This window comes from Pleurodeles waltl, chromosome 10, assembly GCF_031143425.1.
Source record: "Pleurodeles waltl isolate 20211129_DDA chromosome 10, aPleWal1.hap1.20221129, whole genome shotgun sequence".
NCBI lineage: Eukaryota > Metazoa > Chordata > Amphibia > Caudata > Salamandridae > Pleurodeles > Pleurodeles waltl.
Genome location: NC_090449.1, coordinates 774,945,221 through 775,089,399, shown reverse-complemented (window position 1 = coordinate 775,089,399; position 144,179 = coordinate 774,945,221). Strand labels below are relative to the sequence as shown.

General features: G+C 44.3%; 1 protein-coding gene across 1 annotated transcript; it reads right to left on the bottom strand.

Moving 5' to 3' along the window:
- Nucleotides 1-55,675: 55,675 nt before the first annotated feature.
- LOC138262454 (tRNA methyltransferase 10 homolog C-like) lies at nucleotides 55,676-117,817 on the bottom strand. Its single transcript, XM_069212348.1, has 4 exons — nucleotides 117,796-117,817; nucleotides 114,478-114,575; nucleotides 64,531-65,595; nucleotides 55,676-55,909 (listed from the first exon to the last, which is right to left on the bottom strand). The coding sequence occupies exons 1-4, from the start codon at nucleotides 117,815-117,817 to the stop codon at nucleotides 55,676-55,678; spliced, it is 1,419 nt and encodes a 472-aa protein (XP_069068449.1).
- Nucleotides 117,818-144,179: the final 26,362 nt, after the last annotated feature.

The following is a 144,179-nucleotide window of genomic DNA, read 5'->3' as shown; positions in this document are numbered from 1 at the left end:
ACTCCCTTCCACTGTTCCATCACTCATGTATGTATTATCTTCAAATAAATACACTTGCACACACAAAATATCTGTCCTTATTTAATATAAGCAATCAAATGTTAATGTGTATGTATTAGCCTGTTTCCATCAAAATGCCCTTTTATTGCAGGAGGGGGTCTAACAAACTGTAGTGTTTGAAGTATGTCACACTGTACATTCCATTGCTGTAATGCACATCTGGTTTTGCATTCATAAAGTTGCTACATCACAGGTAAGGGACACAACAGCAGCATCTGTCTGCAAGGTAAATGTTCCAAATCAGTACTTCACTGTCCAAACACAATACTTCACAATTTCCATTTCTGATGTACAGACACACGCAATTCACCAATTACAACATAGGGGAGAATGCACAAGTATAACTTAGGTCATCAATAATATTATCAATATGTGGCCTAGCACAGTTTCTATCCTACAGTGATAGATTGGCACCTGAAAAGTGCTTTCTGCACCCATCACCAGAGTGTAGACACATGGCAACATGCAAGAAGAATAGTGTGCCCCTGCCCAAACAACACTGATGTCTCATAATGAAGCATGCAGACCTACTCCAGACAAGTACACTGTCTGAGGGATGTTGATTCTAACCACTATCAAAGCTGCAAACAGTTAACTATGAGGTTTCCTTAGTAACATTACACCCACTACAAAACAGGAATGTGCCCCACGGGTGGTTCCGCAAAAACACTTTAGTGAAACATACCCAAGGACAAACAGCACTGTGTTGGGACTTAGTCCATAAGTCACCCTGAAACAATGCAGTAAACCCATTTCCATAATAGTAAATTTACCTGACACTCACTGGAAGTATAGCAGGATTAGCTGGGTTATGGAGTTGTCTTTCCCCTCTTCTTCTTAATCCTCTCATCCATCCTCTGAGGTTGTAGGGGTGGATGGACAGCATCCTCCACTTCCAGAAGTGGGATAGCTTTCCTCACAGCCAAGTTTTGCAACATGCAGCAGGCCACCACTATCTGACACACCTTGTCAGAGCCATAGCACCGGGATCCTCTAGAGAGATGCAGGCAACACAATCTTGCCTTCAGGAGTCCTATGGTCCACTCAATCACCCTCCTGGTGTGACCATGTGCCTCATTATAATGGATTTCTACATCTGTCATGGCATTTCTCACAGGTGTCAGTAGCCACTGCATGTTTGGGTAGCCAGACTCCCCTGGAAAAGTAGGTGACAGAGAGTTAAAACACACACTTTCTACTTGCATACAGTCTGCCTGTCAGGTATGTTACTAATACAGTTTCATACACACTCACCTATGAGCCAAGCTCTGCCCCCCTGTAGTTGTCCCATCATGTGTGGCATGTTGCTGTCTCTCAGGACAAAGGAATCATGGACTGATCCTGTGAACCTTGCATTGTCATGAGAAATGTACTGATCAGCAGGACACACCAATTGGACAATAATAGAGTGAAAGTTTTTACGATTTCTGAACACCTGTTCATTTACTCTTGGGGGTATGAGGGCTATGAGGGTACCATCAATGGCACCTATCACATGGAGGATATTTGCAAATGCATAGAATCCTGATTTGATGGTGGTGAGATCAGCCTTTTGGGGAAACTGGATATAACTTTGCAGGTGTTGCATGAATTAATTCAAAAATTAGACAGGTTGTGGCTGAACATTGGTTGAGATACACCGGCTGCCATGCCCACTGTCACTTGGAATGAGCCTGTGGCCAAGGAATGTAGCACAGATAGTATCTGCAAAGTTGTAGGTATGGCATGGGGATTCCTTGAGATGGCATCAGATCAGGCTCCATTTGTGCACAGAGTTCCCGGATTGTGGCTCGATTCAGGCGGTAATTGATAATGATGTGACGTTCCTCCATGGTGGCCAGATCTACCAGGGGTCTGTAAACAGATGGGGCCCTCCCTTGCCACATGGGTCTGCACCTATGGGGGAGGAAGAGAGACACATTGAGTTGGGACATACACTTCCATAACAAGGTTCCTCTATTTATGGTGTACATGTGACACAATTGTCCATCACACAGACACAAAGAATGTGGTAATCCTGTCAGGGCAATGTGTGGTGAGGTGTGTATATTTCATTGCATCACAGTATAGGCACATTTCCAGCCATGATTCTATGAGGAGGACCAGTAATTATAACAGTATTCGATGAGGGGGAGAGGGAATGGAGCAAGGGACTAGGACCCCAGTCAGACTATGTAGGAGTGGTGGATGCAAAATGGCAGCCCCCTGCCCTACGGGTAGTGTAGTGTAGGAAGTGACCTAATTCCCCTGGTGTTAGTCGTCATGGTGGTAGGCGGTGTTCACCACTGTGCACCTGATCATTGGATAACATTATTGTCAATGGGGAAGCAGGGCCAATCATGATCACCACCGGTGGTGACAGTGCTCACTGCTGCGGTATATACTGCCATTTTGCCATGCCCTTGCCACTTGACTCCCGCACCTCGAGTAGGGAAGAACTCCACTGCTTGTGCTGCTGTGTCCTGACTCTGGTCCTTGAGATGGCACGTGCTACAGGTGAATGGGCCCTGGCCTTCATTACGGAGGAGCTGGAGAAGCAGGTGGATGGTGTTCTACCCCTGTATGCAAAGCTGTATGGGTGACCAGAGGACCAGGTGAGTTGCTATTTTCCTCCTTGAATGTGTGTGAATGTGGTGGATGCTTGAACGTGTTTTTGTTAGCTATGTGAATTCTTCCCCGTAGTGTGTCTGGCAGTTTTTGGCTTGGCTATTGTCCATATGTATGTCTCCATGGGCTATTCCAGGTTGAACTGGCATGGCATTTGTGTAGGGGCACCCACACTGACATCTGTTTCTTTACTCCGTGTGTCCCATGCAGGTCAGCGCCCATCAGAAGAAAGGATTGTGGCAAGCCATCGCCTAGGAAGTGCAGGCCCTGGGGGTCTACAGCAGGTGGGGAACTCACTGCAGGAAGCGGTGGAGGACCTGAGGCACTGGTCCCAGAAGACCGGATTGGCCTAGCTGGGGACGGCCTCCCAACAAGGGAGGGGTGCCCATCAGACTCTGACCCCCCAATGTCCCCCATTCTAGCGGTTGTCTATCCGGATTTCGATGGGAGCTTGAAGGCAGCACAGCAGCCACAGGGGTTGAGTACCAACACTGTTGTTATGCTACTATGATGAGTGTAGTTAGGTGCTATGGGGTGCATGCATTGTGGTGCCAGGCCCATAGACAGGTGTGTCCCTGCAGTCCTGTCCCCCTCTACGTCCGTGGGATAGTGTCCTTAGATAGATATGGCTGGGAATGCAGGTCTGTGAGGGGTCCCCTGTTTGGGCTATTGGTTGTAATGTAGCCTCATGGATTTGCAGATTTGTTGTCTTGGCATCGTCTCTCATTGTTTCGCATTGCAAAGTGTAGCAGAGTAGAGGGCCGGGATGGTAATGTAGTGTACTGTGGGATCATGCCTACCAGTCAAGGGCACATCCATATCATATACTGTGTCTGCTGAGGGTTTGTGCCTGAGATGGGTGGGAGCTTTTGTGTCCCAAAATGTATATTATTTCTGGAATTGACATACTTCTTTCTTGTTTTGTCCCTTCCCTGTGGTCTTGTGTCCTTGTGCGCTTTAGCATCATCTGGTGAGGGAGTTGAGGCACTGGCGAGTGAGGATGCTGCAGCCCACAGGACCCAGGAGGCAGTGTCCACCGACGCAGAGGGGACCAGTGGGTTGGAGGGTAAGGGGAGTCCGACGGGGAGGCAACTACTACTGGACGTAGTGACTCCAACACCTCCTTCGATGGCAGCTCCCTGGTGGTGGCGGACCCTACTAGACCCACCAATTCTTTGCCATCTTCCGCCACCCCCATACTATCACTGCCCTCCCAGTAGCTTCCCACCAATTTGCCCTGCCCGCTCACCCAGGAGGGTGAGCATCTCCTTTGCCTTATGCACCTCTTCTCCGGCCCCAGTCAGCCCTGCTGCCCTCACTGAGGAGGATATTGACCGCCTGAGAAACATCTCTGTAGATCAGACAACCATTGTGAATGCCATCCAGGGGCTGGCAATTGAGATGCAGCAGTATAATGCTTACCCGGAAGGCATTCACGGTGCCATGTCTGGGATACAGAGATCTTTGACGGCAGACAGGTCTCACCGTCCCCCCTCCCACCACCTCTACCCCTTCCAGCACCCCACTCCCTTCACCCATCCCAAGCACACATACAGACAGCCATGCACCCAAATCAACACAAGAAGCACAAAGAGACACACAAGCATCACACGTCCCACCACATGCAGGCACACACCCAACATACCAAAGCAGACACACCAACATTCACCTCCCCCACTGTGTTGCCCTCCCCCTCCTCCCTGTCTGTCACCTCACCATGCACACAACAGCTGACATCCAGTCATGTGCCTCAGACACCACACCTGCACTCACCACGACTACATTCAGACACTTGCAACACACTCACCAGACCTGCAGACACCCACATTACATCCATATACACTGGCAGCCTGTCTTCTCCCACTGTGTCCACCCCCCTCCTCCCAAAACACACAGCCATTCACACTCATCCACTCCACACACATCCACCAAACATAAGCATACTGAACAGGCACCTGCATCCACGTCCAGCACACCTACACCTCTACCACCACTCCCTCAACCTCCACTCCCAAACCTGTCTCCAAAACCCCTCCAACTGCACCTAAAAAGCTTTTCCTATCCCATGTTGACCTGTTTGAACCCACTGACCCACCCCATTTTGTCCCTAAACGTTCCCCTTGACAACCTCAGGTCCACTCCTTCCTCTTTAAAGTCCTCCCCAGTCCAACCTTCCCATTCCCATGCCCGTTCTCCAGGGAGGAAGAATGCCTGTCTTGCCCATGGTCCCTCTGCCACCCCCACGGTCCAGGCCATCCCTCTTCCTTTCAAGGGCAAGCACAAACCCTCTCCACCTCCAAAACAGAAGCCCAAGACCACCCCTTCCAAACCTGAGTCCTCACCCCGCCACCTCCTGCCCCTGATCTCTGAGGTGCCTGACTGCACCATTGATGCCTCTTCTCAGTGGAGGATTTTTTTCATCGTAGGAGTCAAGTGTGGGCTATATTTGCCCTTCCGGGTTTTCAATTTGGACTGGCATATGGCCTTGTTTGGACATTAGTAATTAATTCTTTAAAATACATTTTAGTACCCAGCAGACATGTTGGTGCAATATTGACCCGTTGTGCAGCATTTCACTGTGGGGGTGTGGTGTGCACAGGTGTGTGCATTGGTGCAGGTATTTGTTGGCTTGTGTCTGGTAAGTTTTGTTAGGGTATGTTTGGTTTGGGGTGCTGGGAGGGGTTGGGTGTGTGTTGCGGTGTGGGTGGGGTGGGTGGATGTGTAATTGTGCCCTTTCCTCCCGTGTATGCTAGGCTGCGGTATTTACCATTGCCGTCTTTGTCGGCAGTAACGGTCCTGGAGATATTTGGCAAGGAGGAGCACTGGGATTATTTCCAACTCTCGCTCCCAGTCAGCATCAGCGTGTTCTGTGTGCCTCCGGTGAGTGCTTGCCTTTATATGGGTCATTTCCACCAAGCTTTGCGTGGCGGTGGTTCCCACCCCGGAACTGATGGCAGTGTGATGTTTCATTATATGGTGGGTGGGTGGGGCCTTTCTGCCCGGCTGAAGATGGCCTCCACCGTCCTTGACAGCGCTACCACAATGGTGATGAATAGCTGGGCTGCTGGCTGCTTCTCATGTGCTTCATTACATGGCGGTCAGGACAGCCAGCCTGTTGGTGGTAGTTACCGTGACCGCCGGCAGGGCGGTCTTTCCCGCCAGGTTCAAAATGATCACCTAAGTACTTGATGTTGCAATTCCTGCGTTGGAATGTACAAGTTCTCTGCATGTAAGCAATAGTCCTGTTTGATAGTATTATATGGTTTTCTGAGCCACTGTTCAGGGTAGAGGTCATGCGATGCCGTCTTGACGTAGTTCATGAAGGTATCTATTGTGGTTAGCGCTACCACTTTGTTTGCAGAGATTATACTGGGAGGGTTACAAGAACTAGCATCCTCTGGGTGCTGTGTGCCCTATATGTGATATCTGACTGAAGTTGTTTGGTCCCTGATCTGTATGTAATAATAAAATCAAAATCACTGAAGAAGTGAAGCCAAGCCATTTATCTAGGGTTCAAAGCCTTAACTGAACTAAATCATTGCAAAGTTTTATGGTTGGTGTAGATGGTGACATTGTGCTTTGCTCCCAGAAAATGATGTTGCCACTCAGTAAATGCTGTGTTAGTAGCTAATAGTTCTCTTTCAGCAATGGTATAATTTGGTTAAGCTGGAAGGAATTTTCTAGAATAAAAGGCTACAGAATGGAAATGCCCTGTTTCTGAATCTTTTTGCGATAACTTTCCTCTCAGAGAGAATTGAGAAGCATCAGTTTCAACATAAAATGGCTGCTCAGGATCTGAGCATAAAATGGGAGCAAGGGCAAAGCTTCTTTTGAGAGTTGTGAAAACCTGTTCCGCTACTCGAGACCAGATAAATGGTTGTACCTTCTTTAATAAGGTGGTTATAGGGACGACTATTTATGAGAATTATGGGATGAAGTGCCTATAAAAATTGGTGAAAGCAAGAATCTTTTGGACATCCTTAACAGATGCAGGGGTTGACCATGACAGAATTGTTTCTACCTTTTTAGGGTCCATGGTAATGCCATTGGATGATAAGAAATATCCAAGGAAATCTACTGAGTCAGTGTTAAAGGTACATTTTTCCAATTTGGCATACAGGGATTGTTCACATAGAGGTTGCAGGATGGCCCTAAGGTGCTGAGCATGTTCTGCTCATTTTTAGATAATATCAAGATGCCATCTACATCGACAACAGTGCAGACATCTAGGAACTCACGTAATACATCATTGATAAAGTATTGGAATGCTGCTGGGGCGTTGCAAAGCCCAATGGACATCACAGTGTATTAGAACAAACCAAACTTTGACTGAAAGGCGGTCTTCCCTTCGTCTCCTTCCTTGACATGAATTAGGTGATTTGCACCGAGCATGTCTAGCTTGGTATAAATGGTGGACCCCCGGACTTGGTCCAAGAGGACCGGTATCAGAGGCAAGGGGTAACAATTTTTGATGGTTGCTTTAATAACCATTCTGTAATCAATACAAGCCCGCAAATCCTTGGATTTTTTTGCCACAAAAAAAGAGTCGACAAAATGGGAGAATTAGAATGTCTCAAGGACCCCAAATCCAACAACGCATCCAAATACTTGTGCAGATATTGATTCTCAGGTTCTGTTAATGCATATATTCTACTGCAAGGAAGCAGTTCTCTATGGAACTAGGTCTATCCGACCATCATAAATGCTATGGGATGGCAACTGAGATGCTGTGACTATGTCAAAGTCATCTTGGATATCCCAATAGTCTTCTGGTAGAATAGTGAGAGAAGGGTCATTGGTTGCAAAACAATGTAGCGGCGTCACAGGACAGTGGACTTCTTGATAGCATGTGGTCATGCAAAAGGGGGAGTCCAAGGGGACTGTTCAAGAAACCCAATCAATTTTATGATTATGGCACTCCAGCCAGGGAATACTAAAAATAACACCAAAGGTGGGGGTATCAATCAATCCAAAGGTTGTATCTTCTGTATGACCGTTGTTACATACTATGGTTAAACGATTATTGTGAAACTGAATAAGGCCAGAGGACATGGCTGAGCCATCAACCGCCCTACATGACTCAGGTACTACCTTGGTAACACTTAATACTCCCAGCTTGGCCGCTAGGGCCAAATCAAGGAAGTTACCTGTAGCACTTGAGTCTATGAGCACTGACAGACTTTGCCTATTCTGAGGGGATAGAATGAGGGTTACACGAACAGTCAGGTGTCTAGGTACACGGTTTCGGACATTAGTCAATTATTGGGAGATCTGGTAAAGGGACTCTCTCGGAGAAGAAATCTCAATTCTCTCTGAGAGCATTAGTTATCCTGCTGCAGTTCGGGAACACTCAAATCAAAAACAACTTTTTTCTTTTTAGGTTTAACTGTGCAGTCTTGTGCGAGGCGACTGGATTTACCACAATATAGTCACAGATTGGCTTTACATTGCCGTCCCCTCTCTTCGATAGATAAAGGACCTCTAACTCCCCCAATTTGCATGGGTTCTGGCTCCTGTGCTTTTTTTTTTCAAATTGCTCTTTATCTGTTTTAAAAAAATCATCCCTGAGGCCTCTGTAAAAAAGTGAGGTATGTTTTTCTTCAGGTGATCTAGTCTCAGTAATTAACCAGATGAAAGTAGTAATGTAAGTGAGGAGGTCCGTGGACCCTTGTTATAAATTTTATAATTTGTTATCACAAGACTGGATAAATAAATGTTCCGCAACCAATTGCATTAGGGCTGCATTAAAGGTGGCAAAATTATATAGAATGGGATCATTGTTTTCAATAAGTGGAATAGAACAATTGGTAGCAAAACCACCAACGTAGGAAACTACAAAACCTACCTGAGCAGCATCAGATGTAAACATTTGAGATTTTCGCAAAAAATGCAATTGCCATTGGCTCATAAAAGCAGCAAAGCTAGAACTATCCCCAGTGAATTTTCAGGGTTGGCCAACGGCACAGATGTCAGAGTGGTCACTGTTACATGTAAATTCTCGTCAGAGGGATTAGCAGGAGAGGAAGTGGAGAGCTGAGTACCACATTTTGGGGGATTAATAGTGGGCCTTGGACCTGAGGGATCCCTCCATTGTGTGAAGGAAGTTGAACGTGTTAGGGTCTCCCTGAGCTCTTGATTCTCAGTTCAGAATTTCAGGACATTGTTCCGGTAAATCTTGTACTAGAACTGCCAACTCCTCAGTAGGGGTTAAATGATCTTGATCAGTTACAGACTTGTGATCCATGATGACTTCGTTCCAAGGGAACTTTAATGTTGGGGCTTGGCTTTCTGGTGTGTGCGAGCCACTCAGCTGAATTCCAGGCATTCCGGTGGGGGGATGACAGTTCTCCAATCCCAGTGAGGACTAACGTGACAGTGATGAGGAGTTCATTGCCCTCTCACAAGTCCTCAAGGGTAATATGGTTTTAGGAAGAGAAAAGAGAAAATACCAGCTTCTGCATTGTAGACTGCAAAATCAGGCTGCTGGACCCTGGACTGAGTGTTGTGTCGGGCGTCAGGACTTCTGATTTCTCAAAATACTGGGCTCTTGGATTTTTAGGATTCTGGGCTGCAAAACAATTATGTGAACTTGCATAAACTATTATACATTGCATAATGTCAGTGATTGTTGACACATTGTGCATACTTTTCTATAAGGCTGAGCAAGTCTCTTCCTGTTAGGAAATCATCTGGTTCTCCAGCTCCCCCTCTCCAGGTCTTGGGGATTCTTCAAAGTTGGCGACGCCCGCACAATCAGCAAACTTCGTTATGGAGAGTTTCTTGGAAGCGGAGGGCTCTTAAAATGGCGGCCGCTGAGAGTCAGGGTTGCAACTCTAGTGTTGCGACTGGAGGAGCTCTTGTGGACAGCTGAGTGATGTGAAGTGCGCGTGCAGCCTCTGAAGCAGCGCACTTCACTGAGGAGATTTTGAGAGACAGAAGCCTTACTGGAGAAGTTGTGAATTTGTTTTCCTGAGTCAATTGTTGCAGTCACGCAAGTATTCTGAGAGAGAGAGAGAGAATGAATTCTTAAGAGTTCCGCTTTCAAGCCATAAAAACCTTTGCTTCCTAGAACATTTGTTTTAGTCATGAGAAAATGGTAAAGAGCAAGAAGAACAGTATTTTCAAGAACATTTGTTTTCTGTCATATTAAAATAGTGAAGAGCAGTTATTCCTAGAGCATTTGTTTAGTTCTGAGAAAACAGTACAGAGCAGGAAGAACAGTTATTTCAAGAACACTCGTTTTCTGTCATATGCAAAAGGTGAAGAGCAGTAATTCTTAGAACATATGTTTTAGCATGAGAAAACTGTAAAGAACAGGAAGAGCAGTATTTTCAAGAACATTCATTTTAGTCATGAGGAAACTGTGAAGAGCAGGAAGAGCAGTTATTTCAAGAACATTCGTTTTCTGTCATGTGAAAATTGTGAAGAACAGGTTTTCTCATACAATACTCATTTTCATTCAAGTCCAGTGTGCTGAAGAGGAAAAGAATATGGAAAAAGAAGTTGTATAATCTCATACCAAAAAACTCCACAAGTTAAATTTCATTGCAATTTTTACCATTAATTGCAAACACAAAAGAGAAGCTAACGCCTCTCTACACTGGGGTAGGTCCCACTAAATGTTACCTTTTATAAGGAAAAGATTAATCCTAGTTAAAAGGAATAGAGAAGGTAGGACTTAGTGAGAGAGAGAGTATTAATGTTTTGCTTTTTCTTACAGCTTGAATAACATAACCACTGAATCCTCAAAAACAACAGGTGATAACAAGCGTTGAGTAGAGCATGCGTCCATCTCTTCTTTTATCCCCAACCCCTTTCCCCTCTAAGAGTTTTTTTAGTCTCCAGATAAGAATATAGTTGGGGACTGAGAACTTTAGAGAGGCATTGGGTTCAATGCGTCATTGTGCTCATGTGAAGATTTGCAATAGATACCGCTCGTGACACTTCCTCTTTTTACAATACTTTCAGAGTCTCGGAAGCAATGTCCAAATTCAAAAACAATCAACTTGACTAAAGGGCTTCTTTGTGTTCTGGCAAAATCTCTTGCCAATAATAGTTCTGATAAACTTGCTCTATTTACAATCTCCAAATTCTCATGGGACTGCTTGTCACAGGAAATACTTCTTTCCGAAATGTCTGTTTAGTGGTATCTTGGATTCCCAACCAAATGATAAATCATGCTAATTTTTATTGTCATAAATTATTTAAAAGACAGAGCTCTGTTTTGCTTCATTGAAGCAATTAATCTTTCTTTACCTTGAAATGAAGTTACTTGCTTGAACATTTCAAAAGAACCCAAACTGGGTGTTCTCACCTTTCTAATTTTCTCTCTTTTACAGGAAATATAGGATTGTCAGCAGAAGACAGAAGAGGAGAGCCGGGACTCCGCAGGAAGTCAATCGGAGGGCGAAGATCACTGGAACTCGACTATATGTTGTCTGGAGGATGAGGAATGCTGGAACTCGACTAGGAGCTGGTCGGAGAATGAGGAATACTGGAACTCGACTGGAGGCAGGCTAGGGAACAAGGAACTTGACTTGCACTGGACTCATCTGGAGGTAGGCTAGAGGACAAGGAGCTCAACTTGACTGGAAACAGGTGAGCAGAGCAATAGATAAGAAGCCAAGCAAGGCCTCAGACTCACAAGCATTCTCAAATAATAAAATGTGCACATGTTCCTTTTGGCAGTTGATTGCTTGTTAAGGAAATTAGCAATTATCCTTCTGATTGTGGCACATGTTCAATACAAGCAATAGCATCTTACTGTAATCACGTTCTTGGATGCGCTAATGTAACCACAACAGGCTTGCTGTGTATGCCTGAGAGTTTCCTTATTACCTCATAGAGTCCTTTCAAGTTTCCATGTCTTCTTGGGCTTATGTGGCAAGACCATCAATGAGTCTTCCCTTGTCTGTTCTTAAGCTTCTCTTTGCTTCCTTGTTGGTTTTGGTGTATTCACCTTTGCTCTTGTTTGGCTGGTATTGACTGTACATTTTGTTTCCTTTCCTGCTAAGGTTTTGCAGAGATTCTCTTAGGAGATCCATTCACTATGCTTTCTTGGCACCAGGACCTTCTGGCAGGCACTGTTTCTTCTATCTTCTCCCACTTACTTTCTACTATGGCTTTGTTGTCCTCTAGTTCTTGCAGGTCTTGAAACTTGTTACTGAGCGTGACTGAGTACTCACAATGTTTCTGTGCATCTTTAAGGAAGGTGGTGTTATATCGCTGGCATTGCTTCAGTCGATTCCATCTATGCCTTCTTCAGGATTAGCTTTAGCCTGCTTATGACAAGGTGATAGTCAGACACCATGTCCACTCCTCTCATTACCCTCACATCTTGCAGGGACTTAGGGAAGTTCTTGCCAATGCAGACATTGTCAATCTGATTCTCTTTTAAATAGTTTGGTGACATCAATGTTGCCTTGTGTATTCTCTTGTGTGGGAATACACTACCACCTATCCCAGAATGTTCAGGGCACAGAGATCTGTGAGCCTTTCACCATTCTTGTTCATGTTGACAAAGCCATGGTTGTCAATTACTTCTTCGTACCCTTTGTTTTTGCTTCCATTCTTGGCACTGGATAACATTCATGTTGATCCTCTTCTTTTGTGCAGAAGGTCCCTGTGATGATTCTGGGACTGTGGGTTTCCCATTCAATCAGAGCTCTTTTGGCTGCTGGCTTTGGCATCAGTGCTATATCCTGAGTGTGTGGGACGTTTTCTTCCTCATGTCCACAATACAGCAGCATTACTCCAGGAGCCAGTCTTTTCTGTCCAGACTGTGTCCATCTGTTTTTTCTTATGCCAGGCAAGGTTGTATCTTTTGATCTCCCCTACCACTTGGGGTGTCTTGTCTGTCTCGTACATGGGCCTCATGTTCCATCTCCAGATGGTGATGGTCTTGGTCAAAAGCAGGCAGATAGGCTTTGCGTCTTCCAGGGATCTCTGACTTTCACCACAAGGCGTCATAGCTCTCCCTAAAGGAGGTTCCTCTCTCCCCAAGGCTGGGATGTCTTTTGGTTGATGTTTCTGTAGCTATGATTTTTTTGCATGGTAGGGTAGCTAGCCTCAAGCATAACTATCCTTTTACAACTGGGCTTGGGGCCAGCCATGGTGGAGTTTTATTATGGTGAGAAATCATGCTATCAAAGTGGCTGTACATTAGCAATATATCTTGTTAGCTAAAACCGGCTGTCTTCTCTACAGGTATTCGTCCAGGATTTGAACAGCTAGGTGCTAATAATTAGGGGGCAAGCTGCCCCTCGAATTGAGAATTGCTTGGAGTGTTAACATTTGACTACAGATAATAAATGATGGAGGATGACTTGTTCTTCCCTAGCATGCAGTTCACATATGGATGTCAGCAGTGAGCGTTTGAGTGGTGGAGCATATTGACAGCTATTTATGAAAATTGATTTGGTTTTGTTTCCACTTGTTTGCTGTGACATTGTCTACACTGTGTCTAAACTAAGGGGAACAACTCAGAGAAGCAGAATCTATTCTTTCCAATTAGGGGGGTCATTACGACCCTGGCGGCCGGCGGAACACTGGCGCTAACACCACCAACAGGCTGGCGGTGTTCCGCCAGTGTATTATGACTGTGGTGCATTAGCCACGGTCATACCGCCAGCTGGCTGTAAGGTGGACTTGGGGTGCATTTGGCATGGGCAGTGCAGGGGCCCCCAGGCACAGCCCCATCATGCATTTCACTGCCCGAATTTCCCGCTGCACATCAACATTGCTGCCGGCTCTATTATGAGCCGGCTTCAATGTTGATGTGACTTTTCCGCTGGACCAGTGGAAATGTCAAAATAGGGTGCCACCAATACCGCCAGCACTGGCGATATTGTGGGACCCGTGGCTTTGGTGGTCTTTTTTCAAGACCGCCGAAGACGTAATGAGGGCCTATGTGTTTTACATTCAACAGTTAACAAGAAAACACGGTGCCTTTTAATCTAGATCTCTGGTTTGTTTTCATGGTGAATCTGCTTTTATCATGTTTAAATCAGTAGACAAAAGTTATGAAAGCCAGTCTCTCTCACTTAAAAACAAACTTGACAATAGGAGCTTTCACAGAATCTTGACTTGGGCGTGGCCCGTGTGCAGTGAAAGCTGCCGGCACACTTGCAGATCAGTCAGACCTGTATCAACGTACCCCTCGGCTGTCAGGGGAAGGAACTGGTCTGGGGCACAGGGACATGCTGCATGCACACCACTCCAGGATAGTTGCTGCACACAACTGTTGACCACAGACCCTCACAGCCTGGACAGCTTACTTGGTTTCCCTGGCAAACACTTGAACAATACAACAGCAGTGAAGAGTATCGGCTCCAACCTACTGGGCCTAATTTGTAGGTCTCGGCTAGCCAGCGCATTTGCTGTCTGTTATGGACTATTGTAATCTTACAGTAGGCTTGGATCCTGCCAGTTGCTTGCCATTTGTTGGCTTGTGTGGCTCTCTTCTTTACAGCCTTGTAATTCATCACTGCAGGCCTAGCATCATTTCAGTTTCTCTCTGTGGAGCAGGGACCAAGCACTGTTTGATTAAACTTAATCAGTGTCCATCTGCTGCTCCCGATGTGATTGAGGTACTTCTTTTTAACTTCTCGGGCAATGCAAACAGAAGGTGTGTGACTGGCAAAAAGGTGCCCAGCAGGACAAGCAAAATTGCAAAGTTTTATTTTCTATACTTAACTTGTTTATTTTATTTTGCCAAGTCTTTTCTCAATTTGAACTCATGTTTTGTTTTTGCTTGCTGGCACTGTTCTCAAATGATGATGATTATCTTGTTCTAAATGCTGCAAAGCAACATTGTTTCTTTCTTATGTGTAATTTCCAAGATTATGCTTTAACACTTTGCAGTACACCACAATCCACCCCACTCCATTCCATTCCACGCCAATCCACCCCACCTAACCCCAGACCAATCCACCCCACTCAATCAAATCCACTCCTTACCAATCCAATCAACCCCACTCCAATCGAAACCACTCAGCCCAATCCAATCCACTCTAATCCTCCTGATTCAATCCAATCCACCCCAGACCAATCCAATCCAGTCACCCCAAACCACTCTAATCTACCACCCTCCAATCCTCCCAGCCACCTCACTCAAATCTGCCCCCTCTGTCCCACTCAAATCTGCGCCCTCCAATCTAAAACAACCTGCCCCTTTCCAATCCCAAACAATCTGCCCCTCTCCAATCTAAAACAAGCTGCCCCACTCCAGACTACCCCAATCTAAAACAATTTGCCCGCTCCAATGCAAAACAATCGACCCCACTCCAGTCCAAAACACTGTGCTCCACTCCAATCCATAACAACCTTCCCCACTCCAGTCTGCCTCATTCCAATCCAAAACAATCTGGCCCAGTCCAATACAAAACAATCTGCCCCCTTCCAATCCAAAATATTCTGCCTCACTCCAATTCAAAACAATCTGCTCCACTCCAATTAAAAGCAATGTGCCTTACTCCAATCTGCCCAATGCCAATCCATAACAATCTGCCTACTCTAATCTAAAACAATCTGCCCAACTCCAAACTAAAATAATCTAACCTACTCCAATCTGTCCCACTCCAGTATAAAACAATCTGCCACACTCCAATCCAAAACAATCTGCTGCAATCTGCCCCAGGCCAATCTAAAAAAATCTGCTTTACTCCAAACCAAAACAATATGCCCCACTCCAATCCTAGACAGCATAGGCCACTCAAACCTACCCCATTCCAATCCAAAACAATCTCTTCTACAGCAATCCAAACACTATCTCCCCTCTCCAATCTGCCTCACTCTTATCTGTCCCACTCAATCCAAAATAACCTGGCCAGCACCAATCCAAAAACAACCTGCCTAACACCAATAAAAACAATCTGCATCACTCCAATCCACAACAATCTGTCCTACGCCAATCTAAAACAATCTGCTCCACCCTACTCTAAAACAATACACCTCACTCCAGTCTGCCCCACGGCAATCCAGAAGAATCTTCCCTATTCCAGTCTGCCCCTATCCAATCCAAAACAATCTGCAACACCCCAATACAAATGAATCTGCCCTCACCAATCTGCCCCACATAATCCAAAACAATCTGTTTCACTCAAGTCCAAAAAAAAACACCCCACTCCAGTTCAAAACAATCTGCCCCACTCCAATCTTCCTAACTCCAATTCAAAACAATCTACCTACTTCAATCTGCCCCACTCCAATATGTCCTATGCCAATCCAAAAAAATCTGCCCAACTGTAATCCAAAACAATCTGCTCCAGTCGGCCCACTTCAATACAAAACTTTCCGCCCGATCCAATCTGAACCACTCCCATCCAAAAGACTGCCCAACTCCAATCTGCATCACTCTAATCAGACCCATTCAAATCCAAAATAATCTGCCCCACTTCAATCAGCTCCACACCAGTCAGCCCCACTCCAATCCACCTCACCCTAATCCAATCCTCCCACCCAATCCACTTCACTCCAATCCATTCCACTACAATCTACCCCTTTCCAGTCAAAAACAATCTGCCTCACTTCAATCAGTCAAACTCCAATGCAAAACAATCTCCTCTACTCCATTCTGCCCAACTCCAATCTGAAAGAATCTCCCCACTCCATTCTGCCCCACTCAATCGGCCCCATTCCAGTCAGCCCACTCCAATCCACAACACATTCGCCCAACTCCAATCCACTTCACTCAAATCTGGCCCTTTTCAATCCCAAACAAAATGCCCCACTCAAATCTGCTTTACCTTAATCTACCCCACTCCAATTTGCCCCATTCCAATCCAAAATAATCTGCCTACTCCAATCCAAGAAGATCTCCCCCACTCCAAACCAATCCGTCCCTCTAAAAAAAAAAAAAAACTGCCTCACTCATCCAAACAATATGCCCCACTCGAATCCCAAAAAAATCTGCCTCACTCCAATCCACAAACAATCGAGCCCACTACAATAAAAACACAATCTGCCCTATTCCAATCTAACCCACTTCAATCCAAAACAATATATCCCACCCCAATCTGCCCCAGTGCAGTCCAGAACAATCTGCCCCACTCCAGTCTGCCCAACTCCAAACCCAATCTGCCCCATTTCAATCTGCCCACTCCAGTCCAAAACAATCTGCCCAACCCAATCCAAACTACTCTGTCCCACTCCAGTCTGCCCCAATCCAAATCCAAAACAATCTGCCCTGCTCCAATCTGCCACTCTCTAATTCAAAACAATCGATCCACTCCAATCTGCCCCACTCCAAGCTGTCCCACTCCAATCTAAAACTATCTGGCCCACTCCAGTCCAAAACAAACTACCCCACTCCATTCGGATCCAGTCAACCTGCCCCACTTCAATCTAAAACAATCTGTCCGCTTCAATCCAAAAGAATCTGCCCCACTCCAATCTAACATACTCCACCCCAATCCATACCAACCTGCCCCACTCCAATCTAAAAAAATCTGTCCCACTCCAATCCAAAACAATCTGCCCCATTCCAGTCTAAAACATTCTGCTTCACTCCAATCCAAAACATTCTGCCTCACTCCAATCTAAAACAATCTGCCCCACTCCTACTTAAAATAATCTTTCCTACTCTAATAAAAACAATCTTCACCACTCCTATTCAAAACAATCTGCCCCTTTCCAATCCAGAACAATGTGCCTCACTCCAATCTGCCCCATGCCAATCCATAACAATCTGCCCACTCTAATCTAAAACAATCTGCCCAACTCCAAACTAAAATAATCTACCCTACTTCAATCTGTCCCACTCCAGTACAAAACAATCTGCCCCACTCCAATCCAAAACAATCTGCTGCAATCTGCCCCTGGCCAATCTAAAAAAATCTGCTTCACTCCAAACCAAAACAATATGCCCCACTCCAATCCAAGACAATCTAGGCCACTCAAATCTACCCCCTTCCAATCCAAAACAATCTCTCCTACTGTAATCCAAACACTATCTGCTCTCTCCAATCTGCCTCACTCTTATCTGTCCCACTCTAATCCAAAACAATCTGCCCAACACCAATCCAAAACAACCTGCCCCACACCAATGAAAACAATCTGCAGCACTCCAATCCACAACAATCTGCCCCACGCCAGTCCAAAACAATCTGCCTCACTCCACTCTAAAACAATACACCTCACTCCAGTCTGCCCCATGGCAATCCAGAAGAATCTCCTCCACTCCAGTCTGCCCCTATCCAATACAAAACAATCTGCAACACCCCAGTACAAAACAATCTGCCCTCACCAATCTGCCCCACATAATCCAAAACAATCTGTGTCACTTTAGTCCAAAATAATCTGCCAAGTTCCAATTAAAAACAATCTGCCTATTCCAATCTTCCCCACTCCAATATATCCTATTCCAATTAAAAACAGTCTGCCCAACTACAATCCAAAACAATCTGCTCCACTCCAGTCGGCCCACTCCAATACAAAACAATCTGCCCGATCCAATCTGCCCCACTCCCATCCAAAACAGTCTGCCCAGCTCCAATCCGCACCACTCTAATCTGACCCACTTGAATCCAAAATAATCAACCCCACTTCAATCTGCCACCACTTCAGTCAGCCCCACTCTAATCCACCTCACCCTAATCTGATTGCCCCAACCAATCCACTTCACCCCAATCCATTCCCCTACAATCTACCCCATTCCAGTCCAAACCAATCTGCCTTACTTCAATCCGTCAAACTCCAATGCAAAACAATCTGCCCTACTCCATTTTGCCCCACTCCAATCTGAAACAATCTGCCCACTCCATTCTGCCCCACTCCAATCTGTCCCATTCCAATCCAAAACAATCTACATCACTCCAGTCTGCCCCACTTCAATCCAAAACAATCTGCCCCATTCCAGTCAGCCCACTCCAATCCTAAACAATTTACCCCACTACAATCCGTCACACTCCAATTCAAAACAAATTTGCCCAACTCCAATCCACTTAACTCCAATCTGGCCCCTTTGAATCCTAAACAATCTGCCCCACTCCAATCTGTCCCACTCCAATGTGCCCTACCTCAATCTACCCACTCCAATCCGCCCCATTCCAATCCAACATAATCAGCCTACTCCAATCCAAAACGATCTGCCCCACTCCAAACCAATCCATCCCTCTAAAAACAAAACTGGCCCACTAATCCACAAAATATGCCTCAACACAATCCCCCAAAAATCTGCCTCACTCCAATCCACAATCAAGCCCACTCCAATAAAAAAACAATCTTCCCTATTCCAATCTAACTAACTTCAATCCAAAACAATCTGCCTTACTCCAGTCTGCCCCACTCCAAAATAAAATAATCTTTCCCACTCCAATCCACCTCACTCCAGTCCAAAACAATCTGCCTCATTCCAGTGTGCCCCACTCCATTTACTCCATTTCAATCCAAAACAATATATCCCACCCCAATCTACCCCAGTGTAATCCAGAACAACCTGCCCCACTCCAGTCTGCCCCACTCCAATCCCAAACAATCTGCCCCATTTCAATCTGCCCACTCCAGTCCAAACAAATCTGCCCAACCCAATCCAAATTACTCTGCCCCACTCCAGTCTGCCCCAATCCAAATTCAAAACAATCTGCCCTGCTCCAATCTGCCACGGTCCAATTCAAAACAATCTATCCACTCCAATCTGCCCCACTCCAGTCTGCCCCACTCCAATCTAAAACTATCTGGCCGACTCCAATCCAAAACAATCTACCCCACTCCATTTGGACCCAGTCAACCTGCCCCACTCCAACCTGCCCCACTTCAATCTAAAACAATCTGTCCGCTTCAATCCAAAAGAATCTGCCCCACTCCAATCCAAAACAATACGCTCCACTCCAATCCATACCAACCTGCCCTGCTCCAATCCAAAACAATCTGCCCAATTCTAATCCAAAAAAATCTGCCCCACTCCAATCCAGAACAATCAGCTCCAATCTGCCCCAGGACAATCGAAAAAAATCTGCGTCACTCCAAACCAAAACAAAACAATATGCCCCACTCAAATCAAAAAATCTGCCCCACTTCAATCCCCAAAAATCGGCCTCACTCCAATCCACATACAATTAAACCCACTCCAATAAAATACAATCTGCCCTCTTCTAATCTGACCCACTTCAATCCAAAACAATCTGATTTACTCCAATCTGCCTACTCCAATCCAAAACAATCTGCCCCACTCAATCCAAAACAATATGCCCCACTCCAGTCTGCTCACTCCAATCCAAAACATCTGCATGCTACAATCTGCAACGGTCCAATCCAAAATAATCTGTCCACTCTAATCTGCCCCACTCCAATCTGTCCTGCTTCAATCTAAAACTATCTACCCCACTCCAATCCAAAACAATCTACCCCACTCCGTTCGGACAAAGTCAAACCTGCCCCACTCCAATCTAAAACCATCTGCCCGCTCCAATCCAAAACTATGTGCCCACTCCAATCCATACCAATTTGCCCCACTCCAATCTGCCTCACTCCAATCTAAAATAATTTGTCCCACTCCAATCCAAAACAATTTGCCCAGCTCAAATCCAAAATAATCTGCCCCACTCCAAACCAATCCACCCCTCCAAACATATCTGCCCCACTCATTCAAAAAATCTGCCACAGTCCAATCCCAAAAATGTGCCTCACTCCAATCCAAAAACAATCTAGTCGACTCCAATAAAAACAATCTGACCCACCTTAGTCCAAAACAATCTGCATCAGGCTAATCTGCTCACTGCAATAAAAAACAAAAATCTTCCCCACTCCAAAATACCCCACTCCAGTTCAAAACAATCTGCCCCATTCCAGTCTGCCCTACTCCCATACCAAAATATCTGCCCCACTCCAATCTGCCTACTCCAATCCAAAACAATCTGCCTACTCAATCCAAAACAATTTGCCCCACTCCAAACCAAAACAATCTGCTCCACTCAAATCTGCCACAGTGCAATCCAAAACAATCTGCCCAGTCCAATCTGCCCACTTCAACCCGTCCCACTCCAATCTAAAACCATCTGCCCCACTCCAATCCAAAACATCTACCCCCACTCCAGTCACCCCCACTCCAATCTGCCCCACTCAAACCTGCCCCACTCCAATCTAAAACAATCTGCCTGCTCCAATTCTAGAAAATCTGCCCTACTCCAATCCAAAACAATATGCTCCACTCCAATCCATAACGATATGCTCCACTCCAATTCATAACAATATGCTCCACTCCAATCCATAACAACCTGCCCACTCCAATCTGCCTCACTCCAATCTAAAAGAATCTGTCCCACTCTAATCCAAAACAATCGGCCCAGCTCCAATCCAAAACAATCTGCCCAATTCTAATTCCAAAAAATCTGCCCGACTCCAATCCAAAACAATCGGCTCCAATCTGCCCCACGACAATAAAAAAAAATCTGCTTCACTCCATACCAAAACAATATGCACCACTCAAATAAAAAAAATATGTCCCACTCAAATTTGTCCCATTCCAATCCAAAGCAATCTGCCCTACTCCATTCCAAACAGTACCTGCCCGTCTCCAATCTGCCCCACTCTTATCTGTCCCACTCTAATAGAAAACAGTCTGCCCCACACCAATAAAACAAATCTGCAGCACCCCAACCAAAACAATCTGCCCACTCCAATCCCCAAAAATCTTCCCCACTCCAATCCAAAGCAATCTGCCCCATTCCAGTGTGCCCACTCCAGTTATTCAACTCCAATGCAGAACATTATATCCAAGCCCAAACTGCCCCACTGCAATCCAGAGTAATCTGCCCCACTCCAGTCTGCCCCACTCCAATCCCAAACAATCTACCCCACTCCAATTTGCCAACTCCAATCCAAAACAATCTGCCCCACTCCAGTCTGACCCACTCCATTCCAAAACTATCTGCCCCGCTCCAGTCTGCCACAGCCCAGTAAAAAACAATGTGTCTCACTCCAATCTAAAACCATCTGACCCAGTCCAATGCAAAACAATCTACCCCACTCCATTTGGCCCCACTCCAATCTGCCCCACGCCAGTCCACAATAATCTGCCTAATTCCAATCTGCTCCACTCCAATCTGACTCACTCCAATCCACCCCACTCCAATCCACCCCATTTCAATCTGCCCCACTCTAATCCAATCCACCTCAACCCAATCCAATCCACTCCATTGAACCCTGATCCACTTCACTCGCATCCATTCCTCACAATCTACCACGCTCCAATCCAAAACGATCTGCCCAATTCCAATCCAAAACAATCTGCCCCACTCCAAAACAGCCCACCCCACTCCAAAAAACCTACACCACTTCAATCCAAAAAATCTGCCCCACTTCAATCCCAAAAAATCTGCCCCACTTCAAACCAAAAAATCTGCACCATTCCAATCCCAAAAATTCTACCTCACTCCAATACAAAACAATCTGCCCCATTCCAGTTTGCCCCTCTCCAATCCCAAAAAAATTGCTTCACTCGAATCTGTCCCACTGAATCCAAAAAAGCCTGCCTCACTCCAGTCAGGCTCATTTAAATCCAAATAAAACGGTCTCATTCCACACTGCCCCACTGCAATCTACCCCACATCAATCCAAAATAATCTACCCCAATTTATTTTGCCCCACTGCACTTCAGGACAATCTGGCTCTCTCCAGTTGGCCGAACTCCAATCCCAAACAATCTGCCCCACTCCAATCCAAATTCATTTACACCTCTGCAGTCGGCCCCACTTCAGTCCAAAGCAATATGCTCATATCCAATCTGCCCCACTTCAATCCAAAATCATCTGCCCTACGCCATTCCAAAACAATCAGCTCCATTCCAATCTGCCCCACTCCTATCCGCTCCATTTCAATCTGCCACACTCCAATCCAGAAAAATCTGTCCACTCCAATCTTCCCCACTCTAATCTGTCCCATTCTAATACAAAACAATCTGCCCCACTCCAAGCTGCTGCACTCCAATCCAAAACAATCTGCCCCACTGCAGTCGGCCCACTTCAATCCAAACTATCCACTCCACTACAATCTGCCACACTCAATCCAAACCAACCCGACCAACTCCAATCTGTTCCACTACAGTCTGATCCCTTCAAATCCAAAACAGTCTGCCCCACTCCAATCTGACCTACTTCAATATGCCCCACTCCAATCTAACTCACTCCAGTCCACCCCACATTAATCCAATCCACCGCACCCCAATCCAATTTGCCCACTCCACCCAATCCACTCAAATCCATTCCACTACAATCTACCCTTTTTCAATCCAAAACAATCTTCCCCACTCCAATCCAAAACAATGCACCGCACTCCAAATAAATCTGTTTCAGTCCAGTCCAAAAATCTGCCCCCCTACAATCCCAATTTTTTTTTACCCACTCCAATATAAAAAATTTGCCTCACTCCAATCTGCCCCACTGCAATCCAAAACAATCTGCCCCATTCCTATCCAAAACAATCTGGCCTGTTCCAGTCTGCCCCACACCAATCTACACACCTCTAAAACAAAAAAATCTTCCCCACTCCAATCTGCCCCATTGCAATCCGGAACAATATGGCCTACTCAAGTCTGCCTCACTCCAATCCCAAACAATCTGCCACAGTCCAGTCTGCCCACTCCAATCCGGAACAATGGTCACCACTCCAATCTGCCGCACTCCAATCCAAAACATTCTGGCCCACTTCAATCTGCCCCACTCCAATCCAAAATAATCTATCGACTCCCATCTGCCCCACTCCAATCTTTCCCACTCCAATCCAAAATAATCAGCCCCACTTCACCTGCCCCACTCCAATCTGCCCCACAGTAATCCGATCAACCATACCGCAATCCAATTCGCCCACTCCTCCCGATCCACTCCAATCCATTCCACTACAATGTATTTCATTCCAATCCAAAACAATCTGCCCCACTCCAATCCAAAACAATCTGCCCCATTCCAATCTGACCCACCCCAATCAAAAACAATCAGCCTCACTCCAATCTATCCCACTGCAATCCAAAAAAATCTACCCCACTCCAATCCAAAACAATCAGCCCCATTCCAATCTAACCCCAATCCAAAACAATCTTCCCCACCCCAATCTGCCTCACTGCAATCCGGAACAATTTGCCCCCTTCCAGTCTGCCTCACTCCAATCCCAAACAATCTGCTCCACTCCAATCTACCTACTCCAATCCAAATCAATCTGCCCCACTGAAATCTGTCCAACTCTAATCCAAAACATTCCGACCCACTCCAGTCCAAAACAATCTGCTCACTCACATCTGCCCTACTCCAATGTGTCCCACCCCAATCTAAAACAATCTGCCCCACTCCAGTCTCTCCTACTCCAATCTGTCCCAAATCAACCTGCCCCACTGAAATCTGTTCAACTCCAATCCAAAACATTCCGATCCGCTCCATTCCAAAACAATCTGCTCACTCCCATCTGCCCTACTCCAATGTGACCCACCCCAATCCAAACAAGCTGCCCCACTCTAATCCATCCCACACCTACCCGCCAAAATCCATTCTGCCCCACTCCAATCCAAAAGAATCTGCCCAACTCCAATCCGCTCCACTCAGACCCACTAAAATCCAAAGCAATCTTCCCCACTCCATCCCGCCCCCCTCCAATCCAATCCACCTCAATTCACCTCAATCCAATCCACCCCAAACCATTCAAGTCCAACCTATTCCAATACAGTCTCCCACACTCCAATAAAACAATCTGCCACACTCCAATCCAAAACAATCTGTCCCTCTCCAAAACGATCTGCCCCACGCCAATCCCAAAAATCTGCCACAATCTGATCCAAAAAATCTGCTCCACTCCAACACAAAACAATTTTTCCCACTGCAGTCTGTCCTACTCCAATCTGCCCCACTCTAATCCAATCCACCTCAACTCACCCCAAGCCAATCCACCCCAAACCATTTCACTCCAATCCATTCCACTATAGTCTGCCACACTCCAATCCAAAACAATCTGTCCTTCTCCAAAACGATCTGCCCCACTCCAAAAATCTTCCCCACTCCAATCCCTAAAATCTTCCCCAATCTGGTCCAAAAAATATGCCCCACTCCAGCACAAAAAAATCTATCCCACTCTCATCCAGAGCAATTTGCACTATTCCAATCTGCCCCTTTCCATTTCAAAACAATCTGCTCCACTCCAGTCTTCCCCACTCCAATCCAATACAATCTGCCCTACTCCAATCTGCCCCATTCCAATCCAAAACAATCTGTTCCAGTCCAGTCTGTCCCACTAGAATCTACCCCACTCCAATCCAAAACAATCTGCCCACTCCTATATGCCCCACTGTAATCCAGATCAATCTGCCCCACTCCAATCCCAAACAATCTACCCCACTCTAATCTGCCCACTCCAAACCACAACAATCTGCACTGCTCCAGTCAAAAACAACCTTCCCCACTCCAATCTGCCGATACAATTGGCCCCACTCCAATCCAATCCACCTCACTCCAGTCCAATCCACCCATCTAAATCCCAATTCACCCAATTCTAATCAAACCCACTCCAGTCCAATCCAAACCACTGCAGTCCACCCACTTCATTCCAATCCACCCAATTCGAATCCAACCCACCTCACCTCATTCCATTCCAACGAAACCCACTCCACTCCAATTCAACCCACCCACTCAAATCTGTTTTACCCCATCCCAATCCAATCCACCTCACTCCCATCCAGGCTACTTCAACCCAATCTACCCACTCCAATCCACCACCCCACCCACTCCATTCCAATCAACCCCACATCAAATTACTTTAATCCAACCCACTCCTATCCAATCACCCCACACCAATCCAATTCACCCCACTCCAATCCATTTCTCCCACTCCAATCCACCCCACTACACCAGTCCAATCCACAATCCATCATCACTCAAATCCAGTCCACCGCTCCAATCCAATCCACCCTGCCCCACTCCAATCCACACACTCCATTCAACTCCAATCCACCCATCAGACCAATTCATCCCATCGCAATCCAATCCACCGCACTCCAATCCAATCTACCCCAATCTAATCCACCTCATCTAACCCACCCCACCCCATTCCAATCCAATCCAATAAGATCCATTCCAAACCAATCTTTCCCACTGCTATCCACCCCACCCCATTTCAATCCACCCACTCCAATCCAATCTACCCCATCCAGTCCTCCCCACTCCAATCCACCATTCCACTCCAACCCCAAAATAATCTGCCCACTCCCATCTGCCCTACTCCAATCTGTCCACCCGTCTAAAACAAATTGCCCCACTCCAATCCAAAACAATCGACTCACCTCCAGTCTGTCCTACTCCAATCTGTCCCACTCCAGTCCAAACAAACCGCCCCAAACTAACCCATCCCACACCTACCCACCCCAATCCATTCTCCCTCACTCCAATCCAAAAGAATCTGCCCAATTCCAATCCGCTCCACTTGGACCCACTAAAATCCAAAACAATCTGCCCCACTCCAACCCGCCCCACTCCAATCCACCTCAACTCACCCCAATCAAGTCCACCCCACACCATTCCACTCCAATCCATTCCACTACAGTCTGCCACACTCCAATCCAAAACAATCTGCCACCCTCCAATCCAAAACAATCTGCCCCTCTCCAAAACAATCTGCCCCGCTCCAAAAATCTTCCCCACTCCAATCCCCAAAATCTGCCCACTCCAATCCCAAAAATATGCCCCACTCCAACACAAAAAAATCGATCCCACTCTAATCCAAAGCAATTTGCACCATTCCAATCTGCCCCTCTCCAATTCAAAACAATCTGCTCCACTCCAGTCTTCCCCACTCCAATCCAATACAATCTGCCCTACTCCAATCTGCCCCATCCCAATCCAATATAATCTGTTCCACTCCAGTCTGTCCCACTGGAATCTACCCCAATCCAAAACAATCTACCCACTCCTATTTGCCCCACTGCAATCCAGAACAATCTGCCCCACTCCAGTCCCAAACAATCTACCCCACTCTAATCTGCCCACTCCAAACTGCAACAATCTGCCCTGCTCCAATCCAAACCAAACTTCCCAATGCCAATCAGCCCAATCCAATCTGCCCCACCCCAATCCAATCCATCTCACTGTAGTACAATCCGACCCCACTAAATCCCAATTCACCCAATTCCAATCCAACCCACTCCAATCCAAACTACTCTAATTGTAGGAAAGTACCATCTTGCCTGGCATGTTACCCCCATATTTCACTGTATATATGTTGATTTAGTTGTATGTGTCACTGGGACCCTGCTAGCCAGGGCCCCAGTGCTCATAAGTGTGCCCTGCATGTGTTACCTGTGTGATGACTAACTGTCTCACTGAGGCTCTGCTAACCAGAACCTCAGTGGTTATGCTCTCTCTTTGCTTTCCAAATTGTCACTAACAGGCTAGTGAGCAATTTCACCAATTCACATTGGCATACTTGAGTACCCTTATAATACCCTAGTATATGGTACTAAGGTACCCAGGGTATTGGGGTTCCAGGAGATACCTATGGGCTGCAGCATTTCTTTTGCTACCCATAGGGAGCTCTGACAATTCCTACACAGGCCTGCCACTGCAGCCTGAGTGAAATAACGTCCACGTTATTTCACAGCCATTTACCACTGCACTTAAGTAACTTATAAGTCACCTATATGTCTAACCTTTACCTGGTAAACGTTGGGTGCTAAGTTACTTAGTGTGTGGGCACCCTGGCACTAGCCAAGGTGCCCCCACATTGTTCAGGGCAAATTCCCCGGACTTTGTGAGTGCGGGGACACCCTTACACGCGTGCACTATACATAGGTCACTACCTATGTATAGCGTCACAATGGTAACTCCGAACATGGCCATGTAACATGTCTAAGATCATGGAATTGTCACCCCAATGCCATTCTGGCATTGGGGAGACAATTCCATAATCCCCCGAGTACTGCCAAACTACCTTTCCCGGGGTTTCACTGCAGCTGCTGCTGATGCCAACCCCTCAGACAGGTTTCTGCCCTCCTGGGGTCCAGCCAGGCTTGGTCCAGGAAGGCAGAACAAAGGACTTCCTCAGAGAGAGGGTGTTACACCCTCTCCCTTTGGAAAAAGGTGTTAGGGCTGGGGAGGTGTAGCCTCCCCCAGCCTCTGGAAATGCTTTGATGGGCACAGATGATGCCCATCTCTGCATAAGCCAGTCTACACCGGTTCAGGGATCCCCCAGCCCTGCTCTGGCGCGAAACTGGACAAAGGAAAGGGGAGTGACCACTCCCCTGACCTGCACCTCCCCTGGGAGGTGCCCAGAGCTCCTCCAGTGTGCTCCAGACCTCTACCATCTTGGAAACAGAGGTGCTGCTGGCACACTGGACTGCTCTGAGTAGCCAGTGCCAGCAGGTGACGTCAGAGACTCCTTCTGATAGGCTCTTACCTGTGTTGCTAGCCTATCCTCCTTCCTAGATAGCCAAACCTCCTTTTCTGCCTATTTAGGGTCTCTGCTTTGGGGAATTCTTTAGATAACGAATGCAAGAGCTCATCAGAGTTCCTCTGCATCTCTCTCTTCACCTTCTGCCAAGGAATCGACCGCTGACTGCTCTGGATGCCTGCAAAACCGCAACAAAGTAGCAAAGACGACTACTGCAACCTTGTATCGCTCATCCGGCCGCCTTCTCGACTGTTTTCCTGGTGGTGCATGCTATGGGGGTAGTCTGCCTCCTCTCTGCATTAGAAGCTCCGAAGAAATCTCTTGTGGGTCGACGGAATCTTCCCCCTGAAACCGCAGGCACCAAAAGACTGCATTACCGGTCCTCTTGGTCCCCTCTCAGCACGACGACCGTGGTCCCTGAAACTCAGCAACTCTGTCCAAGTGACTCCCACAGTCCAGTGACTCTTCAGTCCAAGTTTGGTGGAGGTAAGTCCTTGCCTCCCCACGCTAGACTGCATTGCTGGGTACCGCGTGATTTGCAGCTGCTCCAGCTCCTGTGCACTCTTCCAGGATTTCCTTTGGGCACAGCCATGCCTGGGTCCCCGACAATCTAACCTGCAGTGCGCGACCTCCTGAGTTGTCCTCCGACGTTGTGGGACCTTCTTTTGTGACTTCGGGTGAGCTCCGGTTCACTCTTCTTTGTAGTGCCTGTTCCGGCACTTCTGTGGGTGCTGCTTGCTTCTGAGAGGGCTCTTTATCCTGCTGGACGCCCCTTCTGTCTCCTCACACAATTGGCGACATCCTGGTCCCTCCTGGCCCACAGCAGCATCCAAAAACCCTAACTGCAACCCTTGCAGCTAGCAAGGCTTGTTTGCGGTCTTTCTGCGTGGGAACACCTCTGCAAGTTTCTTCACAATGTGGGACATCCATCCTCCAAAGGAGAAGTTACTAGTCCTCTTCGTTCTTGCAGAATCCACAGCTTCTACCATCCAGTGGCAGCTTCTTTGCATCCACAGCTGGCATTTCCTGGGCATCTTCCCACTCCCGACTTGATCGTGACTCTTGGAGTTGGTCCCCTTGTTCCACAGGTACTCTCGTCTGGAAATCCATTGTTGTTGCATTGCTGATGTTGGTCTTCCTTGCAGAATTCCCCTATCACGACTTCTGTGCTCTCTGGGGAACTTAGGTGCACTTTACACCTACTTTTTAGGGTCTTGGGGTGGGCTATTTTTCTAACCCTCACTGTTTTCTTACAGTCCCAGCAACCCTCTACAAGCTCACATAGGTTTGGGGTCCATTTGTGGTTCGCATTCCACTTCTAGAGTATATGGTTTGTGTTGCCCCTAAACCTATGTGCTCTCATTGCAATCTATTGTGACTGTACATTGCTTGCATTGCTTTCTATTGCTATTACTGCATAATTGTGGTATATGGTATTGTGTACATATATCTTGTGTATATTTGCTATCCTCATACTGAGGGTACTCACTGAGCTACTTTTGGCATATTTTCATAAAAATAAAGTACCTTTATTTTTAGTATATCTGTGTATTGTGTTTTCTTATGATATTGTGCATATGACACCAGTGGTATAGTAGGAGCTTTACACGTCTCCTAGTTCAGCCTAAGCTGCTCTGCTAAGCTACCCTTTTCTATCAGCCTAAACTGCTAGACACCTCTTCTACACTAATAAGGGATAACTGGACCTGGTGCAGAGTGTAAGTACCCCTTGGTACCGCTACAAACCAGGCCAGCCTCCTACACTAATCCACCCACTTCATTCCCATCCACCCCATTCTAACCCAACCCATCTCACCCCATTCCATTCCAATCCAACCAACTCCACTCTAATCCAACACACCCACTCAAATCTGTTCCACCCCAATTCCAATCCAATCCACCTCACTCCCATCCAGGCCACTGCAGCACAATCCACCCACTCAAATCCACCACCTCACCCCACCCCATGTCAATCCACCTCACATCAAATTTCCTTAATCCAACCCAGTCCTGTCCAGTCCACCTTACACCAATCCAATTCATCCCACTCCAATCCACCTCTCCCAAAAATATCCACCCAACACCAATCCAGTCCACCCTAATCTAATACACCTCATCCAAACCCCCACCCCATTCCAATCCAATCCATCCCAAACTAATCTATCCCACCGCTGTCCACCCTACCCCATTTCAATCCACCCCACTCCAATCCAACCCCCCCTTCCAGTCCTCCCCACTCCAATCCACCCACTCCAACCCCAAAACAATTTGCCCTACTCCAATGTGTCCCACTCCAATCTAAAACAATCTGCCACACTCCAATCCAAAACAATCCACCCCACTCCAGTTTGTCCTACTCCAATCTATCCCACTACAGTCCAATCAAACCACCCACTCTAATTCATCTGACACCTACCCACCCCAATCCATTCTGCCCCACTCTAATCCAAAAGAATCTGCCCAACTCCAATCCGCTCCACTCGGACCCACTAAAATCCAAAACAATCTGCCCCACTCAATCCAGTCCACCTCAACTCACCTCAATCCAATCCACTCCAAACCATTACACTACAGTCTGCCACACTCCAATCCAAAACAATCTGTCCCTCTCCAAAATGATCTGCCCCACTCCTAAAATCTGCCCCACTCCAACCCCAAAATTCTGCCACAATCTAATTCTAAAAATCTGTCCCACTCCAACGCAAAACAATCTACCCCACTCCAGTCTGTCCTACTCAAATCCGCCCCCTCTAATCCAATCCACCTCAACTCACCCCAATCCAATCCACCCCAAACCTTTCCACTCCAATCCATTCCACTGCAGTATGCCACACTCCAACTCAAACCAATCTGTCCCTCTCCAAAACGATCTGCCCCACTCCAATCCCAAAAATCTTCCCCAATCTGATCCAAAAAATATGCCCCACTCCAACACAAAAAAATCTATTCCACTCTAATCCAAAGCAATTTGCACCATTCCAATCTGCCCCACTCTAATTTGAAACATTCTGCTCCACCCACTCCAATCCAGTACAATCTGCCATACTCCAATCTGCCCCATTCCAATCCAAATCTATTCCACTCCAGTCTGTCCCACTAGAATCTACCCCACTCCAATCCAAAACAATCTACCCACTCTAATCTGCCCACTCCAAACCGCAACAGTCTGCCCCTCTCCTATCCAAAACAATCGTGCCCACTCCAATCCGCCCAATCTAATCTGCCCCATTCAAATCCAATCCACCTTACTTCAGTACAATCCACCCCACTATATCCGAATTCGCCCAATTCCAATCCAACCCACTCCAGTCCAATCCAAACTGTAGTGAATCCTAGTTTGTTTTAATGGGATAACAGGAGTTAGCTTAGCCTCTGGCTTGCATACTCGTGCCCCCGTCACCTAGTGACTTTTAACCTACTTAGTTCGCTCTGTCTTAGCCCATTTAATTATTTAATTCTTCTAACATGGCTGCCTTGTTGATAGTTAGGCCACTTGTTATGAGTTACATTATCAGTGTCACCGAGCTAAGGCGTCAAGATCAAGCAACAAAGACAAACAAACAGTAGGTGTTCACACTTAGGGATTTTCCCTCTCTATACTTTTGAGGGATTGTTTATATTAATTGCCATCCCAAGCATGGCTGTTATCTATTGTTTGGGAACACACCTACGTCAGGGGTCCTTGTAGATCTGTATAAATATATCGCACTTTAGACAGATAATCAGAGGGATTCCGACCAGAGGGCTTTGCCACCATCGCTGATATCGATGCTGCAGTCATCTTGACGCTGACCCAGTCTTCGTGTCCCTGCGGAGTCTGAGATAGATACCTCATTCCAAGGTAACGAGGGTTGGGGGCTCATCTCATGGACATGGCATTGGCAGATTAGGTTTAGCAAACCCAGCTATCCTTTAGGTAGGAGGTTAGGCCTTCCACATTATGGTATTAGGGCATAGTACATCTCATATGTCTTTTCTATGCATTGCAAGATGGTGGGGGGTCTTTGTAATAATGACTCTTGTCTTAATTATTCTGTTTCTTGCATTATTCATTATCCTAATCATTGCAGCCCATGCAACTTATCGCAAATTGCAGTTATGTTAAATAAAAACTATTGAAACTTCACTGCACCTTTGTCATTGCCTGTGTTTGTATGAGACAAGATATATCTGTGAGAAAGGGGTAATCTCCGTTTAACCACGACACTCCCTGAGATGTCTTATTTTCGAGTCCATGTGTAAAGACTGCCACAAATCACCTTTTACTATTGTGTTTCTGGTGAGGTACTGCTAGTGAGCTGGTAAGGTTGGGACAACAGTTGCGACTTGTTGTAGGAAAGGCGTAGAACCCTACAAACAAAAGTACTGTCATCCTTAAACCATCACTTTTGCCCAGAGCAAGAGTCCAAACTACGACAAAACCACTCCAATCCACCCACTTCATTCCAATCCACTTCACTCCAATCCAACCCACCCACTCAAATCCATTCCACCCCATTCCTATCCAATCCACCTAACTCCCATCCAGGCCATTGCAACCCAATCCACCCACTCCAATCCACCACCTCACCCCACTCCATCCCAATCCAATCCACCCCACACCAAATTACCTTAATCCAACCCACTCCTGTCCAATCCACCTCACACTAGTCCAATTCAACCCACTCTAAAAAACATCTGCCCCACTTCAATCCCCAAAACATCTGCCTCACTCCAATCCACAAACAATCAAGCCCATTCCATTAACAAAAACAATCTGCCCTATTCCAATCTGACCCACTCAAATCAAAATTAATTTGCTTCACTCCAATCTGTCCCACTCAATCCAAAACAGTCTGCCTCACTCCAATCAGCCTCATTTAAATCCAAATAAAACGGTCCCATTCCACACTGCCCCACTGCAATCTACCCCACATCAATCCAAAATAATCTACCCCCATATAATTTGCCCCACTGCATTCCAGGACAATCTAGCCCTCTCCAGTTGACCGAACTCCAATCCCAAACAATCTGCCCCACTCCAATCCAAATTAATTTACACCTCTGCAGTCGGGTCCACTCCAGTCCAAATCAATATGCTCAAATCCAATCTGCCACACTCCAATCCAAAATCATCTGCCTGACTCCATTCCAAAACAATCAGCTCCACTCCAATCCGCCCACTCCCATCCACCCCACTCCTATCCGCTCCATTCTAATCTGCTACACTCCAATCCAGAACAATCTGTCCACTCCAATCTTCCCCACTCCAATCTGTCCCATTCTAATACAAAACAATCTGCCCCACTCCAATCTGCTGCACTCCAATCCAAAACAATCTTCTCCACTGCAGTCGACCCACTTCAATCCAAACTATCCACTCCACTACAATCTGCCACACTCAATCCAAACCAATCCGACCAACTCTAATCTGCTTCACTACAATCTGACCCCTTCAAATCCAAAACAATCTGCCCCACTCCAATCTGACCTACTTCAATATGCCCCACTCCAATCTGCTTCACTCCAGTCCACCCCACATTAATCCAATCCACCACACCCCAATCCAATTTGCCCACTCCACCCAATCCACTCAAAGCCATTCCACTACAATCTACTCTTTTTCAATCCAAAACAATCTTCCTCACTCCAACCCAAAACAATGCACTGCACTCCAAATAAATCTGATTCAATCCAGTCAAAAAACTGCCCCACTACAATCCCAAAAAATCTGCCCCACTCCAATACAAACAATTTGCCTCACTCCAATCTGCCCCACTGCAATCCAAAACAATCTGCCCCACTCCTATCCAAAGCAATCTGACCTGTTCCAGTCTGCCCCACTCCAATCTACCCACCTCTAAAACAAAAAAATCTTGCCCACCCCAATCTGCCCCATTGGAATCCAGAACAATATGGCCTACTCAAGTCTGCCTCGCTCCAATCCCAAACAATCTGCCACAGTCCAGTCTGCCCAATACAAAACAATGTGCACCACTCCAATCTGCCGCACTCCAATCCAAAATAATCTGTCGACTCCCATCTGCCCCACTCCAAACTGTCCCAATCCAACCTAAAACAATCTGCCCACTCCAATACAAAACAATCTACTCCACTTGTATCTGCCCCACTCCAATTTGCCCCACTCCAATCTGTAGTCTGCCCCACTCCAGTCCAAAACAATCTGACCTAATCCAATCTGACTCACTTCAAGTCAAAATAATTTGCCTTACTCCATTCCAAAACAATGTGCTTCCTTCCAGTCTGCCCCACTCCTAACTGTCCCACTCCAATCCAAAACAATTTGTCTGCATTCCAATCTGCTGCACTCCAATCCAAAACAATCTGTCCACTCCAATCTTTCCCACCCCAATCTGTCTGACTCCAATCCAAAACAATCTGCCAACACTCCAATCTGCTACACCCAAGTCCAAAACAGTCTGCCCCACTAAAGTTTGCCCACTCTACTCCAAAACCAAAACAAATCCACCCCACTACAATCTGCCACACTCCAATCCAAAGTAATCCGACCAACTCCAAATCGCTCCACTCCAATCTGACCCCTTCGAATCCAAAACAATCTGCCAACACTCCAATCTGCTACACTCCAGTCCAAAACAGTCTGCCCCACTAAAGTTGGCCCACTCTACTCCAAAACAATCCACCCCATTACAATCTGCCACACTCCAATCCAAAGTAATCCGACCAACTCCAAGTCGCTCCACTCCAATCTGACCCCTTTGAATCCAAAACAATCTGCCCCACTCCACCTGCCCCACTCCAATCTGAACGACACTCAACCAATCAACCACACCGCAATTCACTATGCCCACTCCACCCGATCCACTCAGATCCATTCCACTACAATGTATCTCACTCCAATCCAAAACAATCTGCCCCACTCCAATCCAAATCAATCTGCCCCACTCCAATCCAAAATGGTCTTCCCAATTCCAGTCCCCCAAACAAATCGGCTTCACTCCAATCCAAAACAATCTGCCCCACTCCAATACAAAACAATCTGCCCCATTCCAATCTGACCCACCCCAATCAAAAACAATCTGCCTCACTCCAATCTATCCCACTGCAATCCCAAAAAATCTACTCCACTCCAATCCAAAACAATCAGCCCCATTCCAATCTAACCCCAATCCAAAACAATTTTCCCCACTCCAATCTGCCTCACTGCAATCTGGAACAATTTCCCCCTTCCAGTCTGCCTCACTCCAATCCCAAACAATCTGCTCCACTCCAATCTACCCACTCCAATACAAATCAATATGCCCCACTGAAATCTGTCTAACTCCAATCCAAAACATTCCGACCCACTCCAGTCCAAAACAATCTGCTCACTCCCATCTGCCCTACTCCAATGTGTCCCTCCCCAATCTAAAACAATCTGCCCCACTCTGTCCTACTCCAATCTGTCCCACTCCAATCCAAACAATCCAACCCACTCTAATCCATCCCACACCTACCCGCCCAAATCCATTCTGCCCCACTCCAATCAAAAAGAATCTGCCCAACTCCAATCCGCTCCACTCAGACCCACTAAAATCCAAAACAATCTTCCCCACTCCAACCCGCCCCCTCCAATCCAATCCACCTCAACTCACCCCAATCCAATCCACCCCAAACCATTCAAGTCCAACCCATTCCACTACAGTCTCCCACACTCCAATCCAAAACAATCTGCCACACTCCAATCCAAAACAATCTGTCCCTCTCCAAAACGATCTGCCCTACTCCAATCCCAAAAATCTGACACAATCTGATCCAAAAAAATCTGCCCCTTTCCAACACAAAACAATCTATCCCACTGCAGTCTGTCCTACTCCAATCCGCCCCACTCTAATCCAATCCACCTCAACTAACCCCAAGCCAATTCACCCCAAACATTTCCACTCCAATCCATTCCACTGCAGTCTGCCACACTCCAACCCAAACCAATCTGTCCCTCTCCAAAACGATCTGCCCCACTCCAATCCCAAAAATCTTCCCCAATCTGTTCCCAAAAATATGCCCCACTCCAACACAAAAAAATCTATCCCACTCTGATCCAAAGCAATTTGCACCATTCCAAACTGCCCCACTCCAATTTGAAACAATCTGCTCCACTCCAGTCTTCCCCACTCCAATCCAATACAATCTGCCCTACTCCAATCTGCCCCATTCCAATCCAAAACAATCTGTTCCACTCCAGTCTGTCCCACTAGAATCTACCCCACTCCAATGTAAAACAACCTATCCCACTCCTATCTGCCCCACTGCAATCTAGAACAATCTGCCCCACTCCAATCCAAAACAATTGTACCCACTCCAATCCGCCCAATCCAATCTGCCCATTCCAATCCAATCCACCTCACTTCAGTACAGTCCACCCCACTAAATCCCAATTCACCCAATTCCAATCCAACCCACTCCAGTCCAATCCAAACCACTTCAATCCACTTACTTCATTCCAATCCACCCAATTCAACTCCAACCCACTTCACTCCAATCCAACCCACCCACTTAAATCCATTCCACTCTATTCCTATCCAATCCACCTCACTCCCATCCAGGCCACTGCAACCCAATCCACCCACTCCAAACCATCCCACCCCACCCCACTAATTACAATCCAATCCACCCCACACCAAATTACCTTAATCCAACCCACTCCTGTCCAATAGACCTCACACTAGTCCAATTCAACCCACTCTAAAAGACATCTGCCCCACTTCAATCCCCAAAGCATCTGCCTTGCTCCAATCCACAAACAATCAAGCCCACTCCAATAAAAAAACAATCTGCCCTATTCCAATCTGACCCACTCCAATCAAAAATAATCTTCCCAACTCCAATCTACCCCACTCCAGCTCAAAACAATCTGCCCACTCAATCCAAACAAATATATCTCACTCAAAAGTGCCCAATTCCAACCCTAAACAATCTGCCCTACTCTAATTAAAACAGTACCTGCCACTCTCCAATCTGCCCCACTCTTATTTGTCCCACTCTAATGGAAAACAATCTGCCCCACACCAATAAAACAAATATGTAGCACTCCAACTCAATACAGTCTGTCACACGCCAGTCCACAACAATCTAAAACGATATACCCCATTCCAATCTGCCTCACTGCAATCCTGTATGATCTGCCCACTCCAGTCTGCCCCTCTCCAATCCAAAACAATCTGCAACACCCTCATTCAAAACACCCTGCCCCACTCCGATCAGCCCCACACAATCCAAAACATTCTACTTCACTCCAGTCCAAAACAATCTACCTCACTCCGATCGGCCCAACTCCAATCCAAGACAATCTACCTACTCCAATCTGCCCCACTCAAATATGTCCTAGTCTAATCCAAAACAATCTGCACAACTCCAATCCAAAACAATCTGCCCCACTCCAATCTGCCCCACACCAATCTCCCCCACTCCAATCTACCACACACTAACCCAATGCTCTTCACTCCAACCCATTTCACTACAATCTAATTTCAGTCCCAAAAAATCTGCCTCACTCCAATTTGCCCCACTCCAATCCAAAACAATCGGCCCTTCTACATTTTGCCCCACTCCCATCCGAAACAATCTTCCCACTCCAATCTGCCCCACTCTAATCTGTCCCATTCGAGTCCAGAACAATCTACCCCAAACCAATCTGCCCCACTTCAATCCAAAACTATCTGCCCCACTCCAGTCAGCCCACTCCAATCCAACATGAGCAGTGCCACTACAATCCTCCACACTCATGTCCAAAACAAATTCGCCCAACTCAATCCACTCCAGTCAAATCTGACCCCTTTGAATCCAAAACAATCTGCCCCACTCCAATTCGTCCCATTCCAATCTGCCCTACATTCCAGTCTGCCCCATTCCAATCTACCCCCTCTAAACCAAAACAATCTTCTGCACCCCAATCTGCCTTACTGCAATCCAGAACAATTTGCCCTCCTTCAGTCTGCCTCACTCTAATCCCAAACAATCTGCTCCACTCCAATCTATACACTCCAATCCAAATCAATCTGCCCCACTGAAATCTGTCCCACTCCAATCCAAAACAATCTTCCCCACCCCAGTCCAATACAATCTGCCCACTCCCATCTGCCCTACTCCAATCTGTTCCACCCCAATCTCAAATAATCTGCCCCACTTCAATCCAAAACAACCTACCCCACTCCAGTCTGTCCTACTCCAATCTGTCCAACTCCAATGCAAAAAATCTGCCCCACTTTAAACCATCCCACACTTACCCGCCCCAATCCATTCTGCCCCACTCCAATCCAAAAGAATCTGCCCAACTCCAATCTGCTCCACTCGGACCCACTAAAATCCAAAACAATCTTCCCCACTCCAACCCGTCCCACTCCAATCCACCTCAACTCAACCCGATCAAATCCACCCCAAACCATTGCACTCCAATCCATTCCACCACAGTCTGCCACACTCCAATCCAAAACAATCTGCCACACTCTAATCCAAAACAATCTGTCCCTCCCTAAAATGATCTGCCCCACTCCAAAAATCTGCCCACTCCAATCTCACAAATCTGCCATAATCTAATCCACAAAAATCTGTCCCTCTCCAACACAAAACAATCTATACCACTCCAGTCTGTCCTACTCCAATCCAACCCACTCTAATCCAATACATCTCAACTCACCCATATCCAATCCACCACAAACCATTCCACTCCAGTCCATTCCACTACAGTCTGCCACACAATCCAAAACAATCTGTCCCTCTCTAAAACGATCTGCCCCTCTCCACAAATCTGCCCCACTCTAATTCCAAAAATCTGCCCTACTCCGATTCCAAAAATCTTCTCCAATCTGATCCCAAAAATATGCCCCACTCCAACACAAAAAAATCGATCCCACTCTAATCCAAAGTAATTTGCACCACTCCAATCTGCCCCTCTCCATTTCAAAACAATCTGCTCCACTCCAGTCTTCCCCACTCCGGTCCAATCCAATTCACCCCACCCCAATCCACCCTTCTCCAAAATATCCACCCCACTCCAATCCAATCCACCCCACACCAATCCGATTCTCCGACTCCAATCCACCCCAGTCCAATTCACAATCCACCACCACTCAAATCCAGTCCACCCCACTCCAATCCACTCACTCCAATCCACCCTGCTCCAATCCAATCCACCCACTCCATTCCACTCCAGTCTACCCCACTTAGCCCAATTCACCCTGTCTCCATCCAATCCACCCATTCCAATCCACAACACTCCAATCCAATCTACCCGAATTTAATCCACCTCATCCAACCCACCCCACCCAATCCAATCCATCCCAAACCAATCTATCTCACTGCTATCCACCCCACCACATTTCAATCAAACCACTCCACTCCAATCTCAAATCAATCTGCCCACTCCCATCTGCCCTACTCCAATCTGTCCTGCCCCAATCTAAAACAATCTGCCACACTCCAATCCAAAACAATCTTCCTCACTCCAGTCTGTCCTACTACAACCTGTCCCACTCCAGTCCAAACAATCTGTGGCACTCTAATCCATCCCACACCTACCTGCCCCAATCCATTCTTCTCCACTCCATTGCAAAAGAATCTGCGCAACTCCAATCCCCTCTACTCGGACCCACTAAAATCCAAAACAATATGCCCCACTCCAATCCAATCCAACTCAACTCACCCCAATCCAATCCACCACAAACCATTCCACTACAGTCTGCCACACTCCAATCCAAAACAATCTGTCCCTCTCCAAAACGTTTTGCCCCACTCCACAAATATGCCCCATTCCAACCCCAAAAATCTGCCACAATTTAATCCTAAAAATCTGCCCCACTCCAACACAAAACAATCTACCCCACTGCAGCCTGTCCTACTCCAATCCGCCCTACTCTATTGCAATCCACCTCAACTCACCCCAATCCAATTCACCAAAACCATTCCACTGTAATCTATTCCACTACAGTCTGCCACACTCCAATCCAAAACAATCTGTCCCTCTCCAAAACGATCTGCCCCACTGCAAAAATCTGCCCCACTCCAATCCCAAAAATCTTCCCCAATCTGATCCCAAAAATATGCCTCACTCCTAAACAAAAACAAATCTATCCCACTCTAATCCAAAGCAATTTGCACCATTCCAATCTGCCCAACTCCAATTTGAACAATCTGCTCCACTCCAGTCTTCCCCACTCCAATCCAACACAATCTGCCCTACTCCAATCTGCCCCATTCCAATCCAAAACAATCTGTTCCACTCCAGTCTGTCCCACTAGAATCTACCCCACTCCAATCCAAAACAATCTACCCCACTCCTATCTGCCCCACTGCAACCCAGAACAATCTGCCCCACTCCAATCCCAAACAATCTAACCCACCCTAATCTGCCCACTCCAAACCGCAACCATCTGCCCTGCTCCAATCCAAAACAATCTGCCCCATTCCAATCCCATCCACCTCACTCTAGTACAATCCACCTCACTAAATCCCAATTCACCCAAATCCAATCAAACCCCCTCCAGTCCAATCCAACCTACTCCAATCCATCCACTTCATTCCAATCCGCCCCATTGTAACCCAACCCACCCCCTCCCATTCCAATCCAAACCACTCCACACTAATCCAACCCACCAACTCAAATCCGTTCTGCCCGCTCCGATCCACCTCACTCCCATCCAGGCAACCCCAAACTAAATTACCGTAATCCCACCCACTCCTGTTCAATCCACCTCACACCAATCCAATCCACCCCTCTCCGAAATATCTACCCCACTCCAATCCAATCTACCCCATTCCAATCCAGTCTACCCCACACCAATCCAATTCTCCCACTCCAATCCACCCCACTCCCCCAGTCCAAACCACAATCCACCACCCCTCAAATCCAGTCCACCCCACTCCAATCCAATCCATCCCAAACCAATCTATCCCACTGCTATCCACCCCACCCCATTTCAATTCACTCCACTCCAATCCACCCACTCCACTCCACTCCACCCCACTCCAATCCAATCTCCTCCAATCCACCCCACTGTACCCCAAGATAATCCACCCCACCCCAGGTCATCCCACCCCACTCCAGTCCAATCCACCACACTCCAGTCCAACCCACTCTACTCCAATTCAACCGCACCAATATAGTCCAATTCAAACTACCCCAACCCACCCAACCTAAATCCTATCATTCCAATTCAATACACCCACCTCAATCTAATCTAATCCACTGCACTCCAATCGAATAAATCCAATCCACCCCACTCAAATTCAATCTAATCCACCTCATTCCAGCCCACCCTGCTCCACTCCAATCCACTCCACCCCAATCCAGTCACCCTCAGTCCTATCACTCCAATTCAATCCACCCACCTCAATCTAATCTAATCTAATCCAGCCCACTCCAATCTACCCAATTGAATCCACTTTTCCCCATTTCAATCCACCCTGCTCCAATCCACTTCACACAATCCACCCTACTCTACCCAATCCAGTCCATCCCACTCTTTCCAATCCAATCCAGCCCACCACCCCAATCCACTGTATCCCATTGCGCCCCGCTCCACTGAACTCTACTCTCCTCTACTCAAATCTATGACACTCTTCTCCCCCTAATCCACTCTATGACACTGTACTCCAACAAATCCACTCTATGACACTACTCCCCCTCTCCACTCTATGACACTCAATGCCACTAACATTTAGCCATGCAGAACAGCAGCCACACTTATGTACAACACAGCAAAAACACATTGCCAAGCCAATATCTCTTGTATGGGCACAACGTCTTGACTTTGCCAGTGCTTGTTTTTGTGTCTCTCTACTTTGCCTCTTCTTCCTTGGAAACTGGATGAGGGCCTTCAGACCCAGGAGGAAGAGAAAGTGCATAAAAAATATGTTTCAGAGATGGAAAAGGACACCACCACCATGTTTACAGGTTAACAAGGTGTCATATTACAGCACCACATGTTGCATATCCTGGTACATGAGGTCACTATTCATTAGCATCATGGAGATTGTAGTTTGCTTACACCGTGGCCTGGGATTGAAATGGGATGTGCAGCCCTGGTGTTTGGACTGCAAATCACAGCATGCAATGTTCTGTTCCACATTTTGGAAATCCTCCAACAAACAATAGGAGTGCAATACAAGCCCTCTTTTGGAAAAAGCACCAGTACTTTTGCCTGATCAAATTACTGACACATTTTCACTTTACTTTTAGCGCTGGGTAGGATCTATCAGAGCTCGCCTGGTGTTGCTTCCGCTTGCAGAGGGATCATTCCTTCTTTGTCGGCCATTTTGGGTGAGGCCACGAAGGTTAGAAGTATAGTTGTCAGTGGATGGGCCAAGGCGCTGATAAATGGCAGCCCAGTGTGCGGCAAACAGCATTAGGAAAAAGCTTCAGTCAAGTAAGATGTATCAATTGATCTGGTTCTGTGCACAAAGACACTTGGCAGGTCTCGAACTCTGCTTTTATGGTGAAGTTTTTAGTGGCACACTTTGGGGGTTATTCTAACTTTGGAGGAGTGTTAATCCGTCCCAAAAGTGACGGTAAAGTGACGGATATACCACCAGCCGTATTACGAGTTCCATAGGATATAATGGACTCGTAATACGGCTGGTGGTAAATCCGTCACTTTTCCGTCACTTTTGGGACGGATTAACACCTCCTCCAAAGTTAGAATAACCCCCTTTGTATTTTATTTTTAGCACTGGGTGGAGCCTGCCAGATCCCTCTTGGTGCCGTTTCTGATTTCCTCTTTGAGGCAGTGGGATCAGTATTCCTCCGTCTGCCATTTTGGGTGAGGCCACTGAGGTTACCAGTATAGTGGTTAGTGGATGGGCCAAGGCACTGATAAAAAGTAGCCCGGTGCGCAGCAGACAGCATTAGGAAGTAGCTCCTGTCAAGTATGGTTTATCAATTAATCTCGTTCTATGCACAAATGAAGCATTTTGATTTCTGTGAAGGATAAGAAAACATGTTATCAGTTATGGTAGCAGAGTGACTGTTACGTCCCAGAAGAGGGGTAACCATATTTCTGTTCAGTATTAGGCACACGTTATTGTTCAGATCAAAATCTGCCCACCCTGTCATTTGTCCTATGGTGAGTTTGAGAGGTTCAGGAAGCTCCAGCATTGTGTTTACAAGTGTGTTGCTGTGTAAGTATCTGTAGGGATCTGCACTTGCAATGCTTTTTGCTTGAAGGTTGCTGAAGATTGCTGTGAAGTGTGATGTTGTGAAGTGTTTTGCGGAGTTGTACTCAAAGTGATTGTGGCACTTTGTGCTCAGTGATTGTTGTTGTTGACAGATCCATTGTGGCCTAAGATCACAGGGTAAGTCAAAAGTGTCTGCAGTGAGGTACAGGTCATGTTGTACCTTTAACAGTGCCATTTGTTTTCCTTGAGTGAGTGTGAGTTGCGGTTGGTATTTAGTAAATCTGAAAGGCCTAAGGAGGATCTATATCAGCCAGTGTGATTTGCTGCTCAAGTTTCAATTGTGAGTAATTGCAAAAGTCACAGTGCAGCTTTCAATGCGTTTGAGTCCTATCCATAGTGTGCAGATAGGTTTTTATTTTTTTACTTGCTCGCAACATTTTGCATTTAATGTATGTGTGAGTAATGGTGTGGGAGACAATTGTGAAGCAACTGAGGCTGCTGAGTGAGGTGAGTGTGATGTCATTTGTATTGCGCTGGGATAGGTCGGTTGGTGAGGAAGCCGCGCTTGTATTGCTGGGCAATACGGCATTGCCAATAGTTAAGAACAGATTGCAAAAATTATTGTGGGATTGAATTTACTTGCTGGTTTCATCGAAAATAGTAGATATTGATTGAATCTATAAGAAAGTGAAATTGTACAAGACTTTAAGAAGTGTGCTGGGAGGAGATGTGTTTATTCCACTCAGGGAGGGTGAAGAAGCAGCACCCGAAGGAGTACCAGCATACAAAGGGTCAGAGGTGAAAGACGTTTCAGCATGCATTTGGGTTAAACAATGGTGCAAGATCAGTGAGAAGGAAGGTTCATTAGCTTTTCCATGTTACTGAATTTTTAATTTGAGAATTTTAGAAAATGAGAGGAGAGTATTGTGCAAAATAAAGCCTCCTCCAAGACCTGCACAATTTGAAGCCCTTGCTATTTGGGAACTTGTTGCCAGACAAAAAGAAATGCCAACATTTGAGAGTGGAATGAAGAAAGCAGTTAAAACATTAGCAGAAGCTAGCTGGGATGCTGGACAATAAATGTGGAGAGCGGAGATATTAGATGGAGTGAGTATGTGTCCAGCTATCACAGAGGAAGGTGATGGGAGTACAAAACCTAAAACAAGAAAGAAACAGATAGCAAAGGCTGAGCAGACAACACATGAGGGTAAAAAGACTGTTACACTTGAAAATGACTCAGAAGATGAGTTTATAAATCAGCTTTTAAAGAATTGTCCCCTGCCATACCGTGTTGTTAAGGGAGCCGTGCAGAATATAGGCCCAAATGTGCCAAAAGCTCCACTTTCACAAAGCCCAATTGAGGTAGCTCCAAGTACACCTGGGAATTTAGTAACTCACATGCCCATGGTTTATCCGCCAGTTCCGGCTGTCAATTCAGTAGAGCACAGCACAGCAGATTGCAAGCCCAATTACAAATCAGGAAATGCCAAACCATTCGGTGAACCAAAAGGTGTCTACACCTGATGTGATGTGTACAACATTTTACTAAGAATCAGACTATGCCCATATTTACACCAGTGCAAACAACGCCAAATGTTACCCCGAGTCAATTATAATGGACTTTCAGTACTGTTTTAACAGGTAAAAGTGTGGAATGGCAATTCCACAGAATCAGACAAATTTGATAAGACACAACGCATTGAGAGTTCCTGTGACTATAGGTTCAGTTGTTCCATTGCATGCTTCAGGTAACCCTGGAAGTAATACCCAGAAAACAAATCTAGTATCTACAGGGATGTCACAGTGTGATATGCAGAGTTCAATATATTCAAACAATTCAGAGATGGAGAGGATAGCTTTGTTTGTTCCAATTGTGACCCCTACATGAATTTCAGAACCTAATCAGATGTTAATTCAAGCAGAACCAATATAGATGTGAGATGTCCATAGAGAACTCCACTTTTTTACATGCCCACACCAGTTCAGATTGTCAGTGTACATTTCAATACCACACAAAGTATGACCCAGAGAAGCAGTATTAGTTTGCAAGTTTTTTCAGCACAGCAGTGGACTGAGTGATTAGATACTTTGAGCCAAAAAGGAGCAACAAGTACAACAAGTAGTAGTATTAGAACAGAGGAGACCCCAAAGAAAGACAGAACAGTGAATGTGCCCAGACTAAAATTAGAATTAAATGAGTTAATTGAGGGAACGCTTGAGATGGAATGATTGGAAACATACACTGAAGATGAATTGCCCTTCAAGTGTAAATATTTTACACAAATTTCAGGACTGACTAATGAAAAATTTGTATAATTGGCTGAAAACTATGACATGGATTTAGAAAAGTCAAAGCCCTTATAAAGGAGTTACAGCTTAGAATTCAGTACCAAAGATATTGCAGACTTGAGATCGCCCAGCATGAGAATGCATATAAAGGAATTAATTACAAACATCTAAACATGGGTTGCATTGGTTAAATGAAAGGGCAGATGGGCAAAGAAAAGAGATCAAAAGAAAGCAAAGAAGAATTTGCCTATGACTGGAGCAAATCAAGCTGATGACTGTGTAAAAATGTTGCCAATAAGGGAGATTTTAGGTGGACGTTATGTACATGTCCTGTGGAGCAGAAGTGACATAATGTGACATAATGTCATTCACAAATGATTACCAAGATTGAGGGAGAAGCCATCGGAGTGGAATAAGCAAACAAAGAGATTTGTCAAGTTTTCAAAATGCCTGTGAGAGGATTTGAAACACTTTGTTTGACCTTGTAGTTCCAATTGATTTGTGGGTTGAGTGCAAGTGGAGGGTTGATTAACCAAATCGGGAACCACCAAGAGATCCAGTAACAGGTGCGCCACCTGAAAAGGTTTCCCCAAAAGATGTTGATTGGCAAAAGATTGACAGGACCTCACAGGAAACTGTGGAGTCAGTTCATGCCTATCATGAGAGATAGTTGCAAGCTTTAAAACAGCATTGTGGTTCTGAAACTATTAAGCCGAAAGACAGGAGTAATTTTGTGTTTATATTTGTGCAAGGATTGAAGCCTGAAGTTAGCACAATGTTTCAGCAGCATCCGATTTGTTGACAGAATAAACCAATTGATGGAGTACTGCACTACACAAGGTACTGCAGTGATGAAATTGAATTAAAGCAGAAAAAGTTGAAAGAGAAATTGAAAGTGATAAAAATAAAATCTGCTCAGACAGGAAATCAGAGCCCACAGATGATGGTGAATACTAGTGAAATGCAAGGGGTGCCATGCAGGTTAACAACGTTCCTCAGTTTAGAGGTAGAGGACGCGATGTTCGGATAGATCAGAGTGGTAATGTGGTTGATATGCAGTTAATGAAGAAAATACAGCCATGTCATGCATGCTGCAACTTTGGACGCTGGAGACACGAGGGTCTGTATATTAATGTGAATAATTTGGTGCAAAATGGTGGCGTTGCCTAGACTGTTGGAAATGATCAAGTTCAGATTCGGAGAATCCAAAGACTCCCCAAGTCCAAAATGTATCTGCTCCTGCAGGATTACAGCAGATGCAGGTTCCCCAACAGATTCAAGTCCCTCAGCAAATGCACTTTTCACAAGCCCCAACAACACAGCTGGAACAGATGGTTCCTTAGCAAAACATGAATCAGAGAGCAAACACAAAGGTAAATCAGCTGGTAACACAATTTTCCTTCATTTTTTTGAGTGATCTGTGTTCAGGAACATATAACAGTGGCAGCTCTGATGGTGAGGTTTGCCTTTTGACAGCATCTTTAGAGGTGGATCAACGTGGTCTCTATGTAAGTGCCAATGTTATGGGACATGATGTTTCATTTCAGGTCGATACTGGAGCAATACGTTCCACTGTCAGAACTGCAGAAGTACTAAATGTGCACTTGTCGGGAAGAGAGTTTCAGGTGGTAGGAGTAGCAAATCAGCAGTTAACTTTCCCAATTACAGAATATATCTCAGTCAAAATAGAGTCATTTGAGGACTGTCACCATGCAATTCAAGTCCTGTGAGCCTGTTAGGTTGTGATTTATTGTGTAAGCTCAATTGTTCCATTAGCTGCACTCACAATAGAAAAACAATCCAGACAAACAGCGATAAAGAAATGCCCTGCAAAATTGAACAACTGTATCCTCTCATTTCATTGTTCACAATGATGACAGTTAATGATTTACCCAAGGAGTTGCAAGGGACAGTTATGGCAAAGATTTTGAATTTTTCAGGAAAGTAGATTGGACTCATAAGAGGAGTTGGGCCAGTTAAAATCACAGTGAAGCCAAATGCAGTGTATCCAAGGATACCACTTTGTAACATGACTCTAGAAGTAATTGCTGGAATAGCTCCCACAAATGAATACTTTATTGAAAGAGTTGTTTTAAAAAGAAATCCTGGGAACCTCCTGTAATTCTTCTATTTTAGGACTGCAGAAGCCCAATGGAATTTGATGCATAGTTCAGGATTTTAGAAAGGTGAACAAGATTGTTGTTCCATGTTGTACTGTCAAAAAAGTGAAATACTTAGTTCACCACTTAAAGAAGGATGCAAGAAAGGCATCACAAGAGAGAATTTAAGTATTCATGCAGATGAACCCTCCAGTGACACGGACAGATGTAAGAATTTTTTGGGGAATAGTTGGCCACTGCCACCAGTGGATTCTGAATGTTTCCCTTTTGTTCAAACCTTTACTGAAGTTGACACACAAGGTTTGATCTCGTACCATTTGACTACACATGCAGGAAAGCTTTCTCCGAGCAGAAAGGCAGCCTATGCCTAGCCCCAGCTCTGGGAGTGCCTGATTACAACAAATACTCTTCTTTGCTTTGCTGTAAAAGAGATAGTTGTGTGCGTTCTGTTTATTTTACACAGTTGCACGGAGGTGTCAACAGGCCAGTGGCTTATTTTTCTTCCACCCTTAGTCCTGTAGTTGCTGCATTGCCCAGCTGTTTAAAATCAATTGTGGCTATGGGTGTCAGCATTAATCAGTGCGATAGTAGTCATGGGCCAACCCTTAAACGTTTTTGTGCCCCATTCTGTTGAAGTTCTTTTGACCCAGATCCAGTATTTAACAAATGCCCATTTGAACCATTATAACCAAGTTATTTTGGGATCTCCAAATGTAAATATTAAAAGGTGAACATTTTTAAATCCTGCAAAGCTTACACCAATTACTGCTGAAAATGTCAATGATCATGAGGATAAGGTTTAGCATGCCTGTCTCAATGTGACTGAACTATGCACCAGCCAAGACCTGATATTCAAGATAACCCCACTAGTCAAAAATGACTTTGTCATGTTCGTTGATGGCTCCTGTTTAAGAGACAAAGATGGAACTCTGAGAGCTGGTTATGCAATTTGCACAGTCTTAGAAGTAATAGAAGCGTCATGGCTTCAAGAAGTTTTCACTGCCTAAGTAGCTGAATTGGTTGCTCTTGCTAGAGCATGCTCTGCCTGTGAACAGCTCAAAGTGACAATTTTCACGATAGTTAGTATGGTTTTGGTGTCGTTCATGACTTCAAACAGTTGTGGTCCCAGACAGGCTTCATGACCTCTTCCGGATCACCTACTGGAAATGGTGGCAGAGTTTAGCAACTATTGAGGGCACTTCAGTTACCTGTGAAAATTGCAGTTGCTAAATGTGCAGCACATCAAAGTCAAATGATTACATCTCTTTGGGCAATGCCTTTGCTGACCAAGTGGCACGTTATTGTGCACTCCATGGAACTTCCTTTAATGAAGAATCCAGCGATGGAAGCAACACCGGTAAGACAAACCAAAGTTTCTTTATGACAGCAGTTGATGCATTTGATGTAGTTGAGAGATTGCAGGAAGAAGTGACAGAAGAGGAACAAAGAGGTTGGAGTAGAGCAGGTTGATTTCAAAGAGATGAGGATGATGTGTGGATTTCCAGTGAAGGTAAAGTAGTGTGGCCAAATAGTTTGTTGCCTTCAATAGCTAGGTATGACCATGGACAAGCACATATTGGCAGAGACGCAATGATCAGAAATTTCAGACAAACATAGTACAACCCCAGATTCAGATTGTTTGCAGAAGCAGTGTGTCACAGATGTGTAATATGTCAACAGATGAAGGTATGGAAACGCACTGTGTTTAATCTGAGCCACATAGGTATATCGAGAGGTCCTTTCAACAAAATGTAATCTTTCATCAAAATGCCTGCCTGCAATGGACTGAGGTATGTGTTTTGGGGTGGGAGGGTGTGTGTGTGTGTGTGTGTGTGCTCGCATTTGGTTGAGGCTTATCAAACTCGTAGAAATTATGGCTATACAGGTGCAAAACTTCTTTTGAGGGAATCAATTCGGATTTCTGGCTTCTCTGGAACCAGACCAAGGATCTCATTTCAATAATGAGATCATAAAATTGTTGAGTGTAGCATTACGAAGTAAACAAATATTGCACTGCAGTTACAGACCAGAAGCCTCAGGATTAGTCAAGCAGATTGCAGGAACTTTAAAGTCTCGACTGGCAAAAGTATGTGCATCTACAACAAAATGGCCAGATGTATTGCCTCTTCAGCATGCATAGCACACCCGGAAGACAGGATTGCCCCATCATGAAATCATTATGGGGTGTGCTATGAGGTTGTCAGCTGTGCCTGGAAATGCACATGTGAACATTACAGAAGACTTAGTACTAGATTATTGCAAAGGGCTAACTGAAGTGGTTCGCTCTTTGTCTTCTCAGGTTGAAAAAGCAACTGCTCAACCACCACAAGAACAGTGCCACGACTTGAGTCCTGGAAACTGAGTTTTGAAAAAAGCATGTCAGAAAGTCATGCTTAGAGCCACGTTGGAAAAGGCCCTACCAGGTTATATTAGTGACCACAACTGCAGTGAAGGGTGCTGGTCTGCTGAACTGGGCTCATGCGAGCCACACATGCAAAGTTCAATGTCCTCTTGAAGATACAGTGCCTGTTCCTCTAAGGTCGGATACAGTGACAGAGGGCGTCCAGGTTAGCCAAGCTGTCAGGACCAGACAAGTGGCTATCACAAGAACATGCACAGATGGGTGAAAATGTAAGTGCGTTAATACCAGTCAAAGATGCAGGAGGGTCAAGTTGGAGTCAGTCGACTCCTGCTATCGCTGTAAACTTTGAAACCCCAGTTGTACCTGGGAAGAGAGTTCTGGGTGGATACCAGTGGTCTGCAAAATAGCCAGACCCAGTAGTAAAGGTGCCTCCTACTATTGCTGAAGTAACTGAAGAATCTGACCAGTGTCAGTGAAAGTCGTGCAGCAAGGACCTCAAAAAGAAAAAAAATGCCAATCTGAAGATACTCAGCACCTGAATGGACTTATTATGTAGCAAATGAATGGGAGAAGGAATTCATTGCCTTTTGTGTTGACAATTGGGATATAGCTGAATATTTTGGAACCTAAAATTGCTTTAGAACTTAAGTTTGAAATTACATTGCCGCTTGATGAACAAACACATTATTTGCTGAAAGTGCTAATCAGTGATTAAAATGGTTTATTATTGGAGAAATTTGAAAGTTTAGTAGTGATTTGAACACTTGCAAGTAGAAAACCATGATGATCTTTCTAGAAAGACCAAGAACTTTGTAAATAAGTGCAAAAGACTTGAGAAGATATTTTAGATTTTTACTTTTTTACTTTGCTCACACAATGAAAAAAGCTTTAAATAATTGAGAGCCACATTTGCATTTTTTATTTTATTTTTTAATTCGATATTTTGGTCTAGACCAGCCATGAGTTTGGATCAAGGTAAACGGCGTAATTTTAATTATGCATATGTAGGATTAACAATAGTGTGTGTAAATGTATTTTATTGATAGTTGGATTGAGTCTGCCTGTGAAAGAAAAGGTTGAGAGCACGATTAAAGCACTGCTAAAATATTCAGATATAGACCAAGATCCCCTGTATGAGGATGACAGATTGCTTCACATTCATGACTCAAAGAGAGATTTGTCTTCAAATGTATATCACAAGTTACAGTATGAATACATTGAGACTATGGAGGTGTGTGATTTCTATGTTTGTACACAGATCCCTTCATCAGTACAGGAAGGAATCACAAATCACAGCTTGCCACTAACATATGCAATTGTTTGCAGTCTATTACCAACTCGGTATTCAAACCACAAGTATATACACAATACTTCTAATCCAAATATGATCTTGTGTTTTCTTTTGTGCCTATAAATCAGCACTTGAGCAGTATTGCTAAAGCAAAAAAACATTGACATTGTGGAAAGTTTCTTTGAACAGACTGTGACCTTTGGAAGGGCGTATGCACACAAAAACAATGCAACATGCATTCTCACACCAGTCGAAAAAGAGTCCATTGGTCAAGTAGATGACAGAAGAAAAGCAATGAAAACCCAAATAGAAAAATAAGTAGTTTTACAGGATTGGCAGAAAGACGCTGCACACATCACAGGTTCATCAGTGTTAGAAATGGCCTGCCCTACACAGTCACCCCAAACCTTTTGCCTTCCCCCTCCTACTTTTTGCTGGCTTTTTGCGTGTTGGTTTTAGGACTCTGTGCACTTTACCACTGCTAACCAGTGCTAAGTGCTTGTGCTCACTCCCCTAAACATGCTTTGATTGGCATTTACCTTATAGACATACTTAATTTACATGTAAGTCCCTTGTAAAGTGACATACCATATACAGAGAGCCTATAAATTAAATGCTGCTAGTGGGCATGCAGCACCTATTGTGCCACCTATTGTGCCACCTACTTAAGTAGCAACTTAAAACTTGCCCAAGGCCTGCCATTGCAGCCTGAAGGCAGTGTCCAACTGCCTTGTCTCCTTTGCATTTACAACTCCCCGCCCAGCTTTAAACTCCCCTTTCCATCACAAATATGTCACCCCTAAGGTGGGCCCTCTGTTGCCCATAGGGCAGGGTGTTGTGTAAATAAAAAGGCAGGACGTGTGCTCTAGTTTTACATGTCTTCATAGTGAAAAATTCCCACATTCGTTTTTCACTACTGTGAGGCCTACCCCTCCCATAGAATAACATTAGGGATTCCTTATTAGATTTAGTAGGTTGTAATTCCTAGACCAGAGGTGGGAGATATCTCATGTTGCTGTCTAAGAACTTGTCATGATAAACCCTCTTTAATGGTAAGGTTGGATTTATCATTACAGGTTTGAAAATGCCACTTTTAGAGAGTCAGCATTTTCCTACCTTTAGCCCTCTGTGCCTGTAGCCTGCCTTAGGTCGCATGACTGCGTGTAACTGACAGTTGAGACTTTCTAAATCCACTGCAGACAATCACACAATAGTGGCAATAGCAGAGTCTGCATGGAGAATTTCCTGAGTTGATGGGGGGTGTGGAGCTAAGCACAGCCACACTTGCAGCTGAAAACGCTTCCACCACACAATAGGTTTAATGACCCTGTATTCTCATTGCACCCAGCTAGAAGCAAGGGCAGGGGCATGCATAAACACATGGAGCTTCAGAGAACCCTTCTGGATATGTCTCCCAGCTTATACTAGCAGGGCCCCAGAGTATACAAATAGGGGTCTCTGACCTACTCCTAAGTTTGCTACTGAACCTGAGGAAGGACTCCTAGAGGACTGCTTGCTGCTGTGACCTGCGGTGCATTTTAGCAGACAGCTGCATAAATACTTAACACATTGCTTCTAAATTTAGCCTGACTGCTTTTTGTGCCAAGCTACCCAGGGGTAAGCACAGGTTAAATTAGTGATCACTGGGGCTCACACACCAATCAACCAACAACCCATTTTCTCACAATCAGGTTATAATGGACAGTGGAGGCAATGTTACTGTTTATTATGACAAAGCAGGACTTTTCACCTCCAGTGGTAGGCACAGTCACCACCTGACTTCTCCCATCATTTGTGTAAATTAGCCTATTAATCCCCTGGAAGTGTCTCTTTCTCCGATGCACTTGGGACAAGGAAGATATATGGGTGCTCCTTTCGGCGAGTATAGAGAATGTATGTATGGAGCATATGTGATACGTTTGGCTATAGCTACAATAGAATCCATTTTGTATTTGCTGCATCCAAGTGGCACCTAAAATGGAGGATTAGAAATAGTCTAATCTAATCTAATCCAGTGACTAAAAACCTGAGATCTTCAACCAAGTTTGCAAGACAGGAGGTCTATACCCTGCTTTGATGGTGAATTAAAGGAGAGGCAATAGATGTACCCTTCCACAAGTGAGACACTGCTCAGAAGAAAAGGTACTTTGAAAGGTAACAAGATGGTGGGAACCAAAGATACCTACAGTACAGTAAAGGTAACATCTATACTGCTCTGGGAGGAAGAGGCCCAGGAGTAACCCAAAGTGACTCCACAAAGTATACAATCTACACCCCTTGAAGATGGAGGGAACTGAGGAATTAAAGTCTGTTATAAGTTACGATAAAACACTTGCATGCAGCTAAACCATGAGGTACTAAAGCAAACCTGACCTCAGTTCGCAGTCCCCCTAAAAGGTAATCTGGAGTGTTACAGAAGAATTGCATCGATGAAGAGGACTGCATTGAGAGATAAGTATTCACCAGATGTGGCCCCCTATCTTATTTGAATGATGAGTCTTCTGTCTGACACTGAAAGTTCAATATATAGAGATTTTTAAGTGGAAAGCCCATCAATTTACAGAGGGTTGTGTATAATTTTGAGATTATGGTGTTATTCTCATTGAATGGTAGACTTGTTAAAAGTTCTTCATTAAAGGAATGCCAAAAAAGAATGTTTTCTCTAACACATCATCTTGATAGATCCACTAGTAAGTATTATAGGCACAGATTATTTAAGGAGGGAGATTAATCAGGACCTCTGTTGTATGACTATGAAAAGGTTAAAAGTCCAGCATGCATATACTGTCTCTTCAACTGAGCGCTAGGAAGGCAGTCACAGCAAGGAATCAGATGAATAGTAATGATAATGTAAAACTGCAGGGAATTGGTTGACTGGTTGAGGGGGGAGGTGAAACCCTACTCAAGCATCAACCACAATTCTTGTCAGGGTAAAACACAATAGAGGCCTGAAATTAACCTGTGCTCAACACTCTGGTAGCTTGGCACAAAGGCAGTCAGGCTTAATTTGGAGGTAAAGTATTTATACAACACACAACCAGTAATAAAGTTAAACATGAAAAAACCCACACCAAATTTGAAAAATTGAGTAAAAATATGTTATTTGACACCAAAACAACAAAAAAATCCAATTAGATATGTAAATACATAGTAAGGGAATATATGTACAAGTAATAAAATAATGGGTATAACAATATGAGAAGTAAAGTTGTATTGTACAAACACAGACTTTCAAGATTTGTAATATTTGATGTTAATAAGTGTAGTTTTCTAACATTCATTTATCTTTCCTCAATTTTTCAATAGCAAAATGCTTGCTGTTAAATAGTTAAGATAATATTTGCTCATTGTGATATAAAAAAGAAAGCAGGGATTCATACGTATCTAATAAAACAACTTATCGAGGAGCTATGCAATGACCTATGAGCATGTTAAGCATAGAATAGTATACATATATACATATTTAACCGTGAGTAAATATACATTTATTAAACAGGCTTAAACAGTATTTTTTATATAGTAACTATACTTCTGATGGATACAACTACCTGTGGATTCCTCACCTTATGAATTGCACCAGCATTCGACAGAAACTTTCTTCCCACCTCTTCACGTCACAATTGCACGGCTCCGCGTGCGACTCAGTCTGACGTCCTCATGGCAATAAGAAGTCCTCAAGGGCGTGCTGACGTCAGTTCCCTTTTTTCCGCGCCTTCGATGCTAACAGTTTTTTCATGGCTCTCAAACAGCTACTGTTTTTAAGGTGTTCTTGTTTTACTAGTTACAATTTCTCCACAAAAGAAATCCGGTTTTAACCCTTGTCATGAGTGCGGGGATCGAATGTCAGTCACAGATCTTCATGAGGACTGCTTGTGGTGCCTAAGCTCGGACCACAACGTGGAGGGGTGCGTGTCCTGCCAGCAGATGAACCCGAAGGCCTTACAAGAGAGAGAGGCTAAGCTTTTCTTGGCAAAAGCTAAGAGGGGGATACAAGGGTCATCGAAGATCTAAGGAGAGGGACTCTTCCTCACATAAGTCCTCAAGATCACATAAGAAATGGCACCAGCACAATTCTTAAGGCCGTTCTTTAAGAGATCGGTCTTGGTCCCCTCCGACATGACGCAGTACGGTGTGGGAGGTCAGTCCAATGATCACTCCTCAGCCTCAGAGTCCACCAGCTTCTCCGGCGCTGTTGTTGATTGAGGTCGTCGAGTCTCCGGTGAGGCCTCCAATTCACTTTTCACCTGTGTTAGCTTAGGAGCCGGTGGCGCAAGTTTCAGATCCGACCCAATCGCCTCAAGATGAGCAGAGGTTTCCTGCCTTCCCGACTCCAGGAGCGGATCCAGTGGCAATCCTTAATGCTATATTTATCATATTCAACGAGGCCATGGCCCCTGCTGGTGCACCGGCTGGTCCCACGGGTCCATTAGCTTTCTCTTTGGGTTCTCCAGCGCCGTACAAACAGGCTCTGTTTGTAACCTTCTATCCAGCTGGAGGAGGTGGTTCGGCACCGATGACGTCGTTGTCCCAGATGATGTTGCCGACGGCGCTGATGCCGGTGCCAGATGGATCCCGATCAGGACGCAGTATGTCACCTCCATCTCCTCCACCAGAGCGTCCACCTGCCTTGAAACCAGCGTTGTCAACATCGGCTAATTCTCTGTTGACGCCAAGATTGGAGGCCAGACTGAGGTCAAGGAGGAGAGCCTTGAGGCTCTTGGAGGAGCAGGAATATCAGCAACAGCTGTTGGAGGAAGGGACGATTTGTAAGAGTCACCAGATCCCCGGGGTCTTTGCACGTTCCCAACACTTCCACCACAAGACAGCTCCAATCCTCTGATTAGATTTATCACAGAGTCTAAGAGAGTGCAAGTGGGGAAAGGGGGATTAGGAAGGGAACAGCTGGGAAGGAGACCTGTAGGAAGCAAGAGGTTAAACACAACATCAAAATTACATCTCATGAAATTAGTACTGTGCTACAACTCTAAGCTTTGTCATTTCTGAAAACATGAACAATCCTAGAATAGTTCTAAAGATGACTAGATCTTATATGAGCAAATACCTGAGGAGGTAACAAGAAAACTTAAATAGAACATTCAAATTCAAGTACTTTCTTTAGCATGAGAATCATGAAAGCACTCTGAGCAATTTCTAAACAATCAATGAATCTCCTTTTAAGGATACAAATCAGGAACACACAACATTACATCTAGAACTCTGATATTCTTGTGTTCTTCTAAAAAAAACATTGGAAAGTAAATTGCGCACATTGCAGGCTTTTATCTGTGTACTAAACACCATAAAGGATTGTGCACCATGAAATCACACGGGGTCATTCCGACCCTGGCGGTCCATGACCGCCAGGGCCGGGGACCACGGAAGCACCGCCAACAGGTTGGCGGTGCTTCCAGGGCCATTCTGACCGCGGCGGTAAAGCCGCGGTCAGAAAAGGGGAACCGGCGGTTTTCCCCTGGCCCAGGGAATCCTCCATGGCGGCGCTGCTTGCAGCGCCGCCATGGGGATTCCGACCCCCTTACCGCCAGCCTGTTTCTGGCGGTTTTCACCACCAGAAACAGGATGGCGAGAACGGGTGCCGTGGGGCCCCCTAACAGGGCCCCATAAAGATTTTCACTGTCTGCTTTGCAGACAGTGAAAATCGCGACGGGTGCCACTGCACCCGTCGCACCCCTGCAACTCCGCCGGCTCCATTCGGAGCCGGCTTCCTTGTTGCAGGGTCTTTCCCGCTGGGCCGTCGGGCGCCCTTTTGGCGGTCGCCTGCCGGCCCAGCGAGAAAGCCAGAATGGCATCCGCGGTCTTCTGACCGCGGAGCGGCCATTTGGCGGTTCCCGTTTGGCTGGCGGCGCCCGCCGCCAGCCAAACTTAGAATGAGGCCCACAGTGTAGATTCAAGGAAATAATCACGCAACTTGACAACTCAAAATGCTACCAAGGAAACGTCTCAGAATGGTAGCTCACAGTAATTTTCATTATGTATACACAAGGAAAAGAATTGCGTGTCTTGCTGATTCGAACAATACCGTGACACTGCCAAGGAATGATAGTGCGCAATGAATATCATGAATTAACCACAAAGAAAGAATCAAACATCTTGCCGATTCGAAGGCCACCATGAAAATGGCAAGAAATGGTAGCGCACAATGAATAACATGAAAAGCACTCAAGGAAAGACTGCGCGTCTTGCTGATTCGGGTGCCACCATTAAAATGCCCTGGAAATGGTAGCGTACAATGAATATCAAGAATCACACACTAGGAAGGAATCGCGCACGTTGCCGATTCGAATGCTGCCATGAAAACTGGCAAGAAATGGTAGCGCACAATGAATAACATGAAAAGCACTCTAGGAAAGAATTGCGCGCCTTGCCGATTCGAATGCCACCATTAAAATGCCTAGAAAAGGCAGCGCACAATGAATAACATGAAAAGCACTCAAGGAAAGAATCGCGCATCTTGCCGATTCGAATGTCACCATTATAATGCCTCGAAAATGGTAGCCTACAATGAATACCAAGAATTTCACACAAGGGTAGAATTGTGCATCTTGCCGATTCGGATGCAACCATGAAACTGCCAGTAAAATGGTAGCGTACAGTCAATATCAAGAATTACACGCTAAGAAAGAATCGTGCGTGTTGCCAATTCGAAAGCTACCATGAGACTGTCAAAGAATGGTAGCGCAAAATGAATAACATGAATTAATCTCGAGGATAGAATCGCGCATCTTGCTGATTCAAATGCGTGCACACAAATGCCATGAAAATTCCAAATGCAACTTTATACGCACATGAGCAAAATGTTAATAACATCAGAAATTAGGCCCAAGAATTTGAGCGTAATCGAATACGGGGTCGGGGCCCAGCCCAACCTCCGTTTTACCTCTGGGACTACGAATCACCACTGAAGAATAAAGCACAGAGGCCAGGAAGGTCAAGGTAGGCCACCGGAACAGTAGCTCAGAAAGTTGCTGCTGCTCTGCAACGGGACCTGTGAATAGTGAGCACGTGGAGCTGGGCTGACTCCCTTTTATAGAGTTTTGGCCCAGCCCACGACCACACCCAGGCATGCTGCAGGGAAAGCTTCTAGAAGGCCCTGGAAAGGGACCACACCCTGATTCACTCTGAATGCCTGCAGCAATACATTGCAAATTTACAGTATTTATAAGCACCTTAAAAATGAATCTTTTGAATTGAATTCTGCAATGCAAAAGGTTAAGCAATAGCATATTATCACAATGCATGAATTACATTATCTTGAGGGTGTTGGGTTTTTGCCTTCTAGATGCCCGTAGAGCACGCACTGTCCTGGTGTTGACACGATTCCTATGGGGGAATAACAGGGTCTGGACTCTGCAAGTGGACTAGATACATCCTCTGAGTAGGATCTTTCATCCCCGGGCAAATTCACAGAGGAGGCAGCATCTTATCATAGTGTTATAAGGAAGGCTGCTGAATTCTTGGAACTTCTGTTACCAGTATCAGAGGTGAAGACGAACATCTTGACTGAGGTGTTGCATCCTTCCTCTACGTCTGCAGAGCCCGTTCCCCCATTTAATGATGCCCTTACTGAGCCCATTTTAGACATTTGGAGGAAACCTGTCATGACTCCAGCGGTTTCCAGGACTGTGGTTAGGAGGTACAGAGTTGCTCCTGGGGATCCTCAATTTTTGTCTCAACATCCAACGCCTGAGAGCTTGGTGGTTCAAGCATCTTGTTCTGCCAGATCTGCACCTGGCTCGTTTCCTGCTACTCCATCGGATAGGGAGTCTAAGAGGATGGCGCTAGCAGCCAAGAAAGGTTTCTCCTCATGCAGTATGGCCTTGAAGTCGGTCAATGCTACCTGTGTGCTGGAGACGGTTCATGCCCTGATGGACAAGGCAAGAGCTGTGGTGCCGAGCTTGCCTTAGGATGTGCAGGGGCAGTTTGATGAGCACCTTTTGGACACTCAAGCAGGGGCCAAGCAGATTATCCAGTTGGGTTTGGATACAGCTGTTTCAGTGGCCAGGGAAATGGGCACTTCGGTGACGACCAGGAGGCATGCGTGACTTAGGTCTTCCGACTTTTCCATAGACGTTTAAACAGCAACCTGCCAACCCTCTCTATAAGTCTTTTAGACGGCGGGGGAGGGTGAGAACATGAGGAGTCACCCAGCAGCCTCCTGCATCATCCTCTTCGTCTAGGGGAACCCAACAAGGAAAACAGCCCTAGTTTTCTCTCCATCTTGTATCATTCTTCTCCCGTAGGGGGCAGGCTATTTCATTTTCTCCACGAGTGGGAGTTAGTCACATCGGACTCTTGGGTGCTAAATAGGGTGGGAAAAGGTCATGTCCTTCCTTTTTGGGAGTTTCCCCCTCCCATCCCTCTCAGTCATTTGTTTTGCTCAGAAGATCATCTCCTGTTACTTCAGCAGGAGGTGCAAGTCCTTTTGTTAAAGGGTGCTGTGGAGTTGGTTCCAGAGCAGGAAAGGGGTCAGGGATTCTATTCGAGATATTCTCTGATTCCCAAGAAGGATGGTCAATTGAGGCCTATCCTGGACCTGAGAATTTTGAATTGGTTACACAAACAGGAGAATTTCAAAATGCTGACTCTAACACAGGTGCTTCTGGTGTTGAACAAGGAAGACTGGATGGTGTCTGTTGACTTGTAGGATGCTTATTTTCATATCCCCATTCTGAAATCGCACAGGAATTATCTCCGGTTGGTGGTAGGGTCACGACACTACCAGTTTGCAGTCCTTCCTTTTGGTCTTACTTCCACACCTCAGGTCTTCACGAAGGGGATGGCGGTGGTTGCAGCAGACCTCAGAAGGAAGGAAGTATCTGTATTACCTTACCTGATAAAAGCCAAGTCCCCAGAGCTTGTGCTGCATCACTTACAAATGACGACACGGTTGTTGTTCAACCTGGGTTTTACGGTAAACGTGTCCAAGCCTCACCTGGAGCCCTCTCAGCGCCTCCTGTTGATAGGGGCAGTACTGGATACAACATTGAATCTGGCCTATCCTCCACCTCAGCGGATTCAGGACATTCATGCGTTGATTCCAATTTTTCAAAAGGGAGCGGCTGTTCCGGTCCTCAAGGTTCTACGTCTGCTCAGTCTGTTCGCTTCTTGCATTCTGTTGGTCACTCATGCACGTTGGCACATGAGGGCTCTCCTGTGTTGCCTCTGCAAGCAGTGGTTTCAACACAAAGGGGATCTCGAGGAGTCGATAATGATCTCCAGAGACGCTGCAGCGCCTCTATGATGGTGGGCTGTGGACGACAACCTTTCCCCAGGGCAGTTTTGCCTCCCACCTCAGGTGGCCACAATCATAATGGATGCTTCCACTCTGGGGTGGGGAGCTCATCTGGGGGATCTGGAGATCAAAGGTCATGGGTGTCCAGTAGAACAGATGTTTCACAACAATCTGTTGGAGTTACGGGCAATACGTCTGGCTCTCAAGGCCTTCCTCCTGTCACTTCCCGGTCTGTCAGTTCAAGTCTTGACAGACAACACTACTGCAATGTGGTGCATGAACAAGCAGGGAGGAGTAGGGTCGTATCTTCTCTGCAGAGAGGCTCTGTGGCTCTGGTCCTTGGCACAGGACCATCAGATTTGCATAGTAGCAAACCATCTGGCCGGAGTTCCCAACGTACATGCAGACAGTCTCAGTCAGCATTTCTTGGCTGATCACGAGTGGCGTCCCCATCCGGACCTGGTTCTTCACATCTTCCGGATGTGGGGTTTTCCATAGATAAACCTGTTTGCCACTCAGGAGAACGTGCAGTGCCCGTTGTTCTGCAGCCTATAGTATCCGGTGCCGGTGTGTAGGGGAACGTGTTTCAGATGTCGTGGTGCAACCAGTTACTTTATGCGGTTCCCCTCATACCCTTGATTCCTCTGGTTCTCAGGAAGATTCATCAAGATCAGACTCAAGTCATTTTAATAGCTCTGGATTGGCCAAGAAGGGTGTGGTACACAGACCTTCTCCAACTCTCACTGTTCCCTCCGCTCTGTCTCCCTCACAGGGCAGACCTCCTCTCGCAGTCGCAGGGGCAGGTTCTACACCCCCACCTCCAGAGCATGGCCCTGCATGCCTGGAGATTGAACAGGGCAATCTGAGTTCCTTTTCTCTCCCTCCAGAAGTGGTGGATGTTATCTCATCGGCCAGGCGACACTCTACCAAGACTGTCTATGCTAACAGATGGGCAAAATTTGTTGCTTGGTGTGGAGAGAAGCAAATTGATTCCTCGAAGGCCCATTTGTCTGATGTTTTGCTTTTTGCCCTTTCCTTGGCACAGAAGGGATGTGCAGTTGTAATTGTGAAGGGTTATTTATCGGCGCTGCCAGCCTTTCTGTGCCTTCCTGATCAGCTTTCCTTATTTAAGTTTCCTATAGTTATTAGGTTCTTGAGAGGCCTGACTAACAAGTTTCCTCCCACTCTGTTTCTCATGCCTCAGCGGGATATGAATTTGGTTCTTTTTTAATGGGTTCACCGTTTGAGCCTATGCATTCTTGCCCGTTGAGATTTTTAGTTTTGAAAACTGTTTTCCTCATAGCTATCACGTCTTCTAGGCGTGTGAGTGAGTTTCAGGCTCTTAGTGTGAAACCTCCTTTTACATCCTTTCATGCTGACAAGGTGGTGCTGAGAACCAGGGTGGCTTTCCTTCCTAAGGTTGTCACTCCCTTTCATATGGGGCAATCTATAACATTCTCTTCCTTTTATCATCCTCCCCATCCTTCAAAGGAGGAGGAACTACTTCATCGCCTAGATCCAAAAAGGGCTTTGAGTTTTTACATTGAAAGGACAAAAGACTTTCGCATTGATGATCAACTCTTCGTTGGATATATGGGCAAGATGAAGGGCAAAGCCTTCCACAAGAGAACCCTTTCCAGGTGGGTCATTCTTTGCATAAAGATTTGTTATTCACTGAAAGTATTAGGGCCCATTCCACCAGGGCTATGTCTGCTGCTTCGGCCTTGGCTAGAGGTGTCCCAGTTGCTGAAATTTGTAAGGCCGGTACTTGGGCTTCCCTCCACACTTTCATGAAGCATTATTGCTTGGACCCGGATTTTAGGAGGGACGGCTATTTTGCACGTTCTCTGTTGTAGGATTTCTTGGTGTGACCGGTGAGGCACCCACCTCCGAGTGCGGTACTGCTTTGGGATTCTATTCATAAGGTGAGGAATCCACAGGTAGTTGTATCCATCAGAAGAACAAGTTACTTACCTTTGGTAGAGCTTTTTCTGGTGGATACAGTAGCTCCCTGTGGATTCCTCACAGTCCCACTCGCCTCCCCGTTGCCTGTCTGGTCATACCAAGACTTCTTTTATTATTATTATAAATGTATATATATGTTTTTGGTGTTTCTATATAAACAGATATTGTGGTTTATATTTGGATTTGGATTGGCATATATTGTTCTTATGAGGTCGGTATTCACCTGTTCGCCTCGAAGGCACGTAAAGTTTTTTGAAACTGACGTTAGCACGCCGGCGAGGACTTCTTATTGCCACGATGACTTCAGACGAAGTCGTGTGTAGAGCTCTGCAATTGTGATGTCCTCGTCGATGTGAAGAGCTGGTAAGAAAATTTCCATCTACTGCTGGCGCACTGGGAGAATTCATAAGGTGAGGAATCCACAGGTAGCTACTGTATCCACCAGAAAAGTGTTACCCAAGGTAACTTGTTCATCTTGTTCATATTTCTTAAAGAACTATGTATATATATATATATTTGATTCACCAAAAAGACCCGAATTACCGAGGCTCAAAAAGTGGCGGTCCGACCATGGCTTCGAGAAATGCCATAAAAAGGGTTAAACTCCAGCGAGGAGATGTGTAGTCATCTAGGCTAATTATCTTCTTTCTGGGTATAAAATGACAGTTATGTAACATATTTTCTTTAGTTTTAGATATATTTGCAGTTATTTGCTTTTGTTGGTATTAGTATTGATTTTCTCACTTGTAGGGTTTTTGCTAAATTAATTTTGGGGTTATGGAGTATGAGCACTGGATATGCAAAACGCGGCATTTAAGATATAATTATCGGAAAAGTATGATATCTATTTAGTATATAGATTTTAACAACATTATGTAGAATATTCTGAGGACATCAATAAGTAAATAATGTAATGCTATATTGGCTGAACAAATATTAAGAGAAGTAATATCAATATAATGTGTAAGTTATATTATGTATAAAAGATCAGCCTAATATGGCCGCCATGTTACTCAAGGAATTCTATGTATGTGCTGTGTTTGTCTGTCTTTAGTTTTGTTGATTGCAGGTACTTGTATGCTAATTTGCTAAGCTCCTCCATCAGTGTACAAGGCTACGGCTGAAACGCGTTGGGAGGAATTTCGCTGTGAAGAGTAAACAGCTTTAATTACACTGGAAGTGTCCTGACCTTTATTGGTATCACAAGAATTTCTTTGCAAATATATATATATATATATATATATATTTATATATATATATATATATATATATATATATATATATAGAATATACACAATCAGATTATAAATATTTATCATCACAGGCAAATGGAGTTCATTGATGTTTGAATATGGTGGTTATGAAGGAAAGAGACAACTCTTGAGTAGTCTTCTGAAGACAAGATATTTATCCATGGATCTTATATTTGGGGTTAATAAATTCCTTAGTGTGGCTGCTTGAACAGAGAAGGATGTACCACCTATTGTCTTTTTATTGTATAGTGGTGTTTTAAGGCAGGGTGCCAAAGTTGAGCAGAGGTTTCTTTGTTGAATGTATTTGGTTAATTTGTTTCTGATGAAAAGTGGTCTTGTTCCATGTATAGCTTATATATATGAAAACTGCTACTATGAGAAGACTAATGTCAAAATCATAGAGTCTACTTCTATCAAAGTTTGGCAGTTGGAGTACAAAGAACCTTAATCTTGCCACCTAACAAATGTCTACAAAACATTTTGGTTACTAACTTCATTGTTTTAAGGGGATTTCGAAATGACAAATATTTGAGGTTTATGGTAACCAGGTGACTTGGGTGGATTTACTTAGATTACTTGGCATAGGTCCAATCAAAATACTAATAGCTAGGTTTCTTTTTGTCAAGGCACAAACAACCACTGTGCCCTCACAATGTAAGTATCATATATAGTCTTCTCCTATACACTTTGTGACTTTATTTTGAATGCTTCTACTCCCAATTAGGTTTTCACGCGGGCTGGTTTCTCAAATCAATGATGATGCCCATAGAAATGTTTTATTTGAAGACATTTAATCCCCTTAAGTTGATTTAATTGTCGTATTCTTCCCACCATTTCCTTTGTGTAGTTTTCAAAGTTGCATCCTTTACAGCGGACTTTGTAACCTTTTTGCTACTAGTGCCAAAGTCATAACCTTTCTTTCTTTTTAGAAGGGTTTGTTTGTCTTGGTATTTTGTAGGATCTACAAAGCCATCATGTTTTCTTTTTGGGACAAACTCTAAATCCTTTTTCCAGTCCCCAGTGTCCTTTAGAGTCAACAAAATGGGAATCATCTGGTCCAAAGTGAGGTTTTTAGCACCAATTTCCCACTGCAGGTACTTTTCAAGCGGAAGTCTAAGAGTTGCAAGTTTTAAACGCTTTGCATTTGCCAACGATAGCGCACTCTGCTGACTCTTATCCACCAAAGAGCCAATTATGTAAACTTTATTATGTTCAAATGACTTTATTACATTGGGAGAGTCAGCAGTCAAATAAACAAGTTCATGTGCAGGAAAAATATCAATGTACGACTTATCTGTACTAGTCAAAAACAGTATTTTCCAAGCACCTTGGTAACGTTTTAATAACTCTTTATGATAAGATCCATCTCTCTGAAGATTGCAGAAATGAATATGGAAAGGGTCAGGTGACCTCTTGTTCAAGCCTTCACTTTCCATTAACTGATTCACAGTGTTCTCCAGTTCCCTTGGCAACATGTAGCTACTGTAGGACATGTCAAATAGTAATGGCAGGCCAAAAATCATAGCCTGGGCCGCTTTGCTATTGTACTGGTAATCTATATTTTTATGCCAAAACTGCAAGAAATAGGTGTTTCTGATGTCAGTTTCATCTTCTTTTTCTATTGCCTGTTCGGATTCTTCTTTTCTTATTTCCTTCAACTTTTCCTTCTTTTTCTTCCTTGATTTCTTATTACCTTCCTTGATTGATAAGTGTTTTAAAAATGTCTTCCTGGAGGATTTTGTAGGCAGTTTCATAAGTATTCTCAGCTGCTCTTCACTGATATTTTCTGGAACCATTTTGCCTGCTAAACTCCACATCTCTACCAACTCTCTCATATTGGTCAAAGGGTCTTCTTTCTGCTCTAGTTGTATTTCGCCATCATCATCAGAAGGGTCGGATTTCGCCAAAGTCTTCCCTCCATCTAGGTCCAGCTCCTAAGAAAGGTGTGTCTTGTTTTCTTATTTCATTAGGCTGAGAGAGAAACACAAAGTTCGACCCGTGGTTTGTTGATGTGTCAGTTTAGCAAGAAAACCCTTCCTTATTCCATCGTGCATCATGGGAGAAAGAGCAGCACCCGAATTATTGTCCTCAAAAGTGTGCTCAGGTCTGTCATTGTGAAGGACAATGTGGCATACAACGAAGATTCCTACCAAAATCGAAAAAGCAAAAACAAAAAATAAATTAGTACTCAAAGCTGCCAGAAAATGTGAAATCAAAGCTGCATCAATTCTAAAAAACACAAACCACCTTCAAAATACTTCATTCGATTGATGAAACCATAAAAGCAAATGACTTTCAAACACAAAAAATAGGCTCAAATATCCATTTACCATGAAACATTTTATTAGTATCAAGATACAAAAATAAACTTCAGCATTTCCGTAGACTTTTTCTACTTCTAAGAGCGCCTGCCAGAAAGCTTGCTATATTAAAACAGAGTAAAGGGCACAACAGCATTTGTAGATAAATCAAGGCTGGTCTTACTTGCCAAAAACCCTTTCCTCTGAGCAAGGGCAGAATATAGCGATGCCGCAAATAACTGCAATGATCATAAGCACAATAAAATGCATAGTCTTGGGGCGAGAAGTTGTCACACAAACAGGGCCCCTGGTCTTCCACTATATGTTTGCCCTGTGGCTCTGCTAAGATTCTATCTAAAGCGCATTAACAGGAAGCAATGGTGGGAAGACGTAACCAAATTCAAATAAGGTTCCACAGATGTATCAGCTTTCAGTAGGACGTATGTGCTATGAAAATGATTCAACAATTCTCTCTCCCCTTTGTCGGCTTTTGCATTTAAAAAGTGTTGTTTTTTTAAATCAAGCGCAAACCTTTCCTAGTGATTTTTTCTGAAAACCCAAATAGGGCTGGGCCCAGTTTCTCCAGGGAGTGTTTTATATCATCAAGCCACGGAATAATATCACCTTTATCCAAAGAAAGACAATCTCAAATGATTGCCTTGTTCACATCTAACTCCGTGCTTGCCCAGATTTTGAACGTTCTAATTAGAAGAGAGAGTGTCAACCTATCAGAGCTATATTCCAGCCCCAGTTCTTCATGATCATGAGTTTTACAAGTAGCCACCATACTGTCAACAATCTTCTTTCAAAATAAGTTTTCACCACTTGGATCTCTCTGCAGTCTTTATATCCCCATAGATCACTACCATAAGCAGGGCTTGAAAAATCTACTCGACCACTGGCTATGGCTAGTTTTATTTTATGAGGTCAAGCTATTTTTAGATTCCACTCGACCCTTCTGGGAGTGGACAAAGAACAGAAACCGAATTAGCAATTAATGCCTTTAAATCTTATTCTTGTCTGTGTTCAGAGACAGAGGTCAAAAGATAGTTTGTCCTCTTGCAATGCAAATACTTTTCCTTGTGACTGCAGAGTTCCAGGATTTTGAAAGGTGAACTCTCTGACCTATGTGAAATGAAAGGCTTTTGGTATCACACACAACATTTATATAGCTAAGTCAATTTTACAAACATTTCAAAATATATTTCAGTAGCTGTGAAAGACCATTTTTGGACTTCTGTGTGATGAAAAAAATATTTTAATAGGTTGGGAAAAAAAGTCAGAACACTTTACTTAGTGATGTGCAAAGGATATATGTTTTCTGAAACACAATTTTCACAGATTATTGTTAATAAACTATATAGTTTTATCAGTAAAGCTGCAAAGCACAAGGGGAAAATGGTTAAACAGGACTATTATTCCTTACCCTGGATATTGCCAAGTGTCCTGTATCTCCTGCAAAACAGGCAATGAGGTACTTTACAGACTGCAAGTTTACTTGGACTTGTAGCTGATTTTCAGTTCTACTCTCCTTGTTCTTTACTTCAGCAACAAGTCTGAATATGCAGTGCAATTAGCCTCGGTATTAATTAAGTTTTGAGATTTAAGCTTCAACACAACTTGACTTTAAGGGTTCATAAATGAGATTCGATGATAACTGAAAGTCTATTGAGCACTTCCTCAGGATCCACTGGGCTCAAAGGCGGCGGGGGTCATCTCCCTTCCATGACCAGAGCAGCCAAGCTGAGTTTTACCCTAGTAACAATGGCACTTGATTTCTTCCTATTAGTGGTCGGTTTGGAAGGGGAAGCAGGGCTAGTAGGACTCACAAGTGTTAAAGGGAAACCAATACTGGCAGTGGCATTCATATTATTGTCTAAGTAGGTGAGGCTGCAAGCGGCTACTATATCTCCAGTATCGCCTAAAGCGATCTTGTGTCAAAGTATAATTTTGAACCACTTCAGAGCGACTTGCCCCCTACCCTGCCTCCCCAAATCCCCCCACCAGTATAGTTCACCTGGCCAAGCAATGACCTGAACTCAGTTAGGGCAATTTCGTTAGACAAGACACCGATGGCACGTTCCAGTATGGTGTCAATTGTTGTGGGTTTACGTGCCTTTTACCCATGTTAAGGGCTGAAAGAGTAAATAAAGACAACCACTCACCAAGTTAGTCCAAAACTAGAGTCATGTGTCAAGAGGGTGGCCCAACCCAGCTTGGTCGTCTGCGGATGGGTGTGAAGGGGCACAGACTGGCCCGGTTTTTGCCTGGCAGTGATGAAGGGCACTTTTATAAGATACAGCATCAGCCCCCCCCCCTCCTTCTGGGCCACACACAGGTGTCACCACAAAGTCTACTGGGGGACGTAGTCACTTCCACGCAGGATGCTCCGACAACACGCAAAAAGTCCAGAACAGCGAGTCCCACGCTTCAGTGATCAAGAGTACTTTTATACCGCACAGTATCAGCCTCCTCCTTCTGGGCCACAGGTGTTACCATAAAGCCTGCACGGGGACACAGTCTCACCCCAGCAGGATGCTCAGACCACAGGCAAAAAAGTCCAGAACAGCGCATCTTGTGCCACTGTGAAGTAGAGTGCTTTTATAGCACCCAGTATCAGACCCCTCCTTCTGGGCCACAGGTGTTACCCCAAAGCCTGCTGGAGGACGCAGTCCTGGCCCAGCAGTATGCTCAGACCAAGGGCAAAAAGTCCAGAACAGTCCTGAGAAAGTGTCAACTACCCTATTCATTCCCACTAACAAGAGGGCAAATTGTACTGTAATGGTCGTTGTCCCATTCCTCAAACGCTTTATGAATACTGTACTTTTTTGTATGTTGCAACACGTGGGCGACTGTGATCAAAGGAAAAGGACACACAACCATAAACACTTTACGGTAGCTCTTGCACTTTAGCCATCGGCAAGGAAACTGTTTCCTACTTACACTTCATAAACACAGTAATAACATCTTCTACACGGATTGTTTAACAAATGTCCCTAAACAATAATCCGAAAATTATTTTTCCCCAAACAGATAATTTACTGGTCAAAACACTCCAACTTCTTAGTGAATGGTACAGGATGTACTGAATGGACTTACTCCCTTTGGCAGTTAACTACTGATAAAATATATTTTAAAGGCAGAGGAGAGGACTTAATTCAACTGGGATTAAAATATATAGAATATCACGATGAATGTAGTAATGTAGTAAATACAAATGAAACATGGGGAACAAAAGGGGTGGTGGGATTAGTTTAGAGTATTTATACAATGTAGTGTTCACAGAGAATGGCCTCTTGAACTGAAGGGACTGCTGCTTATGCACACAATGTCAGGAAAAGCTAAGTTATTAACCTCATCTAATAGCTCAGAGGTTAAAATGGCTTTTGTGGGATTTTGGCTAGGGTGGAAAACAGGACCCACACTGTCTGCCTGAACAAAGAATGCTCAATTTGTGCTATGTCTATGGAACTACAACATAGCGCAGCTGTACGAACTGGAGACTCTGGTTTGCTAGCTATGGCAGGAATCATGTTTTGAGAAATAACAAGCCTTGTTAATGCATCGACCTATGCACCATACATAACTTGAACATCAATCACTCAGCCACCTAAGTGCTAGTATTGATTGAGAAGCTGCATTCTGCTCTTGCTGAAGTTCTGTTGGCCGACATTTCAGGCAACGTACATACAGGCCATAAGCATATTCAATCTGGGTTACTATGATTGCCTGTAGTTTTGATTAGACTACAATATGGTCAATAGTCTTTTCAACACATGAAGATGGCAAAAGACCACCTTTAACACATTAGATCTTTGATCATCCAGAGGCAGTTCATCTATGATGGCAGCTAGATTCTTCACTTTAGAGACGGTCAGTGAGAGGGTAAAGCCAGTGTGGCACCATTGCTTCTGAAATGTCTCTTTAGGAACCCACCACCAAAATTTGCTTTGTTTGGACTGAGTTTTAGGAAGACTGTATTCAACCAACACACCATTTAGCGAAGCAACGTGATAATGGAGAAAAGGCATTCTTAAGACACCTCATACATCATTCAAGTCTCTCTGAACAGGCCTCGAAAAATCATAAAAATGCTACCAGAACCGCAGGTCTAGTGACTTGAATAATCTATCTGACCGACCTGTAGGTCGCTTGATCCATAAACTCGTCTCAAATTATGTGATCCTGGGCAAATATTTTATTTCACCGGGCCACCTTTTTCTTCTTTGCCACATTTGAAAGCACCTTCAAATATGTGAATTCAGTGTATCTGCTGTACAAATAAACGTTTTTGTTTGATTTAGTAAACTGAACTTTTGCATCATGTATAATAAAAAAAAGATCTAGCCCACACATAGGATACACATGATCACTGACTAGGCTATTAGTTCACTAACACTACTGACATCAGGCAGGAGCAGGAATGTTTGTTAGTTTATGTTCAGAAACGTTTCTCTTTTAATAAACACGTAACTAAAGGCATGATGTGGTAGCGTACTGTCATTTTCAGTCAGCACGTTTTCCATTGAGATGGGCACAATATTTCCCAATGACATACATTTTAACGATAAACTACAGAGCAGACAAAATCTGGTTTTGGAAATCTGGTTTCTGCAAATATTTATCATTTACAAATCACCAAGTAAATACTTGGATTTGTTCTGATTCAATTTAAAATCTTTGTTCCCATTACACTTCTCAATATAAAAAAATGTGTTTTCCTCATTGCTGATGTATTTTTAAATATTTGAACTGTTCATTTACAAACTACTTAAATCTTGTGGGTTAGAAAAAACTGTCATCCTAAAAGGCCTCCATTTCATGATTATCAGACATTTCACTTTAATTTTCTTTCTCTGACTGCAAAGTTAGAGGATTTTGGTAACACCAATCTCCAGGATAATATAAGCAGCAATTTGTAATAAGACAAACTGATATTTGACCTCTGTATCTAAACGCACAGCAAATGTGACAAGATAAAAAAGATTTAAAGACATTTTTATTATTCATTCCCTTTCCTAATTAACAGACCACCGGTTCTTTGCCAGCTCCAGGTTACTAGCCAGGTCCTAACATTAGCTCACCCTGATAAAAATCAGACTCAACTGGTCGAGTATTTCGAGGTCTGCTGCATAACTCACTAGGACATTCATGGCACTAGACCAATCTCCTTACACCTCAAACTTTAAATTTACTGTCAAATAATGGCCCAACGTTCCAGACTGGTTGTCTATTTATTCAGAATGTTTGGTGATGTTATCATTTTGGGTAAATGTACTATAATGTAACAGCAAAACTGTTTTGACAAAAGAGCACTGTATCGTCAGCACCATTTTCATATTGTATATATCCCACCTATTTTCATATAAAGCAAATGTCAAAGAAAAATGTGCTACATTCTTCTTTTGTTAAAAGTAATGTATTATTTTATCAAAACAATTTAGTTTTTCATTTAATGGAAAAAAGGGCTGCAGAAGAAAGCTTATGGTTATTCCCATGAAAATGGCATCAACAAATGGTTTGCACTGCTGAGAACATCTTCCCAGCTTTCAGGAACAGGCAGACTTGAATCAGAAAACCCAATTTTTCAACACTATTTTGGCATTTTAGCAGACATACCCCATATTTACTATTCTGATAGTGACAGAAATGGTTGGAAACAAATGTTGGATCCTGGACAGCTAAACATTCCTGAAAAGTAGCCAAAATTTTCAATTCAGCAAGAGGTCAATTATGTAGATCCTTTAAAGTTTTCCTACAGAAAGTAACAGCTAAAATAAAAAAATATTGGAATTGAGGTGAAAAAAACCCAAAAAACTAAAGTGTAATTTGTGTCCACGTTTTCTTCTATACCTTTTTCCAGCTATGGCAGATTTTTGAAAGCAATATATTGTTATGTCTGCTGGACACTTCTGGTTGTGGGGATATACAGGGCTTGTAGGTTCATCAAGAACCCTAGGTACCCAGAGCCAATAAAGGAGCTGCACCTTGCAATGAGTTTTCATTGTATACCGGATATAGAGCAATTCATTTGGTGAAATATAAAGAGTGAAAAATAGGTATCAAGAAAACCCTTGTATTTCCAAAATGGGCACAATGTAAGGTTTTGAGAAGCAGTCGTTATTTGCACGTCTCTGAATTCCAAGGTCCCCATACTAGCATGTAATTATAGGGCATTTCTCAAATAGAAGTCTTTTTTACACACTGTCAAACATTTGGAAGGAAAAAATGTAGAAAGACAAGAGGCAATAACAATTGTTTCGCTATTCTGTGTTCCCCCAAGTCTCCCGATAAAAATAGTACCTCACTTGTGTGGGTAGGCCTAGCGCCCACAACAGGAAATGCAACATAGACACATCACGTTTTCCTATTGAAATCTGATGTGTTTTTTTGGAAAGTCACTAGCTGTAGAGTTTTGCCTCTAGCTTAGCCGGCACCTAGGGAAACCTACCAAACCTGTGCATTTCTTGAAAACTAGACACGTAGGGGAACCCAGGATGGGGTGTTTGTGGGGCTATCACCATGTTCTGTTACCCAGAATCCTTGCAAACCTCAAACTTTGGCAAAAAAACACTTTTTTCTCCCTCACATTTCAGTGACTGAAGGTTCTGGAATCAGAGAGGAGCCACACATGTCCTTCCACCCAGCATTCTCCCCAAGTCTCCTGATAAAAATGGTACCTCACTTGTGTGGGTAGGCCTAGTGCCCGCAGCAGGAAATGCCCCAAAACACAACATAGACACATCACATTTTCCCAAAGAAAACTGACCTGTTTATTTGCAAAGTGCCAAGCTGTGAATTTTGGCATCTAGCTCGGCTGGCACCTAGGAAAACCTATCATACCTGTACATTTCAGAAATCTAGAAACCTAGGGGAACCCAGGATGGGGTAACTTGTGGCACTCTCACCAAGTGCTGTTACCCTGAATCCTTAGCAAACCTCAAAATTTGGCAACAAAAATTAATAAAAAAATAACCTTTTCCTCACATTTCGGTGCTGCAAAGTTCTGGAATCTGAGGGGAGCCACAAATTCATTCCACCCAGCATCTCCCATGTCTACTGATAAAAATGGTACCTCACTTGTGTGGGTAGGCTTAGTGCCCGTGACAGTAAATGCCCCAAAACACTACATGGACACATCTAAATGATCAAATACAAACAACCTGATTTTGTATGGGGGGAGGGGCACCTGCGTTTTTGGTCTTGGGCTCAGCAGCCATCTAGGGAAACCTACCAAACCCTGACATTTCTGAAAACTAGACACTGAGGGAGTCCAGGAAGGTGTGACTTGCGTGGATCCCCCAGTGTTTTCTTACCCACAATACTCAGCAAATCCTCAAATTTAGCTAAAAAAAAAAACACACACAAATCACATTTCTCTTAGATTTCTGTGTGGGGTCACTGCACTGGCACAAATTTCCTACCACCCAACGTTCCCCTTAGTCTCCCAATAAGAATGATACCTCACTTGTGTAGTTGGGCCAAGTGCCTGTGACAGGGAAGAGCCAAAAACATGTCAAAATTGAGGGGGAACCAAAGCTGGGCCAAAAGGGCTGTGTGTAAACAAAAGGTTTTTAGGCTTACAAGTGGGACAGCATTTTTTTTATCGGTATAGGTGAGACAATGCTGGGTGGTAGCAATTTTGTGGATTCCTGCAGATTCCGAAAGTTTCCATCACAAAAATGTTGGGAAAATGCGTGATTTCAAACAAAGTTGGAGGTTTGCAGGGCATTGTAGGTAAGAAAATGGTGTAGTGTGGTGTGCATGTGAAGAACACCACCCTGGACTTACCCAGATATTTAGTTTTCAGATGTGTATAGATCTCGCACATTTTTTTTACATGGCAGCATCCCAAAGTCCAAAAAGTGCATCCCTGACCATTCCAAGTGGGACAATTTTCAGAGTTAGACAAGATCTCATGGCCCAAATGTAAAACCAAAACCCGAAATAATCAAATGTCCTCTTGCTTGGCATTGGGATAAGATCTTTTAGTTTGGGGGTGAGAGCTGAAAGACTGTTACCCCCTTCCGTTGGGGTGGTTATGGTTGGAAGTCACCACCCAACAATTTTCTTTATAATTTCCTGGCATCTAGTAGGCTTTCTGCCCCCCTCCTGCTGGTGAGTGGGTCAGGGGGAGTTGCCCCATGGGCAAAACACCTTTGTCCCCATTTATTTGGGGTGGGTGCATGACCATACCCCCGCCCTCTTTAAAAAAAAAAAACATTCTTCCCTGGTGTCTGGTGGGCTTTCTGCCCCCTTTGGGGGCAGATGGGCCTTACAAAAATAGGCCGATCTGCCCCAAGGGGGCAGAAATGGACAACAGCAATGTGTCCCCATGGGGAGTGACCATTGCCCAAGGGGATGCCCCCCAAACAAAAACACACATATACACCAATCCCTGATGCCCAAGCGGTTTCTGCACCCCCTGGAGGCAGGTCTGCCAAAAGGAATTAGGCCGATCTGCCCCCAAGGGAGGCAGAAATGGCCTAAAATAAATTTGCCCTCCAGGGAGGCGACCCTTGCCTAATGGGGTCACTCCCCATCTGTAAAAACAATAAAAAAATCCCTAGTGCCTAGTAGCTCCATGCCCCCCCCCCCCAACGGGGGCAGAAAAGGCCTAATAAAAAATTGTCCCCCTGGGCGCGACCCTTGCCTAAAGGGGCGCTCCCCTTCATTGTTTACATGTCAACAAAGAAAATCCCTGGTGTCTCGTGGGCATTTCTGCAGCTCGATCGCAATGAGCGCTGCACCACTGGATGTAACCATTATGTCTGTGATGGGAAAGGGGTTAATGAACACTGTATGATAACACCTCGGAATCATACAAAGACGTATGTCAATGAACGGGTCCCACAGGACATCTGTTACATTATAGTATAATTATCCTGGGCCTCGTAAGCCAATAGGATTTCAAAGTAAGCCCATGAACTCTGACTTCAAGAATAAGGACACTCCAAAACAACCTCCAGTTAAAGGCTTTTCTGTTCCAGTGACTTGTCACATGCTTAGGATCACCCAAAAGGCTACTGTCCCCCATACACCAGACAAGGGAAAAATGACCTATTATCCACAAGTGCAGCCCTTTCTGCCTCACACATCTTTGCTTCAATTCATGCCTGAGTCCAGCTCCAAGTGGAGTGCAGTGACTAGGGAAGAGTCCCTTCATTTAAACAATTCCCACATAGGTCACACTATAAAGCTACAGTCTACCAATCATGCTCAACAAACTGGGTAGACTCTTATCCTACCCAGACTGCCCAAAAGAGTGCTTCAGGCCACATCAGTGGAATGATACACTGTAGATGTACTACATTTAAGAGTTGGCATGGATAAATTGTACTTGTTTTTGTTTTAACACCATTAAGATTGTTAAGTGAATTATTAATAGGTAGGGTTTCGAAAATCTACAATATGATCATTTAAGGACTGTAGACTGGCACATGTGTCATGGAAGAGCGTCTCTACAGCAAATATTATGATCACAGGATACAGTCTATGTACAGTGGTCATCATAATACATGAATATATTTCTCCGATACTGTGTTAGTTCATGGTATTCAATCCAGGCACTGCAAAGCCTTTGGTACCTTTTCAGGCAACCTATGCCTGTGCATATTATCCTTCCACTGCCATGCACAAGTCCAAGTTGTGGTTCCATTCTGTGTAAATCGAAGGTGTCGGTGTAGTCCAGCATTGTGTGATATCACTCTTGGTGTGGCACCCAACTATCAAATGATTGTTCTCTGAAGTTTATGTAGCTGAACTCTAGCATAATATATCCTATGCAAGATTTTAAGCTGCACTAGAGAAATCGTAATCCTATTTTAACTTCTCTAAGGTGAATCAGTATCACTAGTAAATAAAAGCTAGGCATCAACAACCCAGATGAGAGACGATTCCTTAATGAATTTTTCTTTCACTAGTTACAAAATATTTCAACTGGGTACAGTGTCTGGCACATTGAGCTACTTTAGAAACACATTCACAGTTAACTCCACCTGCATCTTGGAACTGTTACTGATGTCCATCTGTTTCAATCACTGCCCCCTGTAGATGATTGATTTGGGATTATAACCTGTGCTTCCTCCTGCTTCTTATTTCTTAATGGGTAACCTGGCTGGTATCAGGGGCTCTCTATTGGGCCGCTTGTAGTGACTGGATTTATTTTATAATTTCTTATTACCTGATTTAATTGCCTTGTTTCAGCAGCAGTATGGTGAAACGTGAATTAGACGTACTCAGGCCAAATGGTAGCAGCAACAGAACTACATTGGATGACTTTCTTGAGTGAGTAGCACAGACTTTGAAACTTCAGCTGGCCAAAAGGCACCTTTCACTAACTCTGGTCAATGTGGAGTTGCCCGCAGTAACTTCAGGCTATACCGTTTCTGGATTGGGGACAGTGCTATCTTTCCTTATTGTGTTGTTTTCTTGACTTGTTGGTACTGCTAGAAATTAACAAAGTTATTTTAGGCAACTGTGTCCTGCTTGTTTTATAGTTGACAGGAGTTGAGTAGAGTTTCTGAGACTTGTGCTGAGACCTATCTTTAAGCCTGTTCATCAGGTTAGTAAGGATACTCCTTCCCAAATAAATAACCCACTTTCTTACAGTGTGCAAAGCAGTGTACACAGCATAAGTAGAGCTAACTATGCACATTTCCATCACACACTGAATACAACTCACACAAAAAAGGTAAAGCAGTAAAAATGCAAACCTACCTCATAGAACAGGTATATCATGGGCAGCAGAAGGCCTTGCATTGAGGCAAGACCTTACTGTGGGAGAGGTGCGCCGGGGAAGTAGTCGTCTTTGGATCCTTCTGCACCTGAATGAGTGCGCAAAGGAGAAGGTGAGAGTTGGCCATGCTCAATGGTTCTCCTGCTCCCAGGAGTAAAAGCATGAGGGATGGTGAGGGGCAAGAGTTATGTGCTGCAGGTGACCTGCTTGCCATAAATGTGAAGGCTTTATTCTTCTATTATAAATGAAATCTATTACGCCAGGGAACAATACGTTTAAGTGTCCAAAACAATCTATTTGCACATGGTGCAACATGCTTATTAAAGCATACACATATGCCTGCTTACAATATATATGTTATTTAACTGACATGCTTCTGTCTGTATATAGGGAGGACATGTGGAAACCTCTGTTCCCGTCTTGTACTTACAGTTTCAATGATATTTTCTTCACTTTTTCTTTGTAAATTATTTCCGTTGTTTTAGAAAGCTAAATAAAAAACTTACATTGTCTCGGCCTCTGTATTTTGTGACAAGAACAAAGAGTGCATCCTCTTTACCTGTTGACTTTATGTCTACCAACTATGTCTGTGTGTGTGTTGGTGTGTGTCTGTGTGTGTGTGTGTGTGTGTGTGTGTGTGTAAGATGTGAAGTGATGTGTTCTGACACCCTATATCTGGATAAGTAGCAATATGAAAGAAATTAAATAAAAACAATCAGTAAGTGCTAGTTAAATCGTTATTAGTATAATTAGCCTTACAGATACATCTGACATTCTTACAGTTCATGCACATCTGTTATAAAGGTGGTTGAACAAAGTAAAAAACCTGCCTCCAAGTCATAGTTTCTCTTAAATACTTGTGAGGTGATTACAAGTTATGTGCCTTTGATTCCCTCATTTGCATTGGTATCTAAGAGTTAGAAACTGAATAGCTCCCATACATTTGGCTTAAATAAAAGGAGGGCTGATGACCCTTTAAATCAGGCTTTTGCAGAGGTTCTGAAGTGCTGCTTATGAAGTATTCCAGTCCCTTTTCTATGCGCCTGACAAGCCCTGTCTTTCACAGACAAGCTGGGACTGCTCCCCATAAGAGATCTTTGAAAAATGATGGCAAACAGCGCATTTCTCATAAGGTGACAAGGCGTCCGGGATTTGCCAGTATAGTTCCAGTTTTTCACCAGCTGTCCTGGCACATTTTGGGAAATTTAGCTCATGTTCCGGTTTTTAGAGAGGGTAGACTGAATATGGTGGGAGGTGCCTTTTTATGTTTTCTAAAACAGGGATAGTGAGAAACTGTTATATGAAAGCAATTTAATTAACAGGCATAATATAGGTTATAAAAATTGCATTTTATTTATGTTCTTAGTGCCTCCTTTCTAAGTCTAGGCTGATACGTGCTGCCCTTTTGTGTGCTCAGTTAAAGTAAAATTGTAGTACTTTTTAAAATTTTAGGCATAATGTCTTCCAAAGGTTTACTAAGAGTTATAGGTTTTGCCAGCAGTTAACAAATCTGGTTATGCAAGCATTGAATTAAAAATGGCTCTTTTCCAGTTTTTTCTTCAATCTTCAAGATGTGCCTTGCTGAATCTGGGTGTACTACATGCTGGGCATTCATCTACTGATAGGATTGTCTGCATGCTGTGTTGCCAGAACCTGATGAAACACACAAGAGGTGATGGGATGAATGCTTGCAAATAGTCTTAACCAGTGGCAATCACTCAGGATAGCATTCCAACCTATCCTTTTTCGAAACACTGTGCTACTCTGAACAGAGGCCCTACCTTATGCAAATAAGCATTGATGCTGCCCCGCATGAGGACAGTTCCCCCCAAAGCCTGATGTCTCTTGGAGGATAAAAGCAGAAGATGCAAGCTCTGCTGAGTAACTTCTCTGAAATGCTGCCCTTGGTGTTTACCTTCTGGTGCCAGCTCACTGGTGCCCTGCAGGGCATGCCTGTGTTTGTTGCTTGGGCACAGTGTCCAGTCCCTTACAGCCATAGGGGAAACATTACTGCAACATTTACCTCGCTTTTGCCGCATGAATAGTTTGCTTCAAAGAACCAGAGGACAGAGGACAATGGATGTTAGTTGCCTCATTTTGGTTCCAGGAATCAATCAGGATTTATAAAGCACGGCAAATCACCCAGGAGGGTCTCTAGGTGCTGAGACGGTGTCACTTGGAACCTTAAGAACAGGAGGCCCAGGGGGAGATGAAACCTGTGCTAACCAGGCAGGTGCTCCTCCAAGCAGGTGTGGATTTTAATGTGGTGCTACTATTACCCCAGTCAATCTAACTAACAAACTCTCATATGCACGGCTCAAATGAACTCATAATAATACTAAAACTGTACTCATATTTCCCTATACTATCCACCACTAATTCTTTTTGGGTTCCGGAGTAGCGTGCTGCTTGCCGAAAAGCACTTTGACGCCTCATCAGGGGTAGTAAGTGCCATATAAATACTATTACAATACAATACAATATGCCTGCCCATTAGAACCAGATGGGGGGTCACAGTACTGTGAGATGCTTGCTTCACTCTGATCCTAATAAACGTACCTATTAGAACCCAGTGAGGACCAAAGCACTATGAGACCCTTGCCTCACCCTGGCCCCACTAAACTTGTCCCTTAGAACCTGACGAGGACCTCATTTCTCTGAGACGCTTGCCTCACTCTGGCCCACATAAATGCATCTCTTAGAACCTGATGGGGACCACAGGACATCGGGGAGGCTTGCATTACTCCAACCTATCTAAACCAATCCCTTGGCACTCATTAAGAGTGTTGGGCTGTCAGATGCTTGCCTTCCTCCAGTCTCAATAATTGTGCCCTGTAAAATCTGATATGGCCATAGGACTGTGGGAGTCTTGCCTCACCCAAGTCTCCATTTAAAAACATCTCTTAGAACCCGATGGATAGTACTAGACTGTGGGATGCTTGCCTCACCTCAGCCTCCATAAACATGTCCTTTAGAAGCTGATGGATAATACTAGACTGTGGGATGCTTACTTCACCCAAGTCCCCATAAACCTATCCCTTAGAATGCGATAGGCAGCGGTGCTGGACTGTGTGATGCTTGCTTTCCTCTGGCCCCAGTAAACTTGTCTTTTAGAACCTGATGGGACCCTAGGGCAGGAACTGTGGGATGCTTGCCTCACTCCAGCCCCAGTAACCGAACAGAAGAGTGCAGGACTTTTAAATGCTTGGTTCCTTAAAAATGTACGTAGCAATGCTTAATTTGAGATGATGGCTTCCAAAGCTCAACACTGGTACTTATTTATCAACACCTCCGCTTATGATAGTCTGCTACATAGTGGTGCTGTTTTTCTAATTTAGAGGCAAGCACAACAGCAGTTTGCTTGTTAATTTAATATACCCTAAAATACATACCTGCCTTCTAAACGATTCTTATAGCTGTGGGGGCCTTGAATAGTCTGAATTGTCACATTTGTAGGGTGTGATGGTTAGCAGTTGTGTTGGTAAGTGTCATTGGCAGTGCAAGCAGGGGCAATGTGTGGTGCAAGCTTCAGTGACCACCTGTCAAGAGCCCTGGCACTTATATTTGTACAAATTAAACACTGGAACATAGACATTTCTTGGTACACAGAGATAAAACTCATATTGAAAATGAATTAGGCCCTCATTACAACTCCGGCGGTCGGTGATAAAGCGGCGGTAATACTGCCACCAGGCCGGCGGTAAAAAAAATTGAATCACGACCATGGCAGAAACGGCCAACACAGACAGCCACTTTAACACTCCGACCGCCACGGCAGTAGAAACAAACACCGCGGCGGTAACGGCCAACAGTCAGGTGGAAGACAATTTAACGCCCACACTATTACAAGGCACCAATCCACCAGCTTTCCCGGGGTGGTACCAATGCCATCAAAAGCATGGCGGAAACAGTACACAGAAGGGAAACCATTCACCTCTCGACACCCAACGAGGAACCAGGACGCCATGGAGCCCGAGTTACAGGTCCTGCCCATGTTAGTTTACCTCCTCATCTACCAGGAACATCAAAGACGGCGGCGACGACGACGGTGAGTACTGCACCTAGTACACAGGGTAAGGGGGAGGAAAAAGAGAGTGACACACACACGCAACGCGCAACACCCCCACCCACAACAACATACACACACAAACATCCAATAACATCAAAGATACACCCGCCACCCCCTGGAAGAGCGCGAGGACCAAATGAAATGAGTTTAACAAGTGTAGTAATCGAACAATCAGATAGCCCAAGATAACTTCAAATCATCAGTATATACAAATATTAACAGCAGGTACAGAAGTCTGTACACTGTCCCATTAAATGTCCATGGACCAGTGGTCCCAAAAAGCATGGGCGAAGCTCACAAATAACACCTGCCTCAAAACGGAGAGAACACTGCAGGGGCATCAGGTCGTAAAAAACCAGGCACCTCAGGGGGAAGAGGAGGGGGGCACCTCAGCCGGATGATGGGATGACGCAACTGCTCCTCAAGGGGGCTCCATGCCCACTGCCTGGTCCTGGGGAGTGCAAAGCCACAGACTCTCAAGTAACTCAAGTGGATTTACTGCCCACTGCTTGGTCCTGGGGAGTGCAAAGCCACAGTCTCTCAAGTGGGTGGGTTGCCACTGCCTGGTCCTGGGGAGTGCAAAGCCACAGTCTCTCAAGTGGGTGGGTTACCCACTGCCTGGTCCTGGGAAATGCAAAGCCACAGTCTCTCAAGTGGGTGGGTTGCCCACTGCCTGGTCCTGGGGAGTGCAAAGCCACAGTCTCTCAAGTGGGTGGGTTGCCCACTACCTGGTCCTGGGGAGTGCAAAGCCACAGTCTCTCTAGTCACTCAAGTGGGTTCACTGCCCACTGCTTGGTCCTGGGGAGTGCAAAGCCACAGTGTCACAAGTGGATGCTGTTCTCCACTGGTTCTGGAGGGGGCTTGGTGCCCAGAGTGCTTCATCCTGCCAAGGACTGGGTGAGTGGATGCTGTTCTCCACTGGTTCTGGAGGGGACCTGGTGCCCAGAGTGCTTCATCCTGCCAAGGACTGGGGTGGTGGATGCTGTTCTCCACTGGTTCTGGAGGGGGCCTGGTGCCCAGAGTGCTTCATCCTGCCAAGGACTGGGTGAGTGGATGCTGTTCTCCACTGGTTCTGGAGGGGGTTTAGTGCCCAGTGATGCTGCACCAGGGGTGTGGCAGTTCCCATTCCCTCACATGGGTGTCTGAGCCTCGAGATTTACCGGTAACAGGTAGCATGATACTCAATAGAGGCATAGCCACACTCCTTCTTGCGACGACTGAGGCTGCAAACTGCTGGTAGTGCTGGTGGTGGTGCCTCATGTAGTGTGTGCAGGATCGAGGACGTCTCCTGCATCCTTGGACGGCTACCCACTGGGGATGCTGCTGATGTCCGCTGCAGTGGCACTGGCTGGGCATGTCGCGGAGCAGGTGGCGGTGGCTGTGGCGTTGTGTCTGCGGCGGAGATGCTGCCGGTGGTGCAGGTGTCTGCACTTTGTGGAGGGAGACACCCGGCCGTCTCCTGCAGCCTCGGAAGGCTGCCCACTGGTCATGATGCTGGTGACTGTAGTTGAGGCAGCTACCGTGCATGATGAGGCGTTGCTGGGTGGGTGGTGCAGCTTTTTTCTTCTGCATGCTGGCCCCTTCTGGCACATGGCGGAATAGGGTGGTCCTTGGCTTCACTAGGTGGCACACTGGCAGCCCTGATGGGTGCCCCCTTCGATAATCCCGGACATGCAGGGACCACACTGGGCGAGGATTTGGTGGCTGAGGTGCTGGTCAGGGCTCTAGACAACCTGGCCCTAGGGGAAGGATGGGGGAAGTGTAGGGAAGAGGTCAATGGTAGTCAGGAAAAGTTTCTTAGACACACTGGGATGGGAAGATGGAGGGGGTTTGGGACTGGAGGGAGAGGTAGTGGTTGTAGGAGGTGTGCGTCTGCTGAGTTTGAGTGAAGGTGCATGGGTTGGAGGCTGTTGTGAGGTGGTTGGCTGCTGAGTGGGTGTGTACTTTGGGAGGAGGGCTTACAGACATACTGGGAGAGGACACAGGAGATGTGTGAATAGTGGGGGTGGTGATTGCACGTGAGCGGTGTGTGGTGATGGGCGTGCTGGTGATGGAGGTAGTGGCTGATGATGTAGTGCATGCAGGTGTGAGAGGAGACGAGACTGGGAGGGAGGTGGAGGACGTGGAGGGGGGGACACAGTGGAGGAAGTGAATGTTGGTGTGTCTGCATGGGTATGGTGCTTGTGTGAGTGCCTGTGGGATATGTGGTCCTTATGTTGTCCTGAGCCACTTTTGTGTGTTGATGTGTGTGCATGCTGGTCTGATGGTGTACTTGGGATAGGCTGAGGTTGAGGGGATATGGTAGGGGTAGTGGAGGTTGGAGGGGGGAGACTGGACACAGGGACAATAGCTGCAATCAGTGCTGAGGCCAAAGCCTGAAATGCTCTCTGTTTGGCCCGCCACATCAGAATGAATGCCCTCCAGGTATGCATTTGTTTGCTGCATCGACATCCTGGATGGCATTCAAAATGGTTGACTGCCCAACAGTGAGGGATCTCAGGAGGTCAATAGCCTCCTCACTGAGGGCAGCAGGGCTGACTGGGGAAGGCCTGAGGTGCCTGGGGCAAAGGAGATGCCCACCCTCCTGGGTGAGCGGGCACGGGAAACACGCTGAGGGGCTGCTGGGAGGGCGGTGCTGGTAGGTGGGTGCCGGCTGTACCTGTTGTTGCGGTGGGCACAGAGGTGCCGCCACCGCAAGGGAGCTCCCATCCGAAGAGGAGTTGCTGTCGCTGGTGTCCCCTCCTGTCTCCATCTTGGAGCTCCCCTCGCCCTTCGTCCCACTGGTGCCTTCAGACTCCATACATTCACCCTCCTGGGCCATGTGGGTTGCAGCTTCCTGCTGCTCCGGTGCCACTGCTCCTCCGCCAGATGATGCTAATGCACACTAGGACAGGGTGACAAAATCAAAAGGGGGGGAAGAGAGAGGAGACACATGGTCAATGCCAGCAACACCACTACCGTTGGCGGACACAACACACAGGGAGCAGCCCTATGCACTAGCCCATGCAGTAACAGTTCTTAGGAAAATCACCTGCCCATGGGGGACTATTCCTAACTCCATTTGCTGCACACTTGGAACCCACAGGAGGCTGACTAGTTGTAGATGGCCACTACCACTATTGGGGTTGGAGTGCCACAGAGCCTGCCTAACAAGAGACCTACCCTACCATAATCACCCTGGCCTAGGGGAACCCACAGCCCACATCCCCCACCCAGACACCTTGTAAAGCGCGCAGAGGCAGCTGAATGAGACTGTACTGACCCCCTTGTGGCTACTGTGAGGCCCTCAAGCGACCATCCAACTCCAGATATGCCACCGCCAGGATCCGGAACATCAGGGGGGTCATGGTGCGACGGGCACTCCTTCCACGTTGGGAGGCCATCCCCAGCTAGGCCTCTGCCATCTTCTTGCTCCAGCGGCGCAGGTCCTCCCATCTCTTGCGGCAGTGGGTGCTCTGTCTATGATAGACCCCCAGGTTCCGCACTTCCTTGCCGATGGCACGCCAAATACCCTTCTATGGTGGGCGCTGACCTAGAGGAAAGGTAAAGTGAGAATGGAACTTACTCCCCTGACCGGTTCTTCAAACTCATTAGCCACCTGTTCCCACCCATGCCCTGAAACACATACACAGACCATCCTCGCATGCAGGCCTCAGCCCCCTACCACAACATGTATCTTCTATCCAGACCATTCCATACATTCATGTCCCATGCATCATGCTCACAGTTTACCCACCTGTTTGTCTGGAGGACCGTAGAGTAGCGTGTACTGGGGGAGGACCCCAGTCTCTCCAACTCCTCCGAAGTGAAGGCAGGGGCCCTTTCCCGAGACACTTGAGCCATTGTCGCTTCCAGACTGAGGTCACAGCAGCACTTGCAGTGTAGGTCCTCTCCTGTTGAAGGTCAGGTATCAAGTGAGTGAACAGCTAGAAAATGGTGGTCACAACCGCAGCAGTGCGTACCGTCACCGCCGGCGTAAATCGTCATTGGCTCCTGGAACCCATAGGGACCAATGATAACAAATGCTGAATTGCGCGGCGGTTACCTCATTTCCCCTTGTCCCTCCTTACAGGTCAGACAGACGCCATTTCAGGGGGCACATGGCAGGGCACCTAACTGCGTCACAGCACATTTGGGCAGGAATACAGACAGACAGCGCCACACACCGATTAAATCACATTAGTGCAAAACACCCTTGTGCAACATACGTGGTACAGGACCCTCTGCTCACCATTCTCCTCCATAGGGCACATCCGCTGGGGCAGATGATGAAATGGCATCATCCTCCAGTGTACAGACCCGTGATGGATCTGTCAACAATGGAAGACAGACACATCATTATCACCTACAGACTTGATCGTGCCAAAATCCAAGAACTGTTTGCCCAATTGGAGCCAGACCTGATGCCAGCTATCCACCATCCCACAGGTATCCCCCCTCTAGTGTAGGTCCTGTCAGTGCTCCATTTCCTGGCCAGTGGTTCCTTTAAAACAACAGTGGCCATGGCATCAAGGATGTCACAGCCAATTTTCTCTAACGTGTTGTCCAGAGTTTTATCTGCCCTGCTGAAGCACATGACCAGCTACATAGTTTTCCCCCAGGTGGAGGTTTTGCCCACAGTGAAAGCTGACTTCTATGCCCTGGGACATAACCCCAACATCATTGGTGCCATTGATGGTACTCATGTGGCATTTGTCTCCCCCGCAGGAATGAACAGTTGTACAGAAATCGTAAAAACTACCATTCAGTGAATGTGCAGATGGTGTATTTGGCAGACCAGTACATCTCTCATGTGAATGCCAAATATCCTAGCTCTGTGCATGACGCTTACATTTTGAGGAATAGCAGCATCCCTTAAGTGATGGGGCAACTCCAGAGGCACCGTGTGCGGCTAATGGGTGAGCCCAAGTTCCCCACACAGTATGAATAGGTGTCTGGGTATGGGATAGTCCCTAAGGGTTGGCGTGTGTCTAACAGGTATCCCTCAAAATTTGCAGGTGAATCTGGTTACCCCAACCTCTCATGGCTACTGACCCCAGTGAGGAATGCCCAGACAAGGGCAGAGGAACGCTACAATGAGGCACATGGGTGATCTAGGAGGATTATAGAGCAGACTTTCGGCCTCCTGGAGGCTGGATTCCGGTGCCTCCATCTAACAGGTGGCTCCCTATACTACTCATCGAAGAAGGTGTGCCAGATCATCGTGGCATGCTGTATGTTGCACAACTTGGCTTTGCGACGCCAGGTGCCTTTTCTGCAGGAGGATGGGCCTGATGTTGGTCTTGTGGCAGCTGTGGAGCCTGTGGACAGTGAGGAAGAGGAGGCAGAAGAAGGAGATATTGACAACAGAAACAACATCATCATGCAGTACTTCCAGTGAGACACAGGTAAGAGACTTGCACTGCTCATCTCATATCAGACTACTGTAGGACATTGTATAAGTCTGCCTGCCTCTGTGCATTGACCCTGACAGTTCACTTTGGCTTGCCTTTTCACAGATCTGGGTACTGCATTCTGCCTTCTGCTATGTTCACTGATGCCCGACAACTGTCCTACTTTGGTATGTGCAAATGAACATTTACTATGTTATTTGTCAAAGAGGTTGTAATAACACATTTGTGAAAGTACAGACTGACTCCAGATTGTTTTGTGATTCAAGGGTGTTTATTTAAGTGCTAATAAGTGAAGGGGAATGTGCAATAGGCTGGGTTGATGGTGGAGGAATATCCATGGTAGAGTCTAGTCTCTTTGGATCACAGGTGCATTGTCCAATGGGACATAGGAATTGGAGCAATGGCAGTTCAAGGTGGTCAGGGTGACATAGTGGGACAGAAGGGTGACAATCAGGAGAGTCTTATTTCCTGGTGGGGGTCTTGGCAATGTTCTCTGTCTTGTGCCTGGATCGCAGGGACCGTTTGCGGGGTGGTTCTCCATCTGCAGGGGGTGGGATGCTGGTGGCCTGTTGGTCCTGTGGCGGGACCTCCTGTCCATTAGCGCCGGCGGACGTGGAGGGTTGTTCATCATTCGGACTGGTGTCAGTGGCCCGCTGGAATGCCACTGTCTCCCTCATGGTGTTGGCCATGTCTGCCAGCACCCCTGCAATGGTGACCAGGGTGGTGTTAAGAGACTTCAAGTCCTCCCTGATCCCCAGGTACTGTTCTTTCTGCAGCCGCTGGGTCTCCTGAAACTTGGCCAGTACCGTGCCCATGGTCTCCTGGGAATGGTGGTATGTTCCCATGATGTTGGAGAGTGCGTTGTGGAGAGTGGGTTCCCTGGGCCTGTCCTACCCCTGTCGCACAGCAGTCCTCCCAGCTTCCCTGTTGTCCTGTGCCTCTGTCCCCTGAACCGTGTGCCCACTGCCACTGACCCCAGTTCCCTGATCGTCCTGGGTTAGTGGGTTTGCCTGGGGTCCCTGTAGTGGTGGACACACTGCTGATTGACGTGTCCTGGGGACAATGGCATGGGCCTGCTGGGTGGGTGCTGTGCTGGTGTTTCCTGAGGGGGGAGGTTCAGTGGTGGTTTGGGACTGTGGCAGGGGAACCGACTGTCCAGAGGTCCCTGATGGGCCGGGCTGGTCATCTTGATCCAGGTGTGCAGAGCTGCTGTCGTCACTGTGGGCCTCTTCTGTGGGGGGACTAAATATGACTGGCACCTCCTGTCGGGTGACGTTGTGTAGGGGTCCTGTTGGGGTGTAAATGCATAGTTATTGTATCTGTGTGTGCCATCTTGTGCAATGGGTAAGTTTCCCTCTATTCCTGTGCTTGCATTATCACCTTGGCCCTTGTGTGAGTGGTGATTGTGTGTCCTGGCTGAGTCTCTCTACTGGACATGCTTTGGTGATGGGTGTCCATGCATGTCTGTGATGGGTGTCCATGCATTGTTGTCACATACAGGGCTTGGTATTGGGATGTGTGGGTTGTGAAAGTGGGGTATCTGTGAGGTGTTGAGGTGTTGGGTGTGAGGGCAGGGGTTGAAATTTGTGATGGCATGCAGGTAGGCTGGGGGGATATAATAGTAAAGATTTGACTTACCAGAGTCCAGTCCTCCTGTTACTCCTACGAGGCCCTCAGGATGCATGATCACCAAGACTTGCTCCTCCCATGTTGTTAGTTTTGGGGGAGGATGTAGGGGTCCACCGCCAGTTCTCTGTACAGCAATCTGGTGTCTGGATACCACGGAGCGTACCTTTCCCCGTAGGTCATTCCACCTCTTCCTGATGTCATCCCATGCTCTTGGATGCTGTCCCTCGGCGTTGACCCTGTCGACAATTCTCCGCCATAGCTCCATCTTCCTAGCAATGGACGTCTGCTGCACCTGTGATCCGAATAGTTATGGCTCTACCTGGATGATTTCCTTCATCATGACCCTGAGCTCCTCCTCAGAAAACCTGGGGTGTCTTTGAGGTGCCATGATGTGGTGTGGGTGATGTGTGAGGTGATGGTTGATGTGCTGTGTGGTGTGATGTGTTGAGGTGTGTTCTTTGATGTGCGTGGATGGTGTATGAGTGATGGTGATATGTGCCTCTGGATGCTGGTGGTGTTGTAGCTTTTCTGTCTCTCTGCTTCATCCAAAAATTTTGTTGTAAGGGGTTGTGGGTAATGGGGGTGTGTGTTTTATAGTGGTGTGAGTGTGTGGGTGTGGTGTGTGTATGTGTAACAGGTGTGTGTACTTTGAATTGTCCAGTGTGGTTGTGTTTTGTAAGTGCGTGTATATTTTGAACGCAGCAGTGTGTACCGCCAATGGATTACCACGGTTGAATGACCGCCGCGTTGATTCGTGGGTCATGATAGTGTGGGCGTATTCCTGTTGGCGTAACGGTGTGGGTTTTGCTATCGCCAGTTTATTACTGACCTTTGGTGTGGTAGACTTGTGTGGGTGTCTGTATTGTGGAGGATTTCTAAATGTAGGTCATAATACCTGTAGCTGATTTCCGCCGTGTGCACGGTATGTTGGCAGCCGTCAGCACGGCAGTCAGCGGCCTTTACTGCTAGGGTTGTAATGGGGGCATTAGTTTCCCTTAGAAACCCAGGATGTTCAGGGAGATGGAACATTTTTAGGTCGAGCGTAGCAGCTTCATTCATTTGTTGGCTTTCCTTGCAAAAATCCCTTGATGTAATTGATAAATGCTTTACATTTGTCCCGCCTTGCAGAATGACCCAGTAACATGGATTATTGCACGATTGCCGACATGTTTCACTGTAGGCAAACACATTGTTTCTTTTGTGTCTCTCCTTGGTGCCCATGGCAGCCATGGGGCTTAGAAGTTTCATACAATGCGAACTCCATTGACGGTATTGGAGCACTTTGCATGACTACCAGGTACATCACATTGTTTGTTTTGTCTCTCTTTCGTGCTCTGTGGTTGCCATGCCGCTTTGAAGTTTCATAGAGCACAAACTTGTTTTTCTACAAAACCTTTGGTTTATCCATATGTTGCAAGTGTTTCTCATCCTCGACTCTGAGTAAGTGGATTTGTTTCACTATTACCATGAGTTATGATTTAAAAGGACTTCTTTTACCGTGTTTAGTCGAGTGGTGCTCGTCTTCTTTCTTGTTCTTTTTTGGAAATTCATCTGATGTCTGTGGTCAGCGTATTGGCTTCTGGATAGTCTTTGTCACTGAATTTACCTCTCTAGTACCCCTCACTGTCATGTTTCACGCAGGCGCATTGGTGCTGGCGGAGATGGTGGCCACTGCGCAAGTGCTGGAAGCTTTCAGCGGTCGGTACAAGGGGAGAGGCTCAGGGCTTCCTTACCAGGTGTATTGCAGGGTGCTCAGGACACCAGAGGATTGCGAGGGACACAGGTAAGTGGGTCAGTAAAATCAGAATGCGAACTGGTTGCAGAGTCGGCATAAGCTTGGTAGTGTGGAGACCGTGCTGAATTTGGTCTGTGGGTCACTCCACTGAGGTGGAAGATTACAAATAGGCTGCAGTGTTCCTGGCATCTAAACGTGTTATTCCGGTGGGAGGCGATAGCGCTGTTTCGTACAAGGAGAGGTCTTGTTGACATAACCTAAGCTTGGGTCAATTGTTATTTCAAGTTAAGCTGTTGGTTACTAGGTTTTATTTTTGAGTCTTTGTTATCCCAAATTGCTTGGTGAGGGTACTTTGTTATTCAGGTTGAGCAGATGTTTTGAAGGTGGAGGCTAGCGATGCCCAGTCAGCTCTCATTTCTCAACCAGGCGTGGTTCCATATCAAAAGTAGTAATATCTTTTTTTGAGTATTCATAGTAGCAGCATTACAGAGTTATTCACAAAATTATGGCTGCATTAGGGGCGGTAACACAGTTTGATTCCCTCAGGTAGCAGATCCTTTTGTGAGGAAAGCTCTGTTTGGGGTCGAGGAGTTTCCAATAAGTGGTTCCCAACACAAAATCCATATGGTGATTTGGTAACCCCACCTAGCGGCTGTTAACGAGCAACTCTGAGGGGGGGGGGGTGAAAGTGGTATATTCTACTGGAATTATTATGGCAGATTTAAATTAGGATGAGAAATGGCAACATTTTCACTATTGGCTGCAGATAGAGGAAGAAGGTAAATGGAAGTCCTGACCATCCAGCAATTGTTCCCAGGCTCCTTTAGGTATAACACAGTATATTTTTACTTTATCAAGCTAATGTTATAAATTAGATCCTGTAGTGTTTAACTTTAAAGACGAGGATTCTATCAGAGCATACCCATCTGTGGAACAGACACCTTCTAGGGCATGAGGCCAGTGTAAACTGGGTTTACACTTCCCTATGAGAACCACTTGCCTACACAAACGGGGGGATGGGGTTTGCTGCTTGCAGATATCACTAATAATAATAATAGACTTCCTGCACATAACATAACAGGATAGGTTTAAGCCACTAGATTTGAATTATGGTAGCACTATTTGTGTTATATAGTTTTCTAACTGCTATTCTCATTTTTTTTATGTTTACTGCCAGTATTGTAATCACATCTAATTGCTTCAATATAGACTATGTTAGTTGCAATACATCTATTGTGTACTTTCATTGTGTCTTTTTTACTTTTGCTATGGACATCTATGACTGAGGTAATGTACGAAAAGAACTGACCTGTTTCACCACGGATCCCTGAGAGGGGGCTAGAATGTTGTGTATTTTGGTTTGCCACAATTGCTTGCCACTCTGTGAGGTTAGTAGTGCAAGTAAGGCACTGTGAGTTAGCTAGGTATTTTGGTTTGACAGTACTGATTTAGCAGAAGTGGCAGAGCCCCTGCATTCTGACATTCTGTTGTCCCATGGCACAGTTCTGCAAAAGAAGAGTCACTGTGACATGGCCAGGATATGGAGTGGAGCCACCATAATGCCATGTATGGCCTTGGAGAGGACTGTAGATGAAACTCTTTTGCCCAGTCTGCAATCATGTCAAGGATTACATCACGTGAGAAGCAGTATCTAGCAAAGACTGCTTCACTGGACATCCCAAAGTTGTAGACCCTCTGCTTGTAAATCCTCTTTCTTCTACTCAAAAAATTGTTCCAAACAATGAGAGGCAAGGCGACAAAAACGAAAATAATACCAGATATGGTGTAGCATCTGTTTTTTTTATTGTAGCTTGGTTTCTTATGTGGACAGGCTGTGTGTGACTGATTGTTGTAGTAGTGAGTTTCAACTGTTGATAGGAGGGCACACCAGTTTAAAGTTTGAAGTTGCACTGTGGCTGAAACACAGACAGTGCTCCGTTACAAAAAACACATCCTTGAGTACTCAAAAATGCTTTTTAATATAGGCCCCAGGCTTGGGATTGTACCCAAAAATCGCACGATTCCTGGAACAGAATGATCCAAAATCTCATCAGATCTCATGCATACATTAGTATTCAAAGTTAAGTTAATGCATGACCAAGAGAACCTGGCCTCCTGATGAGAGAGCATAGCTTGTTTTAACCTGTCTATCCAGTGTTTGACTCTTTTCTTGCACCCTCTGGTTTCCATCTTTTCAATAGTGCCCATAAACCGTTTGGCATTGCATTTTTACATCCTCGCCTTGTGGGACTTCTCTAACAAACTTGGGGGTCCAAACTACCTCAGCCCACAGAATGTCATATGCATAAGACAAGAGTGACCAGAATATTATTTTAATATTATGCATTATATCACCCTCGATTTGGATGTCCAAATCAAAAAGCTTATCTCGAGGGCTCAGATGCTGATCTGGAGTTTCAACCTGAATGAATTTGTTAGTAGGTCTTGCTGTGAGAGACTGTTCAAAAGAGTCTGGCGAACTATCAGGACCTCTGCTTCACTGTTAAGAAATGTTCTCACCCAAGTCTTGTTCAAAAGAAGGATCCTGAGTGTCTGTGACATATTTAGTGGAAATTCCTGCAACTTCTCATTTTTGAATTAGGGTTTTTATTTTGGAAGTTTCTCTTCTTTTTTTATGAGGACACCAGAAGAGCGCTGAGTCTTTTCTTGGTTTCACATACTCTCCCTATATGGTTTTGCCTTGTCCCAGTCTCTCTGAATTTCTGAATGTTGAGTCCTGAAAGGAACAAGAGGGGTGAGCATCAGTATACTGATACCTATTAGGCTGTTTATTTGTATCATAGTTTCGCAAATTATAATGTTTTACAGTGGACTCCAGCTGAGCAGATCCTCCCCATGTTTTCTTTTTGTTTTTTTTTTGTTTTATCCCAACATTTTTAGAAGACTCGGGTGTATGCTTAGTGGTATTTGAATCAGAATTTGTTTTAAGTTGTGGCTTACCAGGCCTGGCTCCCAAATTATCATGACCTACTGAAGCATAGGTCTGGGAAATTATTTTAGTTAGCTTGTGTTCCTGATCCCCAGGAGCTTTTGCTGTGAGATGTTGGCATATTACCAATGATGCTGCCTCTCCTTCAATATTACTTAAAACTATTGAGGATACTGTGGCAAAATTGCCAATTAATTTCATCCCCAAGTCCAGATCAGGGGCCCCCCAATAATCGTTTTGAATTTGTTTGAGTACTTCGGGCAAAACAGCAATTGATGTGGTACTGTGTGTTATAGTATATACAGCAGCAAAAACCCTACCACAGGTAGCAAAGTTTTCAATTGGAGGAACCATACCAAGTGCTAGACACATGATGAGAATTTGACATTTATATTGGTGTCCCATAGAAGAAACACTGCTTCAAGCTGATTTGTTTTTTGAGTGATCCAAAACAACATTTCATCCTGTTTTGTGGTTATTTTACCCATAATGGCATTAGCAGCAACTGGGCTAATTGCAAGCACAGCTAACGGGCTACACAGCTTGAACAGCCCTTGCTGGGGATGCGTTATTGTATGCATAACGTACTGCGTCATACTTCTGTATAGTATAACTAGACCTGTGTAAACATTTCCGAGGTCTGAATTATTTAATGTTGCTGAATTTGGGTACGGGGTGTAGCTGGCTAAAATTGGCCAGGTCACTCCATCATTGCTGAGGGGACCAAGTCTTACATTTTGCACTGCGTGTGAAAGGGTGCCTTGGAAACATACCTTGTTTTTGAAATGTTAATGATATTTCTAAACATTCATAGTGTCTGTATTGACTTGGTAATGCATCTGGAGTATACATGTGAATTGTTTGTGAGTTAGCATCAACTGCAGGAAAATGAACCCAGGAATAAAATACTTTGAACCTCATTTATGAGGCCCTAGTGGCACAATGCGCCACTGGAGCATATTATTTTTGATACTCCAGTGGTGCAGTGTGCCAGCCCATATTTACAAGGCTACATAAAGCCACTTTGCGCGGCTTTAAATGGCCTTGTAAATATGGACCCCTTTCACCCAGAACCCTGCATGAAAGGGGCGTTCCATGGGTGTTGCTTGGGGTGTTCCCATGCAACACCCATGGAACCAGAAGGAATCTGACGCATTCACAGATTTACAAGTCTGAGAATGTGTCATATTCCTACATCACCTCAGGGGTGGCATAAGAGTGATGCAACAAAGAAATATCTTTAATTGTTTCTGCTTTCTCCTCTTTCAATGTGTGCTGCATTCTGCAGCACACCGAGAAAAAAGAAAACATCTCTTGTGATTGTTTATGGCAGGAAGGTGCTCCTTCCTGCACAAAAACAATCATCCATAGTGCAAGGATGTCAGCTTTGCCACATGGCAGCAATTTGTGTGCGAGCGCAGGGGCAGAGGACAGTAATGTGCTGTATCTTGTAGTTACAGTGCATTTCTGCTCTTTCCCAGAGGCGTAGGGCAGTGCAGCAAGGTACTTGCTGTTCCACCGTTCGCCACAGGACTTGCAAATGAGGCACTTTGCATTTATAGACTTTGTGTGCCTCAACCATGGAGGTATATCTCCCCCTCCATTGACAAACCCATTACTGCCTGTCTACAGTTGACAGGAATAACCGCTAGTGCCATGTTTAATGAATGGTATTCAAAGCAAGGTAAATTATGATGGGGTGATCCTTTTAGAGATTCAAGCTTGAACATCCTGTAGACATATATAGATGCTTCCCATTAGGCTGAGGAGGATATATTCCTTCCACCACGAACGTCTCCTTGTAGAGGTGAAAGAGAGTCTTGGGCATACTACTCAGTAGACCTGTTAAATAAGTACCTGATCTTAAATGTTGGTGGTGCCATGTTATACGGTTGTTGCAAATATAGCAGGACTGTGTATAAGGCCAACATGAACTTCACAATATAGAGACTGAATCCACATATATCCTCAGTCAGTGTTCGCATATCTCAGCCAGCTCACAGTATCATGTCCAACCCTCAAACATAATATGGAAATATGTTGGTGGCAACTTTGAACATGACACTCTGATCCCCAGGAAATCCATGAAAACAGATCTATCCCTTTTGTACACCCAAGGGAAACACAAGTAAGATACAAAAAGCATTTTCAAAACATTCCTTGAAATGGTTGTATTCTTGTGTAAAAAGTATGTGCTGTGATTATGAGCAAAATGAGACATACTAAAGTAATGTTTATATAAAAATTAGCATTCATCACACTGTGAGAGATACGCAGACCAGAATATTTGTTACGTCTGGGTGAAATAAGTTGTCTCCTACAACCACACCAAGAAAGCAAACAAGTGACATTGTGTTCTCAAATGTGCGACCCTGGACCTAGCTGTTAAAACTACAGGGCATTAGTGCCTATCAGAGATGCATATACATCACGTTCATGCACTAAAATGTGGCAAAGGTTACTACTAAAAGGAGAAAAGAGATGTCAATTTCAAGGAGCTGAATCTAAAATGGAAACTGCATACAAGCCACACAACAAGGTGCTAGGCTTGACATATTTATTGTGAAAAACATATGTTAAAGTCAATAGACAATTAAGTGTGAACTGGTATTGCTCCAAGAGTAGAGATTTTGTTTAATCATTTTTATTGCTAACAGAACACAAGGATATACATATACATACATAATGTAATTTTACATTTTAGCAGTGTATTCAATTGTGAACCTGAGTTCCTGCACATGTAAGTAGAGTATATCGAACATTCCTATAGCCCAAAGTAACAGTATAATTTTGTCCGTTGTGGCTAATTTCCTGCAGACAAATAAGTAAAAGTAAAACAACCAATAATAGCAACCCAGAAGTCACAAATGACAGGCCCGGTGACAACATCTGTATCAGTAAGAAGGGGGAAATCAAGCAAATGTTTACCAATATGTCAACTCTTACCACCACCACCCACCTCCTCCTCACTCTTAGGTACATAGGAAATAGTAGTTGAAGTCCAGGGTAACAGCAGAGGGACAAGGCAAAAAGCAAGTAAACTCTTCCTTGTGACAGTGGCACTCGATGAGGCCTAGTGTCGTCCTTGATGTGATGTTGTAAAGCAATTGCCAATGCGTCCTATAATCTGGCAATAAGATGACTGATGATTCCTCTAGCCTCATCCCTGCACAGCTCCTCGTATCAGTCCCCACCTATCAATCAATCAATCAGAATTTGTAAAGCGCAGCTACTCTCCCATGAGGTTCTCAATGCGCTGAGGGGGAGGGGAGAGGCCTCATCCAAAGAGCCACGTCTTGAGGTTCTTTCTGAAGATGGTGAGCGGCGGGCTTTGTCTGAGGTGCAGGGTAGGTAAAATATTGCCCTCCGGCGGTGGTTTTGTGGATGCGAGGGACAGTGGCCAGGGCCAGCTGGGCAGAGCGGAGGGATCTGGCGGGGTGTGAAAGGAGACGCAGTGGTTCAGTTAATCTTAACCAGGGAAGTGGATTTCCAGTTCATTGTTATGGAGAGACTACCCAACACTAGTGTAAGATCTATAAACCCGTTGGACACCTTACCCAGTCATGGGCACTTAATAAGATCAAGAGGCAACTTTCCGGGGTGCATAGGTCCGTTACTGAAGCCAATATGGTGCAAATTTCACTTCAATAGGAGGAGGTGACGGGGCAGACCCAAAACATGTGCATGAAACTTGCATCTGGGCAAAGGCAATGCTGGCAAACCGCAGTAGCTGTGTCACAAATATTATGTAAACATGTTGGTTTTAAGCATGCCCCATGGAGTACATTAAATTGAATGTATTGGAACCAAGTGTTCCATGAAAGTTTGTGTGGGATACCAATAGCTTTATCCCATTTTTTTGGGGTACGGGGGACTAAGAGCCACATCCCATTTAGGCTGGAAGTTCGACAACAAGGCCACTGTATTATGTGGCATCGCTCTGAAGAGCCATGCAATCAAATTTGTACTGTATCCAGTTGTGAAAAGCATGTGTGGTAGTAGGACAGTCATGGCTCTGTGTCAAAAATGTGCCATGTAGTCCGCAGTGCAATTAGAATACATCGGTGTGTCATGACCTGTCCCACAGGTTGGCCATTTTGATCAGTCAGTGTGACAAATGGTATCTGTGCTGTATCTCGAAAGAGGTCACTGAGGCAGTCTATCCCCACAGCCTCACAAAGTTGTACAGACCTGGATATGGAGCTCCCATCAAAGAAGTAGAGGGATCTTAGAGGGATTGCCAGGGAGTAGTGCACCAATGTAGGCATAAGGGACAATGATCAGAAATAGACTGTTTTGCAAAGGAGGTATGGGATCTTTCAGGGCAAATGTTTTGTGACTGATGTCTAGCACTAGCCTATCAGTGTGAACCCCCAGCTCTTGGAGGTACCATTCACCTAGCCAACGGGCTGGTTGTTGCAGCTGTGCTGCCAATTAATAATGTTCGAGGTCGGGTATACCCAGTCCTCCTAGTTCCATTGGGAGCTTGAGTGTGAAGAGTGCACTTGGAGCCGACCAGTGTTCCATATGAATTCCCCCAACATAAAATCTAAAGTGTAAACAATTGATCTAGGCACATGGAGAAGCAGGTTGAAGAAATAATATAGCACTTGCATTAGCATCACCATCTTGGAAAGGGCTACCCTGCCTGGAACTGCTGGGGTTCTCAGGTAGGAGACAGCATGCAGCAAGTTACCATTAAGTAGGCCTTTGTTGGAGTGGTAGACTTTGATGCTTGGATATCTGGAGGTCATAGCCTCCCAATGGACTTGGTGTCCATCAACAACAGTAGGATGTGCAGGACTTGTAGTATGTAGGAGGAAAAGGCACGATTTAGCCCAGTTTACCCCAAGCCCAGAAGCATTCTCAAAAGCATGGAGAGACTCTACCACCTCCTGCAGCCCACACCAATGTCTCTTAGGTAAACAAGGACATAATCTCCATATAATGAGACCATATGATTCTCAAGACCCAGTGGGATCCCCCAGTCCCACCCCAATCGGTAGAGATGTAGGGCCAGGAGCTCCACCCCCAATGCAATTAATAAGGGAGAAAGAGCACACTCCTGTCTGGTGCCTCGCTTAAAATGGATGGATTCAGGAATCAGTTGTTCTGTTAATAATCAGTCTATGCACTTAAGTTCAAGAGGCCCTCTCCAAGTTCATTAGAAAGCATTCAATCTGCTCCACGTCAGTTAAGTCCAACTGCACTCCACTAGCATTGCTCATATGCATTGGCTTCGGAGGTGGGCCTACTGTTCTCTTCAAAGTCATTGCTAATGTCTTCATGAATTTGTTCCCTAAAGGCATGGTCTTTTAGGTCAGTGAGCTGGAGCTGGCAGTATATAACTGTCCCTTTCAATCTGCAGGAGCACTAGATTGTTATCTGATGGAGTTTTTCTGAAGTCAACATTATGACCCTTAAGTGAATAGAATTGAAGGTCATGTGTGGGGATTAAAATAAGTGATCTCATGAGTCATGATGGAGTATTTACCATACAAGGGTCCAGGAAGTTGTCCATTGTGTGAGGTGTTCAGCATGTTGTATTGTGTTGGTGTTAGGCAGTGGTGAGTATTACCTATCTAAGTCATGGTCTGAGACACAGTCACCCCTTAAAATCCAGGAGAGATGGGAGCCATTGGAACAGGTGGGTGGAAAGGTGTGGTAAGAAAAGGGGTTGGCCCGTATCCAGTGAATATATGCTACCCAATAAAACTGGCTCACCATAAAATACCCCTTCCACCAAAACATAGCGTCCATCAAGGACAATGATTGATTTAGGACAGGTGAAGAGACCCATGGGTCTGATCCTTATCAATATTCCCTTGGCATATTTGGATTAGCCCTTATAATAACATTGGCCTCTCCAGCATCATTATAATTTGGGGCTTTCCCTCCTCACAAGATGTGTCTCTTGTAAAAATTAAATGTGAGTACTGTGGTATTTGAGGACCATATGGATGTTATACTGTTTCTTGGTAGAGGACATACACCACACATTATAAGAAATGAGAGTTTGCGTAGCCATCTCATTAGTAATAGGAGACTGGGGGAGAACGGAAGGCTTGGTCCAGGCATGAGTATAGTGTGGGTCTTCCAATGCCCTTCTGTCAACCAGAGTCTAATGAAAATGTATTTTGTATCACCAGACCTATCTGTAAAAAGTACCAAAGTACCACCCCCAGGGCCGCAACATACATCTAACAGCCCACAATAACAAAGTTACGGTAATGTTGGACATGACTCACTGAAGTAGCAGAGTTGGTCAAAAGGGAGGGGGCAGATAAGAACCAAGGTGAATTACATTAAACAAGTCGGTATGGGCAGGCCCGCTGTAGTGACAGGAATCACTGTAAAATGGAAATGGAGTTGATGGCCCAAATAGTTCAGAAAACCCTGCGTGTAACAAATGGGAGATCTAGAGTGGGAGGCGAAAAAGGGGGGAGGTAAAGGGAAGTAGAAAAGGGAGTATGAGAGTTTTAGCATGTTCCATAACAAGCACCTTACAGTTGTGTAAATATGTAAGTGGCATCAGTGGATTGGATCTACAGAGCAGTGGGATCCTAGCAGAGCCTGGGAGTCCTTGAAATATAGCAGAAAGAGGGAGAGCCCACAATAGTGCAAAAGGAGTCAGATTAAGGTGTCTGCATTCTGATTGGTGATTATCAGAGGAACATTTGAAGCAGTACTTAAGAGGGATCAACTGGAGGTCTTGTACGAGGTTGGGAGATCTGAGTCCTCTAGGGATCTGCAGCCACCTACTTCCCTAAAATGTGCTGAGGGAGTGAGCACAGAGCCCTGTTCCATTTGTGATTAAACAGGGGAGAAGTCCCCCCCATAGAGTTCTGTTTCTATGAAGGTAATTTACGTTTCCGGTGAGTGTGGCCAGAGGTGGAGTCGTGACAATGATCAGGAGAAGCACCGCTGGATCTCAGTGCAGTGCCCTGTTGTTTTATCGAGATCTAGGCTTCATCTGGATCAGTGAAGAAATGGAAATAGGCAATAAGGACTGTCAATTTGGTGGGATATATTAAAGAGACAGATAGGTATTTTGTTGCATGGAATCTCGCCGATTACCATATTAGGCAGGGGTTTGACGTTGGTGGGCCACTCTTACAAACTGCAGGGGGAGTTTAACTCTGATTGTTAGGCCCTTTTGAGAAGAGTTGCATATTGCTTTGTCAGCTGTATTTTTCTACATATCTGTAATTTTATAATCATATGCATTCTATTTCTAATTGACAGTTTATATGCAGTTGAATAGGTTATTATTCAGTAAAGTGTAAAGCCAATAATAAAAAGCTTCAGCAGTTTATTAGGAAAAGCATGCCCGATTTCACTGGTTTGATCTATTTATTATGAAACATTATGACAAAGCCAGTTGGCCTGACCTACTTATTTTTTTAAAATGTATTAAAAACAATAGGCTTTTAAGTATATATTGTTATTACATGTGCTAGCCTATAGGTGGGTACTTTGTTACATGGAATTCCACAGATTACAGTAGTAGGCAAGGGGTTTGGTGCTGAAGATCTACCTCTAAAAGATATGCACTGCTATAATCCTTACTAGGCTGTTTTAGGAGAAGCAGTATTTTGCTTTGCCAACTGTAATTGTGTATACATTTGTACTTTTATGACTGTATGCAAGATGGTTGTGTTTCGGAAAGCTTACGCTCAGTACAATGGGCTTAAGTTAGTTATGGTGACAATTAGATGATAAAGGGTATTTGCCTGATTGCTTATCATGACATGTTATGATAAAGGCAGTAGGCCTGACATATTGATTGTGAATAGCAGATAATAATGTTAATAGGCATTCAAGGGTGAGTTGTTATTACTTTAAATTAAAGCCTACAGATATGTTTTTTGTTACTGGAATCTCATAGATCACCTTAGTAGGCAAGGGTTTTGGTGCAGATTACCCCTCCTACAAACTATGAATGTGCATTGTGCAAATTATTATTATGCCCTTTTAGGAGAGAGAATATTTTGCTTGGTCAGCTGCATATATATTTGAATATGTTTGCTATTTTCTCTCTGTATGCCTAATGGATTACTTTTGGGAAAGCTTATGCTCAGTGCAATGGGTCAAAGTTGGTTGTGGTGACAAACCAATGATAACAACTATAAGCATGATTGCTGTGCAGGGAAATATTATGCACAATGCTATAGGACTGTGGTTGCAACCAACATGATTCACAGAATCAGGCCATTAGAGAATGGAACATGGTTTTTCTATATACAAACACCAAAATGCAATTCTATAAAATTGTAATTTGAGTTTGTGATTCAATATTTTTAATGGATGTGTTGCGGGGTCCCTTCTAAATACCCAATCACAGTGGTAATTTGGTTGCAAATCATTGATATTTTACCACCAATTAGAAATTGGTGATAACCCATTTGCTGATGGGAAGAGGTCCCCCTGTGATGCCGTCCCCTTTCAGAATGTTAAAGTTAACTATTTATTTATATCTTGAAGATATCTTGTTTCCCTTCAAAGGAAAATGGGCTGCATTAAAAGAAAGATTGCTTTATTTGAAAGCAATCACAGAAATCGTGGTCTGCTGACCCCCTAGAAGGCCCCCATCATGGTGATGGCTATCATTCCTATTGGGTCGCAAAATACGACCTACCTCATTAATATTCATGAGGTAAGTGAGCGTACGACCTACTGGGAATCGTTAATTCAGAAAAAAAGTTTCATACATTAGGAATAGCGATTCCCTAATTATGCTTCAGAGGAAATCGCAATTCGGAAAATCACTATTTCCCTAACTTAGTACATCTGGCCTTACGTTGCATGTAATATTGGGGGGTAACATCGTAGGCAAGGGGGCGTGTCTTGGTTGCCCGCAAGATGGACACAGCATTCTGAAACTCCATGCCGCCTCGGGAAAAATGCAGATTACTAAATTAGGCACATGCGGTAAACTGTGGCGGCTTTGGAGGACAGGGGATTAATTTTCTTAAATTTTGGACTTTTCCAGTCTATATTACTTTGGCTTCCCACAAAGATTCCCCTCATGCTCAGTGGACGCGCCGGGAGATGGCATTTTATAAAGGTGTATTTTGCTAACTGATCCCTCAAGTTGCACTGCAGATTATGCCGCATAACGAAAAACTCAATCCAATTGGCGGCTTAGAGAACCTTTACAGTAGTAAGCACGTTTCTCCCTAAACAAATTATATATTTTTTTTATTTTTTCATAACTATGCACTCCTTAACTGCAACTTATCTTAACAAGTCTTTCTGACAACAACAACCTGGTCTAAATCTTTTGGGACCATTTCAACATTTTTGTAACTCCAGTGGTTCATTAAATAACCTATTTGGCACCTGCCTACGCTGCTTTGACAATAGCAAATTGGTACCTGCTCCTAGTATTTGACCCATACCCTCAACATCAACAATACCCTCAGCACACAAAGAAAACACAACCATTGCCAATAAAAGGCATAAGAAGTACCCATTCTCACCAACAAAATCTCCTTTATCCTCTGACATTAGAGGACCTGATGGATGAAATAAAACTTTTAAAGCCTTTTGTAATGGAAACCTCTACCACATTGCAGAGAACAGAAGAAAACGTGTTAAGTCTTGAATCCAGAATTAGCAGTACACAGGATTCAACAGCCAAGATTGAGACCATGTTTAAAGAAATATCTCTTCTAAAACAGCTAACAGAAGATCTGGTAAATCGTAATAGGTGCAATAATCTCAGAAGTTATGAATTTCCTGGGGGTGATGAGGGTTGCTATATGCTCGCCGTCCTTAAAGCGAACATTCTAAAAATAGTTGGTCTTAAAGACAGCACATACCTGAATATGCAATGAGAACTTCGTGTGGGTCCCAAATCTATACCTACTTCTTCACCTTCTCCTTCAAGAGCAATCACAGTCCTTTTTCTGGAATATACAGATTTAAATTTGTTTTTTTTAGAGGCGAAACAACAGAAACAAATACTTTGGTTGGGACAGAAGGTCTTCTTTTCTTTGGCTTTCACTCATGCAACAGCTGCTCTACAAAAGGAATTCTTATGATTGCTCCCTGCCCTTCGCTCCATAAGCGCCAGATATGGTCTTGTCCATCCTTGCATGCTTAAAGTCACTTATAAAGAACAGTCTCATTCTTTTGACTCTCCAAACGACGTAACTAACTTTATATCCCAAAGCAAAGGAGAGGATTTGAAACCTGGGAAAACTTGAATATTCTTGGTCCTTTTTTGTTTTCCAGTGTCTCAGTTATTGACTAATTTGCTTAAATTTTATTTCTATCTAAAGTTTTACTTATAATACAGCAATTGTTTAAAATATACTGTTTGTGCTTATTTTTATTTTCTACTCTTCTTTAGATATCATTTATTGTGCTGGATTCCTACCCTAGATGTTTCAATCATATGTGATCCCTTCTCATGACCTCATGTGTACATTTATTCTCATTTGTCGGTGAGTGCCCCTACATAATTATAATGACATTTATTTCTTTAGAACTTTGCTCTACGTACATTTAAACTATCCCTAAGTCTCTCTGTATCTTTCCTCATCAGCGTCTCTTTTTCTTTTTGCTTTAATGCTGATAGCTGATCTTTTTCTTGGGCTTTATCAGCCCACAATATCATTGGTATTATTTGTTCTGTTTTCAAGTCAATTACAGTTATAGCCCTTTTGGCTTCTTACCATCTTCTTTCACTCTATCAATTTTTGTCCTTTACCTCCTTATCCCCCAGTTTACCCTTTATTCCCTTTCCCTCTCTATCACACTTAGACCACCTAGTGTTGATATGTTCTACTTGGTATCAATACTTTTGGTTGCTTTAGCGGACGTATTTAGAACACCTCAATAAGTTGATTATAGTGATGTATCATTAGTATTTTTTCATATATTTATATACCAGATATTTTCAGGTTAGGGTCATGGAATGTTAAAGGTTTAAGCACTCCTTTTAAGAAACAGAGGGGCATATTTAAAAGCTTCTATCGCCTTCTTGCGTCACATTAGCGTCATTTTTTGAACGCTAAAGTGGCCAAACAAGGCCCAAATAATGTATGCAAAGGGGCGTTCCCCTGTTAGGGGGGCCAAAAATCTAAGAGATTTCCTTGTGCCACTTTTTCGGCACGTTTAATGTCTGCTTAGAGCAGGCGTTAAAAAGAGGCTTCTATTGGTTACAATGGACCTGTGGGTGCTTTGCAGGATTAGCATCAATTTTTTTTACGCTAATCCTGCAAAGTGCCGGACTAGCGTCAAACATTCTGGCGCTATTCCCCTAACTACCGCTATGGTGCGCCGTGTTTTAAATACGGCGCAAACATGGTGGCATTAGGGAGGCATTGAGGGGCGCTGCAGTGTGTGTAGCGTCACTTTTCTTAAATATGACCCAAAGAGTGTTTACACATTTATCCCGATTACAATCTAAGATTACTTTGCCACAAGAAACACACCTTAAGAAAAATATATTATTTCATTAAAAAGGCAGTGGTTGGGTCATATATTTTATTCTCCCACAAAAGAACTCAAAAATAAGGTAGTTATACTACTTCACAAGTCTTTCTGCGTGCATATAGAAAGGGTGGAAAGGGATGAGGGCAGTAACCTCAAATCAAAATAATTTATACTCCAATCTCAATTCTCAACCGTTTTGGCTCTACAGGTGTGAATGTATGATTCTGGGAAAAAATGTCAAACACCATAAGGTCCTGTACCAATGTAAATTGTTTAGTAAGAGGAGGCTGCAATCAAATCATGGATCTTTTTCTTGATATAAAGCCCTCCGCCAAATATGTACCCAACAAAATGCAAAAAGTTTCAAAAACAGTATTCAGTCCTGGGGTCTGGTAGACGCTTGGAGGATTTTTAATGCTGACAATTTAGAATACACATTCTACTCTCCTGTATATCAGTTTAACTCTAGAATAGATTACATTTTTCTTACACCTTACCACTACAATATCTCATGCCGAAATTGCCTCCATCTTGATATCAGACCACGCATCCATTTTTGTAGATGTAGAAATTCTTTCTCAAATGTCTAGATTTAACAAATGGCGCTTTAAAAATACCCTCCTAAATGATAAAACCTTTGTGGAACAATTTGAAAAATGTTTAAAATGTTATTTTGCCTCTAATATTACTCCAGACCTTCCATAATATCTGGGATGCGTCAAGGCAACAGAGGTAATATTATTGATTTTCTCGTAGCTAAGAGGAAAAGGGCTTTAAAGAATCATCACTTTTACTAACTCACATTAAGGAACTCAAACATCAATTATATACTTCAAATAGAAATACCACTTTAAAGAGTCTTATTTAAGCTAAGATAAATTTCAACAAAAAATCGACTGACAAGGTATATGGAATATTATTGAAAATGAATGCCAAGTACTATGGAGGACGCAATAGAGCAGGGAAATTATTAGTCAGTTACCTCAAGGTTAAATCTCAGAAATCTAACATTTTCAGTATTAGGGATGAAAATAGAACTAAACATTTTAGGGATGCTGACATTCTGAAATGTTTACAGAATTCTATCAAAATATATAGACACACCTGAATAATTTCCCACAGAACACTCCCTCAATTATTTTTTTAATTCTATTCTACCACGCTCTCATCGCGTTCAAGATCTTTCCTCTCTTGATAAGGATTTATCCATTTCACAGTAGCCCTTAACAAATTACCCAAGGACAAGGCCCCAAGCCCAGATGTATTCACTGTTGAATTTTATTCACAATTTTCTCACATCCTTTTACTCTCTCTATACCATTTTTTTCCAATAACAAAGCTTGCAGCACTTTTTTGGAAGCAATGCTTTGTCTAATTCCAAAAAATAAGGACCTATCCTCTTATGCAAATTATAGGCCTATATCGCTTATAAATTTAGACAGCAACATTTTTGCAAAAATGTAGCTCTCAGACTTAATCAATTCATCCCGGATCTAGTGGATCTAGAACAGAGTGGGTTTGTTAAAGGAAGGTACATGACGGACAACTCCAGAACTTTTCTAGATATTCTATATCTTGCATTCCAAAGTAATATACCTATGGCTGCTATAAGGCTAGATGCTGAAAAGGCATTTCACCAGGCGAACTGGCAATTCATGATGCGCGCTCTAAAATGGTATGGCTTTGGCCCTACACTTTTTAAATATATTAGTTTTTTATACTCTTTCCCATCAACCTCAATTATTGTTAATGGTATTCAATCTACATATTTCTCCTGTTTCAAGGTACCCAACAAGGTTGCCCACTTTCACATTTACTCTTTATTCTGTCCCTGGAACCATTTCTCCATAGTATTTGCCACTCCCCCTTATTTCATGGGTTTAAATATAAGGAAACTGAAATAAATTAACAGTCCCTCATGTCCCATATCTGCAGCCTTCTATACCCGCCTTTGCAGAACTCTTAATCACATATTCTAACCTGTCAGGTTATGGAATTCCAATCATATTAAATGACTGGTGATCAAATATTCTTTGTCCCTTGGTAAGACTATTCAGATAAACCTAGAAGATTCCTATCAGAGAATTATACAAATGTCAGAAAAATGGTCTCCTTTATACCTTTCCTGGTGAGGAACATTAGATACAATTAAAATGATGATGCTGCCAATCATTCATTTTTATTTATTTATGCTGACAGTAAAGCTTCCATTTAAATTTTTCAAATTTCTCAACAGCTCCGTGTTAAAAGGTTTGTGGAATGGTCAGAAAGGATGTATCTCATTATCATCCTTGAGTAAACCAAAAGAGGTGGGAGGGGGTAAATGTCCCTAATTTTTTACAATACCACTTCTCATTTACTATTAAAGAACTTTTACATCACTTACATGGAGAGATAGAAGCTCCTTCAACTTTATGGCCAAAAAGTTGAGAATTCCATGATTCACCTTTTTTTCGATATCTGACTCACTTTTCTCATGCTTCGAGCTTTCACTTCTCTCATTATAAAATACTCTATATCGTTAAAATACCCATTCCTTAGCGCCATTGGAGGCTTTTTTGGACTCTTCATTATGGCATAATAAAAAACATTAAACTGTCAAATCATACAACTTTCTGATTGCATTGGGTAGCTAAAGAAATAATTCAGGTTAAATAGCTATTTTGGGGTACGCATCTCCTTTCCTCTTCCGAAGTTCAATTTAAATTTGATCTCTCTACAAAAGCCACTATTAAGTATGATCTATTAAGACAGACTACCATATAGAATTCATCCACTTTAACACAGGAACCTCATCCTATTTCTCCCTCACACATGGAATCATTTAAAATCTCTGCATCAACTAAAGCCTCAGATACATACAAATATCTTCACTATACACTTCCAGATTGTCCTAAATTGAAGTTAGAACAGGTATGGAAATTAGAACGTAATCATATATTTTTTTTTTAAATTTGGAACTCAATGTGGATAAAAATTCACCTTATCTCATGCAATGCCAGTACTACACAGACTTTGTATTGTTTTTAACATATATTGTTTTCAGCACCAACATCTGTCTGCAAATATTATTCTAATGTATGAAACAGATGCTGGAGGTGTAAACAACACCTGGCACATTTATAAATATGTTTTTCCATTGCCTAGTCATTAAATCTTTCTGGATGAACATATGTAGTTTAATTTCAGCAATTTGTTCCATTATCTTTCCTTTTGAGATTCAATATGTTTTTGGGAAGTTCTTCTCATGTCTGGAATGGTAAGCAAAAACTGGGTAAATTTGTAGACTTTCTTTATTGCTTTAGCATTTCAAACTATCACCTCCAAGTGGAAAGATGCTCTTAAACTCCTATTCACTGGATGGGGGAATTTATATTGTCATCATCACAGACCTAGTAGAGCATCCGCAACTTCTACTCATCAATGTCTTCAAAAGGATGCAAATTGGAAACCTATTACAATGTATTTGTGAAGATAGACATAGAAATGGTTGTAATAGTAACGTGGAAGTACTTCCCATAAGTGTCTAATCATTGAGATAAGGAAGTATGTTGTGGTGCTACGTGGTTGAATTGCTTTACTACCTCAAGACAAAACAGTATGTATCACAGGAATACTCAACATGCAAGTACTTACTTAAGACCACAGCACTCCAGCAAAAGTATATAGAACATAATTGATCATTTTCCAAATATACAGTAGTTTTGGACCAGTCTTTGAAGGAAACAAAACGAAAATCTTCTCTCGTTGTAACCTCGTGGTTTATTCACGTCAATGAAAGTGACTTCTCTGGTAAGTTGACAGGATTGAGCATTGATTTTGACCATATTTTTTTGTTAGATCTCCTCGGGTATAGGGTCTTTGTTTATACTGGTTATGGTTTTTTGTACTTATTCACACCTACTGCACGTTCATCAAGGAGTATGTCTTATCACTCATGTTTGGGACTCACCCTGGCGGTATTTCTATCTTATCTGTAATAATGAGAATGTGGCACTTTCTGACCTCTACACAGTGGATGACATCCTTTTATATTTTTTCGGTAACTGTGCTTTGTTGAGCTATGTCATGTCCTTACATTTCAACTTTGCTCTTCTGTAAGCATATATATTCATATTTTCCCAGCCTTGAAAAAGTCACTTCATGACAAAACATGTGTTGGTTGTTATTGTATGGATTGACTACGGGCTGTTACTGTATGGATTGACTACGAAAAAAATTATTGCCAATGGTCTTATGTGAATGAACAAAGTCATAAAGGACTTTCATTGATGTGAATAAACAACGAGGTTACAACGAGAGAAGATTTTCGTTTTGTTTTCTTCAAAGACAATTATGTTCTATATACTTTTGCTGGGGTGCTGTGGTCTTAAGTGAATACAATGTATTTGTGTAAAAACTTCTCAGGTTAAGAACAGTAATGCTACATTTCAACCGCCATGAATCTGTTGAATTTTGTTGCATTGTATTATTCTTTCATTTCTGTTTATTATTTATGAATGGATTTATTTTAATGTCCAAACAAATTGTTATATTCAAGGTGAAATAATGTAACTATTTCTGTCTTTTATTTTACCTCTTCCCTTTTCTTCGTCTTCTTCCTCCCTTGTTATTTTACAAAATATAAAAACATAAAGTGCATTTTAACCGCAGTACCCTGGTATATAGTTCCTTTTGTTGGTATATAGCCTTAAAATACTTTGGCCCTCATTACAACTTCGGAGTTCTTTGGTAAAGACCACCGAAGCTGCGGGCGCCAGAATACCACCAGTGCTGGCGGTATTTCTGGCTCCCTATTTCGACTTTTCCGCTGGGCCACAGACGGTAACAGTGTTACCGTCCACTGGCCCAGCGGAAAAGTCACGCCGGCTCGTAATAGAGCTGGCGGCAATGCTGATGTGCAGTGGGTGCAGTAGCACCCGTTGCGCATTTCACTGCCCAAAATTCGGGCAGTGAAATGCGCGATGGGGCAGTGCCTAGGGGCCCCTGCACTGCCCATGCTAAGTGCATGGGCAGTGCAGGGGACCCCAGGGCACCCCGAGTTCCCCTAACTGCCAGCCTTTCCATAGCAGTGTTTACTGCTGTAGCCAGGCTGGCGGTCGGGGACTCATAATCCCCAGGGCAGCGCTGCTTGCACCGCTGCCCTGGGGATTATGACCACCAGGCGAAAGCCTGGTGGTATAGTGGAGGGGCCGGCGGTATTGCCATGGCTATTGCGCCACGGTCATAATAGCTGTCGGAACACCGCCGACAGGGTCGTAATGTGGCCCCTTATCTCTTGTTTGATATTACTGATATTTGCCTTACATTCAAACACTACCGGTTTCATTACGAGTTTGGCGGTCCAAGTCTGCCATATTGTCGGGCCGACTGCAAACAGCCTTGCGGAGAAGATTTCCAAATTATGAATTTGGCGGTGGTGCACCGAAAAGATCTCCAAAGCACAGCCAGCACCTCTAGTGCAGTCAGACCGCAGCGGACGAATGGAGCAACCACCAGTCTGGCAGACACCATGTATCCGATGGACTCATTATGAGATTGCACACCACCAGCATTTCCGCCGAGGTCAGACCACCGGGAACACCAGGTAGAACAGTATAAAAAGGGACGCTCACCTCCAGGGAGCCATACACGTTCAAAGCCGCCATGGAACCACAACTAGACGTCATCCCGCTGCTCCTGCTAGCAGAAAGACAATGAAACCCCCACCGACGAGGACAACTACAACCGTGAGTACCAACACTCACCTGTTACGTTTGTAAAATGAATCACGTTGAACTGAAACATAACATACCACAGGGAGAGGGTGCGAGGGATATACTCACAGGAGAGTGACATATATACTTAGACACAGCAACAAATACACCACACGTCAAGAACACACAGTTGTGCATGCAACACAGCACAGGCCCAGCCTTAAAAATACACATACAAAATACGAATTTGTAACAATACCACCACAACCGAACAACTGTAAACACATGTCAAACACTCACGTCCGACACTGGCAAGGGACTTCACAACCAAACAACAGAATGTACAACCATCTGAGATGGAACACACACAATTACACAATCACACAACCTAGCAATCGACACACAGCACACACACAGTGCACCAAACCTATCATGCCATGCACAACACACGCAGACTCAAACAGTGTCTACACATAAAGTCACACAGCACTACAACAAACACATATCATCATTAACACAACACAACACCATTTCAGCTTTATGTACATACCCATCACACAAAACATATCCTTTCCCTGGGGGATGGAAGCACTGCGCACAATACCGGAAGTAAGCAGCACACACACTTCAATATACTGGCACATAACCAGTGTCAGCCAGGAAAAACTCAAACCCAGGAAAGGAAATGCAGGACAAAGATGTAACCAAAAATCCAACAGCAGGTTAATTATATTTTTTATATAATATATAATTAATATGAAAATAAGTTTGTGCGAAGTCATAGGCCAGTCCATTGTCCATGACAAACAGCACCAAAGGCACTAAAATGGCACCCCTCTTGACGACCAGTAACCTCCACAGGTAGGGGCATCAATGGGTTAGACAGGCACCTCAGGGATTTGGGGGGAGATGAGGGAGGGAGGTTTGGGCTTAGGCTGGGGGGGTGGGCTTAGGCTTGGGAGGAGGGGTTTAGGTTTTAGCTTGGGAGGGGGTTGGACCTTTTTGGGAGGGGTGGACTCCTTTTTTGGTGGGGGGGTCATGGGTGCTGGTAGGAGGGCTAGAGGAGGCCTTGGAGGTGTAAGGATTGTCCTTGGGGAGGAAAACAGACCTTTTAGGGGCGTCTTGGGGGAGGAGTAGGGAAACGGTCCAACTCTGAAAGGAATTCTTTCTAGACACACAGGGATGGGGGATTGGGTGTGGAGGGAGAGGATGTGGTTGTTTGACATTTAGGTGTGGATGTCCAGAGTGCGTGTTTGTGTGAGGTATGCTTGTGACTGGTAGGTGTCTGTTGGGTGGGTGAGTGAGGGTGTTTGTGTGTCTTGGGCTGAGGGGGGTAGAGGTAATGGGGGATACCGTGGTGGGTGGGTAGCTGTCTGCTGTGGTGGTGACTGCAGGTATAGTGGATGTGCTGCATGCAGGCATGTCAGTGGTTGTGGTGTCTGCAGGTGTGGTAACTGGTGTGGATGTCTGAGGGTTTGCTGGAGTGCTGTCTGCAGGTAGGATAGGTGTGGTGGATGAATCTGTGATTGTTGGTGTGGTGTCTGCAAGTGTGTTGTGTCTGTGATGCTGGGGTTGGTGGGGGTGTCAGGGCAGGTTGGGACTGTTGCTGTGTCTGCAGGTGGATCTTGTCTATGTGTGTGCTGGTGGTGTGTCTTGGGGGACTTATTTTTGTCTGTGCTATCCTTGGATAATGAAGTAGATGCATGCCTCTCTGTGTGCTTTGGCTGTGTCGGGGAAGTGGGGACTGTGTCGGGGAAGTGGGGAATCGGATTGGGAAGAGGAAGGTGGAGGAAGGACAGTAGACAAGGGGTTACTGGCTGCTGTCAGTGTGGAGGCCAAAGCCTGAAAAGGTCTCTGTAGGCCAGACAATGCACTGTGAATGCCCTCCAGGAATACATTGCTCCGTTGTATTTGAGTTGCCAATCGGTGGATGGTATTCACAATGGTCAACTGACCCACAGAGATTAAACTCAGGAGGTCTATAGACTCCTCACTGAGGGCAGCAAGGCTAACAAGTCCTGGGGCAGAGATATCTGCTGCAAAGGAGAAGCCCACCCTCCTGGGTGGGCGGGCATGGCCAACTGGGTGGGAAACTATAGGGAGGGCAGTGATTGAATGTGGTGTGGGGGACAGGGATGGTACTGGGCTGGTCCCAGATGGGTCCCCAACCACTAGGGAGTGGCCACTGGTGGAATCTTCTGAAGAAGATGTAGTTGATCCGGTCTACCCCATGGCAATCCCTTCCCCCTCTGGGCCACTGGGTCCCTCTCTGTCAGTTGTGTAGTAAATGGAGGTCCCATGGCCAGTAGCTTCCCCACTTGGCTGTGCCCCGTCTCCTTTGCCTGGCGGTGCTGATGCTGAAAAACAGAAAGTCAGGTATGATCATCACAGTCACAAGATAACACTTCCACCATACAGTAAACATAGGTCTCATTACATTCTGTTCACCAACACCCCCAGGTAGTGGCAGTTAAGTTCCAACATCATGCCGCTACATAATATGAAGTGGGTTATTCAATATAAACATTGTTATACTCCAGCTAAGCAAGCTAACTGACACCTATAATACCAAGAATCAAGTTGACCAATCACACTGACCATACCATGACAAGGTGACTTTGCCACATGATGCAAGTTCCCTATCCACAAGTACATAGCCAAGTACCAAACAAACAACAGTTTAGGAATGTCAACTTGCTTACCACTATTCAAAAACAAATACTCAACACATACGAATATTTTGCAAAGATGTAAAATACCAGGCTATGACAAATATTGTAAAGCAGAGGCAAGCAAGCCTAGTGTAGACAAGCCACAACTTCTTCATTTCACATAGTTACAAACATACACCATGGATATATGGAATCCTGTAACAACTCAAATTCCCATTCATCCTAATTTTTGGTTAAGGAGTCAGAACACATGACACACACACATCCACCAATAGTGATTTATCAAAGATTGAAATTACAATGTGGACCAAGTCATCCAGCTCATTGGTGTTCTGTAAACAAACTACATCAGTTAAGTAAGGGCCAAGTAAGCTCAGACTGTACCTTAAATATGGACTAATATACTGTGCAGAAAGATTACAATTAGACCTACCTAATCACGCAATTAGTCCATCAATAGGCCACTGACTGAAGGGAAACATCACTACACACATATCAGACATGGCAAGCCTTACAACTGTGTGTGTAGGATTCTCAGAGCCAAAGCACTTGTTGCTAACATAACAGGTACATCTACCATGATGCAAGACACAGACCTAGAAACACTTACAATACAACTAACGTGCATGTGAACTTTCACACCTGCATCACGAAGGTGTCATTGCCTACATTAGGAACCTAAACAGCCAGGACTCAATTGCTTAGTACAGTATGCCCTAGGACAAAGCAGTGGGGCCACTTTCCACTAACAGAACATTAGCAAGGTAGTAAAAATCCTAGCCTCTGATACCAATGTATGTGTGCCCATTGAAATGTCGAAACAACTCAATGGTATATAAAATGCATGTTGTCTACTCTGATGAGATTCCACATATGTCCATGTGCATCCCTCACTTTCCAAGGGGGATAACCTTCTAACAGGTGTGTAGGAGTTACCCTTGTATGCCATGTGACATGTCAGGTGGATATCACAGCCTCACATGCTGCTGTCACTCATCAGACAGCGTTTGAAAACTTGAGCTGATTAGAATATGTAGGACTCTGTTTGCACATGAACAGGAATCTTGAGACATTGCAGATGACAAAAATCAAGGACATACACAATGTACCACCATGGTATTGGGAGAATTGACCTCTTTATGTGTTTGTACAATCACCATTGTAGGAAATGCAGTGTAATGGTACACAAATGACACAGTCACATGTGCACCATAAAATGCTATTGCAATGAGGGGACTACATATTTGAGTAACATGTCTCCAAATACATAGGTGTGTGCACACCTGAGTGCTATAGATGTCTATGGTACATCAATGTGTACACAGGAGATCTATGACACTTTGCACTTACCACATTGTGAGAGCTGTTCCCTAACTCATTCACCTGGTAAAGGGACAAACATAATTTAGGCCTGTACTTACCCCCTTGTGGCTGCTGCACTTCCTTCAAATGCCCATCCAACTCAGGGTAGTCCAATCCCAAAATGTGGGCCATTAGAGGGTGTCATGATCCGATGGACACCCCATCCTCATTGGGAGGAGATCCCCAGCTGTGCTTCTGCTGTGTTCCAGGCCCGGCATCTCAGATCCTCCCACTTCTTATGACAGTAGTTGCTCCGCTGGCTGTGGACCCCAAGGGTTCGCACTTTCTTGGTGATGGCATGCCAGATTCCCTTCTTCTGATGGGTGTGGACCTGCATGGATGACATAGAAAAATAAAGGTTGTCATGTCCACATGTTCCATACTAAACAGGCAGGGTAACTAACTAGTTAGTACATCTAGCCAAACACTGACTGTCTTGAACATTCCCTCCACTAATAGATAGGCACATGCAGTCAGGCCAGATGTGAGGTGGACACAGGCAGACGACATGCATCTCCAGCACCAGCTTTCATGTTATCACATATGACCAGACAGCAGACACATATGCAAATATGGTATTTCAGGAGGAGTCTGATATACCAACACTATTACCCTTGTGCAACAGTCACAAGGTGGGTCAGGGAACATACATCAAACACTGCCCACAATGTCTCAGGACTCAAAATCTGTCACCACACATAAATACATGACCAGGAACTAATCCCTTTCTATCCAACTTTGGGACCCTACAGACTTTGAGGACACAATCTGAAACATTGCCCATCAGCCTTGAGCTAATGAAGTATTTGTGCACATGGTGCACTTACCTGCTTCTCTGGTGCACCATAGAGCTGTCTATACAGGGGTAGGATCTCCTTCACCTGCTTCTCCAGCTCCTCAGGTAAGAAGGCAGGGACCGTATCACCTATAGGACATGGTTTGATTGTTCCCAGAGGCAGTACACAGCAGCTCAAGTCGTGGAGGTCTTGCTGGCAGCAGTTTCAGGAGTCAAGTGAGAGATGAAGTATGAAATGGAGGTCATGCCTGCCACATAAGAGACCGTCACTGCCGGTGGTCATCGCCATTGTCCCAAGACTGCCAAAGGCAGCTATGTGTTCCAATGGTAATATCCACCATGGTAGTATCTGCCTACCACCATGACGACTTCCGCTGGTAGACCTAGGACATTTCCTGATGTCCAGTACAGTAGGTCAGGCAAATGCCATTTTAAGAACCTAAGATGGTCAGGAAAGTTAAAATTAAGATGTGTCATGGTGTCTGAAACATATCTACGCCATAGTTTTCAGTGCTGGCTATGAGCAGCCATGTTACTGTAATCCAATTTAAATATGTGTTGTAATATTTATGGAATGTAAGTAATGTATTATTAGTGGCAGAGTCTGCACCCTCATGGCAATTGGTTAGATGGTATTTGTGTCTATAATATATGAAACATGGTAAGAATGTCATTATCACTGAGACTTTCATTGACATGCATATCCATTCCCAAGTCACAATTGAGGAAAGGGGATGACTTTGCAGTAATAAGCCATTAATTCCCTAGGTATGTCCTGTGTACCAAGTTTTTACTATTTGATATGGCATGTCCAAGCATCTTGTGTGACATATGTATTTTCACACTTGCAATGGATACAATGACTGCTAGACATACCTCCTTATTCCCCTTCAACTAGTTACCCTGGAATGAGAAGGGTCAGACAACCTCTAATGTACTGTCTACTAGCAGACCTGCAGACCATGGAGGATCGACATGTCATCCAGATCAACCGCCTGGATAGGCAGACAATCATGGATCTCTGTCGTCAGTTGGAGCTAGATCTGATGCCTGCCATTCGTCATCCCAATAGCTTTCTACCTATTGTACAAGGCATGTCTGTGATGCACTTACTGGCCACAGGCTCCTTTCAAAATACCATGGCCCTAACTGCAGGGATGTCGCAGCCTTTGTTCAGTTTGGTCTTGAAGGATGTCCTCTCAGCCCTTTTGAAACACCTGGATAGCTACATCCAATTTCCACAGCGTGAGGATTTAGCACATGTGAGGGCAGATTTTTATTCTTTGGCACACATCCCGCATGTGGTGGAAACCATTGATGGTACCCATGTAGCCTTGGTTCACCCAGGAGGCAATGAATAGGTATATCAGAACATTAATAAATTCTACTCCATAAATGTCCAAGTAGTTTGTTTGGCGGACCTCTACATTTCCCGAGTATGAGCAAAGTATCCAGGTTCAGTTTATGACGCCTTCATCATGTGGAATCACATTCTCCCACAGATGATGACACAACTGTACACAGAGAGGTTCTGGCTGGTTGGTAAGTCATATAGGAGATAAGTGTGAGTATCTAATGTCTACTGCCAAATGTAAGGATGTCCAATATACAGGGAGTGCAGAATTATTAGGCAAGTTGTATTTTTGAGGATTAATTTTATTATTGAACAACCATGTTCTCAATGAACCCAAAAAACTCATTAATATCAAAGCTGAATATTTTTGGAAGTAGTTTTTAGTTTTAGCTATGTTAGGGGGATATCTGTGTGTGCAGGTGACTATTACTGTGCATAATTATTAGGCAACTTAACAAAAAAAAAAAAAATACCCATTTCAATTATTTATTATTACCAGTGAAACCAATATAACATCTCAACATTCACAAATATACATTTCTGACATTCAAAAACAAAACAAAAACAAATCAGTGACCAATATAGCCACCTTTCTTTGCAAGGACACTCAAAAGCCTGCCATCCATGGATTCTGTCAGTGTTTTGATCTGTTCACCATCAACATTGCGTGCAGCAGCAACCACAGCCTCCCAGACACTGTTCAGAGAGGTGTACTGTTTTCCCTCCTTGTAAATCTCACATTTGATGATGGACCACAGGTTCTCAATGGGGTTCAGATCAGGTGAACAAGGAGGCCATGTCATTAGATTTCCTTCTTTTATACCCTTTCTTGCCAGCCACGCTGTGGAGTACTTGGACGCGTGTGATGGAGCATTGCCCTGCATGAAAATCATGTTTTTCTTGAAGGATGCAGACTTCTTCCTGTACCACTGCTTGAAGAAGGTGTCTTCCAGGAACTGGCAGTAGGACTGGGAGTTGAGCTTGACTCCATCCTCAACCCGAAAAGGCCCCACAAGCTCATCTTTGATGATACCAGCCCAAACCAGTACTCCACCTCCACCTTGCTGGCGTCTGAGTCGGACTGGAGCTCTCTGCCCTTTACCAATCCAGCCACGGGCCCATCCATCTGGCCCATCAAGACTCACTCTCATTTCATCAGTCCATAAAACCTTAGAAAAATCAGTCTTGAGATATTTCTTGACCCAGTCTTGACGTTTCAGCTTGTGTGTCTTGTTCAGTGGTGGTCGTCTTTCAGCCTTTCTTACCTTGGCCATGTCTCTGAGTATTGCACACCTTGTGCTTTTGGGCACTCCAGTGATGTTGCAGCTCTGAAATATGGCCAAACTGGTGGCAAGTGGCATCGTGGCAGCTGCACGCTTGACTTTTCTCAGTTCATGGGCAGTTATTTTGCGCCTTGGTTTTTCCACGCGCTTCTTGCAACCCTGTTGACTATTTTGAATGAAACGCTTGATTGTTCGATGATCACGCTTCAGAAGCTTTGCAATTTTAAGAGTGCTGCATCCCTCTGCAAGATATCTCACTATTTTTTACTTTTCTGAGCCTGTCAAGTCCTTCTTTTGACCCATTTTGCCAAAGGAAAGGAAGTTGCCTAATAATTATGCACACCTGATATAGGGTGTTGATGTCATTAGACCACACCCCTTCTCATTACAGAGATGCATATCACCTAATATGCTTAATTGGTAGTAGGCTTTCGAGCCTATACAGCTTGGAGTAAGACAACATGCATAAAGAGGATGATGTGGTCAAAATACTCATTTGCCTAATAATTCTGCACTCCCTGTATATGTTTGCACACATGTAATGGTTCCTTACAGGGGATTCTGGCTACCCAAACCGTCCCTGGCTGTTGACACCAGTGAGGTACCCAACCATGCCAGGGAATGTTTGCTTCAATGAGGCCTACGAAGGACAAGGCGTGTTGTGGAGCCGACCTTTGGGCTCTGAAAGGCTAGATTTTGCTCCTGTACTCACCTGCCAAAGTGTGTGAAATCATTGTTGCCTGCTGCATGCTGCACAACCTTGCCATGAGACGTCAGATCCCATACATACCAGATGAGGGGGAGCCAGTAGTTCCAGCGGGTGAGAATGCGGAATCGCCAAGTGAGGATGACAGTGATGAGGATGAAGGTGGAAACAGCCATGCAGATCTCATACATCAGTACTTTAACTGACTGCAGGTATACATTGTTCTGTAAATTACTTGACTCAGTGGGTATTTGGGGACTCAGAGATGTTTGTGAAGGGTCTTTGTATGACCATCAAACTGCTCATTAGGTGGTTAGCAGTACATAGCTCAGGTGTGCATGCAACATTTACAGGGAGTTGCAACTATCGTGATGATCTCATTTGTTAATGTCTGTCACACAACACACTCAGTGTAACTATTGTGTTTGGAGCATGTCTTTATGGGTCTTCATTACAATTACTTGCCTTTACCTTTTGTATTACATTTTTTCTTTGCAGATTTCTTCACAAGGTCGTCTCCTCATATGATCATTTCTGAATTCTGTCACAGGCATGTGGGATTTGCAAGTCTGACATGTGAAGTGAACATGGATAGAGCCAGGTATTGTATGGCATCATATAAGTGGTGTCTGAGTTCCATGTCCAGACTGTCAGGACAGTGGGAGGGTAGTGTACTGTTCCACACAATAGACATGTGTGCCATTTTGTCTGGGTCCAATGGTGTCATATGTGTGGTCTTGTGTCTCTGACACATGTCATCCTGTGTACTCTATCACCTCAACCTTCTCATTGGTTTGATAATGATACTAATTTACTTATATGTAGCAGTCACTGTGATTCCTCATTGCAAGCCACTGTGCATGTGTGTCAAGATTGACACAGGTGAGCAGCATGCCTACAGATACCTGACCATGGTAAGTGGAAGGTTCCATGACTGGGGACAGTAGTACAAACCTCTATCAGTGATATGGGCTATGGTCATTTGGTAGGTATGGTATGTGTATGTGATGAGGCTTTAGCTGATGAAACATTGAACTACTTTGTTTGCCTATTTGCATAGACAAACACTAACGTCCCTAACTTCAGTAGTCTGTGGGGTGCTTGTTATTCACACCTATGCTGAAGCATTACATTGTGAAGTTATACTGCACTGTGTGAAATTTGTCATGTTGTCAACCCATTTGCTGGAAAGTGCACTAAAAGGGAAAAGGAGTGTGTCCATTTGTGCAATTGTACAAATATCAGACCCAGATTCAACAGTACATGTGAGATGGGACTTAAAAGATTTGGAACATATGTGAATATCATGTGTATACAACATTTTTCACAGTTATTTATTCAATATAGCTAAACAATTACTCTCAAGCATGATATGTGGTTTAGTTGTGTTTATTTATAAGTGCACAGGTAAGTTTAAGGAATGGGATCTAATCATATAGTGCAAATAGTGAAGGGTTCAGTCACGGTAGAATTAATAATCAGAATAGCTGCAACAACATTTGGAGTCTCAAGGCCAGTGTCCTTGTGCCTTTGGAAAATGGAGAGTGGTAGAAAACCAGTCAGCAGGATATATCTGTCACACACAAGGGTAACCAATGAGTAGAGGATCGCTTCCTGGCACTGGTTGGGGTCTTGGCATCTGCTCCTCCTGGATGTTTAGGCTTCTGTCTTGAAAGTTTCGGGGTGATCTGTCAAGCAAGGGCAGAGAACCCGGGGGTTGCAAAATATGTTTTACCCATTCATTTTTCCATAGGAACTTTAGCTACGCCTACAGCCCGAACCACTGAAAGGAATTATACCAAATTTAGTACAAAGCTAGATTCTGTTCTGCAAATCATGCTTTTGTGATTTGGTGGGAATCCGTTCAGTAGTTTTGGAGTAATTTAAGGCCAAAAAATATAGATATATAGAGACGCGGATCCTCCACGGATCCAACTGTCCCCGTGCTGATATCTGATTGGCTGCCAAAACTTCAACAAAGAAGTGTTGGTAGCCAGCTTGGGTTCAGCTTTAGCCAAGTCCCAGAAAAAAAAATCCCAAAAAAATAAAAGGGGCCAAAGTAGAGTCACCCTGACCCCTTAGCCCTGGTGCTAGGGTACCTGAGAAACCCAGCCAGGGCTAAAAAGCATTTTTTTTTAAAACACATCAGAAAAATCTGCAGATTTTTTGAAGATTTAAAAAAAAAAAAAAACACGGTCTCCTGCAATATTTGTTTTGCCCCTGGTGGGCCTAGTCCCAGGGGCTTTTGTATAAAAAAGCAAGGAAGGGCCTCTTGGCCCCTCTCCTGCTGCCCGGTGGCAGACACCGCCCCGGGGCTTATTACTTTTATGCAGGGGGACGCGTGTACCTCCGCTGCCCTGGGGACTGCCACCTCCTCAGGGCTGTTATCTCGAACACTCGACCCCTCCCGCTGCCCCGGGAACCACAACCCCCTGGGGAAATCTGCAATTTGTTTCGTGGGGGGCCATGGTGCCCCCCCACACCCACGGGGACCACCACCCCCTTGGCATTCAGGTAATAATAAGCAGGGGGACTGTGGCCCCTGCGCCTCGGGGAACACCACCCTCTGGGGCATCATGCAATTTGTTTGCGGGGGCCACATGGCCCCTCTCTGCCCTGGGGTCCATCCCCTTGGGACATAGCTGTTTGCTGTGGCTTGGCTGCACGCTTGCAGAAGACAGAGATTAAATGCTTCAGCAAGCACGGAGCTGCTGTTAAAGCAGCTCCGTGTTTGCTGAACCAATGGCACTGCAGGGGAAGCCTTAAGGCATCCCCCACAGTGCCAGGTAGTTATGGGGGCTTTTTATTAAAAAAAGAATTATTTTAATAAATAAGGAGGGACTGCAGGGGAGCTCACGGTCCTGGTTAGCACATAAAGGGCTGAAAAAAAAGTTAAAACTTTTTTTAAAACATAGCTCAGTGTGAAGGTCACAGATTTAAGCCCAGCTGGACTAATTTCCCTTTTTATTCTTTTTTATTTGTTTTTTGTTTTTTTAAATAAAAATAAATTATTATTTAAAAAAAATATTAAATACATTGTTTTATTGCAAATTGTACAGAAATATCTCATTCTAAGTACATCAGACATCAAAGCCCACTCACTTTCTTTCTCTCTTTCTGTCTTTTTCAATCTATTTCTCCCACTCACGCACCCACTCAGACACTTACACACCCACTCACACACATTCGCTGTCACACACCCACTCACAGATCCAATGATACCCTCATGCACCCACTCACAGACCCACTCACACACTGACTCACTCACTAAAACACTGATGTATGCACTCTCACACCCAGACAGGCAATCTGACAGCCACTCTCACCCCCAGATACACTTTTTCACACCTATTCCCACACCCAGATAGGCTGCAGACAACTACTTCCGTGCATGGCCACAGAGCAATTCGCAGCATGGGGTTGGGTGGTTAGTGAGGTAGACCGCATGGCCTGGCTGCAGATCAGGTCTTGCTGGCAACCTCTGATGTACATGGGTGAAGGCCATGCACTGTGCAAGGTTGGGTGCATATAGGGGTGTGCGCAGCAGTGGTTGGATTAACATATAGTAATGAAAAAAACATAGAAATTCACTAAAAAAGGTTACAAGGGCATACATTGTGCTAGAAGAAAAATATCTATGAGTGTGTAGACAATGTTTAAAACGTCCTTAAGGCTCCCTGTACTACTAAATTAAGAAAAGGGCCGTATAGATAAAACAATTCAGTTGTAACTGCAGAAGTGAACTTCCTCTTGCACACGTTTTGCTTACTCGCCCTCAGAGTTTCTTCATTTTTTCATTGTTTATTTCAGCTTCTCTGGTTATACTGATCTAATAGCAGGTCTTATTTTCTTGGGGGTCACCTGAAATTGCATTGCCTATGGAGCATGTTCTTCGACAGGTACAAATATTTTAAAATTGATTTATTGTTTATATGGATTATAAAGTCTAAATACTCATTTTCACTTATAAACAATAATAACAACATAATTTTGTATCCTTGTGTCCCCTCATTATGAATCTCTGTTGTTGGGCATTTTCATCTTTGATAGAACAGCAAGTACTTTAGCATCTGGCACTGAAAAAACTCAATTAATGCACACATTGGAACAATTCAGCATTCACTTTAAAACGTCCTTCACTGCCGCTTTTAATTATAGCCTCCATAAATGTTCTTCCGTAGAACAAAACACGGCTTTAGAGCTGTTAGGCTCTGCACACCACCCCGTTATTGCCTTCATTCAGAACACTAATATACAATTTCCTCTGTTTTTGTCTTATCAGGGCTCAGCACAAAATATCTTTGGTCTGCTAAATGTGATTCACAGTGAATACAACCACAGACTGGCGTGCAAGGGGAAAGCTGAAGACCTCGCATATATGCAAGCCTCGATTCCTTTTGCTTAGATGGCTGCTGATGACAGGTACATATGTGGGCCATCCTAAAATTTCTAGTTACGGTAATATAACAGTAGGAACTTCTCTTTTGGAGTATGTAGGCAACTTCTGCAGGAAACATAAAATGGTCAACACTTATGGCCTCATTACAACATTGGCAGCCCGACCAGTTGACCACCAATACAATGGGAGGGACGCCACCATCATACCGGTGGCACCCCCACACACTATTAAAATGTTCCCACCAGCAGGTGGCGCGGAATTTGTAATGGAGCATTCCCAACGGTCAGTCTGGCGGGAATAGTGCCATGATATAGGAAGGGAGTCGAGTCCTATACCGAAGCACAGAGGGGGCCAACCAGCACCCCTGCAGGCTGACCAGAGAAGCAAACAGTTTGCATTCCGATGGTGCTGGGCAGCGGGGCCCATGCCATGAGCACTGGCATTGTGCCATGAGCACTGGCATTGCTGGGGTCCCTCTGTGGCCCCCAGCACACCCTCACCGTCCACTTTTCCATGGCGGTCAGACCATCATGGAAAGGCTGGAGTTAATAGAAGTAGTAATCAGCCAGGGGGTGCTGAGTTCACTTGCTGCCCTGGCTTAGTACAACTCAGACTGCCGTCATGCCATCGGGAACCAGGGCCCTGGCGGTCCCACCGTCAGGTTCGTAATATGACGGTCAGACCGCCAAAGTTGCGGCAGTCCGATTATCACTGGGAGTTTAGCTGTCCTTGGACCGCCACACTTGTAATAAGGCCCATACTGTTTAGTACTTATGTCCTTTTATATTCCTGTTTCATAATAATCCTGGTTTGTTTTAAGTATTATGAATGAACACTCCAAGACTGTCACACTCAATGTAACACGAGGATCTTGCAGCATAAATGAAGGTGGCCTGACAACCTCATTGTTAAAATATCCCACTTTTATTACCTTTTTAATCCTACTCTAATTTGTTTAGTCTTCCTTTATCACTTCTAAAAAGAATTAAAACAACAATAAAATGCAATAGGTTCCTTCTGCTCAACACAAAGAAATACACTGCTTCTGTCTCTATTTCTAGTTCAGTCTTAAAATACCCGTAAAATTCCAGTCCAAAGTCATGTCAAAATATTACTTGAATCCGGTGTGAGATTAAATTTTAGAAAAGGTTGCTGCCATTCAACTCAAATGTCAGAGGCTAGCATTGAACTGGAAGCAATAGACAAAAGTTGAACACAATGGGCAAAATCATTGGAGAAACTGAACAATGGAACTACTGCTTAGAAAACAATATGCAAATTTCATCATATGGGGATGCATATACCCAAAAGGTACATTTTGGTACATCAAGCACATTTTGTTATACATTGCAAGACAAAAGAAATATAAATGAGTAATAAATTAGGAACAAGCTGATGGTCCAATAGTGGAGAGTTGAATCATCAGAGGTCCAATGTATTCAGAGAGGACCAGGCTCCCTGCTTCCAGCTAATTTGGTCCTCCCTGAACGCTTGAATGCATTGTAGCTGTGATGATTTTTAACTAACTTCTCAAACAAAATATCTTGGACTACAAATTTGGTTAACTTGGGAATCATCCCCATATTCTCTCTCAAGAGACCAACATCTGGACTTGGGCTCTCAAGTGACTTATAACGCTACATCAGTAGGCATTTTCACCTAACACTGACCGAGAACCTCCACTCCATGCTTCTGGGTCATCAGCTTGACTCTCCCTTATTTCCTTACCCCCACCCAGGCTACTGGGCCAATAATCAGTACTCCTGTTTATTACCCTGTGTTGGACCTGGCTCTTTGTGCAGGGTCCTCCACAAACTGTTTTCCTCCTTCCTCCTATTTTTTCTGACCAGTTTATGTAGGTCTGCTAGCCAGTGCTGCAGGGCATATGCTCTCTGTGTAAATTGTATTGTTGATTGGTTTATCCATGATTGGCACAGTTGATGTAATAGTAAGTCCCTAGTAAAGTGCAATAGAGGTGCCCACGGCCTGTAAATTGAATGCTACTAGTGGGTCTACAGCGCTGGTTGTGCCACCCACATGAGTGGCCCTGTGAACATGGCTCAGACCTGCCACTGCAGTGTCTGTGTGTGCAGTCTTGCACTGCCAATTCGACTTGGCAAGTGTACCCACGTGCCAGGCCTAAACCTTCCCTTTATTATACATGTAAAGCGCCCCTACGGTAGGCCCTAGGAAGCCCCATGGGCATGGTGCAGTGTATGTTAAAGGTGGGACATGTACTGATGTGTTATACATGCCCTAACAGTGAAATACTGCTAACTTCAGTTTTCACTGTGCAAGCCCTATATATCTCATAGGTTAAAATGGGGGCTGCCCTTACATATTATTACAGTGCAGTTTCCCTTTGAGAGGAGATAGAAACTGGAGTTTGGTGTCCTTGAACTCACAATTTAAAAATACATCTTTTAGTGAAGTTGATTTTTAGATTGTTAGTTTGAAAATGCCACTTTTAGAAAGTAGGCATTTTCCTGCTTTAATCATGCTGTGACTCTGCCTGTTTGTGGATTTCCTGTCTGGGTCAGGCTGACAGTTGGGCTATTGTGAATCTCCTCTAGACAGTGACACAAAGGAAGCTGAGGTGTAGCCTGCATATCCTAATGAGCAATCTGAGCTAGAGTGGAGGGAGGAGTAGTCACTTTCACCTGAATGGGCTGTGCCTGCCCTCACACAATGCAGTCTCCAACCCTTGGTGTGTGTCTTGGGCCTGGCCAAGACAGGATCTTGAGGACAACAGAGGGCAGGTTTGCCTACTTCAAAGGCAGAAAGGAGTATAAGTAGTGGACCCAAAACCCCAGGCTTTAGATTTCTTCAAGATCACTTCTGGAACCAAGAGGAACCTCTGCCAAAGAGAAGAGTTGAGGAGAAGTGCTGCCCCTGCTTGTGACTGTGCTTTGTTGGGCTATCCTACAGTTGCTGCTTCTGCCTGTGAAAGGGGACAAAGACTGGACTTTGTTGTGCATTCCGGCTTGAGAAGAATCTCCAAGGTCTTGCGACCTGATTTTTTACGCATCATCCCTGGGCGTCAAAGTCATCATGAATCGTTGTGGATCCGAGGTGCCCTGTCCAGAAATCGACGCATCTCTCTTTTGCAAGGGAGACAAACGGCGCATCACCTACCCGACTGGAGAAGAAACAATCCATAGCCTCACCTGCAAGTAAGGAATCGACGCATCGCTGACTTTTCCGAAGCACGTTCACCCATGCAGCTTTATTTTTGATGCAAACCAGGTACTTAATAAAAAATCAACATTTCCATTGTTGTCTATGGAGTAAGACTCTTATTCTTTTAATAATGTATGTCTTGACTTGCGTATGTTGGATTTTTGTTGTTTTAGTCTATTACCTATTAAATATTACCTATTTTTCTAAACCGATGTGGTGTCCATTTTGTAGTGTTTTCACTGTATCACTGTGTGTGTTGGTAGAAATACTTTACACATTGCTTCTGAGATACACCTGACTGCTTTTGCTAAGCTACCAAGGGGGGTAAGCAAGAGTTATCTAAGTGAGTTTCTCCATTGCCCTGACTAGAGTGACGGTCCCTGCTTGGACAAAGTGCAAACTGACTTCCAACCAGAGACTGTATTTCTAACACCCTGCAAGACCGCTTTAGTCCTCTTCGCCTTAAAATGCCCTAGGCCTGCATGCCACAATAGGACGAGACATGCTTTGTCTGAACAAATGGAACCTGTAATTAGAAAATAGTGGCTAATAAAAGGTGTGATCTGTAAATGGAAAATTATTGCCCTACCACATTAAAATATCCCACCCAACATCAATTTGAGAACTGACTTTGTAAATATGCTCTTTTATGGTTCTTTTGTCCTTCGATGTATAAGAAAGTATGCTTGATAAAACAACCATCCTTGGAATACTGTTCCTAACTAGGTTTAAGGGCTTCAATCTAGATCAGATACATAATCAACAAGCTCTTTAGATTACCCTCAATATAACCTGAAATTTAGGGTGTGATATACTTGCCCAATCACTTCTTTCCTTGCCAAAACAATATGCGAAGACCTGAGTAACTGGAGAGGGAAGTTGGGCTTTTACACTAAGTGAACTGAACAACACAACTGGGTTGCCAGAGAATATTGAGGAAGAAGATGCATCCAAATGTATACCCAATATGTTGCCAAAGTTACTAGCTATGCAATCTGACACTCAAATGAATTTCAGAGAGAGCACTAAAAAATCTGAACCTAATAAGCATACAGATATACTCACATTATAGAGGTCAGAAAAAGGACATTGGGAACTACAAAAATGTTATATACAAGCTATAAAATTTATAATAGTCAAGATGTTGCAAAAGATACAGGTATTAGAATGAAAGTGTGCATTGATAAGAGACCTAAACCATGTGATAGTAATATAAGGTATGTGACCTGGAGACTTAGAAAGTTATTTAAGGTTTGGTAAAGTGGAGCACCGCTTTCAATCAGTGGGTCATTTGTCCCACGAAGCCCGCCAATCTGTTGCTTCAGCTATAGGAAACTTCCGGGCTTCTGAATAGCAAAGCATCAGCTTGCTCTATCATTAGAAACCTTTGACTGGGAGCCTATGTGCTATGGGACCATGGATCAATGAAATACAGAATGTCAGGCCTATGTAGGGCATGTCTTCAGTATTTATTTTTCCTGTCTGACAGTTGAATGAAAAGTATAGAAGCCCAGGGGAGGAAAAGGCAGAAATATCCACTGGGTGCAGGAATAAACTTCCTTGCACGCCAGTAACTTTTCTGTATTTAATAAACTAAACCTGCTTCGGGAGTTTTTTTTCTGAACTACAAAAGTAATGTAGACGGGCTGCAGTGACATGGGCCAAAATTACTGTTTTGACCAAAGTGCTCCCATAGATCAGTAGAGGCACTTCCACCACAACCATCCTTACCAGACTAGCAAGGATATTAAAATTTAAATTTGGTGGGCAATCATTTGTCAGGTGGTGGCGAGAAAAATGTGTCTGCCGCATCAGACTGGAGGACCACCCATTAATCTTTGAACAATAACCTCAATAGTTCATAAACACTACTACTATTCACTGACACAGAAACTGGTGGAAACCTTTCCTCATATAAGTCTGAGCTTAACTTATTGATCAAGTTATCTTTTTTCTTTAATGCGTATACATTATGCTATGTAAAAGTGAAGTGCGTTATAGGAATATTCCTTTATTCCTTTTATTATTTTAATTGTGGTTTGCTCATTAGATTGTTGTAATTATACCTAGAAAACTCTCAAAGATTAATTGATACTTTGAGCAATGATAGCTGCTCTCTTAGGGGCATTATTACAAGCCCCTATCACCACATTAGCGTCATGTTTTTTTACTCTACTGTGGCCCATTGAGCCCAAAATCCGAGCACCATATTTACAAAGTGGTTCAATGCATGCATTTTGCCACTTTGAAACTATTTGCCCTACATTATGCCTGCGCAGTCATAATGTATGCAAAGGGGGCGTCCCTCCATTAGGGGGGACGAAAAAATGGCGCAAGGAAACCTAAGAGATTTCCTTGCGTCATTTTGTATGACACTTTTAATGCCTGCTCAGAGCAGGCATTAAAAGGGGGCTTCCATTATTTATTATGGGCCCCTATGTACTCTGCAGGAATAGAGTCAACATTTTGGCCTACTTGTGCAGAGTACATCATTAGCTTAATGAAAAATTACGCTATTGCCCCCTGCTCTGTGCCATTTTGTGCCTACTTTTAAATACGGCGCACACATGGTGGCTGTAGGGGCCGCCAATGGACACAGGGAAAGTGGCGCTGCACTCGGTGCAGCGCCACTTTCCAAAGATCTGCCCCTTAGTATTTACCCCAAAAAAGCCAGAAATGGTGAAATGTCATGGTTCAGTCTTTCTGTAGGGATAAAGGTTTCCTCTACGTTTTTCCCTCAAAAAAAATTACTATGGTCTGGGATAAATGTTCTCCGAATTTATATTCAGATTATGAATTACATTACTTGATGTACTTTACCAGGCTTATATTTTCATTTAAATATAGATTTGCCCTCACACTATCCCGCCTTATCAATTTATCACAGATCATTGTTTTAACTTATTATTTTTTGTTGGGTGTTACTCTGACTAATATAAAGGAGTAATGTCTCTTCCTCAGTTCAATGTGGTTGTACCTGCTACATATCAGACCTTTTTACATATAATGCAAACATCAACATACTAACATAGTTGTGTAGCAAATGCTTTCAGTAATTAAACAAATAGAACACAGAGATCAAAAGATATTTACATATATTTGATCCAACGGAAAAAATACAGTTAAACACAGTGTTAGTGCAAGGTGGTGACATGGTTCCCGGTTTCAATAGGTGCAAAACAAATAATTGTGCAGCTGCAATTCTTCGACAAAATGTAAACTTGTCCAAAGTTGAATAAGCAAAAGGTAGCTAGTCACTGTCAAGGGAAATTGCCAAAACACTTTAATGATACTAAACCTGTGGAATAATTCACGTTTCAACCGAGTACAACAAAATAGAGATCATCATCAGGATGAAGACATATTTGATACACATCCGAGGGATCACCTATGAACAAATTACTGAAAAAATAGAACTGAAAAAATAGATGGATCACTTGGAGCTCTTTGAACCTGTGTGAATGGAAAATGATTTTATGTATTTTGGCAGAATCCTGTTTAGATTTGTGAGTCTGAATATTAGGCTGAAAAGTGAGATATACAAAAGATGCATAACCAATGTTGACTCTTTTACTTGTAATAAAAACCTAATGTAACTAATATGCAACCGTTTTTTGCTCTTTAGACGAACCAAAAAATAGGGGTCGACTCTGCACTGACTAATCAGAATGCCCTGACTCATTTCTCTAAATGGATGTTTAGTGACAGTATGGAGATGTTCTGCGGAAAAACGTTTTTAAGGCCCTCTTTATACCTTTATCGGACTAGAGTGAGGTATTTACCACACATGGTAAATATTACTCCAGTGTGGGGTGTTTAGCACTTGTAGTGGATACTTCCTATTCCGAGTTTTCAACAGAAAAATGGTGCATCACATGCAGAACCGTTTTTTAACACATCGGGTTTAACGTTTTGCCTTTTCTCTGGAATTTTTCCCTCAATAAATTGCGGCAGTTCAACTTCCTGGAATTTATTAGAGGAGAACTTTGAGAGTGTGATACTTATCGCACATCCGGTAATCCTGATCACTGTGCAAACACGTTTGCCCAGGGATCAAAATGTAGGCCTTAATTAGTAAGGAGAGCCTAAATGCAACAAGCATTTGCAATGCAACGGGTCTCGCGTTTGCTCATGTTAGAGCTGATCGTGTTGTAAACTCCTAACCCGACTTTCCATCTAACGCCAAAAGTGCTTTTATGTACGTAACCCGAAAAAGTGAAATTAACTGTGTAAAGCGCTTGACATCTGCCAAGCGAAATCGCGCTAGGAAAATAGAGAAAAAGTAGTCCACGATCCGACAGAAAACAGCGAGCCTGCATGTTTTCTGTACTTGGTCGCTGCGCTCGAGGAGGGCTAACCACCGGAAAAGGCATGACCTGTGCATGCCTTCCACTAATGAAAGCAAGCAGATTTTACTAGGCAAGCCCACGAACCAATGAAACACACTGACATGATGTCGACAGGGCTCCGAGCCCTTTTCTAATAACTAAAGCGTATCGCTGCGATACACATGCACGAGCGCATGCAACGCAGGCCCGACCCTAATAAAAACAGCCGACTCTCACTGAGATGCTCAAGAGAAAGGTTGAGGAGCATTGGAACAGGGCAAGGGACTAACGCTGTGAAGCAGCGGAAGTGTAGCACTTTTAAAATGGCCCATATATCACAAACAAAGCGTAACTAAATTGCCTAATGGAGGTCGAAAATGGAAACCGAAACATTGTAGCGATTTTTTTAAAAACATTGTACCGATTTTTTTAAACACTTTATAATTTTATTAATTTAGTGGAGAAACAGTATACATCTTTACATAACATAATCACAATAAAGAGATACAGTACAATCCTTGCATGCCTCCAATAATACCTAATCAGGGTTGTAACACACTTTCCTGCCACCCCTGTGGTGCAAGGGGGTCCAAACCCCCCAGAGCCTTCCCCCAACCACTCAAAGGAGGGCACATTCAGCTTAAGGCCAATGAATATCTATGAGATATGGGAGACTGGAGGCGGGAGGGGAAGGGATTCATGGGGAAATAAAAGGGTGAAGGGCACACTTGAAACGAGAGCGCACGAGTGAGGGTGAATGAGGGAAAGGAAAGGACAAGAGGGAAAGTGAGTGAGCACAACAGACAAAAAGCAGAAAAGGAGAAGAGGAGATAAATATAAAAGAAAAGAGAGAAGTTCACGGCCTAATAGTAACAAATAAACGAGCACATCACTCAGACATAACATAATCACAATAAAGAGATACAGTACAATCCTTGCATGCCTCCAATAATACCTAATCAGGGTTGTAACGCACTTTCCTGCCACCCCTGTGGTGCAAGGGGGTCCAAACCCCCCAGAGCCGTCCCCCAACCACTCAAAGGAGGGCACATTCAGCTTAAGGCCAATGAATATCTATGAGATATGGGAGACTGGAGGCAGGAGGGGAAGGGATTCATGGGGAAATAAAAGGGTGAAGGGCACACTTAAAACGAGAGCGCACGAGTGAGGGTGAATGGGGGAAAGGAAAGGACAAGAGGGAAAGTGAGTGAGCGCAACAGACAAAAAGCAGAAAAGGAGAAGAGGAGATAAATATAAAAGAAAAGAGAGAAGTTCACGGACTAATAGTAACAAATAAACGAGCACATCACTCAGACATAACATAATCACAATAAAGAGATACAGTACAATCCTTGCATGCCTCCAATAATACCTAATCAGGGTTGTAACGCACTTTCCTGCCACCCCTGTGGTGCAAGGGGGTCCAAACCCCCCAGAGCCTTCCCCCAACCACTCAAAGGAGGGCACATTCAGCTTAAGGCCAATGAATATCTATGAGATATGGGAGACTGGAGGCCCCTCTTCACAATCTGTGTGGGGGCATAATTTTTGTGCTACACCTCTGTGCTTAATTGCTTACAATTTGTATTATTTGCCTGCATAAATTGCACCAAGAAACATGGGTCAACAGCCTTTTTTAAGTAAACGTGGAAGAAAGGGAACATAGTGAGGAAGACCATATAATAAATCTCCAATATAACTGGAATGCAGGAGCATTGTGACGGGCCGGACTGGGCCGACCCGCACACCGCACCTACTTGTTCTGCCGCTTCCTTTCGTGACCGGGATGCACTCTCCACTTCATCCAATCACGGCATCCGAGGGCTGCCCCGGCGGGAACCCAGGTGTTTAAGGGGCCTGCCGACACTTCCTAGTTGGTTGGCGTTCGGGAGTGGTGAAGAGGAGAGGAAGACGACCGACGGGACAAAGGAGGAAGGCGTGGACGACAGGAAGCTCCGAGGCGTGTCCAGTGGATCCCCGGGCTGTGCAGAGCTGACTGCACCGTCAGCAGATTGCAGACCACAGGAGAACAGGAAGAAGCCGGTGGTCCCATCCGGGGACGAAGGAAACAGACTCCGGGAGAAGCGTGGCAGACGCAGGTGCGTGGGGCCTTCCTGAGCAGGATTAGGGAGGACGGGAGGGGAAGGGATTCATGGGAAAATAAAAGGGTGAAGGGCACACTTAAAACAAGAGCGCACGAGTGAGGGTGAATGGGGGAAAGGAAAGGACAAGAGGGAAAGTGAGTGAGCGCAAAAGACGAAAAGCAGAAAACTGTAAACTTATAACTATAACTTTAGAATTTCTAAAATCTGTGACACTTAAGTTTGTTTTGTATTGAAATAATACATTAAGTTTTTCTAACTATAACTAAGCTTTTTTTTAATGTGTTAGTTTGTTTTATAAAACATTTTCTGTAACATAATACAAAGTAAATCCATCATTGTTTTACTTTTTATGTGTTGTAAATTAGACTGTCGTGGAGTGGATTTGTGTGTCATAGAGTGGAGTGGCATATAATAAAGTGAAGCAGCGTATCATACAGTGGAGTGGAGTGCTGTGTCCAAGAATGTTGTAGAGTGGAGCACAGTGCCATAGAATATACTGGCATAGAGTGGAGTACGGTGTTGTAGGGCTGAATGCCATAGAGTGGAGTGGCATGTCATACAGTAGTGTGGCATGTCATACAGTAGTGTGGCATGTTTTAGAGTGGAGTGGCATAGAGTGGAGTGTATGTGGAGTTGTATGTCGTAAAGAGTGGAGTGATGTGTTATAGAGTGGAGTGGCTTGTCATTCAGTGGAGTGGATAGGCTTATTTTAGAGTGCAATAGAGTATTGTAGAGTGAAGGGGGAGTGTTGTAATGTGGAATGACGTACTGTGGACTGTTGTGTCATAGAGTAGTGTGGTGTGTCATAGAGTGGCATGTCTTAGAGTGGAGGGGTGTAGAGTGGGGTGTCATACAGTGGAGTGGCTTTGAGTGGAGTGTTGTTGAGTGGAGTGCTGTTGAGTGGAGTGCAGACGAGTAGAGCATCGTAGAGTGGTAAAGAGTGGAGTAGAGTGTTATAGAGTAGAGTGTTATAGAGTAGAGTATTGTAGAGTGGAGTGTCATAGAGTAGATTGGAGAAGAGTGTCGTACAGTGCAGTATCGTAGAGTGGAATGTGAGAGAGGAGTGTTGTAGATGGAGTGTTGCAGAGTGTCATAGAGTGGAGTGGCATAGAATGGATTACAGTGCTGTAGACTGGAGTGTCATACAGTGGAGTAGATTGCCTTAGAACGTGTTAGAGCAGAGTGACATAAGGTGGCAGAGTGGAGTGGTGTACAATGAAGTAGTGTGTCATATAGTACAGTGGAGTAAATTGGCATGGAGTATCATAGAGGCAGTTGTGTACAGTGTTGTACAGTGTCATAGGGTGCAGTACGGTGTTGAAGAGTGGAGTGGCATAAAGAGGTGTACAGTAATGTACAGTGGAGGGGCATAGAGTGGAGTAGAGTACCGTGCATTGGAGTAAAGTGAAGTGGTATAGTTTAAGTTTAGTTGAGTTTAATAGATTTATAAAGAGCATGGCTACCCGAAGGCCTCCCAGCGCTGAAAGAGGATGAGGGAATCACAGTGAACATTTATGCTGGAAAGAGTAGAGTCTTCAATTTACCTCAAAAAGAGAGTTCGGAATTGTCCATTCGAAGTGGCAGGAGGAGGGAATTCCATAGATTCCCTGCTCTGAATGTGAAGGACCTACTTCCCCATCTTGTTTTTTTAACACAGCAGGTGTTAAATAGAGCAGCAGATGAGGATCTGAGGACTCTCAGGGGGGTGTAGCGTGTGATCATGCGCTTGATAAAAGAGGGTCCCCTATCATGAAGAGCTTGATGTACCATACACAAAGCTTTAAAATTAATCCTTTGCTGGATAGAAAGCCAATGGAGGCTAAGGATGGTTTGGCCAATGCAGTTCTGGGGGTGGCCATGAGTAGCCGGGCTGCCGCATTCTGCTTAATACTCAGATGGAGAACTCAGGAACAGCACATTCCCATAGTTTAGGCGGGTAGTATGAGGGCTTGAATAATAAGGCTTTAGGCAAGAAAGGGGAGCGATTTGAAATTTTTTCTAAGCATTCTTAAAAGATTGAAGCAAGAGGCCACTAATTTTTTTGCATGTTGTTCCATCGACAGACGGGAGTCCAGCCATACCCCTAGGCTTTTTATAGTTTCCTTTGGGGGAGGAAGTCTTTTCAATTCTTCTGGAATTGAGATGGGAGATTTAAGTAGGGAAAATTGCCAATCAACATCACTTAAGTTTTTTCATCATTTAGCTTGAGCTTACTATCTGACATCCAGTTAGCGATGTCTGAAAGATAGGAAGATAGCGCTTCTTGATCAGAGTTTACATTGGTGCTAAAAGAATAAATCAGCAGGGTATCATCAGCATAAGATATCAGAGAGAGACCATAGGGTTCCACGATTTTAGCCAAGGGAGACATATAGATGTTAAAAACAGTGGGGCTTAGAGAGGAGCCTGGTGTCTGATAGAGTGGCATGCCGTAGAGTTTCTTAGAGTGTCTTAGAGCTAACAGACATAGGCCCTCATTAGGAGTCTTCGGACCGCTGCTGTCGTGCTGGTCTGACCATCACATTACTACTGTGGCAGAGCCGCCATGGTCTGACCGCTGACACTGCCAGGTTGCTGCCAGTCAACAGCCTGGCGGTCTCTGCGGTTGTAATCCACCAGGGCAGCACTGCTTGCAGCGCTGCCCTGGGGATTACGAGTCACCTTTCTGCCAGCCTTTGCATTGTGGTAGCCTGCCATGCAAAGGATGGCAGAAAGAGGGTGCTGGCGGTCCTATGGTGGCCCCTGCACTGCCCATGTACTTGGCATTAGCAGTGCAGGGGGCCCCATTGACAGCCCCATTGCGCTTTCCACTGCCCGAATTGCGGGCAGTGGAAAGCACGAAGGTTGCAGCTGCACTCGGCGCACCTTCACATTGCTGCCGGCTCGTAAACGTTAAGGTCTTGTTCATCACAGGGCCGGCCGGCGGAAACACTGTTTCCACTCGTGGCCCTGTGGTGAACTCCTACTAGGGCCAGCGGTGTTCTGGCCGCGCAGAAGGCCTGATGGTGGTACGAGGCGGGTGGCGGAAACTCGTAATGAGGGCCATAGAGTGGGGTGACATGTTGTAGAGTGGAGTGGTGCATCGTAGAGTAGAGTGGTGTGTTGCAGAGTGGAGTACAGTGCTGTGAAGTGGCATAGAGTGGATTAGAGTGTCATACAGTGCCATAGGTTGAAGTAGGGTTGTAGAGTGGAATGGCACTGAGTAGAGGAGAATGCCAGAGTGGAGAAGCATAGTCGTGAGTGGAGCAGAGTGTAGTGGCGTAGAGTGGAGTCCCATAGATTGCAGCATCAAAGAGTGTTGTGTTGTTGAGTGTCATGGCATAGAGAATCATGACGTAGAGTGTTGTGGCATAGAGTGGAGTGGCTTAGAGCAGAGTTTCATAGAGTAGAATGGAGTGCCATGTCATATCGTACAATTGAGTGGCATACAATGGAATAGCGTGTCGTACAATAGAGTGGAGTGGAGTGTCTTAGAGAGCAGTGGCAACTCGTAGAGTGCAGTGGCATTTCGTACAGTGGACTGGCGTGGAGTGTCATAAATTGGAATGAAGTGTCATAGAGTGAAGTGGCATGCTATAGGGAGGAGTGGAGTGGTGTGTCATAGGGTGTCTTTTGCCATATATGTCATATATATATTTTTTATTTCAGTAGGTACAGTGGAGTAACATAGCATGTGGTACAGTGTCTTAGAATGGAGATGTATGGGGTACAGTGGCATACCGTGGAGTGGTGTGTTAAAGAGTGGAGTGGTGTTTCACAGAATGCAGTTGCGTGTAGTAAAGTGGAGGGGCCTGGAGTGATGTAGAGTGTAGTAGCATGTGGTAGAGTGCAGTGGCATGTCGTAAAGTGAACTGGCATGCGTAGAATGGTGTGGTGTGGCGTGCATTAGGGCGGACTGGGGTATCGTCCAGTGTCTGTTGTCATAAATTACTATTTTTATCTACTTAGCTACTTCAGTACTTCCTAGCTAGTACCATGGTACTCTGTAAACATTTCTTACAATATATACAAATATAAAACTAGTTTTTTTCTACCTATTGAAATATTGGTAAAGTGCCTCATGTCTTTTTATAGTTTCAAAAAAATGTAATAAAGTATGTGTGCCACTGAAATACAGAGCACAGTCAAATTGTCCTCTAATCAATATGGCTGTATTTTGATTTTGTAAGGCCTCGCATTAACCAATAATATGGTGTTATGCCATTTTTGTCATTGCTATACACTGCAGTATACCACAAAAGTATTGCTATACAGTGGCCCAATATATACTAAGCCTTCTTCCCTTAGTACAACAAAACTACTGAACCAATCTTCATATAATACCAAAAAGGTATTTCCACATCATAATTCATCATTTATATTCCTGCCAAATTCCATGAAAATGTATTCTCCAAAATCTCGGTGTAAAACGTCCATGATGAATGCATTGGTGGAAAAACGTGTTTTGGGACCCCCCCCCCCCCCTTTTTTTTTTGCATCCCCTTATCTAATCACCACTAAACTGTGGATCATCAGCCAATCTAGAAAAAGTAATCTGTCTACAAAGTTTCATTGAGATTCATTAAATGGTCCCCTGATCCCTCTCACGTATCTGACATGGTTGCAGACTGGGACAGGGAGGAAGGGTGAGAAGTGATCATTTAAATGGTTGCAGATTTGGAAAGAGACGGAGGGAGGACTCAGGGAGGACCCAGGGAGGAAGGAAGGAAGGAAGGAAGGAAGGAAGGAAGGAAGGAAGGAAGGAAGGAAGGAAGGAAGGAAGGAAGGAAGGAAGGACGGAAGGAAGGAAGGAAATGCTTTCTGCTCCAAATCTGGCCCAGTTGTTTGCTGAGAATTTGAATGATACAGCTACTAGATACATTTAAGCAGCTCACGTTGGGATTGCATGCAGATGTAGGAAATGGCAACACAGTCACTCATAACATACATCACAGTGTACACACTAGCAGTGAATGCATGCATGTATGGAGAGCGTACAACATTCTCAAGGTTATAATATTTTAGGAAATATCTGGTCTTCGTTGCAGTGTATACCATGAATGCCCTTTCTCTCGACCTTCCGCCGTCCAACCAAGCAGCCTCAACAGAGATATATAAGAGCCATCATTGAATACTTTTTAGGAATTTTTCAGGTATGCTTCAGATGTCTTTATCATGCATGAACTTGCTCCAGTACACCCTAGCTGAGGTATGCAAGATTATTGTAGCATGTTGCACATCATGAAATATGGCTTACCTGCAGATTTTATTCCAGAATTAAGGCCATATACAGGTCCCCAGTGTGGGACAAAGAATAGAGATGTTATTTTGGGTTCTGCATCAATGCTGAATTAACAATAAATGCTGTACTATGTCACCATCCACATATGCCATATCGAGACACCACTGTTGCAACACCATGATGTCATCCAAAATTTAAAGTCTCAATATAATATGCATCTACCAGTATTTCAATTAATCATTAAAATATACCCTCTTACAACTACATTAATCATTCACACATATGCAAGTAAGAATCATATCATAACCCTCTACATGTAGTGTATGGAGAGTAACATATAGCAGAAGTAAGATTTCATCTACACGTTGTCATATTCACATATATCTGTTTATATATCACATAAAATCATGAATTAAATTTTTGTTCAGGTAATAGTAGGGATACTTTCACAGCCCCAGAAATGTTTCCCCTTAATTTTCACTGTATGCTTACTTAATCTGCCCACGTACCAGAATTCTGCATCTCATCTATGCAGGCAGTGAATGCCACAGCAGTGGTGGAGACCTCTGCAGTCGGAGTGGAGTTCTCTGCTTTGTTCGGCCAACATACATATGACATATAAGAACAAGTAGTAGGCCACTGGTGAGCTATCTAAGGACCGCCTCACAATCCTCCACCCTGCCGCCTATTTTGCCAGAAAAATCACACAAAACACTGCAGATCGAAAAAAGAGGGCTGCCAGTTTCTTCCAAGAGGTCCTGGGTGTCATCAGCGAGAGGATCCTCCAGCACTATCCTCAGTTTACCGGCTAACCTCAAAATCAGTTGAGCAATGCAGTGTGGACTGAAATGTGGCATGACATAATCACGCACAGTAATGATGTCAGTGTTAATTCTTGAAGAGCCGTGGAGTGTCGCAAGTACTTTAAGGACATGTGGTGTCGGGCAAGTTAGAAGGCTGAGGAAGTGCTGGGTGTCTCCTGTCAGCCACGTACACAGGTCACCAGGCTCTCTCCATTGCATAGGAGAAGCCTGAGAACAGCATGGCCAACCTACCAGGCCCTGCTGGAGACTCACAAGCAGCAGCAAGGCAATAATTCTTACGATTAAAAATGTAAAACTTTATTTGAGGTTTGAAAGTTTTGGGGTATCACGTTTCTTACCTAATTTGTTTATGTCCCTGTTGTCATTATTATATGTTGCTGACTGAAATGTATAGTTGAATGAATATTACTAATGTAGATATTTGTTACTTTACTTCTGAATTTCATTTTTAATGCATAATTACAAGTTATAGTATAATATGTTGGCAAAACAGACTATGTAGTTTTTATTACGAAAAAGTGTACCCTACCTTTGCCATGTGCCTTCATTTAGTACAATGGGTGATTACTAATGTTAAATGCCTATCAGACAAATAATCTAGGGAAATTTGACTATGTAAGACACACATCTTAATGTGCAATATACGTCTTGAAATTTCTTCAAAGTAACGCCTATAAAATGGTCATTGTCACTGAAGATAAATCAAAGGTACAGTTACAAGAATCAGCCTTCGCATGTTCACATGATACCCATGTCTGTTGTGCCATTCAATAGTCAACCATTGACATTCAAATCATGCATATATTCCTTTTTGTCATCATAATAGTTAGAGTGACTTGCCTTGCTTTGACTAGGCATCCCAACGCTCTAGGTAACTTTTCAGTTTCTATATTACACATAAATCACACTGCTTATTTGGGGATTATTATGTGCTTTATTTGCACCTTTGGTTGCCAAAGTCACTCACTGTTAAAAATCAGAACTTATAACCTTGCTTTGCAAAACAGAGTGAGTTGCTTTACATTGTCATTCTTTTCCACATTTAATACTTGTAAGAAAGTTGGTTGTTATTTGGGGAGGATGGGAGTCCTTCAAAATATATACGTTCAAAATCTTGCTAGGTCCTACACACAAGTTCAATAAATACACCTGAGCTGAACCCCTGGTAGTTATGGCACAGGGCAGACTGGCTTAACTTAAGGAAAACACAATACAATAAAAATCTCACAACCAAATTCTAAACAAAGAGACATGTTTTTTATTTTAAAAAGTGCCAAACCAAAAAGTAAAGCAACAACCAGAAGTCACTGTTCATAAATGACTTGAACCTAGGCACAATTTCAGGCTGACCATTTTTTTCACGCTAATGTGGCGTTGGAAGGCCAAAAACACTGCGCCATATTTACAAAGTGGTGCAATGGTTGCATCGTGCCACTTTGTAACCCCTTGCGCCACATTATGCCTGCACCAGGCATAATGTATGTAAAGAGGGCGCTCCAGCACTGGGGGGACAAAAAAATGGCACAAATAAATCTAAGACATTTATTTTCATCATTTTTATCAGCATTTTTAGCGCTTGCTAAGAGCAGGTGTTAAAGGAAGGCTCCCATTGTTTTCAATGGGCCTGTGGGTGTTGTGGATGCTATGGGTCAAAATGTTTGACACTAATCCTGCAAAGCGCCTGACTAGAGTGAAAAATAATGATGCTAGTACCCCTGACTACCTCCATGGTCCACAGTATTTTAAATATGGTGCACACATGGTGGTGTTGGGGGGTTGCTAAGGGGGGCAAGAAAAGTGGCACTGCACTAGGTGCATTACCACTTTTCATAAATCTTCCCCTTAGTCTTTTTTTTTAAGCTCAAAATTCTCAACCAAGGTCAATCAGGATAGCACATGTCAGGGTGAGACAGATGATGGGTTGTCCAAGAGGTAAGCTCCTCCATCATCAGGGCCTGAAAGCGCTCCCTGCAGCAGTCAAGAGAACCCCAGAACACCAGGGCATACAGTTGCATCTCCATCTTTTCCCTCCTTCTGCTGCGAGTGCCCATCTGGTAGACTAGTGCCAGGGGTACAGTTTGCCCCTTAAACACATGAACCCTCACAAAGTGCCTCACCCCAGGACCCTGAGTACATGGTCAGCAGGCACTCTCTCTGGGCCTTGAAGATGTGCGAGCAGAAGTGAGGGCTTACAATGTGGTGCATGCTGACCAGGACTGAAAGCTCTACTACATCCTGTCCTCTGTGTGCTGGATCACAAGGGTGCACCCAAGAGCTTGGTGAGAAACCTGGGGTAATCAGAGGACACAGAAATCAATGGCTCCTGGACTTGCATGAAACTTTTCACTTACAAAGACAGGCAATACCATAAACAAAATGAATGTAATCACACATTTTAATATTGTATATATGAGCAGATATAGGGCCCAATTTTAGGCACTCTCTCCACCAAAGTGAAGCTCCAGTGCCGCATTTAGAGCTGGGTGGGAACTAAAGTAGGTAAGTGGCAGAGACAGCTCTATCGCTTCTGCCTACATACTCCTTCCATGGTCCAATAGAGTAAGAGCTGTCAGAAGTTTTGCTATGTATCTGACCACCTCATTTAGAGAGGGCAATCACATGGCCAGTTTTCACTGTCCATCACCGTCAGGTAAACCTGTATGTAAGGGGCAATGAAAACTGCAAAATGACCCCAGCGCCATGGGAGAAAACACCCATGGTGGGAAGGTCATTGTTTTATTTTAATTTCAAAACGAAAATTCTGCTTTGGGATTTTCTTTTTGGAAATAAAAAGAAGATGAAAGTTTGATGTATGGCTCTGTCATGTTGACGGTGTCGGGGTGGTTCCTGTAAATGCAAGTGGTGTCTGCTGGACCGGAAAACATCTCTTAATTTGGCTGGCGGGTACTCCCCGGGGGCAGTGGCGTAGCATTAGGCCCCTCAGCCCCCAGGTTGCGGGCGGGCACTGAGCTCCAGAAGGCCTCACCAGCACAGTCCACTAACGGGGTTGGCACTGCGCACAGGCGGGGTCCCCTCCAGTTTCCTTACGCCACTGCCGAGGGCGATGGTGTACTTTACTCCTTTGCCCTGACAGAGTAAATTCCACCCGCAAATTTCTAAATCAGGCCAACAGAATGGAATGGAAACACATTGCCAAGTACTGAAAAATAAAGAAGAGAACTTTAAATATACAACGCAAACAATTCAGTTGCAGCTGATTAAGTAAAAAAACATGTGGCAAGTGGTGAAAAGGGTGGAACACAAAGCATATTTGAAAATTCAGGTATGGCACAAGAGAAAATCCTCATGATTGAATAAAAAGTTTGTTAATGGTTTTGTATCGCATGTTTCTCGATTAACAAACTGTTTAGAGTATGTTGAGGTTGCAGTCGACAGTGTTTCTACTCAGCAGAATGTGGGGGCCGTAACAGGACCATTGACTTCATAAATGCAGAAGCAATGTGTCTCTACTCTCCCCTGGTTTCGACAACTACTGCCTACATTCTATTGAAAGCGGAGGCAGTGCGCTCATAACGGGGGAAGGAACGAGAGAGAGGGAAAGAGAATGATAATAATGTTCTTCTATGACAGGGACAACTGGAACCATCTGTGTTCTTCCTCTCTAAGGGGTGTAGCGGCTTAATTGAACTGCATGTCTGCAATGACAGAGATTATAATATCAGTACCAATACATCCACGTACGAACTTCGACACATTCTTGGTCATACAGTATTTGTTCCCATATTCATATAAAATGTATCACCTCATAACTCTATTTGTTCTCTTGGATTTTTTCTTTTGACTTTTTCTAAAAATACTCTTGTTAACCTTCACAGCAGTATTTAGACGTAATCACTTTGATGGACTTTTTAGGTGGCGAGTTATCTGAGGCTTGTCTTTTCTGCACTTTCCTCTGAGTCAGGAATATTGCAATTTTAATTCCACTTGCACCAAAAAGTGCTATGATGTCCCACAACACGTGCAAGTTTGTACTGTATGTATCTCCACGCCTTGGGCAGCTGCACATATGCTGTTTTTCACTGACCTGAATTTGACTTGCTCTGCTTTTTTTAACTCATGGATGAGGAAGAGATAGTGCAACAATCTGTCACGTTTGCTGCCACATTCCACATATGCCGAAACATTCCAAGGATGGTCAGTGTATGCCACTGATGAACACCGTGGACCTAATTTACAAAGTCATTTGCATGCGTAAATCCAATGGTTGCTGTCTGTAAATGGCGTGATAGCGGAGTGCAAATCCTAGTTTTACACTTAAAAAACAGGAAATTGCGCTTGTAAATCTATTTAGACGGAAGTGATATTTCCCCATTGAAAGGCAATATTAATATTATGTGCGGAAAAAATCGACTCCCAACGGTGAGGATTGAGTGTTCCAAGACAAGAATGCCAAGGAAAGTTTGTGGACACCCTTAAACATTAGAACTTATATGTATTCACAAACTTTTGTAGACACATTCCCACCCTGTAAATGGGCAAAGAGTTATGCCTGACAGGTGCTCAAGCTAATCTGGTTCAAGGGTGGGACTAGGAGGGGGTCACGTCCAAAACGTTTGCGTGAGCAGGGAAAGGAATTTCTTCAGAGCGAAAACGCTACTAAACAAAATTAGTTTCACATGCTTCTACCTCCTGAGGATTTTCAGGAAAATCAGTGCTGTCCTTTCCACTTTCTATTCCAAGAGCATCATCAAACCCTCTAACTCATGCCGCATGTATTACTGCAAGGCACTGTACTTAGGACAGAAAATATCTGATATCAAGATTACACGTAGTGCAAAACACCATTGCTTGTTTCATTGCGCACCAGGTGCAACAACACTTTTCGCACTTGACTTTGCAACATTGGGTACACACCACTAAGTGCACTATGTTTAAGTAGAGGTGGGCAAACCACAGAATGCGCGAGCCAGGCTGATCTCTGGCCCAACTCCAGGGACCTGATTTAAGAGAAGAGGCACTGCATCCAATGCAGTGACACTTTTCTTGCGCCCCTTAGCACCCTCCTTCCACCATGTGTGTACCGTATTTAATATACGGTGCACCATGGCGCAGGACAGGGACAATAGCATGGAGATTTTTGATGCTATTGATTTACTGTGTAGGATTAGTGCCAAAATGTTGGCACTAATCCTGCCCAGTACATAGGGGCCCATTGAACGCGATGGTGTGCCCCCTTTTAACACATGCTCTGTGCAGGTGTTAAAAGTAGCCACAAAAAATGACGCAGTGGAATCTTAGATTTCACTGTGCCATTTTTGTGGTCCCCCTAACCGGGGAATGCCCCCCATGCATATATTATGCCTGGCGCAGGCATAATGTGGCACAAGGGGGTACAAAGTGGCGCAATGAGTACATTGCGCCACTTTGTAAATATGGTGTGGCGATTTTGGTCTTGTTGGGCCACATTAGCATTAAAAAAGAGACACCAATGTGGCGTGAGGAGGTGCTAGGCCCTCTTAAATCTGGGCCGAGGTTCTCTTGGGCTTTCGAGCCCAAAGCAAGCCAAGCTTTCATGTGGCCTCTGCCTGCCACCCACGCTCTCACCTAATGCACCAAGAATTAAAAAAAAACATTAATTGGCTTAAAACAGGAGAGGGAAAGAGATTCCAATTTAGTGGCTGAATGGCGAAATGTGAAACCAGCAAACCTGGGATTTTTCCTGGCTTCCCTGCTTGGCCAAATTGTGTGATCCTAGGCAATCTTGCGATTTAATTCCCTAATGGCGTTATTATCGTTGAAGGTGAGAAGGCATGAATATTATAAGGTTCATGTTTAAAAAACACATTTAATACATTTCTCTCACAGCAGCAGGAGGAGCGTTGCCCGCCCAAAAAATGCCCCCTATAGCAGAAAAATAAAACGGGAATAAACTTTGTTTATTACCATTTTATTTTTCAGCGCCCCATCCTGAACCGAGTGCCAGGGCAGGGCGTGGCAGTTGCTGCTGAGTGGCAGCAAAGAGCTATTCACTTGTTTAAAGTGCGCATGTTCTTTTGCCCGGCAGTCTTGCGACGGCCAGCCAGACATGCACACTTTAAACATCTCTCACCCAGCTGTCTTAAGACAGCTGGGTTAGAGAAGGCACAGGCCGCCAGCGCTCTTGTGAGCTCTAAAAGATCTAGCTCCCACCAATCCTGATGCTGGTTTCATGCTGGCTGTCTTGTGCAGTTTAAGAAACTGCATTGCATTAAGTTTAGCTGAAAGGAGGATGTATAATAGAAATGTTTCACCTAAAGAACTCAGCCAATTTATGTCATGTACAGAGGCAGATCAGATGACCCCTCCTCTTGTCACAGCCGAGGCGGTCAACGA

What these genes read in the sequence shown, in the direction of transcription:
- LOC138262454 (XM_069212348.1), bottom strand. Translation starts at nt 117,817, where the DNA reads ATGATTTCACACACTTTGGCAG. An exon ending in GATTTCACACACTTTGGCAG is followed by an intron (nt 114,576 to 117,795) that starts GTGAGTACAGGA and finishes CATGTCCTATAG; the next exon opens with GTGATACGGTCCCTGCCTTC. An exon ending in AAAAGGTTACAAAGTCCGCT is followed by an intron (nt 55,910 to 64,530) that starts GTAAAGGATGCA and finishes TGCTCCTCCAAG; the next exon opens with AGCCTCAAGGCTCTCCTCCT.